At 38.3% G+C, this 103,401-nt stretch overlaps 1 protein-coding gene across 2 annotated transcripts; it reads left to right on the top strand.

The window, feature by feature from the left end:
- Nucleotides 1-5,765: 5,765 nt before the first annotated feature.
- Nucleotides 5,766-88,884, top strand: LOC126259748 (uncharacterized). Of its 2 annotated transcripts, none has more exons than XM_049956738.1 (7): nt 5,766-5,858; nt 6,266-6,336; nt 25,939-26,088; nt 26,144-27,703; nt 41,978-42,146; nt 42,384-42,582; nt 86,572-88,884. In XM_049956738.1, the coding sequence occupies exons 3-7, from the start codon at nt 25,957-25,959 to the stop codon at nt 86,756-86,758; spliced, it is 2,247 nt and encodes a 748-aa protein (XP_049812695.1). In that variant the 5' UTR covers nt 5,766-5,858; nt 6,266-6,336; nt 25,939-25,956; the 3' UTR covers nt 86,759-88,884. The 2 variants fall into 2 exon arrangements, with proteins under 2 accessions (XP_049812695.1, XP_049812696.1); XM_049956739.1 differs by having other exon boundaries at nt 26,168-27,703; nt 86,572-88,883.
- The last annotated feature ends 14,517 nt before the right edge of the window (nt 88,885-103,401 follow it).

Below are 103,401 nucleotides of genomic sequence, written 5' to 3'. Positions count from 1 at the left end.
TAACAGTGGATATTGAATATATACAGAGGTGGGCAGCACAAATGGTCACAGGTTAGCTCAATGCATGGGACTGTGTCATGGAGATGGTAAAAGAACTGAACTGGCAGACTCTTGATGATTAATCTACGAGTATACTACAATCCCCTACGCATTGCTCCCATATGAACTGTGAAGACAAGATTTGATCACTTACAGCATACACAGAGGCATTTTAGCATCCTTACTTCCTACGTTCTATATGTGAATGGGACGGGAAAATTCCCTAATAACTCGTAGCATGGGATTTTGAGTCAAGGTGCAGGTGAAAGGTAACAATGTGGTTGAGAGTTGGCACCAATGAATGAGAAAGCAAAACACCTGGTTGCAGTGACACACTGATGTATACCTGAGCCTGTTTCAAAAAAAATAGCCTCTAATATTATGTTACAATTGCCATGGTGTTTATGATTTTTGTTGCAAGCTTCCTATCACTTGTCAAGGCCAATGACTAGTACTGAATATTCCTATTTATCCCAATGGGAAGTACCTTCCACCATGCAAATGTAGATACGGATGTATCAGTAGGTTTACAAATAAGTTACACTGTCTTTGCGAAAACACAGCCACATCCTCTTCGTTTATGTAACTAGATTGTTTTAAAAATTCGAAACAAAATTTGACTTGTATAACCCAACCACTGGCAGCTACTACATATTTAAAAATTCATGTATGGTGTATAAGAAGTTGATGAGAAGTTATGAAGTAGAAATTATTTCAGTTTGTTTCTAAAACATTCGGGTCAATGGAAGCGTCCAACTCCACCCACCTACATTGATCCTTGATGTAAGGGTGTTGTTGTGTGTGATGTCATTACGGCACAGGGTTTATGAATTTGTTGTGTTTTTAGAAGTCATCTTGTTATGTTTGATGGTGCCCTCTAGTGGTGTGTGTGTGTGTGTGTGTGTGTGTGTGTGTGTGTGTGTGTGTGTGCACGCTGAGTGTAATGTGTTGTACTGGGATCATTTGAGTCTTGGTGTTGGATATGTGAAGTTGTTGGCAGTGTTTGTAGTTCCACACGTAAAGTTTGGAAGTTTTTTCAGTGAGTAATCAATTAAATTTTTTTTGTTTACATGTTTGGTGTTTCGTTACATTTTATTGGTTTGCTGTTTCTGGTGTGGTAAGGCTGTAGCTTCTGTTGTTAGGTATGGATATCACGATGAAATACACACACCAAAAATGTTTTGTATCACCCCGGTTCCCAAAATCCCTGAAGATAGACGTTGACTGTGGATATTTTATCACAGACACAGTCCCTTTGACTGTTCAGAGATGTCACTAAACCTGCCCAAAGATGTAAACAACCATGCATGAGCAGCACCTTTTAGATGGAGTGAGTCTGACAATTGATCAGTTCCAGTCATTCCACCAGGAAAAAGGTACATGGCTCGTGTTGTCTGTAGTTCAACCATGCCTAGATGGTCAATACCGTGGTTCGATCACTTCCTCATTGTTACTTTGTGCCAGGAAGGGCTCTAAACAAGGAAAGTGTCCAGGCATCTCGGAGTGAACCAAAGCGATGTTGTACAGATATGGAGGAAATACAGAGAGACAGTAACTGGCGATGACATGCCTCGCTCAGACCGCCCAAGGGCTACTACTGCAGTGGATGGCCGCTACCTACGGATTATGGCTCAGAGGAACCCTGACAGCAATGCCACCATGTTGAATAATGCTTTTCGTGCAGCCACAAGATGTCATGTTATGACTCAAACTCTGCGCAATAGGCCGCATAATGCACAACTTCACTCCAGACGTCTATGGCGATGTCCATCTTTGCGACCAGGACACCATGCAGCGTGGTACAGATGAGCCCAACAACATGGAGAATGGACCGCTCAGGGTTGGCATCACATTCTCTTCACTGATGAGTGTCGCATATGCCTTCAACCAGACAATCGTTGGAGACATGTTTGGAGGCAACCCGGTCAGACTGAATGCCTTAGATACACTGTCCAGCGAGTGCAGCAAGGTGGAGGTTCCCTGCTGTTTCAGGGTGGCATTATGTGGGGCCGACATACGTCGCTAGTGGTCATGGATGGCGCCGTAAAGGCTGTACAATATGTGAAAGCCATCCTCCGACTGATAGTGTAAGCATATCAGCAGCATATTGGCGAGGCATTCGTCTTTGTGGATGACAATTCACGCTCCTATCGTGGACATCTTGTGAATGACTTTCTTCAGGATAACAATGTTGCTCAACTAGGATGGCCAGCATGTTACACAGACATGAAACCTATTGAACATGCCTGAGATAGATTGAAAATGGTTGTTTATGGATGATGTGACCAACCAACCACTCTGAGGGATCTACGCCGAATCGCCCTTGAGGAGTGGGAACATATGGACCATCAGTACCTTAATAAACTTGTGGATATATGCCACAATGAATACAGGCATGCATCCATGCAAGAGGACTTGCTACTGGATATTAGAGGTACCGGTGTGTACAGAAATCTGGCCCACCACCTCTAAAGGTCTCGCTATATGGTGGTACAGCATGCAATGTGTGGTTTTCATGAGCAATGAAAAGGGAGGAAACGATGTTTATGTTGATCTCTATTCCAGTTTCCAGTACAGGTTCCAGAACTCTCAGAACCGAGGTGATGCAAAACTTTTTTTGATGTGTGTAGTTTCCTGAGGACCCTGGGATGTACGTAACTGTACATTACAGGACAGTTTATTTATGATTCTCTTGTAATGTATACACACTTACTGGATATTGTTGGTATCCAATAATAACAAAAAATTGCGAGCATATACCAGAAGGCCTCACCTTTTACAGAAGGTATCGTATATCTCTTCAACAAATCAGAGTTTTGTTTGCTACACTTTGAGCCAAACCAGTGAATGTGGAATGTACGAAACATGTATGGAATGTAATACCTACTTCATTTAACGTACCAAATAAGCCAAGACAACTGTAGCCTAAGGGAAAATCACACAAATGTGATGATAAATCATCAAAAGCAATAAAACTGTTTCCCAACATAGGAGAAACCAGTTCCACAATTATTGCTAAATCTGAGCTCCAAATGGCAAGAATCTTCAACAGATTCGCTTCTGAGGCAAAGGCAATTATATTTACAAAAACATTCGTGTATTGAATTGTTGAGTGAAGTGCAAGAATGGGCGAATCATTAGACTCCACAAAAACTTTTTGATTGTTAAGGAAAGTGTCTGTGGTAACAACAGATAACAAGAGAAATATATGTTTCTATGCATGATATGTGTGTTTATTTTCTCTTGTTTTCAGTGGAATAAGCTACACAAATATAGATATATTCAAAACTATTTAGACACTCTTGAGTTCTAGCTTATGTCATTGAATCAGTCAACCTCAACATAAAGTTGATCAGAGTTCCGATGTCTCAGGCCAGGGATGAGTACATGTGGTGTTTTGTGTGTGTGTGTGTTTTGTGTATTTTGTATTTATGACGTAATGGATGTGTTTTAATTTATGTTGGGATGTTTGGTTTTTGGATTTTTGAGATGTTGTGGTTTTGTTTTTATTTTTTGTAGTTGTAGGTGTTGGTTTTTTGCATCAATAGTTGTAGTTGATCTATATAGATAAAGGGAAATGACCGATTCTAATTTTCGCAGTTTTAGGTGAAGGTGCTGGTATTTTGGTAGCGTCAGCCGTGGTTGACCTATATGGATCAAGTGAAATATCAGATTCCTTTAGATTTTGTTGGTGTAGCCAGAATGTTGTAATTTTTAGTGTGTTGTCGGATCATGGTGTGGTTCTTTTTTTTTCTATTACGTTTAGCTTGTCCCCACCCTGACACCCCCCAGTTTCCCGCGGTTGTCCCATTAGTTTGACTGTATATTTGGAGGGAGATGTTATTGTCTTATTTATATGTATTTTCATGTTTGTTCCGTGGGTATGTAGTGACGTCATAGGTGACATATTGGGACGCTTAGAATAGCCATTTCTGCCATATTGCCGACATCATAGGTCAAATCAATCGGGTGGAATCGGACACTTCTGTAATCCCAAACATTCATTATTAAAGAAATACCGAGTATTTCTTGGTAGCATGTGTTGGTACGTATGGAAGTTATGAAGGAACACATAATTGGAGAGCAGCTACCAAAACTGCTTCAGTATCCGATGGGTATTTCAGTGGCAGACGAATTATTTGTGAACAAAGTTGCGAAATGCAAATTGTAAAGGAGCACAGAAGGAATCCAGTTTCAAAGCACATGAGTTCATTGAAAAGTAGAGATGTCTGCAAGTATTTACATTTGTAGGACCCTGCTGAATCAAGTCAAAAGTCATGCCAACTGAACCTGGTGATACCGGATGTTGGATTTGTCTTGTATCATAATGATGATGTGGTGTATGATGTCATAGATGTGCAGACTGAATGAGAATGGAACACTGACTATATTTCTTTTGTGTCTGTATTAATTTTAGGAATGTAGGTTCTGGCGAAGTACAAATGAAAGAAATGCAATGTGCTACTCAAAAAAGTTCAATGGTACTAGAGTCTTCCATTGGTTAAGGCCATATATTTGCTAAACTCTTTAGGAGGGAAACACCAAGACATTAGTCTGACAGAGACTATAATTAGGCATTCAACTACAACCAATCATGTCTTGCTTATCCTGCTTGGATTTAGATAATACCTTTTAAAATCATATCTGTTGTTGTTCCTGACAGAAAGTAACTAAAATGTGTATTAAATCAGCTGACTTATCCGGCTCTCCACTAAAACACTTCATAGCAACATGATGGCATGGCTGCCTATGCAGTATGGTAAATCAAACAATGGGCACCAGTCAGAGGCTACCTTCCTCACTGTACTATCCATTCATTGCGGTTTTTTTTTTTTTTTTTTTTTTTACATCTCATCAAGAGGGAGAACCTTCTGGAATGTGTGATAAGTTAACATAGGCCTACACATTAACGAAACAGAAGCAACTTTTATGAACTTACGCTATAATACACCATCATTACACACACGTATCTTCATATTTAAAGGAATATGTTGATATTCTCCAAAGAAAATACCACCTAAGTCTTATCTTTAAACCTCTTCACATCTATAGCTCCTGCTATAACCTGGTCCTCCTCTACTGTTTACTCATGGCATTGTTGCAGCAGTCATGAACTTCTATCACGGATTGGGCATAGCAAAGTGACCAAGTTCGTACCTGGATCAACATCACCTTATTGAGGAATAATACTGTACGAAAATCTCTTCCTACGAACAGTTAATTGTTTTTACATGTTGGAGTCTGGCGCATGCTCCTTACAATGACCGCAAATCATCCAAACTAAGGGTAAACGAATCGGGAGTTTTTGGCAGATTCGTGCCACACGACAGAACCTTTGTCAAACTGATAATATGCACATCGGCAACTTCTGAATGCAGGAAATATGGATCAATAAGTTCAGCAATTAAGAAAAAATACTTTCATAACATCCTATGGTGCAGTATCAGTTCAGTAATGCTCCAATAATAGGTGAAAATGCTTTCCGAGAAACAGAAACAGCTTACAGAGAAACGGAAATCTGAGTATTACACAGGCAGGGCAATGACTAATAGAAGACAGAAATGAATAAAAAATGTAGAATGTGACTGTTAAACGATTTTCTCCAACAATTTATCGTCAGATCCTACGAACAGCCGAAACAGCTTCGCATAAGCAATCATTGACAACAGCAAAGTTCGCACTACGTCGCCCTCAATGGGAGATTCCTCGCACGCAGCATCCTGGGTAATGTAGTAAAACAATATGGCGTTACTATCATGTAGTACCATTAAGACAGACAATTTTTATTGATTTATGTATTTGTTATGTAGCTGAGGAAAGTGAGTAATGGAAAGGAGAAACATTCAACTACTTTGATGCATGTACTTGTGATCTTTTCTTTAACTGTAAATGATGGAAATTTTGTAGTGGATTAAACGTCATTTGATGAATGTAAATAAGCCAAATACGTATTTGATCTTATTTTCGTAGCTTGCAGATAGCTCCAGTTATTTTTTCTGTACGTTACCAGAAAGCCCTGGCTACATAGTTTTCCTTCAAAACAGATTAATAATTTCGTGTTTCAACTTCACGAAAATGACTGTTCTCACTTTGGTAGATGTAATTCTTAAACACAACTGTATAGTAAATATGTACTATGTAGTATCACTAAATTATGCAGTACCAGTAAGAAGTAATTGGATTCAGCCCTACTACATAATCCATTATTTCATTTTATTCGTTACAGTCATTTGCATACGCACATACTGTACGCCTTAAATCATGCACGAGAAGTCGCGGGGCTGGATAACCTAGCAAGTAAGTATAGAGACGTATAAATTTAACTTACAGTGTAACGTGTAACTCGAAATTGATTGCTTTACATTAAAAGTTAAGATAACGGAACAACTAATTTTTAGAATGCAAGTACCAAACTTCACGGTGATTTTCGGAGCACATACGTACCTACTTTAGATACCACAGTTTAAAAAAATACGTACTTAATGTCGATGCTGTAGAGTCCACGTCTCCATTTACAACTGCAGCCACTTTTATTTTTATTTATTTATTTTTTTATTAAAGTTACATTTCCAACAATCTGCTGTGACTGCTTTTTAACTGTTTGCCCCTGTGCTTTCTTTTATATTTAATAAATGATTATTACAAGCATTTCCTACCTGTGATTCATCATTTAGGGCTCTTCCATTCAGTCCAATAGTGCTGCTGCATTGTTCTGTGACTGGTTCTCCTGTGTCTCACTTCACTACATTCCATGTTGCCTTAAGTCTGTTGGACGTACTGCTTTGGGACATTAGGTGCAGCTTCTTTGATTTTTCAATAACTTTTCTTTGTAATTTTGTGTAGTGTGCAATACCGCAGAATCCCTACTTGTTCTTTCTGAAAGATACATTCCATTTCATTTCCTTTCACAAGATATTTTAGCACCTTCATTGGTCCATGTTTTTTTATCTGTCTGTTTAGTGTCCTTTCTGACTAGCTTACGCGAAAGCTGTTTTCAAGTAATGATATGAATTTATCATGGAATAGATTAAATTTTGTGTTAGTGTTTGGTTCATTATAAATTACATCCCATGTCATCTCCTTTAAACTATTCTTAAAAACATTTGTCCTGGAGTCACTAGTTATTCTAACTGATTACCGCTGAGGTATCCATACCAAAAGGTGCTATGTTGTTTATCCTTACTAACTGTGCTTCATGATCAGAGAGACCGTTTGTTACTGGGTAAACAATTATTTTCTTTCTTTGAGCTTCATCAAAGAAAAGATTATCAATTAGAGTCCAGTTATCTTTATCCACCCACTGGTGTCACTGATGTGTAGTAAACATTTTTATGGGATGTATTCATTTTCATCAAGCTGTCACATTTCATTCACACTACAATCCTAGCAGTCAGTTCCTGCCTCCAGCCTTGTGAAAACTCACCCATTTTTCTCTCTTGTAATAATGCTAATCTCAGTGAATTGTTATTTTCTGATTGTTAGAAGATGGAAATTGAATGTTTCCACAATAATTATCACCTGTTATATCACGAAATACAAATTCGGTAGCTAAATGAGATTGCATCTGGTCTGATTCAGAACATTATTTTGGTATATGCAGCAAACATATCTGAAGTGGGTGTGAAATTCTGCTTGAAGTACCACAGTGGTTTTTGCTAACTGTGCCTCTTGAAATGGTTGTATCAGTTGTGTACCCAACAACATAAAAATCTATATCTTATTACCTTATTGTTTGGTATATGTGGAGTTTTTCCCTGATGATGATGACGATACAAACTTTCAGGAGTGTTGGAGGATGACAAATACAGCAATCTAAAATAAAGATAATAAAGTTATAAGTTAAAAGGCTGAAAATTTTGTATCATATGCAAGCAGTCGAATACAGTGGCCAGTGTATAATTGTTTGAGGTAATAAATTGATTTTTAATGGATGTAGGTGCTAACTCTGCTTAGGTAGATATATTCGCATAGTTTATTTATGTGATGCTATTGAAATGACGTGTGTGTACAGCTGTTGATGCATGCTGGCCAGTTTCAGAATAGTAAACATCTCAGTAGCTTAAATAGGTCATCATCGCTTCTCATGTTACAAGAGAACGAGAGATGTAACAAGAAAGTACAATATATGTTTCTACAGTCATCCTCATGCTATAAGCACTAAACTGAGTAATTATCTACAGGTAGGAGAAATCATTTTAGCTTAAATTTAAAATTTATTGTGTAACTCATCAGATTTCTTCCATGTTAACCAGCATCATGCGAAACATGACTCGCGCTTTTCTTATGTTACATTCTGTTAGCCGTGGATCAAGACAATAGGGAGGATCTGGTATTTCAAGACTCCAAAAACTATTTGACTCAGTACCATACCAACATTTATTGACAAAAGTATGGCAATTTAAAGTATCAAACAATATTTATGATAGGATTAAGGATTTCTTGGTAGGAAGGATGCAGAACGTTATCTCGGATGGAGGGTCATAGATAAGAGTAATAGTAGCTTCAGGCATGCCCCGAAGAATTGTATTGGGATTGTTGCTTTTCATTTTCTGTGTTAATGACCTGGCAGTCTGTATTTATAGACTTTAGACTTTTTGCAGATGATTCAGTTATTTTCAATGAAATTCTATTTGAGATAAGCTGCAAAAATATCAAGTCAAATCTTGATCAAATTTCATTGCGTTGCAAAAATTGGCAACTTGCTTTAATGTTCAGAAATGTAAAATTATGCGCTTCACAAATTGCAGAAAAGCTGTATCTGTGTGACAAATTTGAAATCAGTCAACTTGTACGGATTATTTGAATGCAACATCTTGTAACGGATATGAAATGGAATCATCATATAGGCTCACTTGTGGGTAAAGCTGGCAGCAGACCACGTTTCATTGGCAGGACACTGGGAAAATGTAGCCAGTATATAAAGTGCTTGTAAAACTCCTGTATGGTCCATCTTAGAGTACTGCTCAAGTGTGTGTGACCCATACCAACAGGACAGACACAAACTACGAGACATATTCAAAGAAGGGCAGCACAAATGGTCATAGGTTTGTTTGGATCACAGGACATTGTCATGGAATTGCTGAAAACCTGAGTAGGCAGACATTTGAACCTAAAACACCAGTTATCCTGTGGATGCTGACTTACAAAGTTTCAAAAACAAGTATTTAATGAAGAATCTAGAAATGTTCTTCATTTGTGATGTGTGACTTGTAAGAAATTAAAAAGACAGTCAGTATTAAAGTTGCACTTGGGGGCATTGAAGCATTCCCACACTCCATAATCAGTTGGAACGAGAAGAAACACTAATGTAATACAGTTAATTACCCTCTGCCATGCACTTTCAGAGTGTGTATATAGATGTAGACTTTTTGTGGTTTCATATTGAATTCCTTTCTGAGTCACTGGTAGCTTAAGTGATGAGTAGCTGAGGGTTTTTTTCCCTTATTGTTGTAACTGTGAATGTTACCGTTTTCCTCAAATTGCAGTGGGTTATTTATGACATATTGTTAGCAGATACATGTATAATGTAGAGATATAGTTAGAATGCCTAACTTCTTGGGAGACGCCAATGGTATTACTATGGGAGAATTCCACAAATTATTCTCGCTTCATTTTTGTGCAATGAGTACTGTCTTCCTAAGCAGTGAGTTACCCAGGAAATCATGGTGTAAGACATTAATGAATGGATAAAATTTGAAGCTTTATATCCTATTCACGTGGTTCATATAATACATTGGTTGTTACTTTTTTGTTATATAGAAATGAATTTAAAAAAAGAAGAGATGAGTCCATTTATGGACAACCACTTATTATTTCTTTGAAAAACTTTACTAACAATCTCTTCTGTTACTGTCTCTCTGACAAGATTATTTATAGCATTTGTGTCTTCTGTGAAAAGTACCAACTCTGCTTGATGTGTATTAAGTGAAAAGTTGTTCACATACATAAACAGAAGGCATGTGACAAAAACTGAACTCTTAGTTACACTTTTCAGTAGTTACCCCAATAACTGAAATTTTCTCCCTTTCCAGAATTATACGGCACCACTTTTTTTTTGTAAAATGTGATTTAAAGCAGTTGTTTTTAAAAACATTAATTCCACAAAACTTTAAACTTTTTTTAAAGAATGCCAAGATCTACAAAAATTCCTTAGGTAGATCACAAAAACTACCCGCTGGTGGTATTTTGTTATTTGACAATTTCCTGCTGAAACAATCAAAAACTGTACAAAAGGATATAATATTCGAGGGGAATATCACCAAATCAACTAAAAATAGCGTAGTGCCTTGTAATGCAGATGTATCTTTTTAAGTTTCTGTAGGCCTTTAAAATGCAAGTGGGACTTCTGATTTTCATCAGGATGTATCCATCCTACCTGATACTAGTTTACATTAACCATAACAATTCAAAACCAGTCTATAAACATCAAAACCCTTATAATAACGTTCTTTGATGTCAGAAGGGCTCACAGTCTTCTTACAAAATGAACACCACAGCTCTGCAACAGTGTGTCTTTTTTTCTGTCATCTGTGGCCAGAGATATTGAACTATCACAGCCAAAGAGTTTCCTGTACTACAGCTGAGGTACACAGCTGTCTCAACAGGATGCCGGTACGTGAATTCAACTCCATGCTGTTATATGACTCTAGAAGTCAGGCAGACATGTAAGCCCTAGTGAAACACCAGTTAATCAACTAATGAATTAAAAGAGATATTATATACAAACAAGCTGTTAGAAACTGGTTTGGACAAAGTACGCACAAAGGAGACATTCAACACATACCATATTTCTAAGAATGTTCCAGTGGATAAGAGAAATGGGGCCAGTGGTGCCACAGTACAATGAGGCAGACACGAAATTGCACTACCTCTCAACTGGGAGACCCTGTGTTAACCAGCATGGATGAAGAGCCTTAAGTTAGCACTTGATCAGTTGTACATGAAATGACCTTTGTCCATAGTGACATTCTTCACCTTATTGCAGTATTATCTTTAGAGAAAGTTTTTCACTGGGCTCTGGCCCTCTTTCATAGTATGATAAAGCTTCTGTTTCCTCGTTCATGATATTCTAATTCCATTAGTTATTCAGATTGGTTACTTTGTAGAATTCTTGCTAAATATGTGCTTTGAGAATGGCTGTAAGTGTCTGCATCTCTGTACCTCTATATATTTTGTTAGATATTTGCTTGTTCATTGGATCATTATCTAAAATTTTAGAAAACATTCTTGCCTGGAGGACAGTGATCAGTATAAAATTTTAAAAGTTAATAAAAACTGTCTCCATTGTGTATTCAGATTTTTTTATTTTTGACAATGAGTTTTGGCCCTTTCCTTGGACTATTTTCTAGCTTACACTGCTGTAATACAGTAATAATACAGATTCAGTGTAGGGGGATGAAAATATAGCAAACAACATCTAAATTATAAGCTACAAAGTACGAGGTTATACCCACTATGGCTGTTGGTGGCGGCAGATAAGCGTGAACCATAGGAGTACAGTTTTCACTGCTGAATAAGGCAGCTTTGAATGAGATTATGTACTGTAAGCTCCACCCATCACCACCTTCAGCATTACGTCATTGATGACCAATCATGTATGCGATATACCTAAAGGAGGCTTCAAGTCTAGGATGGGGTATGGGCTGATAAATATTGATTCTAATGAATTAGGAGAAAAACAATTATGTGGTAATTACGTTATTTATACATAATTGTGCAAAATTGGACTAAAGTAATTGTAGCGTGATGTGCTACTGCCAAGTAACGTGGCTAAATAAAACTTTGACCATACACAGAAAGGATTGCTGCAGTGTAGTACAGAAGGTAACAGAAATACGCAATGAGATTTAGAGAAATGATGCTTCTATTCAAATACAATAATTGCAGTGAAGCCACTGGAATTTGTGTGGTCCCCTGTACATTACAAATGGTGGGTCATGATTCTTAATTGGTTGCATGATGACCATGATCTGTTGTGTGCTCTGAATCTGGCCCCAAGGTTGGGAAGGAATTCTTATGCTAGGGCATTCCATTCTTCCACCAGCACAGTAGACAACTACTGGATGGTCATTGGTGCCTATGGATGTGCTGCAACATGTCTCCCACATATGCTCAATGGGACTTTAGTTGGGGCAACAGTAAGGTCAATCCATTTGCCAAATACCCTTGTATTCCAAGAGCTTCTCCGCCTGCACTGTTGATGTGGTCGCCCTTTTGATCCATAAAAATGAATATCCTCCCCACACCATAACACCTGGACCACTAAAACAATCATGTTCGACTACCCTCTTCTGGCGAGGGGTGGGTACACATAATACACCCAGCAACATTGTCAAACATTTTTATGGATGGCAACAAGAGGATATTCACTGAATGGAGTGGCCTGCCCATTCCCCGACTTAAATCCCATTGAGCACATGTGGGATGCATTGGGGATATGTATTGCAGCATGTCCACATGCACCATCGAGCATCCAGCTTTAAACTGTCAGCTCCACTGATGGACGAATGGAACACCCTACCAAAATAACTCCTTACCAGCCTTATGGTCAGAATGGTATAACCTTGCCAAGTATCCACTGTTGTCACACACCCTATTAAGAACCTTGTCCCACCTTGTGTACTGTTCAGGGGACCATCATTAATCACAGTTACTTCAGTCTCATTATTGTTTTTGAATAAAAGTGTCATTTCTGATTGTCTCACTGTGTATTTCGTTTAGTTACCTTCTGTACTATACTGTAGCAGTTCTTTTTATCTGTGTTCCAAGAATCTTCAAGATATGTTTCTTGGCAATGACACATCATGTGGAATTTGCTTTCTTTGCTAAGTTTTGTACATCATTGTATTTACCAGTGTCACTCAAAGGGTTAAGAACTGAACCTAGCACAGTGTCAGTCTGGACACCTGTAATCTGAATTGGGGTTCTGTAGAGGCCATTGAACAGTACCCAATAATTTGTTGAATAAAGAGTTTCCACAGGTGACCTCTTTTGTACTGAACTATACTTCTTTGGGATTCTTCCAATAAATCTGAATCTGGCATCTGCATTTTCCACAGCTGGGTTTCTGTGGTCAATATGCATTAAATTTCTCCAGATGATGCTCATAATTGAAATTTCTGACTAGTTCCTGTCTAAAGACAGATGAATTTAAATTCTGTGTGTACTCGTGTGTGTTGTACGTCTGCTTTTATCATTAATGTGCCAGTTATTAATTTCCAAAGCTTATACTCGTATGTACTCACCACACTACTCCTGTGTACTCACCACACAGTGATCATGCAGGCACAAAATATCTCGTCTTTCAGAAATTTGCAATAATTTTGTGCAAACAAGAAAAATATTTATTTTGTTAGGAGTTTCTTGTTGCAATATCCCCCCACTTTAGCTGAACAGATGTATCAGTATTCAGAATAATAAGTGTGTGTTAATAACAACATTTTGAGCATAATTTCATACACACATATTGCACAGTAATGTTTTGATAAATCTTTGTGGAGAAAAAAAATCACTATTCAAAATGTATTAAGATTATTAAGCAGACTCCAACATGAACATTTTGTAAACATCTATTTAAAAGAATACGGACAGTAGCCTTAAAGGTCTTTAGACAGGAACTAGTCAGAAATTTCAATTATGAGCATTGTCTGGAGAATTTCATGCCATTTACAGATTTAATACCAGAAGAAAAAAATGATGTGCCCTATCCTCTGCTGACTCAATTTATGCCCAAGGTACAAGTGAAGTACAAAATTAAAAACTGTTTAATAACCCACTGAAGGAAATTAAGTGTGTGTGTGTGTGTGTGTGTGTGTGTGTGTGTGTGTGTGTGTGCGTGCGTGCGTGCGTGCGTGCGTGCGTGCGTGTGTGTGTGACAGATCAGTGATGATATGTGTACCATGTATGAATTTATTCATTTGCTAGCAAACCTGGCAATGCTTCATAGTTGTTAAATATGTATGGAAATTGCATATACAACCTATATTCCTTGCCCCTCCCCTCTTTCTTTCAGTCTTGATGTTCAGTAGCTCTGTACATCTCCTCCATCCCCCATTTCTCAGCGCGTAACCTCCTTACCTCTCTCTCTGTCCATCTCCTCCTCACCTCTCTCATTTCTGTCTGAATGTTCAGTAGAATATTGTGTAAAAATTTGAAGTAAATTTGTCAAGATCTTTTTGAGATTTATGGTAACAACATTTCCCCTTTATATATTACATATGTATGTTGTAAATTACAAAGATATATAGCCTATGTCTGTACAAAAGTTCATTAGAGTATCGTATAAAAGCTGTAGTAAATTGGTCAAGAATTTTTCGAGATTTATAGTAACAGTATTTCCCCTTTATATATTACATATGAATTTTGTGTGTATGTTTGTGTGTCTGTCGACCTGCCAGCACTTTCATTTGGTAAGTCACATCATCTTTGATGTGACTTACCGAACGAAAGTGCTGGCAGGTCGATAGACACACAAACAAACACAAACATACACACAAAATTCAAGCTTTCGCAACAAACTGTTGCCTCATCAGGAAAGAGAGAAGGAGAGTGAAAGACGAAAGGATGTGGGTTTTAAGGGAGAGGGTAAGGAGTCATTCCAATCCCGGGAGCGGAAAGACTTACCTTAGGGGGAAAAAGGAATGGGTATACACTCGCACACACACACATATCCATCCACACATATACAGACACAAGCAGACATCTCACAAGCAGACATATTTAAAGACAAAGAGTTTGGGCAGAGATGTCAGTCGAGGCGGAAGTGAAGAGGCAGAGATGTTGTTGAATGACAGGTGAGGTATGAGTGGCGGCAACTTGAAATTAGCGGAGATTGAGGCCTGGTGGGTAACGGGAAGAGAGGATATATTGAAGAGCAAGTTCCCATCTCCGGAGTTCGGATAGGTTGGTGTTGGTGGGAAGTATCCAGATAACCCGGACGGTGTAACACTGTGCCAATACGTGCTGGCCGTGCACCAAGGCATGTTTAGCCACAGGGTGATCCTCATTACCAACAAACACTGTCTGCCTGTGTCCATTCATGCGAATGGACAGTTTGTTGCTGGTCATTCCCACATAGAATGCATCATAGTGTAGGCAGGTCAGTTGGTAAATCACGTGGGTGCTTTCACACGTGGCTCTGCCTTTGATCGTGTACACCTTCCGGGTTACAGGACTGGAGTAGGTGGTGGTGGGAGGGTGCATGGGACAGGTTTTACACCGGGGGCGGTTACAAGGATAGGAGCCAGAGGGTAGGGAAGGTGGTTTGGGGATTTCATAGGGATGAACTAACAGGTTACGAAGGTTAGGTGGACGGCGGAAAGACACTCTTGGTGGAGTGGGGAGGATTTCATGAAGGATGGATCTCATTTCAGGGCAGGATTTGAGGAAGTCGTATCCCTGCTGGAGAGCCACATTCAGAGTCTGGTCCAGTCCCGGAAAGTATCCTGTCACAAGTGGGGCACTTTTGTGGTTCTTCTGTGGGGGATTCTGGGTTTCAGGGGATGACGAGGTGGCTCTGGTTATTTGCTTCTGTACCAGGTCGGGAGGGTAGTTGCGAGATGTGAAAGCTGTTGTCAGGTTGTGGGTGTAATGGTTCAGGGATTCCGGACTGGAGCAGATTCATTTGCCACGAAGACCTAGGCTGTAGGGAAGGGACCGTTTGATGTGGAATGGGGTGGCAGCTGTCATAATGGAGGTACTGTTGCTTGTTGGTGGGCTTGATGTGGACGGACGTGTGAAGCTGGCCATTGGACAGGTGGAGGTCAACGTCAAGGAAAGTGGCATGGGATTTGGAGTAGGACCAGGTGAATCTGATGGAACCAAAGGAGTTGAGGTTGGAGAGGAAATTCTGGAATTCTTCTTCACTGTGAGTCCAGATAATGAAAATGTCATCAATAAATCTGTACCAAACTTTGGGTTGGCAGGCCTGGGTAACCAAGAAGGCTTCCTCTAAGCGACCCATGAATAGGTTGGCGTACGAGGGGGCCATCCTGGTACCCATGGCTGTTCCCTTTAATTGTTGGTATGTCTGGCCTTCAAAAGTGAAGAAGTTGTGGGTCAGGATGAAGCTGGCTAAGGTAATGAGGAAAGAGGTTTTAGGTAGGGTGGCAGGTGATCGGCGTGAAAGGAAGTGCTCCATCGCAGCAAGGCCCTGGACGTGCGGAATATTTGTGTATAAGGAAGTGGCATCAATGGTGACAAGAATGGTTTCCGGGGTAACAGATTGGGTAAGGATTCCAGGCGTTCGAGAAAGTGGTTGGTGTCTTTGATGAGGGATGGGAGACTGCATGTAATGGGTTGAAGGTATTGATCTACGTAGGCAGAGATACGTTCTGTGGGGGCTTGGTAACCAGCTACAATGGGGCGGCCGGGATGATTGGGTTTGTGGATTTTAGGAAGAAGGTAGGGGTGCGGGGTGTCGGTGAGGTCAGGAGGTTGATGGAGTCAGGTGAAAGGTTTTGCAGGGGGCTTAAGGTTCTGAGGATTCCTTGAAGCTCCGCCTGGACATCGGGAATGGGGTTACCTTGGCAAACTTTGTATGGTGTTGTCTGAAAGCTGACGCAGTCCCTCAGCCACATTCTCCCGACGATCAAGTACCACGGTCGTGGAACCCTTGTCCACCGGAAGAATGACGATGGATCGGTCAGCCTTCAGATCACGGATAGCCTGGGCTTCAGCAGTGGTGATGTTGGGAGTAGGATTAAGGTTTTTTAAGAAGGATTGTGATGCAAGGCTGTTAAGTCAGAAATTCCTGGAAGGTTTGGAGAGGGTGATTTTGAGGAAGAGGAGGTGGGTCCCGCTGCGACGGAGGACGGAACTGTTCCAGGCAGGGTTCAATTTGGATGGTGTCTTGGGGAGTTGGATCATTAGGAGTAGGATTAGGATCATTTTTCTTCGTGGCAAAGTGATATTTCCAGCAGAGAGTACGAGTGTAGGACAGTAAATCTTTGGCGAGGGCTGTTTGGTTGAATCTGGGAGTGGGGCTGAAGGTGAGGCCTTTGGATAGGACAGAGGTTTCGGATTGGGAGAGAGGTTTGGAGGAAAGGTTAACTACTGAATTAGGGTGTTGTGGTTCCAGATTGTGTTGATTGGAATTTTGGGGTTTTGGAGGGAGTGGAGCTGGAAGTGGGAGATTGAGTAGATGGGAGAGACTGGGTTTGTGTGCAATGAGAGGAGGTTGAGGTTTGCTGGAAAGGTTGTGAAGGGTGAGTGAGTTGCCTTTCCGGAGGTGGGAAACCAGGAGATTAGATAGTTTTTTGAGGTGGAGGGTGGCATGCTGTTCTAATTTACGGTTGGCCTGTAGGAGGATGCTCTGAACAGCCGGTGTGGATGTGGGAGAGGAAAGATTAAGGACTTTTGTGTGTGTGTGTGTGTGTGTGTGTGTGTGTGTGTGTGTTTGTGTTTGTGTTTGTGTTTGTGTTTGTTTGTGTGGCAATCGACCTGCCAGCACTTTTGTTCGGTAAGTCACATCATCTTTGTTTTTAGATATATTTTTCCCACGTGGAATGTTTCCCTCTATTATATTGATATCATCTTTGTTTTTAGATATATTACATATGTATTATATATACAACTGTCAAACTCAACATAAAATATTTTATTATTTTCTTTTTCATGCCAAAAATACCATTACCAGCCACAATTACGAACACAACAGGAAAAAAAAAGAACTAACTAAATTGTTCAGGCTGTTCTGAAGTGGTGATCTTTCACAATTGATTTTAATTTCAGCCTCATGTGGTGGATTTTCCAAAACTTTTCCTTCATACAACCGTTTCCTGAAAATTATGAACACAACAATGACAAAAATTAACAGAATCTGTCGAGCCATTCTTAATCAGCTATATTTTGTACCAGCTGTAATTGATTGTAATTTCTGACCTTTCCATTGAATTTTTCAAAAAATTTCTTTCATTCAAACCTTTTCCTGACAATAACTAAAACAACTACAACAACATCGACCAAATCGGTCAAGCCGTTCTCAGGTGATGACCTTTCATACATGTGGCAATGGATTTTTTATTTATATAGATTTACTCGTCAATAGACTACTTAGACCCATGGTATTGGACATGTCAGAAATATTACAGAAATAATACATACATATAAAATATTAACAAAATATGATAGGATAGTTGAGTATAGGGCACAAAATCGGCTGTGGCCTAATCAAAGGAACCACCCCAGCATTCACCTTAACGACAAAGGGAAATAAAGGGAGCCCAGTACATTAAAACTGCACTGAATTAAAATAAGTTTTCCCTCAATCAAGGAAAAAATCTGAGTAATTCAGTGGCAGCAGTGTGACGGCCCACAGGTATTGACCAAACATTTGTTTTATAAAACAGGGATTACTTAGTCCAACAGAGAGGAGAATAGGAGGAAATGAAGCAAATTTCAAACTATATGCTGGACTCAGACTCAAACCTGGAACCGCACATTCTGCAGTTAGTGGTCAACATTTGTGTCCTCCGCCTGGAAAACACTTTTAATATGTTCCAAAGTTACAATAACACAAGGTGCATTGTGCTGCAGAGTGAAGAATTCGTGGTGTAAACAACCACAAGGCTGTGCCTAAGCCATTTGTTCAAGGAAACCTTTTTTAAAAGAATGCTGATCCTGCTGGTATGTGGGGGAGCTCGTGTTTTCTGGGAGCTAGAAAGGGGGCGCTGACAATTGGAGCTGTTTGGGCTGGCCTTGAGTTGTGCTTGGGTCGGACAGTCAGAGAGAGTATTGCATGTGAAAAGCAAGGTTTCCAGTTAAGGTCCCAGTCTGACATACAGTTTGCAATTTCTCAGGAAGTTTCAAAACAGTTTATACTCCACAGCAAGTGAAAGATTCATTATGGAGGGCTAAAATAGCATTAAATTGGGCATCAACAGTCATTCTGGTTCAAGGGTAATACAATAGGGGCAAGTTGATAGGGAAGTCAACACCTGCTAATTTTGCTTCCTCTAGTCCTTCCCAAAATTGTCTTGTGTGACTTTTTTGTATGTGTGCATGGCTGCTGTTTATAGGTCATTAGCTTTAGGATTTTTTAATAATATTTTGTTAAACTTCTAATTTGATAGAAACAATCAGCTACCTATCAGTATGCCACATATTTAGTAGCATATGGTTTTCTATATGTATACAACTGTTGCACAAATGGCACATTCCATGTTGTCATGTGTATCGAGAATATCCTTGGAGAGATGTTGGCTGGATATTGCTGATAGTAGAAAAAGTGGAGTAGCCTGTATTTTTGGCCAAAACAGTGTCATACTTTTTCACTACCATTTGCCCAATATTACTGAGGTCAATCATCCTGCAATTGGCATTCAACAATTTCTGACAGTTTTTGCAAAAGCAACCAGATTATAGGTTTGGTGAAATCATTTTGTGCCTATCATACTGAAACTTAAGATTCTGTTGGAAATTAATCAAACACAGATTCCATGGCATGAAAATGTTCATTATAAAAATTGACAGCTTCGGTCCATGCACACCACACCACATTGGGACAAGCTCGGGCAGCAATGCTAGGTTCAGCAGCAGTTCTCTATACGGCAACACACACTGCAGAGATTTGATAAACACTTTCTTAGTGTATGAAATTATTTTATTTGCTTGTGGACAGCTGCCAACACTTCTTCGGCGATACACTGCAGTGCATGGACTAGACTGGTGAAATGGATTAAATGCAGATAGAATATGTGAAGGGCAGTTGCCACTTTCAGTATGAAGGTCATAGCATCTAAATACATGACAAGGACTTTTTATACTCGGACTCCCCCAAGCCCTAGCAATTTAAGACTGTCATTCACAAAATGAGCTACTGTTGAACGATTTGTGCATTACAACACTTCGCAGGATATCAGCACTGGCTTTGACAATTCTTCTCAGTTGAGATTGCTGTTAAAACATCTAAATATATCTTCTGCTTCGTTGAAAACTATCCAGCAGTTTTTCCTTATTGTCAGTTCACCAGGAACCTGTAACCCACAGCACTTTCATAGAAATGCACGGTATTCAGGCACTTGAAACTCGTACCATGAGATGATTGCAGCAACAGTAGTGGAGCACATACCATGGAAAAAATCATTTGAGGAGTTTCAAGCCTATTGCGCCTGCATCACTAAAATTCCTGTTTTAGAAGATTGAATCGCTTTGTTCTTTATGTGCTGTTTGTGTACATGTTGCTGAAGTTGGGCCTTCATATTACATCCGATCCGCTTATTGCATGCTTGGCATAAAGCAGTCTCTCCATCAGTACTGAAAGATCATCCTTCGAAACTAAAGATCTTAATTTAGATTATAACTTTGATGTGACAGGAGGTGGCATGAACATAGTCATGAACTCTTAAGAAGTACTATTTAGCAAAATTTTCTTGGCACCCACACTCCTTAGTTCTGCTGAATCTGTAGAAGTTGCTAGTAGATGGAAAACTTTGGACTGCTAGTCTTTTGTTTGCCCCATTACCAATCTTGACAGCACATGAAGCCCTTTACTACACACAATAATGGCTACGGCAATGTTACACGCAGTATTGTTATTGTATCTGCTTTGCTTTTTAGAACTGAAATTCCAAATCGTGGAAAATTTAGCAGATACATGCCCTTCATAATTTAATTCAAAGTGCAGTTAACTCTGTTGTATTGCACTATGATGTGATTTTGAAGATAATTTACTTCCTGTGATTGACTTTTATGGTATGTCTGATTTGGATGTTTTTCTAGGGAGCAGAGATGGTCAGATGGGTAAAAACGTGATAATATGTAATTTTACATAGTGTAAAGTTAAAATATGTAAATAGATGTAATCATAGTGAAATACGTAAAAATATGTGATGATACGATGAAATATATCCAAGCTGGCAAATAATTCATGAACATTTACCATTTTTACATGCATAGAAGGGAAGGAACCAAATATGTAATTACATAAAAATCTAGGTTCTATTGATGGTATTAACAACTTGCAACAATGGCTGAAACACTGGTCTGCAAAACATGGTGAAGCAGTCGCATACCTAGAAAAGATTTGATGAAGGAGATGGTGGCCACAGAAATCCATGCTCATATTCTCAAGTTGTTGACTGTTAGACATGGGTGACTAGAAACTGTCACCAAAGACAGTTTGCATAATGAACAGTTCAGTCTTGAGTAAGTAACATTGTTGGAGGAAACAATTTGATCTTATGCCTGTAGGTCAGTGAGAGAGTTTTATTGTGTTAATTGAAGAAAGTTAGAAATAATGGAGGAAACAGATTAATGACATACTATCTGTAAAAAGTCCACATACATCCAATCAGATCTTGATAAGATTTCATAGTGGTGCAAATATGTAGAAATATAAAATTGTTTACATCAGAAAATACAGAAAAGTAGTATCCTATGACGACAATATCAATGACTCCCAGTTGGAATCAGCCAACTTATACAAATACCCGGGTGTAATTTTTGTGGGGATATGAAACTGGATGATTACATTAGCTGAGAACTAGGTAAAGCTGACAGCAGATTATGGTTTATTGACAGCATACCGAGAAAAGAGAGAGTGTTTACAAAAGCTTGTGCATCCCATCTTACAGTATTGCTCATATGTGTGGGACCCATACCAGGACTAATAGGGGATACTGAATGTATACAAAGGTCAGTATGAGTGGTAACAGATTTGCTTAACTCACAGTAGAGCTTTATGAAAGTGCTGAAAAATCTGATTTGAAAGACGTTTTAAGATAGATGCTGATTATCCTGCAAAAGCCTTCTTACAAACTTTCGAGAACCAGTTTTAAGTGAAGAATCTAGAGATATACTTCAGCCCCTTAAGCACCACTCTTGAAAGAATTGTAAATATATGATTACACTAATTATAGCACACACAGAGGCATTTAAGCAGTCATTTTTCCTGCACTTCATATGCAATTGGAATGAGAAGCAGTCCTGTTTGTTGTACAATGCTAAGTGTCTTCTGTCATGCCCTTCACAGAAGTTTGCAGAGTTTGTATGTAGATGTAGAAAGCTCAATAACACATAAAAATACAATATGAACAAATACCAAAATTGTGTTATCAACAAAGTGAACAATATATATTTATTAAAAATTTCTGTTTATCGTAGAGAGAACATTGAAATGAGCTTCCTTGGCAGATTAAAAATGTTTCCTGTTACAGGGACTCGCCCCCCGAAATAGTATGAGACAGATACCATTAAACGGCAGTTGGTGAAATTATGAATTGTGATCAAATAGTTGATTTGGTAGATTGTTGTCTACAAGGAACAAAAATATATATTCAGGTACCAGTTTGGTATATAATTTTAATCTGTTAGAAAAGTTTGGTCATGGCAGAGATGCATTTACTGAGTACAAAGCAAGATAAGAAATCCACTTATCACTATCTAATGTTCAACAGCAATTTGTAAAAGACAATGAGTGAAGTAAAATAAGTAAGATTGGAAGAAGGGAGAGAAGAGTTGTTTGTTTGATGACTAAATCACATTTCTTGTTGAGAGTAAGAATCACCAGAAGAAATATTGAATGGAATATATAGTCAAGATTGTAAAGAATTAGTGTTGATGGTAAATTAAGGACTGAGTATCACTCTGGGGAGATAAAGGAGTTGGAATTACTGTCAGAACAACACAGTTGAGGCAAGGAAGATTCACTGAAAAATTGTAATAGATTCTATGATCTAGGAAGTGATTTCAACTATGAAAGAGGAGCTGCTTGCCAGTCTTCAAAGAGGAAAATAGTGCAGACAAAGAAAACTTTTTTCTGGCAGATATATTTCCAATTTTGAAGAGTGAAGTGCGAAGCAGTTGCTACTTTCTGAAGCTGCTTGTATGAATATTGGCACAGTTTATGGGTTATAGATGACTATAAATTCTAAGTGCAGTGACTATGAGATTATTTAGAGCAGTGGTTCTCAACCTGTGGATAATTACCCCAAGGCGTAAAAACAAAACAATTCGATTCTGTTTCAGTCATGAAACTAAATTATTTTCATTCGATCATTACCATTATCACAGTTTTGTAAGAATCATATATTGATTATATAAGTTATCAATAATTCCTTTTTTTAATTAGTAGCATTAATGCGGTGGAGGTTGTAAGTTCCTCACGTAGTCAACCCACTACACAAGGTGTGCTTTGTTGTGTAAATCACTGATGATAAAAGTGAGACGTATGCATAACAAATGCTAAATATATCAAGAAAATATCTTCTCCAAGTTGTAGATAGTACCTGCAGCAGTACAGAAATTGCTTCACCACTTGCTTCGAAACAGATATATGAGTTAATTAACAGCGTGACACAGCAGTAACTATGTAAGGGCACAAAGCATTAGCAGCCTGAAGTCTTCCAATTTCTGCCAGTTCAAAAGTAAGGGGTGCAGCAATCAAGTGATTTACAAACAGTAAGTATAGTGCAAGCATTTTAAATGGGGTTACAGTGTGCAAGTCAAGCTAGTGCCACAATGGAGAGGAGTAATGCAGGGGAATTATATTTTGTAACAAGTGGCTATTATCAAGATGGATAGTTAGCTTTCTTATCTGAGGAGTTGTGGGTAGCACTAGCAGTGCACCATGAATTTCTTCATCATTCATTCTAAAAAAACACACACACACACAAAATAACATTCATATTTCATCATTTTGAAAATAAAAGTATCCAAGACAAGTCTGTCATTCTGCAGCTTATTTAGGTGCCAGAGTTTATAGAGTTGGTGATGGTGTCTGTGTGTGTGTGTGTTTGGGGGGGGGGGGGTACTAGCTAATGTCTAATTGCACTCAGTGGGTAAGGGTCTAAGAAAGTTTGGGAACGAAGGATTAGGAAATATCCAGCAAATAAGGGAATCAATAACTGATTGTAATGCTGGTCCACAGTCTCTATAAAGTCTTTTACCTATGTCATTTTCAATTTCTAGCTGTAACAGTTTTTATTATGCTGTTTTTATTTTGTCCCATGGACTATTCTCAAGGACATGGTTATTTTTAACCTGTTTTTATGTCATAATATGGCATAGAACCTTATGCATGACAGTGGCACAAGGGCCAAAAATGCAGTGCACCGTCAGAAACAGTCATGGCCAAAGGCAAATGATGACATCATCGAAGAAATAATGAAAGCTAATATACTATCAAAACAATACAATAACAGTGTAAAATTACAGTAAAATATGAATTTCTGCTTGTGTACATTATACTTCATTGATGATGTTTTGGACGTCTAGATTGCTCTAGAAATAACCGCCATGAAATTACTATATCTCACCATGAACATTTCGAATGAACAGTCATGAATCATTTCATTGTTTTCTTTGGATCTTCACAAACATGTCACTGTCCTAAGAGTGTCTCATTTTTCAGCAGTTTCTTTGAGTCCCGTGTGGCCCTTTGCAAAAATGTTCAGACAGCTATGTATCTTCTTAGGCAGTGTTACCTGCAAGAGAATGTTAACTGTAGCTGCTTTGTGGTGTCCTTGAAGGCATATATAAGTGATTTGCCACTCTTCTTCCAGGCTACATGATGTAGATTAAACTGATCGTTCAATACAGACTTATTTAGATTTCACATTGGACCCAGTGAGTGATTCAGTCTGTCTTTTATTTTGAACTTGTTAAAGTCGCAGCTTTAGTTTGCACACAGGTTGTCACTGAATTCTGAAAGAAATGTAATCTAGTGTGGCAGTTGTAGTTATCTTAAGAGAATATGAAGCTTATTTTCAGAAGAAGTACTAAGTTTTCCAGTCATCTTTGGAGTAATGGTAGCTTTCATGCAATTCTATTTTCTCACATTGGCTTATCTTTCAGTTTTGTGCTATGTGCTTCTGAATTTAGGTCGTCACTATTAAACTTATTGGTCTGGATTGTTGTATTTACAAATATCCAATTTAATCCATTGTGATATGTTTGCATAACATTCATTATAATGCTTTGACAGGATATTCTGGTGATGTCATCCATGAAGTTGGAATAGCAGCATTTTTGTGCAATAATTTCTTTTTACAAGGTAGTTTGGATTCCATGTCAGTAATTTGAAATTTGGAAAATATTCTTCTTCCATTGCCTCTCAGTGTTTCTTCAGTTGAGAGATAATAGCGTGCCCTGAGGGTATTTTTGTTCTGTCATTGCAGTGACAAGAAAATGAATGTTTTTTTCACCTGATGCAGTTCGCTTTTTTGAGGTAAAGCATTATCAGTGGTCTGTAATTAAAGATATTTACAATTTAATTAAGATCAAAAAACAGTTTATTAATGATATATTGCTTTTTACTTACATTGATTTCCGCTTGGTTTCTCGGCTACATTGGAAAATCCCGTCTGCTGTGAGGTTTCGATGTAAGCTGACAATATATGATTGTGAAATATTTATGTAATTTATAGCAATTAATGAAGTATAGCAATTAATGAAGCATATGTTGAGTTTCCTGTCATACATTTGTTATTACAATAACTGCATCAAAATGTATTTAATACTTGTGGCAGATTAAATAGAAAGAAACATTAAAAATCTTGAAACTTTTATTTTTTGTGCCTAAGTGGCAGTACCATTCTCTTTTTACTAATAGAGAATATCTTTGAAGAATTCTTTTAATGTAAGTTACTGCAAAATTTTAAAGGCTAATCTTGTCCATTTGCTTCCTTTTAAGAAGTCAGTGTGGAGCTCTGTTTATAAATTTATGCCTTCTCTTACTACTGTGATAAGTGTGACCTAGTAAATATGTATTAGTTTTTTCTTTTTTACCTAAAAATCTTAATAAATATGTGTCTTTCTTTTAACATACACCTTCAGAACCTTTTGATTCATGTTGCTAAACACTTACAGTGACACTTTGGTTTAACTACTTGGCACGCTCCACCTGATTAAATGCTGTCTCATTGCCCCTGCAGTTGTATTATGTACAAGTATTTTTCACAGATGACTTGAGGGGGAACGATGGAGTCACCGCCTACCTGCTCTACGTGGTCAGAAGTATTTCCAACAAGCGACGACAGTGGACTGCTGCTGACCAGTGGGCACAGTGGCTCCATCTCCAGTGGCAGTGGTGGTGGCCAGTTGCCACTCGAGGTAAGCGACAAAACTTGAGATCCGCAAATCAGAAGACTATTACCGTGTTAATCAGTTTTCAAAACTTGATGTCTTTCAGCTCCTCGAGAGCGACGGAGAAGAAAAGTCTCTTTCGCAAGATGACTCCCTGGACTACTCGGACGGCATGTGTGGAGAGAATTTCAATACACTGAAGAAAGGTCCTGGCTGGCCTGACCTTCCGGGAGATGGCTGCAAGCATGTGATACCTATCGATCCCCCACCAGAGTTTCAGGACAGCCCTCCAGAATCACTACTGAAGTTTGAGCGATGTCTGGAAAGGTTTGCATTGCGCCTTGTGGCTGCCGTTTTAGAAGAAGCACTTCGTGTGTCTTCCAAATCTGTGGTGCATCTGGAAAGTGTGAAACCTGACAACAGTCCAAAGAAGGTGCAAGTGACAAATGTTCAGCAGCAGTTCCGCAGTCGAGCGCGGCTGTGTTGGACCCCTGAACTGCTTGCATTCAGCCCCTGTCACCGGCCCAGTTCTCGAAGTTCACTTTCATCTTCGCGGCTTTCCAGCTCACACAATTCATTATCGGTTCCCGCAGCAAATCGTGCCGACGATTCGAGCTTCATCACTTCTGCTATGTCACATGATGTTCTCACTGCTGGTGACATCAGTGATGTGTATAATGTGCCGTTTGATAGTGACATATACGCGGTACCTGTAGACGTGGTGCGCCCCGAAGTGAGAGTACCACCCAGTAGGCCCAAGCGACACCATCGGAAACCGCGAAGAAGACACACCTCGTCATCTGGAGTAGGTAGTGCAAAGTGTGCACCTGGCAACACTGGCTGTAGAAGTGGAAAGCCCACACCCCCTGTGAGTGTGTGCTCAGGAGGGGGATCTGGAGGCGGCAGCAAACGGCACAGTGTTCCTGGTACATCAAAACGTCGAGTTGCCGAGCCCGTCCACATGACTCTCCATGAAGTGAGGCAGTACCTACAGAATTTGTATTCCAGTTCTAGTGACTCTTCAGAAAACAGACCCATTTCGAAACACCGTCAGACTGGCAACACTGCTCCTTCAGTTACAAATACATTCGGAACTGTTTCTGGGAGTACCACAGATGCTGCTGATATTAGGAGAAATAAAAAGAACAATTTTGTAATAAATATTAAAAATAAGAAAGCCAAAGAATCATGTGATATTGTACAGGACAGGGGAAATATTAAGAATGAAAATTCTGTTTGTGAAAAGGAAAAACAAAAGAAATCATCTGGTAGACATAGCTTTACAATGAGCTTGAAGCAAACACTTTGCAACATATTTAGATTTCGAAAATTTTCCTCGCCTGACCGCAGTGTGATCAAGCGGGAACCTGTTGCACAACAACCGAAGCCTTCAGTTGAACCTTGCAAGATATCTAATGGCACGGTTAATTTGGAAGGAAAACCACCGTTCCTTAGACGGGCTCTTCCACCGCTTCCAGCTGTAACATCAAATGATGCTTCAGAAACAAATGGTGCAATGGATGCAACACCATTGCCCTCTCCCGATGATGGACAGTTAATAAATGAAGATGATGATGATGTGGAAATTGCAGGAGAAGAGTTGAGCATGGACTTTGCTTCCAGTATAGAAAAAGTGAAAGATGTAAGTATACTTACATTCTAATAATACATTTTGATGTGTGATAAGATAATCCGTGATTCTCGTTTACTTCAGTTTCAACTGCATTTCTCATGATTTTTATTTTAGTTAATAATTGTAGTCAAAAGTGGAATAGTTTTGACCTTTTTAACCCTTTCAGACCTGTTGGTCACAATTGTATTCATAAAGTTTGTTCACTAATATTTCGCTGAAAAGAAATGTCAGGTGCATCCAAACTCACTGTGCACATTTGTGTATGTTTCTTTTCGCCATGTTCCAGCAGCTGCTGCTCTCTTGTGAGCAGTCTGTGAACCACAAAGTAAAATATACTCTCTGGTGTTGTCTCTGGGTGGGAACCATTACTCATTGACTTTATTGCTATAATAGTCACGTTGTGGGTTTTGTTAATGAACGTTTTGTGTGGTTTCCTTCTTTTGGAAACATTAGACATTCTTTCAGTGGAATTTTCAGCAATTTCATTCAGTTCATATTTGTGTTATGTATCAAGTAAGTTTAATGTACACATTTGTGTACAACAGGTCCTTAATGGTGTATATTAGGAAACGTAACCTAAAATGTGCCTCAGCTGTGTTTGCATGTCTATGGTAGTTATATGTGGTAATTTTTTTTTCAGTAATTTCAGTACCAGCAGGAAGGAGAATAACTTGACCTGTACATATGATTTTATTTTTTATTGCTGGCTTTTGACCTATAAATATGGATAAGGAATATATTTCTGTGGAGAAAGATTGGGACTTGATTATGGACATAATTGAAAAAAGTGACATTTCTGACATTAGTCTGAGTGGAGATGAGGATGACAGTGTACCACTTATTGAAAGGCAAGCTCCACAAATAGTGAAACGTGTTGGAGCAGATTAATGGGCGTGAATGATGTGTGTAGAGACATCATACATGAAGATGAAGATGATGGAGAGGTGGTGGATGCTGAATTTTTTATAGAATGAAAACAACCCAGAATTGAATAGCCTGTGTGACAACATATTGGTGACACCTAAAGAATCCATAAAATGGAAACACAAGTCTCTAAGTACCATGGCAGAAACATGCAAAGGTCCAAATTTTGAAGAATCTGTCTTGTGTTCTCCAATACAATTCTTCAAAAGATATATACCAGATGGTTTGTTCACTAGCATGGCAGCACATACTAATATTTATGCATTACAACAAGGCAAATCCTCATTCAAGCAGACAACTCCTCAAGAACTAGAGGTGCTATTTGGTTTGCATATATAGGCTGGCGCTTTCATATTTCCCAGATTACGAATGTATTGGGATACAAGCCTGAAGGTGAATGTGTATTGGGAAAACATGTCACGAGACAGATTTTTGAATTATGAACAAATTTACACTTGGTGAACAATCTGGAGAAGCCACCTGTAAATAAAGATAATTTTTACAAAATCAGGCCAATTTACACAGCCATTCGAAAACAGTGCAGTGACTTTCTATAGAAGAGAATGTTTGTGTGGATGTCAAGGGGAAACCAAGTCCATGGGGAATCAAAGTCTTCATGTTGTGTGGAAGTTCTGAAATCTCAAGGCATCAATGCAGCAGGCACTGTCCGTCAAAACAGATTTGGGAAGATTTGCCTTTTTCAGATGATAAAACAATAATGAAACAAACCAGAGCTTACTGTGAAGAAATAACTAGTGCTGATGACATTACCATGTGTAAGTGGTTAGACAATAGGCCAGTTGTATTGTGATCAAACTTTGTTGGTAAAGGCTCAGTGGATGAAGTTGAGTGTTGGGACAAAAAGCACCATAAATATGTGAAAGTAGAAAGACCTGAAATAGTGAGAAGATATAATCATGCAATGGGTGGTGTGGATCTATTTGATCAATTGATAAGCTACTGCAGAGTTTTCATCAGATATCGAAAATGGCCTTTGCGTATGATTTTTCATGCTGTTGACTTTGCCATCATACAAAGTTGGTTGGAATACAAATGAGATGCAGACTACCTGTCTATCCCAGAGAAGAAGCAAATGGACCTTCTTTCCTATCATATCACAGTAGCAGATGGATTGATACTGAGCCAGAAGAAAGTGACTCAAAAGAAGAGGGGATGAAGGACTGGCTTCAGACATGAGTCATACCAAGAAAAAGAGGATAATTACGACCAGCTACAGAGATACAGTTTGATTCCATTGACTATTTGCCTTCGCATGATGTAGGAACTACAAGTCGCTGCAAATTTCCAAAATGTACAGGGCATTCTAGAATTCAGTGCAGAAAGTGTAAAGTACATTTGTGTCTCCAGAAGGACAGAAATGGTTTTTTGCAGTTTCATACTAAACCATTAAATCAGTGTGTTGACATTTGTTGTTTAAATAAGAACTGTAACTTGGAATTATTTTTATTGTTTCTTCTATTTTAAAATGAAATAAAGAGTGGCATAATTGATCCATACTGTTAACCTCCATAATGTATGACATGAAGCTCGAGACCTGATGAACACAATTGTGTACATTAAATATCTAGAAGACTAGAGATCATATGAAATTTTTTCTTAGAAAAATGTTGCCAGGATACTCACCTGAATGTAAAAATCATGTTAGACATATTTTTTTGTAAGAGAATAAAAAATCAGGTCTGAAAGGGTTAAGGATTCCACAGAATCTCTTTTTAAATCTTCCATCATACAAACTGAACATTGCATATGCAGAAAAATGTGAACGTCATATTTGTTTCGAGAACATATCTTTTTTTAGTGTGTATTATTGAGCTGTTTGTAGATTTAATTATTCCATTGTAAGTAGCAGTGTATCATACGTAGAAATAGTCTCATCTAAGTCACTGGTTCAAGCTCCTGAATCCCAAATGTGGCGTAAAAATTCATATCATTTGATGCAACACTAACATTCCTGTTTTTTCCCAGTCACAATTTCTTTTACAGATATTCTGGACTGCATTTGTAATTGTGCAAATCTGATATCAGCATCTTGCTTCCTAAGAAGATAACAATATAAAGAGCGCAGGACCATTATGTATGTCCTGAGCGACAGAGGTGATTATTACCTACTAATGAGTGATCACTAGATCGAGAATGCAGGGTGAGTCAAAAAGGACTTTACAGCTTTGGAATGCTATAAAATTTTATAAAGAGAACTTACAGAATCAGTAGATGTGTCATTTTTTAGCAGATTATCTCAAGTTTCACATAAGAGTGTGAAGTGTCATTTTGGTTTGATGTGACTGTCATTTGTGATGTGGCGAACATCCCACTGGTAATAAATATCTTCCCACACTCGTTGCAGCAAATTGAGTGTAACTTGTGCAATGGCAGCATAGATTCGATTTTTCAGCTCAGCTAAATTGTTTGGTAGGGGAGGAACATACACACGGTCTTTAATGCAACCGCAGAGAAAGAAATCCAGTGGTGTCAAGTCTGGGGAGCGAGGTAGCCATGCATTTGACCCTTCACGGCTAATCCACCCACCTGCAGAGCAATTGCCAAAAAAACCTCGAACTTCCTTGAAAAATGAGGTGGTGCACCTCTTGCTACTAGCAAACCATCCCATCTCAGTCATCTTCATCGATCTGTGGAATTAAAAAATTTGAAGCATATCCAGATACACAATACCAGTGACAGCACGCTCAGCACCAGTTAAAGTTGTCATTTTAACTTTGATGGCGGAATGGGGTTCTGATGCACTGCATGAATCAAACTTGAGGTTGTTGCTACAAAATGACACATCTATTGATTCTGTAAGTTATCTCAATAAATATATATCTATATTATTCCAGAGTTGTAAAATCTTTTTATCTCACGAGACTCGGAGGGCCATAGACACAGGTTCCCAGGTAGATGCCGTGTTTCTCGACTTATGCAAGGCGTTCGATACAGTTCCCCACAGTCTTTAATGAACAAAGTAAGAGCATATGGACTATAAGACCAATTGTGTGATTGGATTGAAGAGTTCCTAGATAACAGAACGCAGCATGTCATTCTCAATGGAGAGAAGTCTTCGTAAGTAAGAGTGATTTCAGGTGTGCCACAGGGGAGTGTCGTAGGACCGTTGCTATTCACAATATACATAAATGACCTTGTGGATAACATCGGAAGTTCACTGAGGCTTTTTGCGGATGATGCTGTGGTATATGGGAGAGGTTGTAACAATGGAAAATTGTACTGAAATGCAGGAGGATCTGCAACAAATTGATGCATGGTGCAGGGAATGGCAATTGAATCTCAATGTAGATGAGTGTAATGTGCTGCGAATACATAGAAAGAAAGATCCTTTATCATTTAGCTACAATATAGCAGGTCAGCAACTGGAAGCAGTTAATTCCATAAATTATTTGAGAGTAGGCATTAGGAGTGATTTAAAATGGAATGATCATATAAAGTTGATCATCGGTAAAGCAGATGCCGGACTGAGATTCATTGGAAGAAGGAAATGCAATCCGAAAACAAAGGAAGTAGATTACAGTACACTTGTTCACCCACTGCATGAATATTGCTCACCAGTTTGGGATCCGTACCAGATAGGGTTGATAGAAGAGATAGAGAAGATCCAACGGAGAGAAGCACGCTTTGTTACAGGATCATTTAGTAATTGTGAAAGTGTTACGGAGATGATAGATAAACTCCAGTGGAAGACTTTGCAGGAGAGATGCTCAGTAGCTTGGTACGGGCTTTTGTTGAAGTTTCGAGAACGTACCTTCACTGAGGATTCAAGTAGTATATTGCTCCGTCCTACGTCTATCTTGCGAAGAGACTATGAGGATAAAATCAGAGAGATTAGAGTCCACACAGAGGCATACTGACAATCTTTCTTTCCACGAACAATACGAGACTGGAATAGAAGGGAGAACCGATAGAGGTACTCAAAGTACCCTCCGCCATGCACCGTCAGGTGGCTTGCGGAGTATGGATGTAGATGTAGATGTAGATATTACCTTAGCTAGTTGTCATCTACGTTCTGCTGACTTGGTAAACCTCAAGTTGTGAAACTCTTACATCTGGTCGTTCACATAACGGGGAAATCTACCACTCGTCAAAATGTGTAGCTTTTTCTCAGGTTGGTGAAACCTGATCATTCTCATAGGAGGTACAGAACTTAAAATGTAAAGTTGTTCCCTGCTGTAGATTGATTTGAAACACCACAATACTTTATGAGGCAAGGCCCTGTTATTGGTGGTATACCCCATTGCTCTAGTGACCTTTAAACTGACTTTCCCAGCCATTTACATGCATCAAATTCCCCAGTAAAAGTATACAAAAAATAGAATCATGAAGAGAGATGAATTGTCATTGTATACGAACTGTGTAATATTGATGTGCAAATATTATTTTTTCTACACAGTATTAATATTTTTGGATTATCAAAATATTACTATATTGTTGCTGTTTGTATATGCTACTGCAATTGCTGTGCTGGTGTGGAACCAGCAGATAGGAGGAGGTTGTACATAGCATCAAACATGTACTGTATCATGCACAATAATTTCTTATATGATGAGCAGTACATTGTACACAGGACTCTTAACGAATCATACAAGTTTACCTACAATATTAGCTATTTGCCAGGGTACTTCAATATGTTTGAAACTCTGTCTCTCCTGTTTGACATCATCTGCTTCAGGCTGTAGACTTGCAGTACAGGTGCCATTGCAGCAGCACACAGTGTCCAAAAATGACAAACACTACAGAACAAAACATCATGAATGTGAATGCTGTCACGTGTTTACTATGTAGGAGAAATTAGTATTTTCAGACAAACTTCACTTCAAACTGCCCTGTAGTGATTTCGGTGTATGTATTAGACATTATTGTGTTGGCCACACCCACCCGGATAGCCAAGCATATTAAAGTGCCGCCTCCAGGACGGGGATGTGTGCTAGTCCCAAATCAAATCTGTCCAGTGGATGGATGATGAGGGCTGGCATGCCAGCCAGCCTGTATGTGGTTTTTAGGCAGTTTTCCACATTCCACAAGCTGAATACCAGGCTGGTATGCATGTCCCTCACCGGTTACACAGTTTTCAAATATTTCAAAAATTTTGCTCGCTTTCACCTGAATAACACTATAGATGGATCAGAATAACAAAGATATTAATGTCTAGCTGTTCACAGGGCTGCTACCGCAGCAACAGCCAATCAGAGAATGCACTTGACTGCACCTCCTGTTCCGTTCGCCATTGTTGAATCTCTCTGTTACTGCAGGTAGCGGCTACTGTAGCCATTTGTAGATGATGCTTGCAGCCGTTAACATTAACAGTTGGAATCTGTTTCATTTTGTGGTTTATTTCTCTGTGCAGCGAGTTTATTTTGCACTGCAGAATGTCTTAAACCAGTAGCGGAAATGTGCATAAAAGTGTGGCTGCTAAACGGAAAGTTCAGTGATCTACTCATACTTTGTGTGTCAAGGCATGTGACTTTGTGTGCTCGGTGTGAGAATATTTCGAGAAAGAGAGAGACAATGGTGCAACTCTGTTGCCTCTTAACGAAGGTTGTCGAAAGAGCTGCAGACACCTTGAAGATACACACAAATACTGTCGTCAGAATTTGTAAGGAGAAATACTGTGCAGAAGGGAAAGAGCCTGATTCATCCAAACAGCAGATACCTGGGAAGAAGAGCAGGAGAGAACCAAGCGTAAAAATTCAACAAGATGCTGTTTGTCACCACATATATGGATCTTGCAATTGAAAAGAACATCCAATTATTAAAAAATTGTGGGTTACTCATCGTGAGGCAGAGTTATTAAGTGGCAGCAAAATGTCTCTGTTAATGGTTGTCAGAGCCCTTGGTTTTTGATAATGGACAGAAAATTGTAATGGGGAGAGGCAGCATTGTAGTATGGCATTGTCGATTTTTGAGAACTGTTGTTAAAGTGCCATTTGAAGACGTTATGTGGCTTGACGAAACCTGAATAAATGTGGATCATTCTGTCAAACGACTACCATGAGGAGATGAACCACAATAGTTTTCTGAAGTGGTTCAAGGGTCAACTCTGGAAAATGTAAATCAGCTGTCTGTCATTGTAATGAATAATGCCTTATACCATTCAGTTATTAAAGATAAAGTGCCAGTGATGGCAACAAAAATGTTGAAGTGTTGAAACACTACAATGTGAAAATTCAAAATGATTTATGTAAGACAGAACTCATGGAAATAATAAAGAAAGATAAGCCACAGTTTCAACAGTATGTTACGGACAAGGTAGCTAAAGAACATGGCCACAGGGTTCTTAGGCTTCCACCATACCACTGCCACTATACCACCATCGAAATGCTTTGGGCACAAATTAAAAGTTACGTGGCAACAGAAAACAAAGCTTCACTGTTGCAGAAATTCAAAGATTATTAGAGGAAGCAATGGCTTAAATAACGCCAGAGAAGTGGAGAAATTTTATACACCACACAGAAACGTTTGTTAAAGAACGATGGAAAAGTGAAATGAGTGTTGAGACTAATATAGAGACTAATATAGAAAATATAATTATATCCTTGGGCAATTCCAGTGGCTAGTCCATGGACCAGAACTCATATAACAACAGTGTCAAGGAAGAAAGCAGTTATGAAGTGGCATTTACCCTTTGCGTCAATTCGTCTTTATTTTTATGTTTTTACTTAGAATTTTTGACTGAATGGTGTGTAACGCGGTTGCACAATAATCATCATCTCATTATTAAGGTATGCACAAGTGTGTCATTCTGCATGCACACTTCAGTGATTGGTAAGTACTCGAGCAGTTTATATTATTTTAATATTGTTAGTTATTGTATTTACATAAACAATTCAGACCCATTATAACACTCCTTACATATTGAATACGACAACTGAACGTGAGTCATTCTGATTATTGTAAAAACAGTGCTCTTCTTGTTGCTTTTGATGAGATATACAAATAATAAGAACACAGAATCATTTTATATATGGGAATGCGTTTGTCAAGCCACAAAGATATAACGATCCTGTAAAGCGAACTCAATACTGTACATTAAAAGGGCAACGTGAGAAGGTACTGCAGTAAGGAACCACACAGCTGTTGCTGCTACAGCCATAGTGCGTACACACGCACCAGCAAACCAAAAACCTCACTCCCTTTCATGCTCAGCTGTGCCTCATTATCAGTCACTTTGTTATTCTGATCCGGTCATACATACAGACATTTGGCGGGGGGGGGGGGGGGGGGGGGGCATAAACATATTCTATCCTGGTGGCCTAATTGGGTGGCAACAGGAAGGGCATCCGGCCACCCCTTAAACTAATCATGGCAAATCTTTAAATAACCTTCCCAATCCTGTGCCGATGCAGGACAAAGGCGCAGGAAAAATAGATTATTGTGGTAACCTTAACATCACGTCCTGTATGGGAGTCCAATGGTAGAGGCATTATTGCATGCGTCACATGATATTGACCCACATTTATTGAGTGAAATTTGAACAGCAGCCACTACATCTGGCAGGTTTGAGAGCTTGTGCAACCACTACATTGGCAGGTTTGAGAGCTTGTGATGCTGCCCCTCTTTAAAGCAATTCTGTATGACATTTTTTATCAAGATGATGCTTGGCCATTTGTGCCAAGGAATGTACGAACTGTTTCCGGAGAAGGGTGGATGTCAATGCTTTCCTGGTGGCACATTTGCCAGATATGTCAGTCATTAAACATGTCTGGTTTGACAATTTATTTGTCACCCTCCTTCAGCAACCACTGTTGTGCTTTGTGGACAGTAATATAAAACATTTGTGTATGGGGCAGTTGATTTCGTAGACTATAGTGAAGCCCTGTTTAAATTCATACTGTGACATTTAACAGGCTTTGATGGCAGAATATGGAAACTTCGGAACCTTCTTGATAATCAAAGTTAGAGGTTTGAGTTCATGTAAAATGTGTTGCCAACATGCTCATTCTCCTTCAAAGAGTATGTTGTATGAATGCATAGCTGATAATATGGTTTCTTGGTCACAAACAAAACTCTAATTTGATTTTGTGTGTGCCGTGCAGTTAATATAAGACCTATTGAAAATAATTCCAAAAATGGAGTGTAATTATTGCATAAAGCACTGTAGTCATTTTATTTGATTTCATAGTCACTTTCATTTTCTGTAAGTGTCTTAGAATTCCTTCACTGATTTAATCTTTTACCTGTTACCCAACTTTTGTAATTCTGTTCCAGTTTGTTGTCTATACAATCACAATCATTCATCTTATTTGGATTATTCTGAATACAGATGCTTGTTGTATGTTTGCCCTATGTGGACCTCCTCTTTTCGCTGTTAAGTTTTGTGTCATCATAATTCTCTCCCCCTCCCTCCCTCCCTCCCTCCCTCCCCTGTCCCACTCTAAAATAAATTAGAGATTTGAGTTGCCCATTAAATAATGTCATCATTTGGCATTGGTAACTGGATGTCTGGGTCATTGCATGTAAATTTAATTTATAATGCCATTTTCATAATTCTGCCATTCATGTAATGCTATGTGTACAATGTTACTCTTTCAAGGAGGGAGAGCGCATCAGTGTGTAATGCACACATTATTATAATTTTACTGTAGTAAATAGCGTTTCAGAGAGGCATTTTCCATATGTTTTGTGTTCTGTTAGGACCAACTGGCAGTGAGGTAGTAACAACACATGTGCTAAATGGGAGAGGGAGTGGTGGTAAGAGAAAGAGAAGGTGGGGGGAGTGACCACAGGTTTTCACTCTTACATTTTCTCTGGGCTTATTTCATTGTGTATTTTGCTTCCCTTTTTGCTAAACTTTGTGATGAATAGTTATTCTAAAGAATATTGGCCTGGTGACCAGTCGATGCATCATCCTTGACCTAAGGTGTAATTTGACTTGAGATCAGCAGACAGTTGTCCCAGCTATTGGTGTCATCTTTTGTAACCTGGCCTCTACATCTCCTTCAAGCAGATACTCAACTCTCCCCGAAATGCCAAATGGGACCTGTTCCAGTCCTTTCGCTAGCAGGATAAATACATAATGTGTAAGCCGCCAACCTGATTTCCTTTAGTCTCTTGTCACCTCTTTGGTAGAATGTCAGTCTATTGTCTTGAAAATCTTATTTAGTTTTTGATGATGTTTGCGCGGAAAATGTAACCAACACCACAGTTTAGGTTGCGCTTTTTTTTACTCATTTGTTAGCCTCGGTGTTGTATTGTTGTGACATTGACCAGTTTTTCTTTGTGAGATTATTAGCACCGAAAAGCCACTTGGCACCCACAAAAAACCAAGAGTCTAGTTGCAGAATTACCCAGATAAATTGTAAAGGTACGGAAGCACAAATAATGAAACACTGTCCAATAATCAGTGATAGTTCTGACAAGTCACCAAACAAAAAAATTTAAGTGTGGCATAGAACGCAGCCCATATTTACACAAATCACCATAGTTCACATACAGCATTTTCTTTTTAGTAATCCACTAGATAGACGTACACTGCAGTAGTTCACTTAGTTCAGTCATTAATGAAAGTCACAATTTTCAACAGTCTCTCATTCTGCTGACAATAATAGTCCAAGCCTTATACCAAGTCCAACACATTTCATTCAAAATATTCATCAACTTGAGTTAAAAGACATCACTTTAAGCTTTTAAACATGGACATTATTGTGTTTTCATGTATACCGATACAGGTATTTTTGCAAACAACTTTTGCATGGCAATTGCATGAACATACACTGTGGCCATACTTAACTAACGTGTTACATGCTTGACACTTCAACTAGGACTGGGCACGGACTGTAGACTTTGAGAGACGTCTGACTGTATAAAGACTGTTAAATGAACAAATTGTTATTTCAGGAACTCCAAAACCATTTGAAAAATGGCAAGGTTAGATTTTGCTGTTTATTATGGACTATAATTATTGCTGAAACTTTGGTTTACCAAAAATATGCTACTCGAGAAATTTAGAAAAGTTTATGTCTTCACTTCATGCATCCACGTTGGGAATATCTTACATATGAGTACAAGCACCATTGTGAAAATTATTGTAAATTGTGCAAAAATGTTAATTGATGACACAGTCAATTAATAAAGTCTCATCTGGTGCATGAAAACCTGGTTAATAAAAGTAGAACGGCAAAGGTCAGAATCTAACGAGTACTGAGGTGCAGTCAGCAATGGCAGATGTAGCTGTTTCTGAAACTGAACATTAATTGTTTCATAAATTAATTAGTTTCACATACATTTGAAATCAATTGTAGAATTTGCAGTAGCAGCAACAGAATTGCTCACATTGAAGTTACAAGTTCTCTTTTGTGGGTCTTTGAGGTAGGCCCCGTATTTTCACCATTTTGGAATTCATGATACACATTTTCCAGGATTTCCTCTGGTCTGCTCTTTCCTCTGATGGACACTTTATCCATTGCACTTTTTACCATTCCCCCCCCCCCTCTCTCTCCCCCCCCCTCCCCCTCCCCTTTGAGGTCAAAACACAGTATGATTAAACTATTTAAGCTGTGTTTGACAGAATGTGGTCCTTCTAGTGGTCGGGGCATATTGCTAATATTTGTTTTTTTGCTTATCATCAACTTTTATATACAACTTATCTTGAATTTTTAAAGGCTTCTCCTGTGTTTGTTAATTTGTCATAATTTGGTGGCCAGTTTAAACAGTAGGGTTCGACATCCTGTTGACAGTGAGGTCGTGGGAGATGAATGCTACTAAATTATGATCGGGCAAGGTTGGGGAAAAAAATTGACAATGTCCTTTTATAAGGAACTATCCTGGCATTCCTAATTAAGTTAGGAAAACGCCAGAAAACCTGAATCAGGATGGAAAAACATGGAAGTTAAACACCACTCATCCTGAATGTGAGTCCAGGGCCTTAACCTCTGTTCCATGTCACTTCATGTCTGTTAAAAGATGCCATTTTTAAAAGTAAAATGACTGGTGAGTGCCCACGTACTATATTACCAATGAAGAAGTTTTGTAGAAGTGGTGCCTTACACAAATCAGCTTTATGGAGTCCACTTAGTAAAAATATGATCATCGGAGGTGAAAACTGCCCACTGGAATTATTGATGACAGATTTGGAAGAACAACTAATCAGATTCAGCATTTTTGTTTATTGGCCCAGAAATGGTGATGACATTGAACACAGATATGGAGTTAATTCTGAATTATTTCAATTTGTTGAACAAGTGGATATCTGTTTATTAAAACCTCAGGCCATTGCTGAATACAGACACAACATACACTACGTGATCAAAAAGTATCCGCACACCCCCAGAATCATGTTTTTTTCATATAAAGTGCATTGTGCTACCACCTACTTCCAGGTACTCCATATCAGCAACCTCAGTAGTTATTAGACATCTTGAGAGAGCAGAATGGGGTACACTGCGGAACTGACGGACTTTGAACCTGGTCAGGTGATTGGGTGTCACTTGTGTCATATGACTGTATGCGAGATTTCCACACTCCTAAACATCCCTAGGTCCACTGTTTCTGATGTGATAGTGAAGTCGAAATGTGAAGGGACACATACAGCACAAAAGCGTACATGCCGACCTCGTCTGTTGACTGACAGAGACCTCCGACAGTTGAAGAGGGTCATAATGTGTAATAGGCAGACATCTATGCAGACCATCACACAGGAATTCCAAACTGCATCAGAATCCACTGCAAGTACTATGACAGTTAGGCGGCAGTTGAGGAAATTTGCATTTCATGGTCGAGCGGCTGCTCATAAGCCACACAACATGCTGGTAAATGCCAAACGATGCCTCGCTTGGTGTAAGGAACATAAACATTGGATGACTGAACCGTGGAAAAACGTTGTGTGGAGTGATGAATCATGGTACACAATGTGGCGATCTGATGGCAGGGTGTGGGTATGGTGAATGCCCGGTGAATGTCATCTGCCAGCGTGTGTAGTGCCAACAGTAAAATTCAGAGGAGGTGGTGTTATGGTGTGGTCATGTTTTTCATGGAGGGGGCTTGCACTCCTTGTTGTTTTGCCTGGCACTATAATAGCACAGGCCTACATTGATGTTTTAAGCACCTTCTTGCTTCCCACTGTTGAAGAGCAATTCGTGGATGGTGACTGCATCTTTCAACACGCTCAAGCACCTGTTCATAATGCACAGTAACATCTCTGTAATGGACTGGCCTGCACAGAGTCCTGACCTGAATCCTGCAGAACACCTTTGGGATGTTTTGGAATGCCGACTTCGTGCCAGGCCTCACCGACCGACATTGATACCTCTCCTCAATGTAGCACTCTGTTAAGAATGGGCTGTCATTCCCCAAGAAACCTCCCAGCACCTGCTTGAACGTATGCCTGCGAGAGTGGAAGCTGTCATCAAGGTTAATGGTGGGCCAACACCATATTGAATGCCAGCGGTACCGATGAAGGGTGCCACAAACTTGCAAGTCATTTTCAGCCAGGTGTCTGGATACTTTTGATCACATAGTGTAATCTGTCAATTGAACAGTAATATGTATGATTGTGATGGTTACATTCACAAGCTTTTTTTTTTTTTTTTTTTTTTTTTTTTTTTTTTTTTTTTTTTTTTTTTGGAATTTATTGTCTTTCAGGCTAGAGATGTCAACAGATTCTTTCTCGGATTTCACTTCTGTTTAACTGCTATATCTCATGATTGAGTGCTGCCATATTATGATAGTTTGATGCAAAGTATGTATTTAATTTGTTATATGTTGTTTTGAGCTTTATTGGCCGGTTGCTCATTGTCATATCAGTAGAAAAACTTTACGTATGATGAATGAAACAGTGAGGAAAGCAATTTTTGTTGCTAATGTGTTGCATTTCAAATAAGTTTTTGTGAACTTATGCCCATCTTGCATTGTTTGACAAAATTTCATCTTACAATTGTTGTAACAGTTACGAAGAACAAAACAGCTCCAACTGTTAGTGGCTTGTTTAATTATCCATATGTTTCAATCTTCGCTAAATCCATTTTCAAATAATAACAGAACTTGGCTGAGCAAACTGTTAATCAGTTTCTTGACACTGAATTGTTACTTATTCTACAAGAAGTTATCACGTTTCATATACAATAAGAACATTTTGTATATCTAGTAGTAGCCTTTTTAGTGCAATTTTTGTGAGTGTGTATGAAAATAATTGATTGTTGGCAAATTATTATTCATTTTTCCAAGTAACAACATAGTGGTTTGGGAATGGTATAGTTTCCCATTTTAATTCGAAGATTTGAGTTGTTCTCCAGTTATACTCTGCAAAATTAGTTCATAGAAACATGATGTCCCACATCCTTCCCATAAATTAGTCTTAGCTCATTTTATACAGCTTATTTATTACATCTTGTCTTGCAGTACGGTTGGTATTGGGGTCCAATTTCTGGAGAGGCAGCTGAAAAAATTCTGTCAAACGAGCCTGATGGGTCATTTATTGTTCGTGATAGTAGTGATGATCACTACATCTTCTCACTCACTTTTAAACTGCATGGTTGCATTCGTCATGTTAGGATAGAACATGATCAAGGTATGTCTAATATTAGGTGTCTTTTCTGTAAAGTGTTTACATGTTTGACCTTTCTTGAATATTGGGTTGCAGCATATTGTTATATATTGTTGATAACGTTGTCTGGAAAAGGTTATGGTACAAAGAACTAAAGTTTTTCTGCCTTTTTTCATGTGAAATAACCATTACATTTATTATACATTATATTTGTGGTTATACTTTGTAATTTGACATCGAATTTCATTGTTTTTCTCATAGGAAATTTTAGCTTTGGAAGTTGTACAAAATTCAAAAGTCATACTATTGTGGATTTCATCGAAAATGCAGTAGAACACTCAAGAAGTGGGCGTTATTTATTCTTTCTGCATCGTAGACCAGTACTGGGCCCGATGCGAGTGCAGCTATTGCATCCGGTGTCTCGCTTCAAGCAAGTTCAAAGTCTGCAACATATGTGTAGGTGAGTATGCCTGAGATAGATAAAAATTTTATATTGCCATAAGATATTAGATTTAGCAACATCATTTAAAAGATTCACAGAATCTTGAAAATTGTGAAATAAAATGCTTTTTTGAACTCCCAAACAGAAATTGATAGGAGAAGAGTGTAGAGGAAGAACTCCAGGAAGCACAGAAAACACATAGTAAAAGAAAGGCTCATTTACCAACAAGCTGAACAAACAATTGTAGCAGGGCAGGGACTCAGATTACAAGCATAGGTGATTCTTTGGCTGTCAGAACAGTTCCTTAGGCAAAAGAGAGGGAAAGATAGGGAGTAGAAAGAAAGGGAAAGATAACATAGAGCAGAGGGGGGGATACAATCATGTCAGATGTTTGGTGTCAGAAAAAATACAAGGTGGAGGGAGGGAGAAAGTGGTGAATATTAAAATTTAATTGCATTAAAATGAGCTGGCAGTTACTGATATGTCAAAGATGAAACTAACCTCAAATGAAATCACGGGTTGCTAAAAGAAAGAGAGAGCAGACAAAAGCTGATAAAATGCATTGGGAATGGGGGATGAAGTGCATGAAATTATTAGAACTGTCAAACAAGGAGAGATTCACTGATAGAGAAATAGAAGTTGAGTGTTTGAAGTATAACGAAGAGGGGTGTAATTAAGGGTGTAATAAGACAGTAGGAAGCATCATGTATCCCTGTACACAGGAAATGGGTTCAAATTACAATTTTACAACTTTATCCAAATTTTCATTTGTCACAACATATTAACTCTCTAACTGCTGCAGAGGTTGTTGTTACTTGCAATTTCGGCCACTGTATCATTATCATTTATCTGACTACCTGCTCGCTAAGTTACTTGTGCTCAGGCTGCTATTTGGCATTGAGTGACGCATGCAGGCTACCTCACACTGTGCTAGATATTTTCTGGAGTGTACAGTGGTGATTCCATATGTTGCTCTGACTTTGGCCACTGTTAATGTAACAGTTATTCGGACACTCAAAAGTTCCTGATTTCAACGCTTCTCTGTGAATGTGTGCATGTCCGAAGGAACATTACATCATACTTTTTCACAACAGAGGCACTGCAATTTGTATTTATCAGCCAACACCGGGCTTGTGACTTCCAAATAAAATGTCTCCCCTGTGTAGGAATAACATTAAAGGGATGTATAAGTACAGGTAAGACACATGAACGACGATGTATGGAAGTTGGGGTCTGTCTGTGAGTCGTGCTCACACAGCTGAAGCAGTTAAGAGGCAGCCACTTGCATAAAGTGAGGAATCTGTGTTTGAGTCCCAACCCAGCACTAGTTTTCATTCTCTTCATTCCACTATATAGCTGAAGGTGGTTCATATTCACAACTGCGAATACTGAAAAATTATGTTTGTCTGCTGCCACGGCCATGGTAGTACTACTACTTTTCCAATGCATACTAGGTGGTCATAAAAACGTGAGCTGTGAGGCAAACCACCATACTATAGAAGCCCACTTCTTATGTCACTTACTTGTCTCTCATGACGTCTATGAGTTCTTCCAAATCTAGATCATCCATTGCATCCATGTCTCTTTCATTTGTTTTAACTTTGAACAGAATTTAAATCTTCATATTATATTTTATTGTAATTGATTACCCAGTTATTTTATATTATTTATAACATTCCACCCTCTTTCTGATTTACTGAGCATTTTGATTCTTTTGTAGGCTACTGTTTGCCCTCATGAGTGCTATTTTCCGTTACACCTATAAATATTCCCATGAATGTTGATGGAATTTTTTTATTGTTTTCTTAACATTATTTAGTTTTTGTTGACAAAATATGGTGAGTTTCTTCAGATGGATCGCTGCTCAATTATTTAAGGTAAGATTCGTACTATAAGGATGACATGTTGAGTTGCAGACAGGCACGACAAAAAGACGCTTACGCACTAGCTTTTGGCCAAAACCTTCGGCAGAAAAGGAAACACTTACACACGTTTGTTCACACAAGCAAGCACGCCTCATGCACATATGGCTGTATTCTCTGGCAGCTCAGACTGGAATATTCCATTGTTTAAGATAAGATTCTTGTTTTTTGTTGATTAACCACTTCTATCGCTTCATCACAAATTTGTAAACCATTTCATTTCTTTTTCTTTTCACCAACTGCTTCATCAGCACCTTCCTTGATCAATTTTTCTAACTGTGCTATTCTTTATCAGTATTGTTTTTCATATTTGTTCTAGAGTGTTGTTTACAGCTGAGGCTTAAGCCATTGCACAAGTCAGTTTATAAGTATACAGATGAAAGACTTCTATGTGTACTTATTTAAGATCAGAATAATTCACTTCAAACATTTAGTATTTATGTAGCACACTTCATAAATTTATCTATTCTGTAGTTGAGTAAAATCAATGATGCAGTAAATATATCTTTAAAGATTTTCCAAAGGTTTTGTGCTTAGTAATTGTTTTTATGTTTCTGAGAAATTTGTTATAAAGTTTTACTCCCTTGTGGAAACCACTGTTTTGGCACTGGAATGTGTTGATTTGGGTCCTATGTGAGTTTTTGTTTTGTCTGGTAAAGTGATCATGAATAAAATTTCTCTCTCTCTCTCTCTCTCTCTCTCTCTCTCTCTCTCTCTCTCTCTCCCCCTCCCTCTCCCTCTCCTTCCCTCCCCCCTCCCTCTCCTTCCCTCCCCCTTTTTTGTATTCTGCAGTCATTACCTATATTACATTTATTTTGAAAAATATAAGGTTTTCCTTAATGTAAGTGCATAGTAAAGGACAACACCGGAGATCTTAGAGGTTTACAGGAGTCTCTAGGTTTACATCCAAACTGATTCTAATTGCAATGTTTTGCAGTTTTGAAATGTATTTAAAAGAACAAATTTTGTTTAGAACAGTGGGCAAACATACCATTAAAGAATGTGCAAAATAGACTCTCAGTTTATGATATGATTATGACCAGAGTACAAAACACTCCAACAGACTAAAGATTTGTAGACTTAGTGACTATGCAAAAATGTATGATAGATAAGATGCATGTAGGAATGGCAGATGCTGCAGCTGTTAATAATCACTTATTTGACAGCAATGAACTGCCTTTTAACACGATTTAATGTTCATTCATGGCTTGATGTTTGCGTGACTGGAACTGGTGTTCAGTGAATAAATACACCTTAGGGGGGTTTTGTGAAATGTTTATTCACCATTCCTAACAACACATTACAGTAAGCTGTGGATTTGTCTGTTTTCACTGCCTAAGGTACGTAGACTGCTCTCATCTTTAGCCCCTCTAGCTTCATTTATACAAGGTGTCCATAATTAAAGTTCCATTTTCAACATACTGTAGAAAGAGAACCACTGCTCAGAATGATGTCAAATTTGAAAGGCATGTTATCGCTGCAAGGGGAAATGTCACGGAAGAAAAAAAAAATTAATGAAAATTTTACCAATATGTAAATAGGCTCAGCTGGAAATGACAGATAAATCGCAATACGACAGCTATGGTTGGAGTTGCACATTACACCAGCCATACAGTTCATTGTGCATGGCTGCACAAGTTTGGCAGTCAACATTTGTGGCACTGTTGGGTAAGCTCGTCCATCATGGCTAGGTCGTCCTACATTGGATGGGCAAAATCAGTTTTTAATTGTCCTGAGGGCAAAAACCATACGAAAAGGAAAATGACATTGGTTTTCAATTGTCATGGGACTAAAAACCGCATGGTCACCCCACATTGTCTCCAAACATTGGAAAGCGGAAGCTGATAAGGCTTGCGCCGGAAGTTGCACTTGGCTTGCGCCCAAAGTTGTGGTTGATAAAGCGTGCTCACAAGTGCACACTGCCAGTCTGTGTTAAGCTGCTACAAAGGCAGCTACATTGAATGAAGCACAGAGATGCCTTGTTACTTTCATCTTCACCATTCTACGATGTGCAAATCAGTTGGATGTTTGGAGCTTAAGAATGGAGAGAGAACATTTACAAGCAAGAATAAGGCAGCAACTTCAAGAGGAATTCTGTGTTATGCACTCTTATATCATTACTTACCGTACCTTTCATTTCAGACAGATAGCAAACAAAGACTTTGGTAATGCTTATTTTATTTGTAATTGGCCAATGACTGTATTTACTTGTGGTCATTGTAAGGTTGGTGAAGGTGAAGGTGAAGGTGAAGGCGAAGGCGAAGGTGAAGGTGAAGGTGAAGGTGTCTGTCTTGTGCACAGGTCATGGTGTCTATGAACAGGTGACCTAGACTGCCGATTGTATCTTATCACAGATAAAGTATGTCATGATTTAACCCAATTGTCCTTTCTTTGAGGGGAGACTTGCCTTCAGTTTTTAATTGTGTTGGTGTGAAAAATCACATAAAAAAAGACATCATTTTCCAGTTGTCATGAGACTGGTGAAGGACATGTTCAATATGCTGTTCACTGTTTTCTGCCAGAAGTTGAAATCGAGAAACAGCATGTTCCACAACAGGTGGGAGTGTCTTGGGGGATCATGTTCGAATGTATTGCACAATATGTGCCTTCAGCTCAGCTATGTTCATAATTGGAGCACTGAACACAACATCTTTCATATAACTCCAGAGCCAGAAGTCACACGGATTAAGATTAGGTGATTTGCACAGTCAAGCTGTAGGGAAATAATGGCTGATAATTCTAGCATTTCCAAATTGTCTATACAGCAGCCACTGCACAGGTTTTGCAATGTGCGGAAGAGGGCCATCATGCACAAAAATAACCCTATCCACACATCCACACTGTCGAAGGTTTGGAATGATGTTGGTGCGCAAAAGACTCACACTATTTACCAGTGAATTACAAGGAACAGGACCCACAGGATTCATCTCCTCATAAAAATGCGGCCCTATGATAAATGATGCCATCAATCCGCACCGCGCTGATCACTTTTGTCCTGGTTGTTATCTTTCTCGTTTCTTAGAGATCTGAAAAATTGTTTGTGGAATCTTATGCGGTATATTGTGGTAGGACAACACTCTCACCACATGTTTTTGATTGGGAATAATACGACCAGTTCCAGCACAATTTCAGCAAGAATTATTTTTTAGTAGCTGCTGAAAGATTACACACTGCAGATCTCGTTTGTCTAGGGTTTTTTTGTAGTTTTGTCTGCAAAATAATCTCTCCAACATCAAGCATGGCCTGGTTTTGTTCTGTTTAAAATAAACTCCACCAGATTGGAAATACTTTCAGCTAAAAATTATATTTATTCGTACTTTTTGTTAGGAGCTACACCATTTTCACTATCAAAATTGATAATCTAAATCCATTATACTACACTTGTCATGAAAGCATGTCCATCTTCCCCCAGTACTGATAAAGAAGCGGCGGGCAAGCCAACATGTGCCCGGAAGTTGCAGACATTCCCACTTCCTAGATTCGTTGGATAAACCGTATCTTTGGCGGTTGATTACATTACACTAGCCCACCAGACTTGCAAGTGTACCCTGGTCCACTTGTCAGTCCGATACAGAAATTGCATAACTGTCTTGGCTTGTATACAACTTTTTATGACGACTCTAGTAAATTGTTCATTCTTACATCACCCATTGATTCCCTGCTTTGTCTCACAACATAAATTACATAAGTCTGGTCTGAGATGAAACATAATTTCATATGGTGAAAATCCAGTAGAGCTATGCTGCAAGCTGTTCATGGTGTCCTCAAAGTTGTTTACATGGTCGGACCATGTGACTACAATATGTCCTGCAAAGTCTCCCTATTGCCCAGAAACTTAGTATAAAATAATACCATAGTTAAAACATTTTCTCATATTAGAATAAACATAGCACTAACTCCTATATCATCACTGATGTTACAAAAGTATACCAGTTCAACAATACTAAGCTCTCATGAACCTTGTAGATTATGTGATAGATATCATGATTAAGAGGTGAAAGAAGCCAGCATAAAGTATCTGCATTGTGTGATCAACACAGCCAAATAAAAATGGTTATTCATGGTGAGCATGATGTAAAGCAAAAGCACACTTGCATATACAAGAAAGTATAGTCTATTAACTATAGAACTTATAAGCATTATGGTTTATTTAAGTGAATGAGCAAGATTTCAAAAATTATGAGATTTGCTATTCTCACAATGTCGGGGTGGGTGACATGTATTGTCTCCTAGCATCATCATTAAAATAAAATCCCTCATTTGTCAAGTATACATATTTTGCAATTCATTAAATACTGCACAATTATTTAAACAAGCATGTTGGAATTACGAAATCTAATCTTATAACAGAATTAAGTGACAATCAGTCTAGATACATCATTTTGCATGAGATATGTTACATGACTTAGTATGGTGATTGCAATTTGTTCCTGTGACTTTATCTCACAGCATTTCATTTTTCCAGTAAAATTCTTTCCAGATAAGGGCATATTTGTAGGCTCAATTTGTCCTTTTCTCAATATACGGCTTCAAAGAAACAACATTCCTAAGACCAAATAGCTTTCTCGACTTGTGATATACTAATCGGTACGCATTCGGGTGGGGGTTCTCAATAATTTCAAATGGCCCAATGTATATATAAAAAAAACTTCTTGAGTTCTGCTGTTAGTGACTTCGATCATTCATGGGATTTCACATGGTCGCGTACTCTGAATGTGGTAGCTTTTATTTTTCTGTTTTTCCTAGCTTCACCTACTTTCTTCATGGTTTTCTTTACAATATCTTCATGTTCTTTCATTGATATTAAGGCACATTGTGGAAAGTCTATTAAGTCAGAAATAAGATTCACTGGTCTGAGATGAAACATAATTTCATATGGTGAAAATCCAGTAGAGCTATGCTGCAAGCTGTTCATGGTGTCCTCAAAGTTGTTTACATGGTCGGACCATGTGACTACAATATGTCCTGCAAAGTCTCCCTATTTCCCTCATGTACCTTTCTGCTGGGTTTGAAGATGGGTTGTACACTGATATCAATATGTGTTTTGTGTTAGTTTTTCCATGAATGCTTTCCAGTTTTTTTGTGAACCATTATCAGATAGTATTGCTTTAGGTTTCCCTACACTCTTGAAGTAATCTCTCTCAACCTTTGTTATGATCTCTTTACTCATAGCTTTACGAACAGGATAAAGTTTAATTAATTTGGAAAATACATCAATCATGACGAACATAAAACAGTGACCACCTTTGCTCTTAGGTAAAGGACCATAAAAGTCTACAGCTACTAAATCTAATGGCTTATCCGGAATAATGTTCTGCATTTCTCCCTGACATGTTCTGTTACTTATTTTTACTCCTTGACATTTGTCGCATGTTGATATTTCATTCCTCACCTTTACCATGTTATAAAAATAGATGTTTTCTTGTATCTTTTTTACACATTTCTGTATTCCACAGTGACCATAACTTTCATGGGTGTACCTTATTAACTTGTCTGCCTCACACTCTGGCCAACATAGCTTCCAATTGTCAGAGTCCACATCTGTTCTTCTAAAGAGTGTTCCCTTAAAGACCTTATATTATTTGTCAAGTTTATTGTACGTGTTTTGCCTAAACAGTCCTTAACTAATTTCCAGTTAGGATTGTTATTTTGTCCCTCCCGATGTTATTGCAAAGTGTCCTTATGAGCTTTTCGTCTTGGATTCTCTTCATGTATCTTATTTTAAATTATTTTTCTTCCTCTTTATCAAACATTTCCTCATCTCCTCCTACTGGTAACCTGGATAAAGCATCAGCTACTACATTTTCTGACCCCTTAATATACTCAATTTCATAGTCAAACTGTTGCAGGGACATTGCCCACCTGGTTAATCTATTATGATATAGTCTACACTCCTGTAAATAACTTAAAGCTTTGTGGTCTGAATACACTTTTATCTTGTGTCCTAACAGGTATGTTTTAAATTTTGTAAAGGCCCAGTGTACCGTGAGTAATTCTTTTTCTGTGACTGTGTAAGTTCTTTCATGTTTAAGTAACATTCTACTGGCAAATGCAATAGTACAATGAAGATGTTTTCCATTCACAACTTTCTCCTGAAATAGCTCTGCTCCTAGTCGATAATCACTGCTGTCAGTTTGAAGACAAAATGGCAAACTAAAATTTGGTCTGTGTAAAAGATTGTTCTTACAAAGTTCATTCTTAATTTTCTCGAATGCTTTCTGACACTCTTCAGACCAATTCCATGTAGCATTTTTTCTAAGTAAGTTGCTTACACATGTTACATTAAGGCATTGTCCATTTATATATTTTTTGATAGAATCCACAGATTCTGTAGAAAGATTTCAATTGTTTTCACTTTCTAGGAGATGGAAAGTTTACTATGGATTTTATTTTCTCAGGGTCTGCACTTATCCCTTCCTTACAAGCGAACCTCCCCATCGCACCCCCCTCAGATTTAGTTATAAGTTGACACAGTGGATAGGCCTTGAAAAACTGAACACAGATCAATCGAGAAAACAGGAAGAAGTTGTGTGGAACTATGAAAAAAATAGTAAAATATACAAACTGAGTAGTCCATGTGCAAGATAGGCAACATCAAGGGAAATATAAGCGTAGGAGCGCCGTGGTCCCGTGGTTAGCGTGAGTAGCTGCAGAACGAGAGGTCCTTGGTTCAAGTCTTCCCTCGAGTGAAAAGTTTAATTTTTTATTTTCAATTTATGTGACAAACTCTTATGTTTTTATCACTTTTTTTGGAGTGATTATCACATCCACAAGAAAACCTAAATCGGGCAAGGTAGAAGAATCTTCTTACCCATTCGCTAAGTGTACAACTTAAGTGGGTTGACAACATATTCCTGTCATGTGACGCACATGCCGTCACCAGTGTCCTATAGAATATATCAGATGTGTTTTCCTGTGGAGGAATGGGTTGACCTATGACCTTGCGATCAAATGTTTTCGGTTCCCATTGGAGAGGCACGTCCTTTCGTCTACTAATCGCACGGTTTTGCGGTGCGGTCGCAAAACACAGACACTAAACTTATTACAGTGAACAGAGACGTAAATGAACGAACGGACAGATCATAACTTTGCGAAAATAAAGAAAGTAAAATTTTCAGCCGAGTGAAGATTTGAACCAAGGACCTCTCGTTCCGTAGCTACTCATGCTAACCACGGAACCACGGCGATCCTAAACTCATATTCTCCTTGATGTTGCCTATCTTGCACATGGACTACTACGTTTGTATATTTTAGTAATTTTTTTCATAGTTCCACACAACTTCTTCCTGTTTTCTCGATTGATCTGTGTTCAGTTCTTCAAGGCCTATCCACTGTGCCAACTGATAACTAAATCTGAGGGGGGTGCGATGGGGAGGTTCCCTTGTTAGTAATGACATAACCTAAAAATTTGAGTTCCGACACCAAATTTGCATTTTTCTAGTTTTAATGTCATTCCTCCTCTTCTGAGTTTTTCACACACCTTTTTCAATAACTTCAAATGATCCTCCCAACTTTGATTTGACACTAATATATCATCTACATAAATGGTTAATTCTGACACAACTTCTTGGCCAATTACATAGTCTAGTGCTCTTATAAATTCTGCGACTGATGAGTTTAATCCGAAAGGCACTATACAATATCGGTAACATCTCCCATTGTATAAGAAAGCAGTGTACTTTCTAGAACTAATTGCAAGAGGTACTTGATGAAAACGCAAAGTTAGGTCAAGGCTTGACATAATTTGGATATTTTTAAATTTATATAACAACTCATCAATGTTCTCTGGGCGGTCAGTTTCTCTGTATAAACATATGTTTAACTGTCTGGTATCTAGCACTGATCTGACTTGTCCATTAGGTTTATTTACAATGACCAAGGGATTCTTATAAGGGCTTGTACTCTCAATGATTTCACACACTTCCATCTTTTGTAATTCCTTCTACACTGTTACCCTTTTCAAGATTGGAATACTGTACGGTTTTGTAAAGAAATGTCCATGTGGTTTCAACTGCAAAGTACGTTCATATCCAATTACTTTACCTGGTATATTGCTAAATACATCACTATATTCCCACAAAAATAATTTCAAATCTTGTTTTTGGTTCTCAGTTAGTTCTCTAGCTTCGGCTACTTTTTCATTTACCAAGTTTTCAAACTCTCTATCATCTGTATCAAAATCTGTGACTTGGCTTTCAATGTACTTACCTTCTTTTGTAAATTCAATACTGTTCACAGTCTTATTCGTACTCGACACATTTGATGTAAGAAGTTTCATAGCAATGACTTCACCACTTGGTAGAGTCATCATTAATTTCTGTCCTACCCAGTCAATTGCTGCACTTACTTTTATTATCCAAGACATGCCTAGGATCAAATCCTCTGTGAGATCAGGAATAATGAGACACCCATGTGACCATGATACTCCAATTTCAAAAGTAATAAAAGCCTGACTCCTTACTGATTTACTGTGCCTCCCAGTAGCACCTGTTATTTTAATTCCTACTACAGGTAACTCAACATAATCCTTATTAGTTTTCAGTTTTTTACTTAATGATTCTGATATCCCAGATATTTGACTTCCTGTGTCCACTAAATACTTTCCTTTCCATGATCTATCTGTACATCAATAAATGGACTGGTTACATCAAAGTCAAATTTTTTTATTAATATTCTCATGTAATAAGTCATCTTCAGTTTCACTAAAACCCATATCCCTTTCTAGTGTCCTTACCTGTATCATTACTTCCAGAGTTATATGCTTTTATTACTGTAATTGCATTTTCTTTGGCCTGGTTACTATTCCTGAATATTTCATTAATCCAACTACATTCATTTGTGATATTGTGTGTCTCTCCTGTATATTTATCTCTTAACATTTGTGAAATGTGGTACTTAATTCTATGCCACCATTCTGGATACAAAGTTTCACATATATCAAGTGTTACCTTTCTGAAATTTTCATCATCCTTAATGGCACTACTGTTAACCCATAAATTAAACAAAAATTGCTCACTATCTGACATTTCATCATCTACTCCCCTAATGCTGTTAAGATTACCTGCTGTCAATTCCCTCTCATTGTTTTTCTTACATGTATTAAGATCAAATAGCTCATTGGCTAAAATTCTGACATCCTTATCATTCAAATTGTCAACTGTGTTCATGTGTACCTCACTAACTTCATTACTATCCTATTTTATATTAGTAGTCCCCAAAGTCCCAACTACTCACTTACACCAATAAAACATCTTTCTTCACTACTATCCTCAATCTCCTTTTCTTCCCAATCATCATCACAAAAATTATCCTCTGGATCCTCTGCACCCTTACCTTCAGTATGCAGATACACATTTAAATCATCTTTACTATGTGCAATTTTCATTCCTAGCCCACCAAACTCTTCCATAAGTTCTCTAATTCCTAACACACAGTTCTCCAAGCAAGCAGTGTCTTTAAATAACTTACCTTTTGTTTCTGGTTTATTTGTATGACATATATTATTTGTAACAGATACCACATTAATGGGATAACACTTCTCCTTAAAATAATTACTCATCATGTCACTGGCATTTTTCTGTTTAGTTTGGGTTGGCCCTTTCCATTTGTGTATAAGTAGCTCCTATCTTGCGGACCGCCAGTGGAGCCCTATTCAGTTTTTTAACTCCTGTATTGTTGCCTGTTCAGTTCTCCCCATACCATTATGACTATGCAACTCCTTTGGTTTATTTTCAAAGTGTCTGTTACCAAATTGATTATGATTATTTCCATATTGATCCTTGGAATGGAAATTGTTTCCTTGTGATCCCTTGAAGCTGTACTGGTGATTTCTCTGATGAAAATCATTACTTCCCAAATTGTGTTTCCCCAGTTTGTATGACCTGTCTTTTGAAAAGGGTTTTGACTATGGTGTTGTGGTTTACCCGTTTTCTCACTAATTCTGTCTAGTTTGTCTACATACTTCAAAAACTGATCTGTTGTGTCATCAGGTCCATAAGCTAATTCCCACTGTAATTCATATGGCTGCCTTCTTTTTAGTGCATCGATTTGAGTGAGTTCATCAAAAGGTGTGCTTAGGTGAGTGAGTATCCTTAACTGATTTTTGCAAAATTGCTTCATGCTACTAAACTCATGTTTATAAACTGGTCCATTCAAGAATTCACTTTTTATTCGAGCTTGTTCTGTCTCTGACCAGAATTTACTTAAGAACCTCTCCTCAAACTCTGCAAAAGCCATTCCCTCAATACAATAATGATTAGTCCATGACAGTGCTTCATCTTCTAGAAATCTTTCCACAAATTTAATTTTCAAATTATCATTCATATTTGGAAAAAAATTATCTTTGCAACGCTGCAGGAAATCTACCGGATCCATACTGCTCTCATCTGAAAAGTTTTTTTACTGGAATGTTGCACCACATATTGCCAATATTGTTCGCCAAACTATTGGTTTCCATATTGCTACTAACACTTTCAAGTTTCTTAGTGATGTCATTAATACTATTTTCTAAACTCTTGACTTCATCTTTGCGTATTTGCTTATTTACATCTATTTTTTCAGTAATGATTCCTATGTTTTGTTCAAATTTGCCTTTTGCTTGAAAAATTTTATCATCTACATTAGAAATACAACCAGATAATGTATCTTCTGCTTGTTTGATATCTGCATGCACAACTTTAAACGCATTATGGATTTTCTCTCTACCTGTGCTAATTTCAGTTTTCAGATTTTTTTTTACTTTTGCATCTACATTTTTAACCTTTCTCCCGACATAATTGACCTTACCCGTGATCTTAACCATATTATGACTCAAACTGGAAATTTTTGCTTCTACTTTTTGAAAGTTATCGTCATTTTTCTTTTCATATTCTTTGAACTGTTTTTCACTCCCCATTTTGTCTGTTAGTGTCATCAATTGCCTTAAATTTTCCCTCCGTATAATTCATTATTGTTGATAACATGTCTTTAAGTTTATCCTGTCTTTCCATACGAGTTTCAACTTTCTCTACAAGATCCAGACTATTCCTGTTGCATTCACTTTCGTATGATAAATTTACAGTGGTACTAGCATTAGCGATACCATTGTCAATACTTTCCTCTTTTACAATTGTCATCTTTTTACACAGGAATAAACAAAAACAAAAAATTTATCTTTGCTAAAGGATACTAAATTATCTTACTCACAGTTCACTGATTTTCTTATCGTATAACATCTTCTTTGTTGATTGGTGGCTGATGGAATTCACAACACTGAAACAATACACTTACATGAATATTGCTTTTTTGTTGCACAACACTTTACACTTTTATCTTCTTTCTTGACTTATTGCGCAGTTATTCTTGCTCCAGTAACTGCATTCCGTTGTCTTGAAGGTGTCAGCATACGACTTTCTTGAACATTTTCATCCAGGATGTATGAATTCTGTCGTCTTTGCAATCTCGGTGGTAATTTATTTCGATAACTTTTTCAATAATCCCGGACGACAACACCATATTGTACGGGTTGTTATCTTTCTCGTTTCTTAGATAACTGAAAAATAGTTTGTGGAATCGTACATGGTATATTATGGTAGGACAACACTCTCACCACGTGTTTTTTGAATGGGAATAATACGACCAGCACAATTTCAGCAAGAATTATTTTTAGTAGCTGAAAGATTACACACTGCAGATCTTGTTTGTCTAAGGGGTTTTCGTAGTGTTGTCTGCAAAATAATCTTTCCAACATCAAGCATGGCCTGGGTTTTGTTCTGTTTAAAATTAACTCCACCGGATTGGAAATACTTTCAGCTAAAAATTATATTTATTCGTACTTTTTGTTAGGAGCTACACCATTTTCACTATCAAAATTGATAATCTAAATCCATTATACTACACTTGTCACAAAAGCACGTCCGTCTTCCTCCAGTACTGACTCTCTCTCTCTCTCTCTCTCTCTCAATATATATATATATATATATATATATATATATATATATATATATATATATATAGAGAGAGAGAGAGAGAGAGAGAGAGAGAGAGAGAGAGAGAGAGAGACATTTGTGTGTATGTTTGTGTTTGTTTGTGTGTCTATCGACGTGCCAGCGCTTTCGTTTGGTAAGTCACATCATCTTTGTTTGATGTGACTTACCGAACGAAAGCGCTGGCAGGTCGATAGACACACAAACACACACACAAAATTCAAGCTTTCGCAACAAACTGTTGCCTCATCAGGAAAGAGGGGAAGGAGATTGAAAGACGAAAGGATGTGGGTTTTAAGGGAGAGGGTAAGGAGTCATTCCAATCCCGGGAGCGGAAAGACTTACCTTAGGGGGAAAAAAGGACAGTTATACACTCGCACACACACACACATATCCATCCACACATATACAGACACAAGCAGACATATTTAAAGACAAAGAGTTTGGGCAGAGATGTCAGTCGAGGCGGAAGTGAAGAGGCAAAGATTATGTTGAATGACAGGTGAGGTATGAGTGGCGGCAACTTGAAATTAGGGGAAATTGAGGCCTGGTGGATAACGGGAAGAGAGGATATATTGAAGAGCAAGTTCCCATCTCCAGAGTTCGGATAGGTTGGTGTTGGTGGGAAGTATCCAGATAACCCGGACGGTGTAACACTGTGCCAAGATGTGCTGGCCGTGCACCAAGGCATCTTTAGCCACAGGGTGATCCTCATTACCAACAAACACTGTCTGCCTGTGTCCATTCATGCGAATGGACAGTTTGTTGCTGGTCATTCCCACATAGAATGCATCACAGTGTAGGCAGGTCAGTTGGTAAATCACGTGGGTGCTTTCACATGTGGCTCTGCCTTTGATCGTGTACACCTTCCGGGTTACAGGACTGGAGTAGGTGGTGGTGGGAGGGTGCATGGGACAGGTTTTACACCGTGGGCGGTTACAAGGATAGGAGCCAGAGGGTAGGGAAGGTGGTTTGGGGATTTCATAGGGATGAACTAAGAGGTTACGAAGGTTAGGTGGATGGCGGAAAGACACTCTTGGTGGAGTGGGGAGGATTTCATGAAGGATGGATCTCATTTCAGGGCAGGATTTGAGGAAGTTGTATCCCTGCTGGAGAGCCACATTCAGAGTCTGGTCCAGTCCCGGAAAGTATCCTGTCACAAGTGGGGCACTTTTGTGGTTCTTCTGTGGGGGATTCTGGGTTCGAGGGGATGAGGAAGTGGCTCTGGTTATTTGCTTCTGTACCAGGTCGGGAGGGTAGTTGCGAGATGCGAAAGCTGTTGTCAGGTTGTTGGTGTAATGGTTCAGGGATTCCGGACTGGAGCAGATTTGTTTGCCATGAAGACCTAGGCTGTAGGGAAGGGACCGTTTGATGTGGAATGGGTGGCAGCTGTCATAATGGAGGTACTGTTGCTTGTTGGTGGGTTTGATGTGGACGGACGTGTGAAGCTGGTCATTGGACAGGTGGAGGTCAATATCAAGGAAAGTGGCATGGGATTTGGAGTAGGACCAGGTGAATCTGATGGAACCAAAGGAGTTGAGGTTGGAGAGGAAATTCTGGAGTTCTTCTTAAGTGTGAGTCCAGATCATGAAGATGTCATCAATAAATCTGTACCAAACTTTGGGTTGGCAGGCCTGGGTAACCAAGAAGGCTTCCTCTAAGCGACCCACGAATAGGTTGGCGTACGAAGGGGCCATCCTGGTACCCATGGCTGTTCCCTTTAATTGTTGGTATGTCTGGCCTTCAAAAATGAAGTAGTTGTGGGTCAGGATGAAGCTGGCTAAGGTGATGAGGAAAGAGGTTTTAGGTAGGGTGGCAGGTGATCGGCGTGAAAGGAAATGCTCCATCGCAGCGAGGCCCTGGACGTGCGGAATATTTGTGTATAAGGAAGTGGCATCAATGGTTACAAGGATGGTGTCCGGGGGTAACAGATTGGGTAAGGATTCCAGGCGTTCGAGAAAGTGGTTGGTGTCTTTGATGAAGGATGGGAGACTGCATGTAATGGGTGGAAGGTGTTGATCTATGTAGGCAGAGATACGTTCTGTGGGGGCTTGGTAACCAGCTACAATGGGGTGGCCGGGATGATTGGGTTTGTGAATTTTAGGAAGAAGGTAGAAGGTAGGGGTGCGGGGTGTCGGTGGGGTCAGGAGGTTGATGGAGTCAGGTGAAAGGTTTTGTAGTGGGCCTAAGGTTCTGAGGATTCCTTGAAGCTCCGCCTGGACATCAGGAATGGGATTACCTTGGCAAACTTTGTATGTGGTGTTGTCTGAAAGCTGACGCAGTCCCTCAGCCACATACTCCCGACGATCAAGTACCACGGTCGTGGAACCCTTGTCCGCCGGAAGAATGACGATGGACAGGTCAGCCTTCAGATCACGGATAGCCTGGGCTTCAGCAGTGGTGATGTTGGGAGTAGGATTAAGGTTTTTTAAGAAGGATTGAGAGGCAAGGCTGGAAGTCAGAAATTCCTGGAAGGTTTGGAGAGGGTGATTTTGAGGAAGAGGAGGTGGGTCCCGCTGTGACGGAGGACGGAACTGCTCCAGGCAGGGTTCAATTTGGATAGTGTCTTGGGGAGTTGGATCATTAGGGGTGGGATTAGGATCATTTTTCTTCGTGGCAAAGTGATACTTCCAGCAGAGAGTACGAGTCTAGGGCAGTAAATCTCTGACGAGGGCTGTTTGGTTGAATCTGGGAGTGGGGCTGAAGGTGAGGTCTTTGCATAGGACAGAGGTTTTGGATTGGGAGAGAGGTTTGGAGGAAAGGTTAACTACTGAATTAGGGTGTTGTGGTACCAGATTGTGTTGATTGGAATTTTGAGGTTGTGGAGGGAGTGGAGCTGGAAGTGGGAGATTGAGTAGATGGGAGAGACTGGGTTTGTGTGCAATGAGAGGAGGTTGAGGTTTGCTGGAAAGGTTGTGAAGGGTGAGTGAGTTGCCTTTCCGGAGGTGGGAAACCAGGAGATGGGATAGTTTTTTGAGGTGAAGGGTGGCATGCTGTTCTAATTTGCGGTTGGCCTGTAGGAGGATGCTCTGAATAGCCGGTGTGGATGTGGGAGAGGAAAGATTGAGGACTTTTATTAAGGATAGGAGTTGACGGGTGTGTTCATTGGCTGAGTTGATGTGTAGGTGAAGGATTAGGTGGGTGAGGGCAATGGATTGTTCAGTTTGGAACTGGTATAGGGACTGATGGAAAGAAGGATTGCAGCCAGAGATGGGAACTTTAAGTGTGAGGCCTTTGGGGCTAATGCCAAATGTCAGACAAGCCTGAGAAAATAAAATATGCGAGCGTAATCTGGCTAGGGTGAAGGCATGTTTGCGGAGGGAATGTAAATAAAACTTAATGGAGTCGTTGTGGGGGTGTTGTGAGGGTGACTTGGTATTAGAAGGTGGAAAGTGTAACATGAGGTTGAAATGAAAATGAAAATAACTGGAGAAAGTAACTGGAGGTCTGTTGTGAAAAAAGGCGAAAAAGTGTTGGTTAAAGCTGGGCTATGTTGATCCTGTGGTGAACTTTGGTTGGTAGACAACGATGTGCACAAAGGTTACCTTAGCCAGCTTCATCCTGACCCACAGCTTCTTCACTTTTGAAGACCAGACATACCAACAATTAAAGGGAACAGCCATGGGTACCAGGATGGCCCCTTCGTACGCCAACCTATTCGTGGGTCGCTTAGAGGAAGCCTTCTTGGTTACCCAGGCCTGCCAACCCAAAGTTTGGTACAGATTTATTGATGACATCTTCATGATCTGGACTCACACTTAAGAAGAACTCCAGAATTTCCTCTCCAACCTCAACTCCTTTGGTTCCATCAGATTCACCTGGTCCTACTCCAAATCCCATGCCACTTTCCTTGATATTGACCTCCACCTGTCCAATGACCAGCTTCACACGTCCGTCCACATCAAACCCACCAACAAGCAACAGTACCTCCATTATGACAGCTGCCGCCCATTCCACATCAAACGGTCCCTTCCCTACAGCCTAGTCTTCGTGGCAAACGAATCTGCTCCAGTCCGGAATCCCTGAACCATTACACCAACAACCTGACAACAGCTTTCGCATCCCGCAACTACCCTCCCGACCTGGTACAGAAGCAAATAACCAGAGCCACTTCCTCATCCTCTCAAACCCAGAACCTCCCACAGAACCACCACAAAAGTGCCCCACTTGTGACAGGATACTTTGTGGGACTGGATCAGACTCTGAATGTGGCTCTCCAGCAGGGATACGACTTCCTCAAATCCTGCCCTGAAATGAGATCCATCCTTCATGAAATCCTCCCCACTCCACCAAGAGTGTCTTTCCGCCGTCCACCTAACCTTCGTAACCTCTTAGTTCATCCCTATGAAATCCCCAAACTACCTTCCCTACCCTTTGGCTCCTACCCTTGTAACCGCCCACGGTGTAAAACCTGTCCCATGCACCCTCCCACCACCACCTACTCCAGTCCTGTAACCCGGAAGGTGTACACGATCAAAGGCAGAGCCACGTGTGAAAGCACCTACGTGATCTACCAACTGACCTGCCTACACTGTGATGCATTCTATGTGGGAATGACTAGCAACAAACTGTCCATTCGTATGAATGGACACAGGCAGACAGTGTTTGTTGGTAATGAGGATCACCCTGTGGCTAAAGATGCCTTGGTGCACGGCCAGCACATCTTGGCACAGTGTTACACCGTCCGGGTTATCTGGATACTTCCCACTAACACCAACCTATCCGAACTCCGGAGATGGGAACTTGCTCTTCAATATATCCTCTCTTCCCGTTATCCACCAGGCCTCAATCTCCGCTAATTTCAAGTTGCCGCCACTCATACCTCACCTGTCATTCAACAACATGTATGTTTGTGTTTGTTTGTGTGTCTGTCGACCTGCCAGCACTTTCATTTGGTAAGTCACATCATCTTTGTTTTTAGATATTCCTACGTGGAATGTTTCCCTCTCTCTCTCTCTCTCTCTCTCTCTATATATATATATATATATATATATATATATATATATATATATATAAAAAGAAAGATGATGAGACTTACCAAACAAAAGCGCTGGCAGGTCGATAGACACACAAACAAACACAAATATACACACAAAATTCAAGCTTTCGCAACAAACTGTTGCCTCATCAGGAGTTCGGATAGGTTGGTGTTAGTGGGAAGTATCCAGATAACCCGGACGGTGTAACACTGTGCCAAGATGTGCTGGCCGTGCACCAAGGCAACAGTTTGTTGCGAAAGCTTGAATTTTGTGTGTATATTTGTGTTTGTTTGTGTGTCTATCGACCTGCCAGCGCTTTTGTTTGGTAAGTCTCATCATCTTTCTTTTTAGATATATTTTTTCCACGTGGAATGTTTCCCTCTGTTATATATATATATATATATATATATATATATATATATATATATATATATAGAGAGAGAGAGAGAGAGAGAGAGAGAGAGAGAGAGAGAGAGAGAGAGAGGGGGGGGGGGGAGGGAGGGAGGGAGGGACACATTCCACGTGGGAAAAATATATCTAAAAACAAAGATGATGTGACTTACCTAACGAAAGTGCTGGCATGTCGATAGACACACAAACATACACACAAAATTCAAGCTTTCGCAACCAACGGTTGCTTCATTTGGAAAGAGGGAAGGAGAGGGAAAGACGAAAGGATGTGGGCTTTAGGGGAGAGGGTAAGGAGTCATTCCAATCCCGGGAGCGGAAAGACTTACCTTAGGGGGAAAAAAGCACAGGTATACACTTGCGCGCGCGCACACACACACATCCATCCGCACATACACAGACACAAGCAGACATTTGTAAAGGCAAAGAGTTTGGGCAGAGATGGACATTAATTTCGTTCTCATAACTAAGTTACGCGAATCCAAACCATTCACACACAGAAGACTAGAAGTAGTTTGCATGGAGAGAAACTTTAGCTTGTAAACCTATGATGGAATGTTACGTTTGTCTTTTACCATTTGCTTAAACCCCACTGTTGCTGCTGAACAAATTACGGTGTAGGGCTTAACTGCCCATACGGAAGTAGGTCCTAAAAAACTCTCCAGTGAGTTTCTCAATCACCTTGTGATGTTCTCAGTCAATGATCCACTAGTATATCAGTGTGGCATCTTCAGTGAATGAGAAAATGAAGGCAATGCATCTGAATAATGATCAGTAAACATCTAATACTGTTGCATTTTTTTGTGTCCTGAAAATTTCTTATACAGTTTTTTAGCCTTATATCGGGCCTTGTCCAGTGCTTCAGTTTTGTCAAACCATAGACAGTCAAGGGTACATCTCATGCAACAATTGGACATTGTACAAGGTGTTCCATGCCCTGTCACATTTGTTGTCTGCTTCATGTCTGGGCACCCATTTAATAAGATTTGTTTTGAGTGACACTATACCTGTTCTGATGTGATTAAGTGTTTTTCACATCTTCCAGCTTGCTGTATTTCCACTGGGCATCGCTTATGAAGCAGCGTAGTCCTTCAGGAGTTCACTTAGCTCAGTTGTGAGAAATCTCTTGTCGAATTTTTATCTGTCTGGTCTTCATGAAGCGCCATGTAGCAGCTGATGTGCATTGAAAGTCTGCTTGAATTTTTCTGTATGTTCATGGACAGTTCTTTGGGATTCAGGGTCTGAGAATCTGGCAGCTTTATATAACTTCTCAAGTGGTATGGGTTACAAGTCTTCTGTTGTTAGTCTGCATACGTCATGTAGACTTGTTGGATTGTGCATATCAGGAGCATGAGGGGCATGCTTATTTCGCTATTGAAAATAATATTCCATCAATCATCACATTTCACATTCACTTGCACTTTTAAAATAGTTCACTGGTACACAATGTAGCCAAATTTAGCTATCATACACGTCTGTTTGTTGACACAATGAAACAATGTAAAATCCAAGAAGCAAATCCAGAGCATGGAAATGGACACCCACATGGCACCATCCTATGCCAACATATTCATGGACCCTCTAGGGGAGTCCTTTTTAACCACTCAGAATCTCAAACCCCTCCCCTAGTTTAAGATTCGTTGATAACATTTTCATGATCTGTATTGAGGGTGAGAACACTCTATCCACATTCCTCCAGAATTTCAACACCTTCTCCCCCATTCACTTCACCTGGTCGTCCTCAACCCAAGAAGCCACCTACCTTGATGCTGACCTCCACCTCAGAAATGGTTACGTCTGTATCTCTGTCCATTTCATACCTACCAACAACCAGCAATACCTCCATTTCAACAGCTGCCACCAATTCGATGCCAAGAAGTCCCTTCCATACAGCCTAGCCACCCATGTCCATCGTATCTGTAGTGACAAACAGTCTCTCTCAAAATATACCAGGGTCTCGTTGAGGCCTTCACAGACCATAATTACCATCCCTACTTTGTACAGAAACAGATCTACCATGCCTTTTCTCTCGATTCACCCCCAGCCTTCTGAAGTCCCACTGTGTGGCCACAGAGGAGCATTCATCTCGTGAGACAGTACCACCAGGACCGGACCAATGAATCACATTCTCTGCTTGACTACCTCACATGTGCCCTGAAAGGAGGAATGTTCTACCCACAATCCTCCCCACCTCTCCCATAGTGGTATTCCGCCGCCTATCAAACCTACACAATATCCTCCTCCATCCCTACACAACCCCTGCTCTCAACCCCTTGCCTCATGTTTCATATACATGTAATAAACATAGATGCAAGACCTGTCTCATACAGATTCCCACTGCCATATACTCCAATACGGTGAGAAGCATCGCCTATCCCACCAAGGACAGGGCTACCAGCAAAACCAGTCATGTGATCTACAAACTTAGCAGCAGCCACTGTGTTACATTCTACGTGGGCATGACAACCAACGAGCTGTCAGTCTGCACGAATAGCCACTGACAAACTCTGGCAAAGAAACAGCAGGACCACCCAGTTGCTGAGCATGCTGCTGAACACAGTGCTGTTCATTTTAATGACTATTTCACAGCTTGTGCCATTTGGATCCTTCCTACCAACACCAGCTTTTTTAAATTGTGGAGGTGGGAACTCTCCCTGCAATATATCCTACATTCCGGTAACCCTCCTGGCCTCAAACTTTGTTAGTATTTGTCCTACACCCACCTATGCCTTTCCCTGTTCTCACTCCAGCACTACACAGCCCTCTATTCTACTACTTTCATTTTCCTCTCTCTCACTCCCTCCCCCTCCTGTCGTATGTGTAAGCTCTCAGCTGCACTTAGCTGCCCACTGCCCTACCCTGTCTCCACCTCGTCCTTCTGTGCTTCTACAAACAGCCCTTTACTGTCCCCCACCCGTACCCTGCTACCCCTCCCCATCCCCTCCTCCTGTGTCCCCACCACCCAGATTGCTTCTCCCATCCTGTGCTGCTGCTCGCAATCTGGCTTCAGCAGGCAGAAATGTGGTGGTGGTGGTGTGTGTGTGTGTGTGTGTGTGTGTGTGTGTGTGTGTGTGTGTGTTGTCTAATTCAGAGGAGGGCCTTTCTGGCTGAAACCTTACACACACACACACACACACACACACACACACAAACATAACTGCAGTCTCAGGTAACAGAAACCACACTTTAAGATGTCAGAGAATTGTGCAGATGTGATTCACAATTCATGTTCAGTTAACTAGATAAAAAATCAGTAGTGTCATATCTCAAGGAGAAACTTCAAACTTTTAGCACAGTAGAGGAATTATGGCTCAGGTTTAAAAGAATAGTTGACAATCCAGTGCATTGGTTAGATACACACCCAGTAGAACAGTTCATAATGGCAGGGAATCTCCATGGTATTCAGTCACTGCAAAGAAACAGAAACTACTGTGTAATAGGTGTAAACAAAACATAGGACTATAGATAGAGACAAGCCGAGTGAAATGGATTTGGCTGTCAAAGAGGGCAATGTGTAAAGCCTTCAGTGTCTACCATATGGAATATTATCAAATTATCTTTCACAAAACCCAAAGAAATTCTGATCATATATAAAGGCTGTTCATAGCACCACAGCTAGGTCCAGTCCCTAATGAATGGGACAGAAACTGAATTTGAAAGTAGCAAAGCAAAAGCTGAAGTGATCAATCAGTCCACGGGTGTACTGCTGGTTCATAGTGTTCAATGGGCACAATATTTCGGTGATCAGACAAGTTGCCATCGTCAGGTGCACTGACTGAGCTCCTGAGGACGTGCAACTGACTAAAAGCGCTGCCCCCACGAGCTGCTCCTTCCACTCCTGCAGCTGCTCTTCAGTGGTCACAGACACACTGGCTTCAGTATCTGTGATAGCATTGTTGTAAGTACTCTGTCTGCCATGATCGCTAGATCATTTTATTTGCTGAGTCTTCTTAATTAAACTCAGTACTGGTTCCTAAGCCTTGCAAAGATTATAGCCACAATCTTGGTTGATGAGATCGTCCCTGGTGCAAATTTCAATTGCTTCTCTGATGACGCTGTCCCAGTATTTGGAAGTTGGTACGTTCATACTCCATCGTGTAATTGTAGGGCAAACAGTGTTCTGCGAGCGCTGGCTTGTTGGGGTGCATCAGTCATGTGTGTTTCTGGTGTTATCAGCAACATTGTTTAACAGTGTGGCAATTGACATGGAACCTTTTATTTGCTGGCCTTCCGCAAATCAAGATAATCTTTTATACTTGCCAATGATGCTCATGTTTTATTGGGTGGGCAAAAGACAGTTTTTACTCCATGGTTCTTCAATATGCGTTCAATTTTAGGTATCGTGAGGACAAGATTAGAATTATTACAGCATGCACAGAGGCAATCAATCAATCATTATCCAAACGTGAATGGAACAGGAAGAAACCCTAATAGTTGGTACAGATGAACGTTTCCTCTGCCATGCGCTTCACAGAGGTTTGCAGAGTATGGATGTAGATGTAGAATGTCTGCTCATCAGAGGTGCTGACTAGTGTATTTTGTGATAATATGGGTTGTAATATTTTTCTCAATATGTAAATGACACTACAAAGTAAACCAATACAGCTCACTTCAGCAAACCATAGTCACCCACTACAATAAAATGCTTACTTTGTGTGGTCTCAGCAGCCCGAGACTGTGTGTGTGTGTGTGTGTGTGTGTGTGTGTGTGTGTGTGTGTGTGTGTGTTATATCTCCGACGAAGACTTGTTGGCTGAAAGCTTGTTTTCTGACAGTCTTTTCATTGTGCGGCTCAGCATCTTTGCTATATGATGAGTAGCAGCTATCCTTTTCATAATATTGTTACAAAACACTTTGAAGCAAATAATACATTCCTTGAAAATGGTAAAATTGTTTCTCAATCTCCAATTGACCGTAGTTAATATCAATAATTGAAATTATGCTGAAGATATATTATGGCCCAATTGCACATTACTGCATCCCACACTCTATTGCTGGCACTTACTGCATAAGCAACAGTAGACCAGGAACTCCTACAACAAAACCTACCAAAACCTAAATGATGCAGGTGCACATTCAAAAAGTAAAGTAATGCGGAAAAATGACTGTAGGCTTACAGCTTTGCCAGTTTTCTACTCTACTGGAACCCTGTTGAAAATGTATGTTGTAGAGTCCAGCACTTATCATTGAACAGTAAAAAGTATCCTGGCAACGTGAAGAGCATACCTTATGTCTTATGTTCACCAAATGGATGTTGCTGTTCCTTTCAGACAAGTTCGTGTCAACTATAGGTCTCATTTGCGAGTAGGTTTATTGTGATGTGAAAGTAACAGTCCTAGGCTTGTTAACACTAGAACGGTGGAGTTTCTGTCATTTCTAGAACAGTGGAAAGCAATTTTCTTGAACCCTATAAAATATTTTCATATTTGACTGACACAAGCACTTTAAATTAGTATACGTTTATCCCTATCTTTTTGCGTGTTATAACAACAATTATTTAACATGATGATTAGTACATTATTTACTTATTTCAACAAAGCAAATCTTACCAGTTTGTCGTTATTCATGCTAATAAATTTCCCAAACTGTAGCCTTTATATATAACTAATTTTAGAACCTTCTAACCATATTTAGTATTTGTGGTCCATGTTGAACTCTCATGTTTTCTACAAATGGCTTTGTTGTACTCAAGTCATTGGAATCTGCTAGATGTACTTCACACAGGTGACTTTTGTTTCATGCACATTTTTTCCCCATAAAGCTTTTTGGCACTTTACACAGTTGTCGCTCGTTTTGTCTTTGCAGATGCTAATTTGTCACGTCTTCTTCTTTCTAGATAATTTTGGTCCCGTATTCTCTTCTTTTGTCTGTTCTTCTTCTGCTCTTTCAATCCCTTGAGTTCATTTGCCAGCAGAAGTACTAACATCTTCCTTTCCATTTTCTTGTTTGCTACTATTTTGTAGATGACCCATATATTTATTGCTACCATGTCCAAGATGATGTAGAAGACATGCATTGGCCATCTATGTGCAAACTTTGTGTTATATGTACAAGTTATTTTATCAGCCACGTCCATCCCATACTTCGTTGCATTGTAGAATGTTATGGTGTCAGGTTTCGACTTTCCTTCTTTGCTTATTGCTGCTTCAGTATGCAGTGTACTCTGAAGAATGCAGTCTTTATTCTATTTTTCCTTGCTATACAGCCATGGTGCAGTCTGTGTTGCCAGTCTGGTGCAGGATGGTGGCAGATTGTATTTCAGCATTTGGTACCTAATGATGTCTGTGAGCTTCCTAGCAAGTTGAAGAGATGTGTTGTATGTCATCATGTTTCATTCTTAATTTAGAAATAGCTGCATGAGACACATTGTACTCCCTGCAAGCATGTCCTCTTTTCCAAGGTATGGGAAACCATTACTTCATCTATGCCTGAGCAGCAGTCCAAAATTTGAGACTCAGTTGAGTGAACCTATATCTTGTTTTCCTTGGTAACAGTTGCTCGTCTATATGAATACTGTTTTCCATTAACTTCCCCAAATTTCAGATACAAGAGCAAATTTGTTGGTTGGCAGGCATTGTTTTTCATTTAAACGGAAAAGTTGGCGAAGCTCTTGAAATCTGTCCCTAGACATAAAGTATTTGATGAAGTAGGCACCCAAGAATGCGACCAAAGATCATCTGCAGACATACCTTTTATACAGATGATGCCCCAAGCATATATGGCAGCTATCAATTGTTCCAGTTCTTCAAGTGACACTGTCCAATAATTATTTTTTAGTGTTTTTGAGCATTTCATTGTGTGTGTTTCTTAATGAGCCCTAGCATCACTTCATCAAAAATAAGGCAGAAAGCTCTGATGACAAAGTCGTCCATTTGTTGACAAGTATAAATAGTTGGACCTCCTCTCTCCTTTTGGATGTTCATAGCTGACCTTTCTCTAAAAGCTGAGGAATTGGCAATGTCCCACTCATTTCCATCCCTAACGATCATCTTTGTAGAGGTATTCAACTGGACCTGCTGTGACAAATAAGGTGAGAATTATTATAGATCATTGTCTGAAACCACCTCCACCAATTCCTCCTCTCACATTGTCTTCATCTTCACTTGTCTGGTACAGAATAGTCATCTTCATCAGTGAAGTCGATTTCCAATTTGACGTTGGAATTCTCTAAGAGACATAACATTTCTTTATCAGAAAGTCCACAATGGCAAGAAGTTCTAAAATGTCTTTCATGTGAAAAGAACATTACCCAAATGATACAATGTAAGCTTTGGCAGATTGTAATATGCACATGCCTAGATGCAACAATGTGCAGAAGCAACTCTACATAATTGCTGATTGTTACCACTTTTTAGTTTAATTTTTTTACGTATATTCAGAAGAGAAATTACAGTGGTATCAAATTGTCCCAGTTCTAGGTATATCACATGAAATGACCAAAAAAATTTGAATGTTTTTGAACTGCTAATACATCATGGTAAAGAGGAGAAAAAATTATGAAGATTCACATAATTTCAAGACTGAAGTAAAAAAATGGATATGAAATTGAATAAAAAAAAAGTTTGATAGGATGCATTTTGATCCGTTCTGCCATTCTGGTGGTAGACATCTACATGAGTGGTGTCAACTAATACTGCATATGACCCAGACACTTGCTTTTACACTAAAAATATTATTTCTTCTTGAACTGAATTGCTCTGAAATATTGTCCCTGGTGAAAAGAAAGTATGCAAAGTAAACAAATTACTGGGTATCATTGGTTTCTCTGTAGACAGTCACAAAGATAGCCACGTTGAACTTCTGCAGGAAGCTGTGAATATGTGCCCTCCTTGAGAGCTTACCATCCACTCTGGCTGGTATTTTCTGCTTCACTAACATGCCTTCTATTGAATGTTGTATAAGAAACTGTTGTATGTGCTGTGTTTTATTATTGTGAATCAGAATTGTTTCTCCCCAAATCAGAATGTTAGTCAATTTCTCAATTAAATCTGAAAGAAAAACTCTTGTGCTTGTATCACCTGCAAACAAAACAGCATTACCGTTATCTTTTGCAGCTGGTGAATCAGTAATGTATATCATGTAATTAGATAGATAAAAAAATCTACTCACCAAGCAGTGGCAGAACAACATACATATAAAAAAAATGTTTTAATTTATGCAAACTTGTGGAGCCAGTGGCTTGGTCTTTTGGCAGAGGGTTGAAGGGGAAGGAAGAGAGGTGAAGGGAAATGACGGGAGAGGTTTAGGAAAAGGAATAGATTTCGGAAAAGTCGCCCAGAACCCTGGATCAGGGGGGACATTCCGAGCGGGATGAGAAGGAAAGACTGACCAGTGAGTCTCCCCTGACCCAGGGGCTGGATGTCCGAACTCTGCCGCTTTTCCTAAACCTATCCAGTCCTTTTCCTTCACCCCTCTTCCTTCCGCTTTAGCCCTTCTGCCAGAAGGACCACTGGCTCTGAAAGCTTGTGTAAGTAAAACCTTTTTTGTATGTGTGTTCTCCTGCCACCACTTGCGAGAGAGTTTTTTTTTTTTTTGTTACTCAAATTAACTCTCACTCCTTTTGTTATGTTCTACAGTTGTTTAGCAATCTCAGGAGAAGGCAATATCAAAAGTCTGTGTGACTAAGAAGTGAGATAAAGTACAAACAACTTGACAAACTTACAGAAAGAAGTGTCTTTCATTGCAAAGAGTCATGAAATATTTCAGTCTTTTTTTCTGCTGTAACTACAGAATCAAACTGGTTATAAACTTTCCAATTTAATTGTGTGTTACCAGAGCAGTGGAGATCATGGTGGTAAAATTTTTGTATAGCTGCTGCAGCACACATCAAGTAAATAGCCTTTAGGTTTTATACCATTGTCACATTGTGTAAATTTTTTGATGTTCATGGCAACCTTGTTGACATTTTTTGGAACGGATTCATATTATTGATAATTATTAGTAGGTCTTTTTATTGTGTAATGCTATTGCTGTGCTTATTTAATTCTGGTTTAACATATAGCATACTTTATGGTAGCATCGTTCGCGGTTAATGTGGAACATTAGTGTACTGATGAAAAACTGTGTAAATGTGTTGCTGTGGTCCGTGGTGGCTTAACCGCTGCTGGTTCCTTTCAAAGTCAGAAAATCAACATCCCCATTGCTGTAGGGACCATGCCTGATAGCTATGCAACAGCAGCCAAGGGTTGTGTCCTTACCACATGTTCCCAAGCCTGATAAAGGTTTCTTTACACAGGATCCCAAGCTGGTGATACAGAATAAGTGTCAGAGGCCATAGCTAGAAGAAGTCTCTTTAGAATCCGAAGCTTACAGTTACTTCAAACTACTTGAATTTTTTATAGGTTTCATTAATTTGCTGTATGTCTTGAGGAAAAATTTTGATTAGATAGAACTCAAAGAATTTCACTTTTCAGGTGTGATTACCTCAAGTTGTTAGAGCCACAATAAAGAGGAAACAAATCTTTTTATTGGATTCCATATTCCATTTAATTTTTTATAAAAGGAATTTTGTAGAACTGAATGCTGTTGAGATTTCTAATTTAAACGAAAGAGCTACTTATTTGCAGTTTTTTCTGACTCAAAATCATTTCCTAGTCATCAGGACTTTTGATATTATCTCCCACAGAGAGTGTTAAACAATTGTAGAGCATATTGAAAGATGTCAGATTTAATTTGAGTACCAGCAGAATATGGGCCCATTTTCAGTGCAACTCCACCTAGTTGGTTTTTAGGGCCTTATGTGCTTAGAAAGGGAAACCAAATATAGTTTTTTAGGTGGTTTAGAACGTTATCTTTCTAATGGAAACAGTTTGAAAGAGTTCTGTTGATATTATGTCTCAAACTTGTCAAAAACGAATGGGTACACAGTCGATAGCTGGCTATAGGGTCAAACAAATGAGTATATCTGTGAAAGTATTAAAGTGATGAAAGTAAAACTTTACCAATGTCCATTGGGAACATGTGTGAATGTTGACACAAAATTTCAGAAAAATCAATGAACATGCAGTAACTTTCTCCAAAAGTTGACCATTTGGCATGGAATGGCCCAGCTTTGCTATTAATTTTAGCAGAAGTTATTTTGATTTTTCTGTTTGTTGGATCATTCCTTGTAGCAACCATTTTCTTTTTGGTTTCTTCACTTTTTCCTGCAACCAATTCCCTTTATTTTCCTTGCAATTCCAATTGATATCATCCTAAGTGATGCCTGTTTCTGTAGTGCTTCCTTTTGTCCATCAGTTAAAGTATTTCCTCTGTTACATGCAATTTCATCACAGTTTCTTATATTTTTATCTGTTCAACTTTTGTTATTAGCTTTCATATGCATGTCTTTTCTTCCTGAACTGAGCTTCCTACTGAAGTGTTCATTATTGCTGTATTACAGGCTTAGCAAACTTCATATACACATCTTCATTCCTCAATATTTCTGTTTCCCACTTCTTATATATACTGCTTCTTCCTGGCGATTCTTCTAAACTTTGCCGTACTGTTAATCATTATTGAAGTGTGATCTGTGTCTGTATCTGTGTGGGGTATTCTTTACAATCTAATACTTGATTTCAAAATCTCTTTAATGTAGGTGATATCTTTTTGTCTCTCTTTGACTTTTCATGTATACCTCCTCCTTCTATGATTTTTTTACTGTATATTTGCCATTAATAACTGAAACTCAGTATCTTTCTCCTCTCTCATTCCTATTACTGAGCCCATATTCTTTCATAACTCTGCTCTCTATTCCTTTTTCTACTGTAGTGTTTCAATTCCCCATGATTATTAGATTTTCACGTACCTGAACATGCTAAGTTACGTGTTCAGTTCCCTCACATACTATCTCTATCTCATCATCTTCTGCTTGTGATCACAGCATATACACCTAAATCACTGTTTTTGGGATTCGTTTGGTTTAGAAGCTGTTTAGAATAATCCTGTCAAACTGTTTACAGTAATTCACTTTTTGCCCTACCTTCCTATTTAATTTTGTCCTATATTCCTCTTACTAGCATCATTTATCTTCTATCCATATAACTTCACTGAACCCTTTTACTTCTAGACTTAGCCTTACATTTATTTTCAGAATGTATAATTTCTCTGCGGCATTCAAAATTCTGTCATTCCATGCTCTAACTCATAGAATGTTACTGCTTTATTGATTTTTCAGTATTTTTCTCGTGATACTCTACTAGAGATCCAATTATCTTGGAGAACTAATCTGGTATCATTTTACAATGAAGAGATCATCCTGACACCTTTTCAGTTGCAAACCACATTTCCTGTGGATACACTTCATGGCCTGACAAAACTCTACCATCTGGTGAGCAAGATGTATGAGACAGGCGAAATTCCCTCAGACTTAAAGAAGAATATAATAATTCCAATCCCAAAGAAAGCAGGTGTTGACAGATGTGAAAATTACCGAACTATCAGTTTAGTAAGTCATGGCTGCAAAATACTAACGCAAATTCTTTACAGACGAATGGAAAAACTAGTAGAAGCTGACCTAGGGGAAGATCAGTTTGGATACCGTAGAAATATTGGAACACGTGAGGCAATACTGACCCTATGACTTATCTTAGGACTTAGAAGCTAGATTAAGGAAAGGCAAACCTACGTTTCTAGCATTTGTAGACTTAGAGAAAGCTTTTGACAATGTTGACTGGAATACTCTCTTTCAAATTCTGAAGGTGGCAGGGGTAAAATATAGGGAGCGAAAGGCTATTTACAATTTGTATAGAAACCAAATGGCCGTTATAAGAGTTGAGGGGCATGAAAGGGAAACAGTGGTTGGGAAGGGAGTGAGACAGGGTTGTAGCCTCTCCCCGATGTTATTCAATCTGTATATTGAGCAAGCAGTGAAGGAAACAAAAGAAAAATTCGGAGTAGGTATTAAAATCCAAGGAGTAGAAATAAAAACTTAGAGGTTCGCCGATGACATTGTAATTCTGTCAGAGACAGCAAAGGACTTGGAAGAGCAGTTGAACGGAATGGACAGTGTCTTGAAAGGAGGATTTAAGATGATATCAACAAAAGCAAAACAAGGATAATGGAATGTAGTCGAATTAAATCGGGTGTTGCTGAGGGTATTAGATTAGGAAATGAGGCACTTAAAGTAGTAAAGGAGTTTTGCTATTTGGGGAGCAAAATAACTGATGATGGTCGAAGTCGAGAGGATATAAAATGTAGACTGGCAATGGCAAGGAAAGCGTTTCTGAAGAAGAGAAATTTGTTAACATCGAGTATAGATTTAAGTGTCAGGAAGTCGTTTTTGAAAGTATTTGTATGGAGTGTAGCCATATATGGAAGTGAAACATGGACGATAAATAGCTTAGACAAGAAGAGAATAGAAGCTTTCGAAATGTGGTGCTACAGAAGAATGCTGAAGATTAGATGGGTAGATCACATAACTAATGAGGAGGTGTTGAATAGGATTGGGGAGAAGAGAAGTTTGTGGCACAACTTGACTAGAAGAAGGGATCGGTTGGTAGGACATGTTCTGAGGCGTCAAGGGATCACCAATTTAATATTGGAGGGCAGCGTGGAGGGTAAAAATCGTAGAGGGAGACCAAGAGATGAATACACTAAGCAGATTCAGAAGGATGTAGGTTGCAGTAGGTACTGGGAGATGAAACAGCTTGCACAGGATAGAGTAGCATGGAGAGCTGCATCAAACCAGTCTCAGGACTGAAGACCACAACAACAACACCACTTCATGGGTTTTTAATGCAGTGGTTTCCATTGCCTTGTTGACCATTAACGATTCTTCTGCCATCTGAGGCAATTTCCCATTCCCAAGGCCCTGAACCGCTACCCACTCTCTTTTGACAAAGGCATTGACAGAATGTGGGCCACTCCTTGGTCATCATATGTAATTATTGTTATTCAAAACTTAATCAGTGGCTGGACCATAGGACTTTTAGATTAGTAGACACAAAGATAGTAGACCTAGACCACAGTGATACAGTGGGCCTAGTAAAATCCATTTTTCAAGTTTGTCTTCAGTTTAGTTTTATTAAATTGCACATAAGAGTTTCACAAAAATATCAATTTCTTGTACATAGTCCATTATATACGGTGTTCATTTTAACTGAAGACATTGAAATATCTCAAAAACTACACATCACACCAAGAAAGTTATAATTCCAATTTATTTGTCTCAGAGGGAAACATTCAATGATACCATACTGGACCCACTACACCAAACTGTACATGGGCAACAGAGGGCAACTTTGAAATTTTCAATGGGAACCTCCCTTTTTTATTGCAAATGGGGTTTTCAACAAAAAGTTGTGAAATACTGGCCTGTCCTACCCTCACAGCATGGAGATGGAGTCCCACATGCCATTGGATATTTAAGGGCCACTGAGTAGCATAGCAGGTTGTGGTGGTGGGTCCAGTGTGGTATCATTGAATGTTTCCCTCTGAGACAAATAAATTGGAATTATAACTTTCTTGATGTGATATGTCAGGGGAATACAATGTTGCAAATGGGGTTTGCAATTAGAAGTATTGATTTACTGGCCTGTCCTACCCTCGCAGCATTGGGGTGGGGTCCCATGTGCCATTGGATATTCAAGGGCCATTGAGTAGCATGCCGTAAATTACGATTGTGTACCAATCTCTGTTTATCCGATTACAACACAATCTGTGGCAAAACGAAGAAAATGCTTAAGACAAAATGTGTGTAGATTAAGCTGCAGAATCATAATCTGCAATAAAAAATGGGGGCTTCCATTGAAGATTTCAAAGTTGTCCCTCACCATGCATGCATGAGATGGGGGGGGGGGGGGTAGAGTGCGGTATCATTGAATGTCACCATCCGAGATGAATAAATTGGAATTATAACTTTTTTTGATCCGATGTATAGTTTTCAACATATTTCAGGGTCTTCAGTTAAAATGAACCCTCTGTATGATGCCTGAGCATTCCTGTAACATTTTTGTACCGATTAAACCAGTCAGTTTTTGCAAATTTATCAACACAATTCTAATTCCTTAGTATTGTTACTGTAATCTGATTTGGGGAAGGTGCCTAACATTCAAGCTGGACCTGAATTGGTTCCACGAACGTCTTTCTCATAGCTGCTTTACAGTTGTGCTACATTTTCCCAGATTTCTTCCAATAAATCCCTCACAACTGACTTAGTGTATTCATCCAAACTTAACATTACTTTGTTTGGTAAACCTAGGTATTTTATTGATGTAACTGAATCCAGTTAGTTTCACAACTATTACTTAAGTACAGTACCTTCCTGAAGACACATTCATTTGCAGCAGAAATCTGTGTGTGCTTCTCACACTGTGGAATAGATTGTTTACAATGTACTCTCGGTTATCCATGGTAATTATTATTATTATTATTATTAAGCATTACAATCCATGAAGGCTTTTTGCTGCAGAATGGACAATGTTGAACCACTTTGCTCTGTCTTTACAAGTAATTTGCCACTGTCTGTCATGTCCTAGTTTTCTGAGATCGTCTTGAATATTGTCCAAGTATCTCATGCGTGGGCGTCCAAGAGGTCGTCTTCCGGTGGGAATCTCTTCAGTCACTTTCTTGATGGTCCTGTTTGGTGGTGCTCTGATGACATGCCCTATCCATTTCAGTCTTTTGGCTTTAATTTTGGCCACTATATCGGAGTCTTTATATAATTTGTAAATTTCATTGTTATTTAGCAATCTCCATTCATCACTGATCCTATCTCTTATGGGTCCAAATATTTTTCTCAAAATTTTTCGTTCAAATACTCTTAATCTGTTTTCCTCTTTTTTTGTGAGAGTCCAGGTTTCAGATCCATAGGTGAGTACTGGTATAATCAATGATTTGTATACTTGTAGTTTGGTGTTCCTAGAAATTAACTTGCTTTTGAAAACTGTCAAGAGACTATAGTAGCATTTGTTAGCCTTCTGAATTCGTGATTCTATTTCAATTTTTATGGAGTTGTCAGAGGTTACTATTGTACCAAGGTAATTAAATTCATTTGTCTTTGTGAAAGCTGTGTTATTAATTTGCAGTACATTATTATTTGATGGATAGCGGGATAAGATAAAGTACATTGTTTTGTCTGTATTCAGCTGGAGGCCTGTGCCATTTGTGGCTTTAATTAATTGTGCTGTAAGAAGCTTCAAATCATTCTCACTGTCAGATAATAATGCAATGTCATCAGCGTATGCTACAATATTAATTTTGCTTTCCAGTTGTGCTCCAATTTGTAGTAGCTTTACTTTTTGAATTATTCTATTGATTACTATGTTAAAAAGAACTGGTGAGAGTGAATCCCCTTGTTTGACTCCAGTTTTAACCTCAAAGTCTTCAGAAAGTTTGCTGGCTACTTTTATTTTGTATTTTGAGTTTAAAGTGCAAGATTTTATTAAATTTATCAATTTGTTAGGGATGCCAATCTGCCTCATGCACTTCCATAAATATTCCCTGTTGATACTGTCAAAAGCTTTTTTAAAATCAATGAAAAGCATATGTACATTTTGATTGAATTCATATTTCTTTTCACCCAACATCCTTAGGACATATATATTGTCAATAGTCGATCTGTTAGGTCTAAATCCACATTGGGCATCATCTAGGGAGTCTTCAACGTAAGGGCTTATCCTTGCTAACAGTATATTTGTCAGAATTTTATATGTTGTGTTTAGTAATGCAATTCCTCTGTAGTTTGAACAATTTGTTGGGTCCCCCTTCTTGTATATAGGGCACACAACTACTTCTTTCCAATCATGTGGGACCTGTTCCTGCTTCCAGATGTTGGTGATGATTTTGTGTAAGCAGTTTACAAAAGGAAATTTACTGAGCTTCCATATATCTGTGTCTATACCATCACTTCCAGGAGCTTTATGTCTCTTCAGCTTCTTGATGCTTTCTTTAATTTCTGCTAAGCTGGGCTCTTCGTCCGATGGGTCAGCAGTAAGATATTCATTGCCATCCTCCTGAGAGACGTTTATAGTTGGAGCATTTAGTAACTCATTAAAATATTCCTTCCATCTGTTAGCAATGTCACTTCTTTCTGTTAGCAAGGAGCCATCTGGGTCTGTTATGAACTGTCCATAATTTTTTATATTCCCACTTTTAAACATATTTATGCTCTTGAAAAATCCTCTGGAGTCTGTGGTACGGTCATTCTCAGCTCTTTTTAATTTGTAATTCATAAAATCCCTTTTCTTTTTCCTAATGAGTTTCCTGGCAAGTTTCTGTTTCTCTTCAAAAATAAGTTTGTTTTGTGTTATTGGTTTTTGTAGGAATTTTTCCCTTGCTAATTTTCTATCTTCGATAGCGTTCGAGCACTCGGCATCAAACCAGGGGTTCTTAGTTGTAGTAAAATGTCCCAGAACTGAGGTAGTTGCTCGTATGATATTTTCTTTCAGAGCGTTCCAAGCTTGATTAGTATCATCATTGTTAATTTTACTTTCCACTTCAGGTTTGTGTGTTTCTAATTCTCTAATGTACTGGTTGAGAATGTTTGGGTTTTTCAGTTTCATTGTATTAAACCTAGGAACACCATTTAATTTAGACCATTTATGTCTTGAGAGTGAGATCTTGAACTTGGCTTTTACAAGAAAGTGATCCGAATCACAGTCTGCTCCCCTTTGACTTCTGATATCATGTATGCATTTATGATGTTGTTTTTCGATTAATACATGATCAATTTGATTTTTTGTGATGCCATCTCTTGAAGCCCATGTTTGTTTATGTATATCTTTATGTGCAAAATATGTACTTTTGATCATCATGTTTTTGGAAGTGGCAAAGCTAATAAGTTTTGTTCCGTTTTCATTACTCTGCTGATGTAGACTATGAGGTCCAATTGTAGGTCTATAATGAGTTTCATGTCCTAACTTGGCATTGAAATCTCCTAGAATTATTTTAATTGAATTTTTCGAGAAAACACCAACTTGTCAGAAAGGGGAGCATCTTCTTGCTGTTGCAGATAGTCTAACCCATTGGCCCATTGAAGTGCTGATGCACAACTAATTACTCTTTCTGAAATTAGAGGAATATTTTCGTCTTTGTCCTTGTCATCTTTGTCCTTGTCATTCACCACCTCAGATTTCCCATTTACTCACTGAACAGTCGCACTGTCACTCAACATTTCATGACCTGGCTCTGTGCAGCGCACATCAACTATTCAGAAATATTTTGTTTGTCAACAATTTCACTGCCTAGAGTACGTTTCAGAACATCAGCTAATGTCGCTAATGAGCAGTCTTCTTGATCATCGGAATCACTGATTTCATTAGTTTTAGGATTAATGTTTTTCCAAGATTTGGGTATGGTTGAGTGTTTTACCTTACCTTGCCTTCAAAATTTCATAAAGTGCATTTAGCACTATCAGTTATTTCCAAAATGTTTGAAGCTTGCTGCCCTCATCATTAAGTTTGTGTATCAGATTTTCTCTGTAACTTTTCTTCGCGGTGGCTATGACACCCTGATCCATTGGCTGAATTAAAGCTGTCGCATTATGGGGTAAATGTTTTAATATCATCATCCTGTCATCCAATTTCAGAACAAATTCATTCAGATGTGATGATGCATTGCCCAGTAACAATAATGCCCTCGCAGGTCTGACACCTGTGACACAAAGCAGTTATGGAACCTGTTTGAAATATTATGCGGTCCATCCCTTTCTGGTGAAAATAATGGACAGGTAAATTGTACATTTGTTTTCCTCTGAAATAGCACTGTTTTTTAGCTTTACCCCTGTACCAAACTTAACTTTACTTGATCCCATATCATTAGCACAACACAACACAGTCATCCTTTTGGTACTTGATGTATAACCAGGTGCATTGTTTGGAAAAATAAAGTCTTTGCTGGTAGAAATTTTCAAAACAGCCCAGTTTTGTTTGTGTTTTGTATTTGCTCCATCTCTAAATTTTCTCGTACAGTAAACTCATTGAACTCATTACAAAATTCAGAGACCGAGCGAGGTGGCGCAGTGGTTAGACACTGGACTCGCATTCGGAAGGACGACGGTTCAATCCCGCGTCCGGCCATCCTGATTTAGGTTTTCCGTGATTTCCCTAAATCACTCCAGGCAAATGCCGGGATGGTTCCTCTGAAAGGGCACGGCCGACTTCCTTTCCCATCCTTCCCTAATCCGATGAGACCGATAACCACGCTGTCTGGTCTCCTTCCCCAAACCAACCAACCAACCAACCAACCAACAAAATTCAGAAGCAACCTTATTATGTGCACTTAACCCGTGGTCTAGGGGTAGCGTCTTTGATTCATAATCAAAACGTCTTCGGTCCCGGGTTTGATCCCTGCCACTGCCTAAATTTTGATAAATAATCAGCATTGGCGGCCGAAGACTTCCGGCATAAGAAGTCAGCCTCATTCTGCCAACGGCCTTGTCAAAGAGGGCGGAGGAGCGGATAGAGGTTCAGGGCACTCTCTTGTCCTAGGGGTGGGAAATTGCCCCCAAAGGCAGAAGAATCAGCAATGATCAACGACATGAGGATGCAGAAGGCAATGGAAACCACTGCATTAAACACACGTAACGTCTATCCACAGGACATGTGGCCTGTAATTGAAGAAGTGTCATGATGATCTCTCCATTGGCAAAAGATTCCGGAATAGTCCCCCATTCGGATCTCTGGGAGGGGACTGCCAAGGGGGAGGTTACCATGAGAAAAAGATTGAATAATCAACGAAAGCCTAACGTTCTACGAGTCGGGGAGTGGAATGTCAGAAGCTTGAACGTGGTAGGGAAACTAGAAAATCTGAAAAGGGAAATGCAAAGGCTCAATCTAGATATAGTAGGGGTCAGTGAAGTGAAGTGGAAGGAAGACAAGGATTTCTGGTCAGATGAGTATCGGGTAATATCAACAGCAGCAAAAAATGGTATAACAGGTGTAGGATTCGTTATGAATAGGAAGGTAGGGCAGAGGGTGTGTTACTGTGAACAGTTCAGTGACCGGGTTGTTCTAATCAGAATCGACAGCAGACCAACACCGACAACGATAGTTCAGGTATACATGCCAACGTCGCAAGCTGAAGATGAACAGATAGAGGAAGTGTATGAGGATATTGAAAGGGTAATGCAGTATGTAAAGGGGGACGAAAATCTAATAGTCATGAGCGACTGGAATGCAGTTGTAGGGGAAGGAGTAGAAGAAAAGGTTACAGGAGAATATGGGCATGGGACGAGGAATGAAAGAGGAGAAAGACTAATTGAGTTCTGTAACAAGTTTCAGCTAGTAATAGCGAATACCCTGTTCAAAAATCACAAGAGGAGGAGGTATACTTGGAAAAGGCCGGGAGATACGGGAAGATTTCAATTAGATTACATCATGGTCAGACAGAGATTCCGAAATCAGATACTGGATTGTAAGGCGTACCCAGGAGCAGATATAGACTCAGATCACAATATAGTAGTGATGAAGAGTAGGCTGAAGTTCAAGACATTAGTCAGGAAGAATCAATACGCAAAGAAGTGGGATACGGAAGTACTAAGGAATGACGAGATACGTTTGAAGTTCTCTAACGCTATAGATACAGCAATAAGGAATAGCGCAGTAGGCAGTACAGTTGAAGGGGAATGGACATCTCTAAAAAGGGCCATCACAGAAGTTGGGAAGGAAAACATAGGTACAAAGAAGGTAGCTGCGAAGAAACCATGGGTAACAGAAGAAATACTTCAGTTGATTGATGAAAGGAGGAAGTACAAACATGTTCCAGGAAAATCAGGAGTACAGAAATACAAGTCGCTGAGGAATGAAATAAATAGGAAGTGCAGGGAAGCTAAGATGAAATGGCTGCAGGAAAAATGTGAAGACATCGAAAAAGATATGATTGTCGGAAGGACAGACTCAGCATACAGGAAAGTCAAAACAACCTTTGGTGACATTAAAAGCAACGGTGGTAACATTAAGAGTGCAATGAGAATTCCACTGTTAAATGCATAGGAGAGAGCAGATAGGTGGAAAGAATACATTGAAAGCCTCTATGAGGGTGAAGATTTGTCTGATGTGATAGAAGAAGAAACAGGAGTCGATTTAGCAGAGATAGGGGATCCAGTATTAGAATTGGAATTTAAAAGAGCTTTGGAGGACTTACGGTCAAATAAGGCAGAAGGGATAGATAACATTCCATCAGAATTTCTAAAATCATTGGGGGAAGTGGCAACAAAACGACTATTCACGTTGGTGCATAGAATATATGAGTCTGGCGACATACCATCTGACTTTCGGAAAAGCATCATCCACACAATTCCGAAGACGGAAAGAGCTGACAAGTGCGAGAATTGTCGCACAATCAGCTTAACAGCTCATGCATCGAAGCTGCTTACAAGAATAATATACAGAAGAATGGAAAAGAAAATTGGGAATGCGCTAGGTGACGATCAGTTTGGCTTTAGGAAAAGTAAAGAGACGAGAGAGGCAATTCTGACGTTACGGCTAATAATGGAAGCAAGGCTAAAGAAAAATCAAGACACTTTCATAGGATTTGTCGACCTGGAAAAAGCGTTCGACAATATAAAATGGTGCAAGCTGTTCTAGATTCTGAAAAAAGTAGGGGTAAGCTATAGGGAGAGACGGGTCATATACAATATGTACAACAACCAAGAGGGAATAATAAGAGTGGACGATCAAGAACGAAGTGTTCGTATTAAGAAGGGTGTAAGACAAGGCTGTAGCCTTTCGCCCCTACTCTTCAATCTGTACATCGAGGAAGCAATGATGGAAATAAAAGAAAGGTTCAGGAGTGGAATTAAAATACAAGGTGAAAGGATATCAATGATACGATTCGCTGATGACATTGCTATCCTGAGTGAAAGTGAAGAAGAATTAAATGATCTGCTGAACGGAATGAACAGTGTAATGAGTACACAGTATGGTTTGAGAGTAAATCTGAGAAAGACGAAGGTAATGAGAAGTAGTAGAAATGAGAACAGCGAGAAACTTAACATCTGGATTGATGGTCACGAAGTCAATGAAGTTAAGGAATTCTGCTACCTAGGCAGTAAAATAACCAATGACGTACGGAGCAAGGAGGACATCAAAAGCAGACTCGCTATGGCAAAAAAGGCATTTCTGGCCAAGAGAAGTCTACTAATATCAAATACCGGCCTTAATTTGAGGAAGAAATTTCTGAGGATGTACGTCTGGAGTACAGCATTGTATGACAGTGAAACATGGACTGTGGGAAAACCGGAACAGAAGAGAATCGAAGCATTTGAGATGTGGTGCTATAGACGAATGTTTAAAATTAGGTGGACTGATAAGGTAAGGAATGAGGAGGTTCTACGCAGAATTGGAGAGGAAAGGAATATGTGGAAAACACTGATAAGGAGAAGCGACAGGATGATAGGACATCTGCTAAGACATGAGGGAATGACTTCCATGGTACTAGAGGGAGCGGTAGAGGGCAAAAACTGTAGAGGAAGACGGAGATTGGAATACGTCAAGCAAATAATTGAGGACGTAGGTTGCAAGTGCTACTCTGAGATGAAGAGGTTAGCACGGGAAAGGAATTTGTGGCGGGCCGCATCAAACCAGTCAGAAGACTGATGACAAAAAAAAGAAAAAAACTTTTCTCCTTGGGTGGCAATGTCGTGGCTACCATGATGTTTAAATCTGATTAGCCAGCTGGAAGATGGATTAAAATTTCGTTCAGTCCCCAAGGCTTCAAAGAAAAACTGGGACTTTTGGGTGCATGTTGGGCCAGATACTTGTGTGCCCCCTGCTCTTTTATGCTGAAAGCATTCCAACATGGCTTTATCCAGTTCTGCATATGGAGACATTTTAATAACTTTCCACTTTGACAAACTGTTAGATGAGTCAACAATGTAGGAAAAGATGATTACTACTTACATTAAAGAAAATACATCAAGTTGCGGACAGGCACAATTAAAAGACGCTTACACAAAGCTTTCGGCTAGGGCCTTCATCATGAAAGGAAAACACACACACACAGATTATAGAGGAGGCAGAACTACTAGCAAATTAAATTATTTTGTCTTTTTTCCCCAAGTATCACAGATCATAGTTTCAGCCGCATTGTAAATCAGTGCCAGATTACTACTTACATTAAAGAAAATACATCAAGTTGCGGACAGGCACAATTAAAAGACGCTTACACAAAGCTTTCGGCTAGGGCCTTCATCATGAAAGGAAAACACACACACACACACACACACACACACACACACACACACACACAGATTATAGAGGAGGCAGAACTACTAGCAAATTAAATTATTTTGTCTTTTTTCCCCAAGTATCACAGATCATAGTTTCATCCGCATTGTAAATCAGTGCCAGATTCCGCATATTGTTACTGCCTTATTCAAGTTTGTTTATTATTTCCAGTTTCTGCTATGTCATCAGCACAGCAAGTCTTCGCTATTCATACATTCTTCAGCACTAACAGAAACCAAATAACTACAGTGTCCATCAGAACAATACAGTCATGTTGTAATGTGACATTATCATTCACCAGTGACCACTTATGGGTAAAAGAAAAATTTTGAGCAGGTTAAAAAAATAGGGAAAAATAGGTCGCAGATAACCTGCAAAGGGGATTATCCATAGTTTACTATATATGTACCGAGAAGTACAGATATCCTAGCATGTTTCATTGGGTCACTTCAACCAAGTGAGGTGGCATAATGGTTAAGACCTGGTCTCACATCCAAGAGGGCTAAGGTTCAAATCTATTCTGCCAATACAATTTATGTTTTCTGTGACTTTGCTTAATTGCTTAAAGCTTGGCTAACCATATTTTTTGGGTCAGCACATAGTTTTGAAATTGCTGAAATGTCTTTAACAGTTTACGGAAACATTAAAAATGTATTTATTCAGTTGTATTTTTCACTGGACGTGACTCTCTTCAGGATAGGTTTGTTTGAATTACAACATAAAACTCACAATAAGGAAGTTTTGCATTAATTTTAACACTAGCAAGTATTTAACAGTAGATGCTGAAAGGCTATACCTTTCTGCAAGCCAGATGTACCCCATAATTGAGAACTCTCTCTCAACTGGAGCAGATGTTCTAAACCATGTGGTTTTCAATTATCTGGTTCAAAAATGTATGTTCATGAAATAGGTCATGTGTATTTATGGAATCTTTAATAATTTCATTGACAACTTGTGCACACTCTAGACCAGGCAATTTCAGTTCACAAATTTATCCATTTACCAACTTTATCGAAGCTGATTCTCCACAAGTCTAGGTATTGGGTATTACTATTACAAAAATTTATACACTTAAGAAAAATTTTGTTCCTGAACATCATTATTTTCTTTTAGAGTGGGTAGCAGATCTTTGGCCGAAGATGGTGTAAAACTTTAAATACACATTCTCTTTTCCCCGTTGCCAAATGATGCAATGGAAAACATACACAGAGAGAATTATTGAAAAGTGTAGATGAGTTACTTTACAGATGAAAGCATCATGAACAAGTTGCACCTTTTGTGTTGTTAAATGACTGAGTGAAAAGTTGTTGTGGAACCAGTAGCCATACCACCTAACCAACATCATTGCTTGCTCATGGTCAGCTGAGAGAGGCCTGGCATTTTTAAACATTCTCTTATGAATCTTTAAAAATGTGATGTTGATTTTATAGATCTAAAATTTTAAAAAGTTCTCACCAGTAATAAAATGCTCAAACCAAGGACACTTTTGGAACACCAGACATTACCATGGACTGCATTAAAAGACCAGGGCTGTTTGGTCTAGACCTGGACGTATGGTAAGCCTACTTAGCAACTGCTGGTATAGTTCCTTTGGAAAATATGTGGCAGAAGTCCTACCACATTCTTCACTGAGCTTATGCTCCTTCTTTAATGACCTCGCACCACTTTTTGTACTATTGTCTACAGAAGCAGATAATTAAGTCAACGTTCGTCTTTATCTTCTTAAGGTGTTTATAAATATCTGTCTTCTGGGAAGGGGGAGCAGTGTGAGTGAAGCTCCTCTTTTTTCTGCTTATGGACAAAAATTATGAAGTGTATGTTTGCAGTCTGGCTCCTGTTAAACTCCCTACTACTGTGAATGACATTCCAGCTTTAAATATTGGTTAAATAATATATCAAAAATCTGGTCAGTGAATTCTTGAAAACGTACTTACTGATCATTCAGTTATTGTAAGATTTTCTTGCAAATTACATTTATGTAGTAACAAATCACTTCTTGTAGTCTGTCAGCAGCACAATTAGTCATACACTCAGACAATTGTGTTGTCTGTTTTATTTAAACTCGTGGAGTTCATTAATTATTGATTATCCTTCATTCTGTGTTACCAGATGAAACAGATGTACAGAATCATCTGCTCAGAAACTCCCATATGTTTGTTAAAATACCATTGAGAGTCAGTAATCACACACGAAATTATATTGTAGAATCATTTCATACTGATTACTTTACAGAATCGGAATGTGACACATAAGAGACCCCTGAAGTATAACAACAGTTAGTTAATCATTCCTTAACAGTCTAGTTCTGTGAAGAACTGTGTAACATTCTCCCTCGCAGTTGGATGAGAGGTGGTGGAGGGAAGAAAACTGATTGTTATCCATATCCATTCAATGTTGACATTTACACTCTTAACTGCTATGTACCTAGTATAGATGATTAAAATATTGTTATCCATAACTATATATGCAGTTTATTTACTTTTTTTAACGGGGTTATGCAGAGTTTTAACTTTCTGCACTGCTAGAGTATCCTTTTTATTTCTGCATCATTGTTATTCTGTAACCTTGTACTATAATGCCAATTGTTACAGGTTTGTTATACTGAAACTAGTACGGCGTGACTTGATTCACACCCTGCCACTGCCTCGCCGAGTCATAGACTACTTGAACACCCCTCACTACTACAGTGAGCAGTTGCTGGAAGATGAACGCAGTTCCTCCCCCTCTGCAGACGCTCAAGTGGAACTGATTTCTTTTGTACCCCACCACGTCTCTTGAGGTTGCTGCCTTTAGTCATCAACGATTTGTCATGTCTCTTGCTAATGTGTTTTAAATCTGTACGTGTAACTGTTATTGTTTTGTATCAAATATGAGTTGCTGTATGAGCAGCATAATGTAATTGTATTAACGTTGGCTCTTTCTTTGAAAGAGCAAATCATGCCAATACAGTAAATGTCTAGATAATAGAATTGTCACTGTGATATAACTTTTAAGAACTTCTGCTCTATGTGGAGCATTGTCAGAAGACTTAAGGTTTAGATTTGGGTATTTTCCTCTTAAATTATGTTTTCCGGTGCGTTATTTAGGACAAGACAAACAGTTGTTTTGTGTCCTAAAAGTTATGTATGTATGGTGGCTAAACATTTAAATCATTTAATTGTGTGCTACATGATAGCAAATGTTTGAAAGTATTATGTGTACTTCAAAAATGTGTTAGAATGTGTTATTTTTGTACTATTAAATGTGTGTTTGATGCATGGTGAGTTTTCTCTTTGCAAAAGTGTTTCTAAACTTTAAGTGTATTACTTTTATTTCATGAGAAAAAGAATTTCCTGTAATATACCAAAGCCATCAGAATTCTGAGTATCAATTCAGATTCAAATATGATAACAAAATATTTATTTCTGTGTATCGTTTTAAAGACATAGCTCATTTAATATTTAATTTTGGCTACAGAACAGGTTTACGTACTCTGAGAATGTGAGGGTATCTTGGTGCTACACGACAGTTTTTTATTACTTTAATTCAGATGTTGATTACAATTTGTCCTATACTTGCTGCCATTGACATATTGTAAAATAGTGTATCACTATGCCTCATATGTGGTTTATTCTAAAGAGTAATGTGTTTCAAAGTGAATTAATTAACAGTTTTGATTTACAGTTTCTAATTTATTTCTTATGGAATAATGCTCTACCATAAATAATTGCTTTCATTGCAGTTATAAATTGTTATTTCTTCGTACAAATATTGTTGAAAATATCTGGCTTACATGTCTTTTCAGGAAGCAATTTCCATGGTGTCTTGACTGATACATATTCCTAACTAGTTTTTATCCCCCTCACTTATTTATATGTAGGAAATACAGAAACTGTATTTTCATGACTGTTCCATGAAGAAGATTCTGTTTATAACATATGTTTTCTAAAACCTAATTTGAAGATTTTTTAGCTATACAGTTACAATTTTTTATTTCAAATATGTCTCACGACAAAGATTTTGAATCAGTAGTACCTGTACCATTGTAGTAACTGCAGTGCAATACCAGTCACAATTTACATTCATAATGGCTTTCCAGTTCATTGTTTCATACTGAGCCTGTTGACGCTGCTACAGTGTTGTGATATTTTGAACTAAAGCTAAAGTTTATGTGACTTAAAATATACTGTCCAGAATGATTTTTGTTACCTTCTTTTCTATTTTGTTCTATTATTTGTGTTCATATGAATATTCATGTTATGAAAGATAAATATTTTCTAATATGAATGAATCACTTGGTATATTAATTATACTCTTTCTTGTCCTTTATTATTTTGTACATTGTGATGTTCTTTACTAGATTAGGTTTAGCACTGATTGAATGACCTTCCAGTGGCAGAACTTCTAAACCACATTTACAATCACACTTAAAAATTGTGATATTTGGCTGCTGACAATTCTGTTTAAATATTTTGCAAGTCACTGTGGACTCCAGGTTAAGGGATGCTTGTTATTGTACTGTATTTTGGATGTTTCTTATCCACCTTCCTCCATTTCACATAATTTGTTTTATATGTGATAGTTGTTCTCATTTGTAGACTTTTTTTCCAATATAAATATTGTGCTGCCATTTATAAGAGCCAGCAGTGCCTCCCCCTCTCTACACTCTTTCTTCTCTTTGTGATTTTGCCTTTGATAGTTATGGCACTGTCCATATATTGAAGAAAAGAGAGGAGAAAAAGTAAAGATGGGAACTGTCACTAAGCAGTTCCATTTGAATGCCTAATGTGGCTAATTTTCATGGTATAATGGCAGTGCACTAATAGGTTTAAAACTCTCCCCTCCCCCAACAGTCTCTCTCTCTCTCTCTCTCTCTCTCTCTCTCTCTCTCTCTCTCTCTCTCTCTCTCTCTCCCCCCCCCCTCTCCCTCCCTCCCCCCCTTCCTCCTCCGTCCCTCCCTCCCTCTTACCATCAGAATATTGTACAAAGCTACAGGGAAAGTATGAAAATATCATTCTCAACTAGTGAATAGACATTTTGTAAATGCACTACATGTAATCCAGAAACAAAATAACTTTAGCTAACTACAGAAAGTATTGCTGTCTGAATATCTTGAGATACTTTGTTTGAAATTAACATAATTGTTAACAGTTCCAAATGCTGTTGTGAACATTTGATACAGGAGAATTCATGCCATATGTGTGCTCATTACAAGTTAGATTTTCTGTTCTACATGTATGCTGTATTTTTTATCAAGTTGGCTACAGCAAATCAAATTCACAACTTATTGCTTTATTTCACAATCCATTCAGTTTAGACTGTGATTTTTGCATAATGGCACCAAGCAACATGACATTGTAGGAAATAAATGACTTGGTTGAATGTTATAAAAGTATTTTGAGCCAGAACATTAAACATACTTTATTGTGAGAAGTATCAGCAAGCTTTGTACCGTATCTTTGTTTCCAATACTGCATTTGTATTCTTATGCCTGTATGGCGAACTCCTGAGATTTTAATTACACGAGAGAAGGTAGTAGACTGCTCTGTTGTGATAAAGGAATTGGCAGTTCCTGTTTCTGCTGACAATCGTGGCAAATAAAGAAAAATATTAATAGCCAGCAGGTAAAGCCCATTATTTTGCACTTTTTGTTGGAAATAAAGGAAAATAGTAATTCTACCTGTGCTGTTATGGCTGTGAAAGTCATTAAGAAAATAAATTTTAAATTTACACAATAATTCATTTTGCCTCAATGAATACAATAAAAACAAGCTGCACTTTGCCCCTTTTAATTACTTTGCTGTTACTAACACTGTGTTTTGTTGAAACAGTGGCTTCTCTTACATAATTTGGTGGTTGCTTTCAATAGCTACTGTTACATTGAACAGTTATGTCACATCTTTTCAAGATTTACCAAAAAGATACTGTTCTAATTTAACACGACTGTATTCTAATCATTATTAAGACTATAAAATCTCTTATTAAACAATTTAAATGCACAAAATTATTTAATTGGTTAGATAAAAAAATCTACTCACCAAGCAGTGGCAGAACACACACATAAGACTGTTGTGATTGGCAAGCTTTCAGAGCCAGTGGCTCCTTCTTCAGGCAGAAGGGTTGAAAGGGAAGGAAGGAGGGTGAAGGAAAAGGACTGGAGAGGTCTTGGAAAAGGGGTAGATTATGGAAAAGTCACCCAGAACAGCGGGTCAGTGGAGACTTACTGTACGGGATGAGAAGGAAAGACTGATCTTCCTTCTCAGTCTCTCTTTCCTTATCATCCCGTATGGTAAGTCTCCCCTGACCTGCAGTTCTGGGCGACTTTCCCATAATCGATCCCTTTTCCAAGACCTCTCCAGTCCTTTTCCTTCACCCTTCTTCCTTCCCTTTCAACCATTCTGCAAGAAGAGGGAGCCACTGACCTCGAAAGCTTGCCAGTCACAACAGTCTTTGATGTTTGTGTTCTGCTGCCGCCACTTGGTGAGTAGATTTTTTATCTATCCAATGAAATAATTTTATCAATAATTGATTGTTTTCCTTGTTACATTTAAATGTACATACTTTCATATTGAACTTGGAACTGATACTTAATGCACAAGCATTCATTGTTTTTATTGTACCATTTGAAAGATGAGAATGCATAGTTTTTAGCACACAAAAATAAATTGCTTGTGCATGTTTGTTATTATAACATTCACTATATTTTATGTTCAGTATAATCAGAGCAGACATGCTTTTTATGTATTTATATCTGCAGTAAAAGATAAGTTACTTGAAAGGACATGTGGACATATTTCCAGGTAGCAGGCATTGATGAAAAGGGGTGCTAGTGTGGAAATGAATCATAAGTGTTAGTTAAAAAGTTTTGATTTTGTACTAATTTTATAGAAAAACAAAGTAATTTTGGGAGAAAAGGTAAAGTGCAGTAAAATGAACACAGAATTTCCACCTGTGATATATTAATTCACTTTGGTAGCACAGTGAGGACATTACTGTGTGCAAGCCTTGTTTTTCACAAGTACTGGTATATTTGTTTTAAAGTGTATTCTCCATGTTGATTTTAATTTGACAGGAAATATCTAATAGGCAGACTGTAAGCAATGAACAGGTAACAATAAACAGAAAGAAGGTTCTTAACTTGTTCAGTCTGTTCTGCAGATTATCAGTCCGTCTGCTTAGCTGAGTGGTTACGTGCTTGCCACCTGTGCAGCGGGCCTGGTTTCGATTCCTGGCTGGGTTGGAGATTTTCTCCGCTCGTGGATTGAATGTTGTGTTGTCCTCATCATCATTTCATCCTCATCACCGGCATGCAAGTCGCCCAATGTGGCGTCGACTGAAATAAGACACACTTGGTGGCTGAACTTCCCCGGATGTGGCCTCCCGGCCAGCAATTCCATACGCTCATTTCATTTTTTTTTTTTTTTTTTTTCGCAGATTATCAGCTTGGAGGAACAAATATTGTTTATGTAAACATATGAGATAAAGCATTGATTCAAATTTGAAGACAAAAGACAAACAGGAAAAAAGAGGTGCTCCTGTTAGTGGGAGATGAGAGAGAACAGGACAAAATATGAGATGCCCCATCAAGCATGCAACGCAGTACAATGAACAAATGTGATTTCAATGAAAAGTTGATGGAACATGCTGTATACTGTGTGGGACAAAATTCATGATATCTTACAGTGTGTGGAGAATTTGACAGAATATCTGTTTGCTGTGTTATTTTGTCTTATACCAGCCTTTTTGTAATTTAGCATGAAACTTCATGATGGGCCTCAAGTGACCAGAGTAATAGGTTTAGTAACATCCTGTAATTATGTGATTTTATCCTAATCCAAGATGACTAATTTGGAAATGTTTCCTTGATCCTCCACGTATCATATTAATTGCTTAATGTTTTTCTTACTTACTAAAGAAACAGTGTGTGGATACAAACTTTGCATTGTACTTTTTGATCTGCATTATTTTTCTGTAATGAGTTCTATTTCTTATTACATTATATCCCATTTGCTGCTTAGTAAACAATGTGTCAAACACTTTTGATGTGCTTTGACTCTGCATTTTAATTATATTTAATTGAGTCCCTGGAGTGACTCTTTTCTTTATCTCAGAATTTCTTCATTCTTTTACTGAGCATCTTCCTCCTTTCTTCTGAAATATGCTGTAGGCTATTGTAGTTTTTATTTCGTAGGGTCCCTTGACATATGTCTGAAACACTTGCAAGTATCCATTTAATCAGTCATAACTTGGGTGAATTTTTTGTATTTCCTTTTTCCATTTTATGGTTACTTTTAGCTGTCATTTTAGAATCTAATTTATCTGTTTCTTACAATGCACTCATAATTTTAGTGTTGTGTTGCATAGGGTGTCCGTTATCTTCTCTAGACATCTGCATACATATTTATTTTCACCTCCTTTCATGAATTGGCTTTTTGCATCATAAAATGTTAAGTAATTTTTTTAAATTCTCTTTTATTGCTTATTTTTTGTTCCATGACAGGCATTCTGAACTATAAAATGCTTCTGTCTTTACTAATTTGGTGTAATGCTTTGTCATTACTTTGTTGTTAACTCTCTTGTTGTGTACAATCCTGTATGCTAGTTCCATCTAGATAGCTATTCCTTTATTTGCTGTAACAATTCCCCAAGATGATTAAATTTGTCTGTTCTCTTGAAGTTTTTAAACCTCATTTCCAGATGGTTTTGTTTATTGTATTGGTATAAATGTAATCTGTCTGCTTATAAGATGGCTTTAGTTCTGTCTTTCCTGCACTTGTAAGTAGTTTTTCAATCAGTTTCTGGTTGTATACTATAATTTTTTGCTAATAATGCCAGATCACCTGTGAATATTAGGCACTCTAATCTTTATTTTCAACATTTCCTCTGTTCTATCTTTGTTTATTGCGATCGATCGTGTTGTTATTTCAACAATCACTAAAAACAAAGCTTTAACTCAGTTCCACAGAGAAGTAATGGGAAATCTTATAATAATGGCAAGACAGTTACCTGAACTTGGCAGCTCTTCAATGAAACATCAGAATTTCAGCTATGGTACATTCTTGGTTAATGTCTGTTAAATCCTTCTCCATTCTGGTTATTATTAAATTTTGCCATCTTCCAGTATACTATTTTTAATTGCATATTCTTTTTTTACCCTTAGAGAAAAAGTCAAATATTCTAAATTTTGATTCTTCATTATTGCATGAAAAATTGATGTCCATTAAGTGGGGAATAAATGCTTTCATCCAAATTTGAAGTGTAATAAAATATCTATTTGTAGCAGCAATGTTTGTTATGGGAAGGTAAGAATTTAATTGTGTAATATGTACAACAGTTAGAAAATTTGTTTTCAGTTAAGTAAAGTGTGTCATGCCACTTATCTTACACTGCTTTCTTCAGTTTGAAGTAACTGTTAATGATTCATTTGTTATGGACTGCTGGAGACTGGTTTAGTTGTATTTGGATAAATCACAAGGTGTCATGTCATATTTGTGTGGTTTATAAGTTGAAGTTCTATCTGTGTTATGATCTTTTAGCTTATGATTCATATGTGATGCAGTTCTTCAGATTAATACAGATAATGTATTGGTGTAGCTAATGTTTCCTATTTTACCCAAAACCAAGAACTTTTTTGTCTTATCTGCTTCGAAAATCATGATAAGAAGATTCAGCAGATCACTTGGGTTTCACTTTTTTTTAATTATTTTTCAGGGAAAGAAGTGTGAACAAAAAAAAGGGGGGGGGGGAAGTGAAACAAAAAAAAACTGAAGGATAATAAATGCTTTGTGTTATTCATCAGCAACTACTCAAAATTTAGTTATGACAGGACCATTTTGTAGAGACATTACATTTGTTGAAACACAAAGCTCGTGTCTAAGCAAACTTTGGTTAATAGTGTTGAGAACAGAGTCTAAACTCTGTAAGGTGTTCACAGACATTTGCAGGTTCATGTTGAACAGTGTACTTGTGGACATAGTTAACTGAAAAGAATGTAACAATATTATGAAGAAGATAGTTGCTGTTCACCATATAGCGAAGATGCTGAGTTGCAGATAGGCACAACAAAAAGATTGTCAGAAAATGAGCTTTCAGCCAACAAGGCCTTCGTTGGAGATACTACGCCTGTGCGCACTTAGTGTGAGTGTGTGTGTGTGTGTGTGTGTGTGTGTGTGTGTGTGTGAGAGAGAGAGAGAGAGAGAGAGAGAGAGAGAGAGAGAATTCGTTGTATCTTCGACAAAGGCCTTGTTGGCCAAAAGCTAATTTTTTGAAAGTCTTTTTGTTGTGCCTATCAGTGATTCAGCATCTGTCAATAAGATGAGTAGCAACTATCTTTTCATAATATTGTTACATTCATCTTGGATTTTCCATTGTTCAGTTTTTAACTGAAAGGAGGATTTCCTAAAGCACCTTTCTCCCCCCCCCCCCCCCCTCCTCCTCCTTATCCAGCAGTTACAAAACTGAAGTTACAGTAGAAATTGTTCATGAATGATTACTTGAAGATTTTAATTATAATTTGTGATTATAGATACAGTTTGGTGCAAAAAGTTATGATAATCACAGATATTTAACAGAGTAAGCTGTTTGTGTATTAGTTCTGCAAGTTGTTTAAAAGAAAGTGGGGTTTTTTAATAGTTTAAATTTGCACATTGGCATGTATTTATCCATGTAAACATATACAAGTGTAATTATCCAGTATGACACTTGTGAATAAGTTTACTTAATAACACATTTAACTGGAGAAATTTTGTTAAGAGAGAGAGAGAAAAGTTTAAAAGAAGGTGATATTACATTCCAAATGATTTTGTTACATGAACTGGAATGTAATATGTCAATTATTGTATTCAACTGATTTATTTCTTTATCTTATTGATACACGATTCAGCTTTGAAACTGTTGTTATACCTGCCAATTTATCAAAATAATTTCCATGTATAATATCACAGTTAGAAAAATTAGCAGGAAGTGAGTTTTCACTTTCTTAGTCACCATGGGATATTGTCAAGCTATCATGAATACATCACCACAGATTAACACTAGTTTTCAGGTACTATTTTTATTTGTTTCATGTGTTATCTAAGACAGTAGGGTGAAAGTTGTATGAACTTTAGGCCCACATTTATTACCAACACAGTAAGCTGATCTTCACAAGTAAAACAAACATTTTCAGTGACTACTGGTAATTGAGTAAGTGAAGAATGTGAGGACAGAAAGGGAACAGTAAATATTTTATTATGTTTATACAGAATCCACAAACATGTACTCACTGGCTTCAAGTCTGAAGTAGCTTAAAGTAATAGTTGCAGCTCTCGAAAACTTATTTCATCAACAGTACTAGTCTTTCTGTTCTTATTTTTTTGTATATATATATATGTATATAACCTACTTTATTGTTTAGGTCAGCTGTATTATACTGGAATAGTTAAACAGAACTTTATCAAGTGCTGTATACCACAAAAGTAATCATCCAGTTTTAATTTGTGTTACTTATAACAGATGATCTTTCTGGTCTGTCATTATTCTGGTACTAACAGAACATGGCGTCAGTTTTTGCTTTTTGTCTAGCCTAAGCAATCTGAATGATGTTTGTGTCTTGAAATTTCTCATGAAAGTGTACAGTGTATACAACATAAATGTTTTTGTAATTGCACAGTGATGTCCAGCTTAGTTACATGCTGATGTCCCTAGCCATTGGCCATACAATGCTGGTTTCACAGCCGGTATTTACGTTCTTAGCAACTTCGGGCATTAGGCTATGGCTTAAAGCACGTTAGAGTGCTGATTATTTCATCTCCCAATGCTGAAGAAATTCTCAGAGACTAGAAAGATGTCATTAGTTGATTTTCAAAATCAAACAGTCTCAGCAAATTGAACAGTTTTTTTTAAGTTTGAAAGTCAACTGAAGATGTCTTTATAACCTCAAGATGTCTCCAGCTTTACGAGATGAAATTTTTAGACACTGAAACTTGCCTTAGTCCACAGCCTAATGTCCATAAATCAGAAATCTCAAAAGATCCCTATCTACTGTTTATGCACATTGCAGTTTTGAGTTGTTTTAATATTGCTGTATTGTTATGCTTTATGTGTGAACAAATGATGTAATTAGAGTTTTCAGTCAATACTGTAGTATGTAGTTACAAAAATATATACTCATTGTGCCTACTATTTTATTTGTCCATACAGCTGTTGTGGATAGAAGACTGAGTCTGTAATGACATTAGCAAAATAATGAGCTTTGGAGTCATGAAACAAATGTGACCAATGGAACTTTTGGAAACACTGCAATCATTTGTTTCCACACAATACATTTTATGTTAATTCTTATGGCACTTGAGAATATTGTGTCAATTGTATGTGATTATGAATTGTGATACAGTCTTTTCATGAAATTTACATTTCTACAAGCTAAACTAGAATGATTAACCTTGAAAGATGATGCTCATTTTTCATTACTTGTAACAGCTTTTTGTGTTATTAGGAAGTGTACGTATAAATGTAAACTTGTGATGTTGCATGAATGACACTGAAAAGGATATAGAATCCAGAATAGAAATAATAGAAGCAAGAAAATGGTCATTTGACAGCAATCTGGCAAGTGAATTTGTCTTCAAGCCAAAGGTGTGTTTGCACATGACAGTGGTTTATTAGGCATGGTCCTAATTGAGGTTTCACCCTATCTTCCTCCAACTTATGGAGTTTAGGCTTTTACCCACTAAGACACGAATAATTTAGTTGTGCAAGTTAAAATATACTAGTATTGTTTTCCAGCATTGTGATTGAGTTCACAAGCATTTTTTAATTCATCTTCCATTTCTGTTTGTCACACTGCAGTGTTGTTGTGATTGCTTTTAATTCCATCCTGCAGCTTCATTGTTTTGGCACAGACTTTTTAACCAGTGATTCAGTGCAGAAATCCTCACATAGTGCTCATGACCCTTTTTTCTTGAAGCTGTCAAAAAATAACTGGATATTTTTGAACATTATTCATAAATTTAAGTAATTAACATTTGCACATGAACTGTAATAAACTACAAAAGATGTGATCTTTTCTTAACTAAGAGTGCCATTTTCACTTATTCCTGTAAATGTGTTCAGCACAAAGAGGAAGAGCATGACAGCGACTTACGACTCCACCTTTTCAGCTTTGATGAAGTTACTGATGAACTACATATTTGATGTGATTGGAGACAGAACACATTTCTCTGAAATTATATCTGCCATTACATTTATATAGCCACGTTGTAAAAGGCTGCCTCAATTCAAGCCAATTGTAATGGCAATGGAGCAAATGCCTACTTGGAAAAATAATCGTTTCATGGTTTTGTTGATTTTATGTCTATATTTTGTGTTACTAGTGTTGGTAATAACAGGAAGCAAAATATAGCTTTTTTCAGTACCCTTAAACTGGAAGTGCTCCCAAATACTCTTTTCTTTTGTGTAATTACCTTTCTGGTACTGAAGCATGTTACATTTCAAATTTACATATGATGATAGTTACAAGGCTATATTACCTGTACTTATCAACTCCCAAGCTATAAAGAGAGTTTAGTTAGTCACAATATAAACTTTAGTGAGTAGATTTCAAGGGCAGGGGGGGGGGGGGGGGGTCAGCATCTGATTAATGTTTTCATTATCACTGTCACTCTCTCAGTTACAAGGCATACTTGCATTTCATTTATGTGGGTATGTGGTTTTGGTTTCTGTCTGTTGAAAATTCCAGAGGTATTTCATTAAGGAACTCTGGCAATGTAGAGTTCATGGTACAATTTGACATATTAAAATTAAGATGATAATGAGTAGAGTTAGCAGTGAACTATTATCACTCAAAAAACCTAATTGATTTCAAAATCTCATTGTACTTAATTGGTGTGTAATCACTACATAAAAAGGTGACTGAATTTTGAATTTATAAGAAGTAATTTCATGCGATCTAAGACAAACTGTGAAACAATGGACAAATCTGTGCATGAAAAGAAATATTTGGAGTAATGTATTTTGTGAGTCTGACACACCAGGAAGCAATTGTCTGTCAGATGAAATTTCTTGAAAAAGAAATTATGGTGGAAATATTTTGGCTCAAATTAATATTTGATAACATTTTCTATAAAATTACATAATTTAGTAATACACTACACTGTTTATACTTCTGATAGAAATAATCTCATGTGGTTTTTGTAAAACTGTTATTAGGACTGTACACCACTTGTCTCCATTCCAGGTGTTGATTCTCACAAGATGAGGAGTACAATTTGGTACAGTCACTCTGTGATACTGGTCATTTGTAAGCAGACAGGTTAAGAAAGATCACAAATGTAATGGTCTGTTCATGGCCATGCTAATTGCTACAAGAGCTTATTTCCCATTTTGTCATTACTGTCATCAAAAACTTGTATAAGAATGTATGTATGTATGTGTGTATGTATGGAACAAAAAGTTGCAGTTTGTCCCAGTTCAGTTTTACATAATATCCTTTCAGTTTCTGTCATATGTTAACAGGTACAGTTAAATAATAATGAATCAGAATACAGCACCAGAAATACATGTGTGGAATGGCCAAGTCAGAAGTACATTCCATCAAACTTTCTTCACATGCGAAGTGATGTTTCTTGACTTCAATAATTTTCATCTGCCAACAAAAATGTGATTTTATTACACTAGTGTGCTCTGTCTTGTTCATTCCAGTGGCAACCATGCTGGTCATGTGCCCACTCACGAGACATTTTATTGCCACAGGTGCAACTCTTATTAAAATAAACCAGTCTGTATTCACAATTTAATATTTAATAAAATGGAATGAATGAAACTTGTACTCTTTGCACTTTTTCCACTATCACTATGGTATTGTTGTTCCCTTCATCACATAGCAAGAGGAAAGGTAAATCATTGTGTAAGACGACTTTTATCATTTTTTATGGAAGACCTGTACAATGTGTGGCAAGTCCCTAAAACATATCAGCTTACTGGACAAAATATTAGTCACCACCTTAAAAGTGCACACTGGTGCTTCAGAGCACTGTAGATGGCGTAGAACCGATACCAGGTGGTCCTGTGACTATTGAAACCTTCCTTCTCATGACTAAGACATAAATTGCTTATAAATTTAAGTGCATTAATTTACAGAAATTATTGTAAAAGATAAACGTCGAAGGAGGAAAATGAATCAGTAATACTAAAATACTGATCTTGATGCATCAGAGGTGTCGATGATTGTTGATCAAATTGACACATTCTTTTTGTTTGGTACAGAAAGTATTGCATTGGTTATCTTCATATAAGTTGCATCCTTACATTATTAGAAATTAGGTTTCTCGTAATCAAAATTTTTCAATATCCAAAATTTATTTGTTGTTTCCTCTGTTCTCCATTACAAAACTTTTCATTAACAATCAGACTGAGAAAATATTGTGGCAAAACTGAGACACAACTGTGTTCAACTGAGAAAAAACTGTCCCAAACTGAACTGCAATGCACAGTCGCGTATATAAACTTTTAACAATGGATTAGTGCTAACCTCCTTGTTAAGACATGTAGCATAATTACAATTTTATAACCCAGATGATTGTGCTATGAGGTTCATGTTAAAATTTACTTTACCATTCAGGCTACACAATTACAGTGACAATTTTATCAGCCTTTTTTGTGATAGCAAACTTTTCACATTTAACTTACCTAATTTTTTATTTACTTTGAGCTTTAACATTAGGATATTAATTTGTACAATCATCTTTCCAGTAAATACAGTTCTTCAAAATCTGGCGCCTTTATATGAAATTTACATGAATCGTGATTTTAACAATCCAGTGATGTAAGAACATCTATTATTATTTCATTTGGTTAGATATTTAATTTATAGATGAGTGTAAATGAAAGAAATATTACAGGAAAATTAGCATATTTGATTAGCACTAGTGTAATGTAAAAATTGACAGGTTTGCTACGAAAGATGAAATAGACAAGTGTATCAAATATTTTAGTTGTGGTTGTCATATTATCCAGTATGTAAGTCTCGGTCTGTTTCATTGCGCACACTCCCAGAATTTTGTGCAAACAATTTATACAGGAGATTCTGCTGATACATAAATGTAAAAGAAAAAATATACATTCTAGGTGTCTGAATTGTGTAGACACTGGACGAACTGAATCGACTAGTATCTTTTATTACAGGTGCCCCTGCATACTGTGTAGTTTTTGTTGAATGTGACAAATTAAACAAATGCATATACTATTACTTTCATCCTCTTTCTTCTACCCTGTTTCTTGTCTCCGGGTACAGTCTTCTTTCTTCATCTCCTTTGCTTGTATCCTGCTTGAACTCTACATTAGAGATTGCTTCTTTCATACAAATCGTACACCCTAATTAGCATTGTATACAATTAAGGGATGACAGAGGCATTAAACAGATGAAACTATAAATATCGGAGGGATGGATACGTATGTTAGTAGGAACGTATTCAAAAAGGCCTACTAATACACGGTCCAATTGCATAAATGAGATAACTGGTGCATGAAAAATGTTTTCAAAAACTGTAGTGTATTTATACATCACTAAATACACAAATCCAAGTACAATAGCAGCAAGATGAGCTCAATATCTGAAGTAGTGTCTCAAATCCTTTATAATTAGTACTGCTGTGGCATGTTTGTCAAAACTGACAATGTGATCAAACAAATTGCCTTATTAGAAAGAATATGCACAACATTTACAAGACATCATACACTTGTACAGAATTTCATGACAGTAGCAAACATTAAGCAAGACAGCACCTTCACATTACGTAAGTATTCTGATCACAGTGTTGGAATAGATTCATAATTACTACAAAAAACACAATGCACCTTTATAATTGTGGTTGTATACTGAACTGATTACTGTGTGCCTACATTAGTAACAATGAAAATGAAATGTTAATTATTTTGCTCATTAAACATTAAATTGGTTAGTAACCCTTCCTACTCCTTACACCTATTTTCACAAACATTCCGTCATCTATCACAGTATATACAGATTCATCCTTAACAACATTAGTGAATAACGGTGGTTTCCGTAATGTATTGAAAGGGTGTCTTAAAATCACCATGTATTTGTTATGTACGTATTGTACCAACAAACTAGATTATGCTTAAGCAAGACTAATCCTAGAAATGGCAACTAAGTGCTAATACATACAAACATGAAACTAAAAGGCAGAAAAATCTGAAATATGACCTCTCAATACATCATAAAAGAATGCTGATTAGTAAAAACTATAATTATTTCATGTAAATTATTCCATGACGAAGTTTTCACCCCATTCGTGATATTTAACACCCCCCCAAGAAAGTAAATAAATAAATCCCATTCTTAAATTTTCCATTAATCGTAACATTTTTGTCAACACTCATTTCTACTTTACTTTTAGAGGGTACACAGTTATGGGCAACATCATTACATCTCATCATCATTAATTCACTATCCAACATACTTGTAATTGCTTCTAAGTTATCAGCTTGACCCAACCACTACAAATCATCATCATAATCACTAAGGCAGCAGATAAAAATCCATTTTGTCAGTGACCATCCTTGTAATTATTCTCGTAAATTACTTATGCCACTTAAATGTTTGATGTAACGTAATTAATAAAGTCCTGTACATTTTCATGACAATAAAGCCATAACCCTAACCTCTCCATTGTATTGTTCATAATAATAATAATCCACAAAAATCCCTTACACATAATCGTATCATCTCATAATAAATCACGAATATTTTGTGAGGACAGCACCACAAAGACTGTCACTGAACAGTAAAGTGTTGGCACCCAAAATGGTTAGTTCAGACCGAGCAACTGCAACTGCAAGATGTTTGTGTATTGTGCTGTGTAAAATAAATTATATTTGATATTAATATAATAGAGGGAAACATTCCATGTGGGAAAAATATATCCAAAAACAAAGATGATGTGACTTACCAAACGAAAGCGCTGGCAGGTCGATAGACACACCTTTCCTGATGAGGCAACAGTTTGTTGCGAAAGCTGAATTTTGTGTGTGTTTGTGTTTGTTTGTGTGTCTATCGACCTGCCAGCGCTTTCGTTTGGTAAGTCACATCATCTTTGTTTTTGGATATATAAATTATATTTGTTGAGATTTTACATATCTGTGTAGCATTGGGTCATTTCTTGTCTACACCATAGAGGAAACTAACCACGTTAGAGACCCTGTCTGTGAAACCGCCAGAATTACTGTGGTATTCTGTGCTGAAGTGTTTTTTCGTGTCTGCAATGCAATCAGCAGACACAACTTCATGCCCACCAGCCATTTTATGAGCTCCGATTATATGGGGTATTAAAGGAGCTCGGTACTCGCAACAACAAACAGTGTGCAGATTAGAATAGGACCTGAGTGCTAACATTGCTGCACAGATCACAGTGAGTGTGATGCAACAATGGCAGTCTTTAACTGTGAACTGTTTCTCCAAACTTAATACAGTGAATTTTGGTGATCCCTCATGGTCTACATATGTACAGACTGATTTTACACCTACAATATTGTATAACAGGCGTACATTCTGTCCGGTCCTTACTCACAACTATTGTTCAACATTGACGCCATGTGCAGCGAAACTAAAAATTCATAGTGTTTGTGAGGGCAAATAACATTCTGATGGGGCATCCTGTACCTCAGGGGTGCCCAAGAATTTGCTTGCGATCCATTCCTCGGTACAAGTGCTGTAGTGCACAGCCTTGCTGCACATTTCCCCAACATGCAGACTGAGGGGGAAACTGAGAATGCACCACATTTAATTGGCACTAGAGTCACACTGCATATGACTCTGTTTTGTATTTCACATTTAACAACAACACAGACAAAAAAAAAATTTGCACTATTATTTATTTTTGGTGTGCTGTAGACATAATCTAATTTTTATCTGCTGCACATTGTTGGCATGTGGACAGACACAGACAATTTCACAGATCTTCACTCTCAAGTTGCCAAGTAATCATATCTTATTTAGTTTCATAATCTAAGAAACATCTTTCACACATGTTGGTTGAAATGTTGTAGTACTTTTGTGACTTCATCATGTAGACATGGAAACTATCTGAGGAAATCAAGTAAATGTCCTGGACAGTCTTAACACTAAAGGGATTTGCCTTTAAAATGATAATTACTTTACAGATCAGTCAGTTACACCCACAGGGGCACTTTCAACTAAAATGGCAAACGGCCTCAAAACATTTACAAAACGATCCTTGTAATTCTTTCAAGGCCACAATGAATTCTTTAATGCCAGTGGGCTTAGAGACCTGGTCTGTGTTTGTCAGAAAGTGTACCTTCTACAATGCAATTTTCTTTTTGAATGCATCCCCATTAAATGCGAAAGCAGTTGTTTCTCATCTTGCAATGTCTTACTGTGGGCAGTGTTCATTCAAGTCCACTTAAAATGCAATGTCTGCAGTCCA

The sequence above is a fragment of the Schistocerca nitens genome, chromosome 5 (assembly GCF_023898315.1).
Source record: "Schistocerca nitens isolate TAMUIC-IGC-003100 chromosome 5, iqSchNite1.1, whole genome shotgun sequence".
Lineage (NCBI taxonomy): Eukaryota > Metazoa > Arthropoda > Insecta > Orthoptera > Acrididae > Schistocerca > Schistocerca nitens.
Note: the sequence above shows the minus strand (reverse complement) of the source record. Positions and strands in the feature narration are given on the sequence as shown.

Coding starts and splice junctions, on each gene's coding strand:
- LOC126259748 (XM_049956738.1), top strand. CDS start 25,957: ATGGAGTCACCGCCTACCTGCTCTACGTGGTCAGAAGTATTTCCAACA. Junction 26,089..26,143: donor GTGGCCAGTTGCCACTCGAG/GTAAGCGACAAA, acceptor CGTGTTAATCAG/TTTTCAAAACTTGATGTCTT. Junction 42,147..42,383: donor TAGGATAGAACATGATCAAG/GTATGTCTAATA, acceptor TTTTTCTCATAG/GAAATTTTAGCTTTGGAAGT.